Below are 144179 nucleotides of genomic sequence, written 5' to 3' on the forward strand. Positions count from 1 at the left end.
TGGTCAGAGTCACTCCTTTCACCCGTCGCTTTGATATAACAGTCATCACAAAGGGACTTGTCAGCAAGAACCTGCGTCTTGCACCCCCAGCATACACCATCAGCTCCGTGACTTGGGCGAGCTGTTGAAGGCCGGGAAGATTCCCGGCTACGGAGACTGGTTCTCGCAGGAGAATCATGTCGTCTGGACCTGGAAGAGGAATGCCGGCGGTGGGACTTAGACGAATCACTTCCTCGGTGAGAACTTCGTCGTTGAGTAGACCTAGAAGGGCTGTAGAACAAACCAGCAGTGTTAGTGGAACATTCCCTAATGTTCCACTGCTTCCCCCCCCCCGGCAGGTAACCCCAAAAGAAGTACCTTCTCCGAGGGGGCTGACCACTAGCAGGCGGTGAGGCATCCACAGGATCCATCAGGGCTGGAGAAAAAACAGCCTAATTTAAATACAGAAAACAGCAAGGAGGCAGAGAAAAAACTGATCCCATAAAGACACATACCTTAAAACAGAAGAATCAAAGCTCAGGAATGATGCTGCAGGCTTCACAAACATCCCAGGGATACTACCAGCTGTTTTCCGTTTTTAAATTCGCCGCCATAATGACGTCACGATTTTCGTCACTAAAACGCTAGTGTGCATGCGCGAAGCCCGCATCGCGCATGCGCGAACCAAGCCTCGTCCTCGCTCCGGTCTCGCGCATGCGCAGAACGACCGAGCGACGAACGAGGAAGTAACTGGGCGGCTGGAACGCACGGAAACCAGCCGCCCAATCAAGCCAGATACACCGCACGTCACTGTATGGGGTGATGAATAAACGGGGGGACACTGTACAAAAAAAAAAGCAGACAACAGACAAATACAGGCTGCCATGGAAAGAAAACGGCTCACCACTCCAGTAGACGGACACCAGCCGAGGTAGGTCCCCACACATGCCGGACTTCTGAGAGGGGGGGAGGTTGGGGGCGAACAGTCACCTGCTAGTAGCAAGGTTCACGACTTACAACGCGGTTTCACCTGTCAGTGACCAGGCATACACCTCTTCAGCGCCTCTTCCATATGCCCCTTTTCCATACTCCGCTAGTAGCTAGAGCTTATTGGAAATTTGCGACTTCCAAGTCGCACGGCCGGTCCGTAACGCAGAAAAAAGTAAGTCTTTAGGGTAAAAAGACACATGTTAAGTCCTATGGAGGAGGACAAAAAAAGAACACGGCCTGTGGCAGGGAGCAAAGATTTATGGGAGTGTCGTCCTATAGGGTAATGGAGGCGGGACTAAACCCACACGTAGGCTGCCATGGAGTCTGTCAGGAAATATATATATATATATATATATATATATATATATATATATATATACATACAGTGGTGTGAAAAAGTGTATGCCCCCTTCCTCATTTCCTGTTCCTTTGCATGTTTGTCACACTTAAGTGTTTCGGAACATCAAACCAATTTAAACAGTAGTCAAGGACAACACAAGTAAACACAAAATGCAATTTGTAAATTAAGGTGTTTATTATTAAAGGTGAAAAAAAATCCAAACCATCATGGCCCTGTGTGAAAAAGTGATTGCCCCCTAAACCTAATAACTGGTTGGGCCACCCTTAGCAGCAACAACTGCAACCAAGCGTTTGCGATAACGTGCAATGAGGCTTTTACAGCGTCCTGGAGGAATTTTGGCCCACTCATCTTTGCAGAATTGTCCTAATATAGTTACATTAGAGGGTTTTCGAGCATGAACGGCCTTTTTAAGGTCATACCACAACATCTCAATAGGATTCAGGTCAGGACTTTGGCTAGGCCACTTCAAAGTCTTCATTTTGTTTTTCTTCAGCCATTCGGTGGTGGACTTGCTGGTGTGTTTAGGATCATTGTCCTGCTGCAGAACCCAAGTTCGTTTCAGCTTGAGTACACGAACAGATGGACGGACATTCTCCTTCAGGATCTCTTGGTAGACAGCAGAATTCATAGTTCCTTTTATCACGGCAAGTCTTCCAGGTCCTGAAGCAGCAAAACAGCCCCAGACCATCACACTACCCCCACCATATTTTACTGTTGGTATAATGTTCTTTTTATGAAATGCAGTGTTCCTTCTACGCCAGATATACTTGGACACACACCTTCCAAAGAGTTCCACTTTTGTCTCATCGGTCCATAGAATGTTGTCCCAAAAGTCTTGGGGATCATCAAGATGTGTTGTGGAGAAATTGAGACGAGCTTTGATGTTCTTTTTGCTCAGCAGTGGTTTTCTCCTTGGAACTCTGCCATGCAGGTCATTTTTGCCCAGTCTTTTCCTGATGGTGGAGGCATGAACGCTGACCTTAACTAAGGCAAGTGAGGCCTGCAGTTCCTTGGACGTTGTTGTGGGGTCTTTTGTGACCTCTTGGATGAGTCGTCGCTGCGCTCTTGGGGTAATTTTGGGCGGCCGGCCACTCCTGGGAAGGTTCACCACTGTTCCATGTCTTCGCCATTTGTGGATAATGGCTCTCACTGTGGTTCGCTGGATTCCCAAAGCTTTGGAAATGGCTTTATAACCCTTTCCAGACTGATAGATCTCAATTACTTTCTTTCTCAATTGTTCCTGAATTTCTTTGGGTCTCGGCATGATGTGTAGCTTTTAAGGATCTTCTGGTGGACCTTACTGTGTCAAGCAGCTCCTATTTAAGTGATGCCTTGATTGTGAACAGGTGTGGCAATAATCAGGCCTGGGTGTGGCTAGAGAAATTGAACTCAGGTGTGGACAACCACAGTTATAGTATGTTTTAACAAGGGGGGCAATCACTTTTTCACACAGGGCCATGATGATTTGGATTTTTTTTTACCTTTAATAATAAACACCTTCATTTACAAATTGCATTTTGTGTTTACTTGTGTTGTCCTTGACTATTGTTTAAATTTGTTTGATGTTCCGAAACACTTAAGTGTGACAAACATGCAAAGGAACAGGAAATGAGGAAGGGGGCAAACACTTTTTCACACCACTGTATATATATATATATATATATATATATATATATATATATATATATTTGAAAATTGATCATTGCTGACATACTGACTTCCTAACTTATTTATTGAGGATCTAAAATGCCGGGACAGGAGAAAATGTCTCCCAAATGATCCCCTTTTGGAAAGTAGACAGTCCGAGGTATGGTGAGTATTTTGAAGTTGTAATTTTTGTCACAATTTTTTGGAAAATGCAGAAACTAAATATTTTTTTTTCACAAAGCTGCTATTTTAACGAGTTATTTCTCACACATGGCATAGGTATATTTAGAATTACACCCCAAAAAAATGCAAGTTATTGTTATCTGTAACTTGTGAAATTCAATAAACACATTGAACGAGAATTACACAGCAAAACACCTTCTGCTATTCCTCCTGAGTATAGGGATACTACAAGTGTGAGCCTTTTTCACAACCTAAATGCATATAGGGACCCAAAATCCAATGAGCATATTTGGGCTTTTAAGGGGCTTACATTATGCATTCAATTTACTAACTACCTATTACATTTTTGGAGTCCCTGAAACACCAGGACAGTGGAAACACCCACAAAATTATCCTATTTTAGAAAACAAACACTCCAAAGCAATTTCTGAAAGGCATAGTGAGGCTCTTGAAAATGTCATTTTTGCCACAAGTTTTTGGAAAATGCAGAAAGAAAATGAAGATAAATGTTTTGCACAAAGTTGCCAATTTAACCACTTGCCGACCGCCGCACGACGATGTACGTCCTATTTTTGAAGAGGGATATCTCGGTAACGGCAGCAGCTGCTGCCACAACCGAGATATCCATCTCTTCAGGCACCTTCCGCACCTTCCGCCGCTTACCGGAGCCGTCGGTAGCGGCGGAGGCGATCGGGTCCTTCCATCTGCTGGGCATAGAGACAAGTGAGGCTAAGATGGCCCCCACTCGTCTCTATACCATAGGAGGGCGGAAGCGACGTCAAAACGTCACTTCCGCCCATACCTCTTAAAGGTATATATTTTTTTTAAATGTCAGATTTTCTTTTTTTTTTTTTTTTTTTTTTTTTTTTTGCATTTTAGCCCAAATATGAGATCTGAGGACTTTTTGACCCCAGATCTCATATTTAAGAGGACCTGTCATACTTTTTTCTATTACAAGGGATGTTTACATTCCTTGTAATAGGAATAAAAGTGATCCATTTTATTTATTTTTTTAAAACAGTGTAAAAATAAATAAAATCAATTAAAATAAATAAGAAAACATTTTTTTTTTAAAAACACCCCGTTATGACGAGCTTGCGCACAGAAGCGAGCGCATACGTGAGTAGCGCCCGCATATGAAAACGGTGCTCAAACCACACATGTGAGGTATCGCTGCGATCGGTAGAGCGAGAGCAATAATTCTAGCCCTAGACCTCCTCTGTAACGCAAAAAATGCAACCTGTAGAATTTTTTAAATGTCGCTTATGGAGATTTTTTAGGCGAAAAGTTTGACGCCATTCCACGAGCGGGCGCAATTTTGAAGCGTGACATGTTGGGTATCAATTTACTTGGCATACCATTATCTTTCACAGTATAAAAAAAATTGGGCTAATTTTACTGTTGTCTTATTTTTTATTCAAAAAAGTGAATTTTTTCCAAAAAAAGTGCGCTTGTAAGACCGCTGCGCAAATACGGTGTGAAAAAAAGTATTTCAATGACCGCCATTTTATTCTCTAGGGTGTTAGAAAAAAAACAATATAAAATGTTTGGGGGTTCTAAGTAATTTTCTAGCAAAAAAAACTGTTTTAAACATGGAAACACCAAGTCTGAAAAAGAGGCCTGGTCCTTAAGTGGTTAATAAAATATTTCATATACACAGAATAGACATGCTTAGAATTACACCACAAAACACATTCTGCTACTTCTCCTAAGTATTGCAATACCACATGTGTGAGACTTTTTCATTGCCTGCACTGATTATGTACTGGACTATGTATCTTGTGTGTCTCACAAATCAACCAATTGTTTCAAAACTGTTACTCTAATGGTCACCTCAATGCACATGTATGCATGATCTGAGAATATAGCCTATTGTAGTCTCACCTATAGAAGACCCAGTTGCTATAAACCAGCCAAACCAAGCCTACTGGTACAAGGCTGCCCCAGTAACATGCACAAGCCTGGAATATCACTGCACTCCTTGGTATCTTTATTGAAGCATTAAAAATACATCACAGGCATGACAGTGACATTAAAAGGATGCGTTTGACCCACTGGAATACAACTTACTCTGACATACCAGATATGTCTTCTTTTTCCCAAACCACCTGATGTATCCCCCCAAATCAGAAGCTGACTCATACTTTATTTAGCGCAGTACAATGGACAACAATGCTACATTGGCACTCTCTGGCAGTCCCCTGGGATCAGTACTGAAGACACATGGAAGCCGTTTGACTCATGGAGCGAGTCCATCACACAATTATAGACACCATGCCTGATTTTGATAGAAAATGGGCCCCTTGGTTTTCATATGTTTTTTGAGTATTAAGATTGCTCATTCACACATATACAGATTGTTCTACAGCTCTAATGCCTCCACTCCTTTTCTTTTTGTTATTTTCCCACATTTCCTTTAGTTCAGGGTACCTAATGTGATGGCTATCAGCAGCTTATTACCATCCCCTGAATAGAACGTGGCCGATACATTTCTATATATCTGACTTACCTGTTCGTTCTGTTAGAAGTAAGCTGATAACAGATATGTTTCATTTAGATATATGTTATATCTTGTTATTTGTTTTCTTAATTTTGCAAAAAAAAAAAAAAAAAGTTTGTAAACAAAGGAAGGTGAGGCATTTCACACTAAATGCAGCACTTACTAAAACCTCATATTCGCATAAGTTGTGCTCAAAAGTTTGCATACCCTGGCAGAAATTGTGAAATTTTGCCATTAATATTGAAAATATGACTGATCATGCCAAAAAAAAAATTCTTTTATTTAAGGATAGCAATCACATGAAGCCATTTTTTATCACATAGTTTTTTTGGATCCTTTTTAAACCATAATAATAACATAAGTCACCCGAATGGCCCTGATAAAAAGTTTACATACCCTGGAATGTTTGGCCTTGGTACAGACACAGAAGGTGGCACTCACAGGTTAAAATGGTAATTCAAGTTTATTTTTCCACATTTGTGGCTTCTTAAATCATAATTAGTGTCTGTGTATAGATAGTCAATAAGTTTGTTAGCTCACATGGATTCATTAAGTAGGCTAGACACTGAGCCATGAGGAGGTAGAAAAGAACAGTCAAAAGACCTGTGTAACAAGGTAATGGAACTTTACAAAGATGGAAAAGCATATACAAAGATATCCAACGCCTTAATATGCCACTCAGTGCTGTTCAAACACTGGAAAATCATGGAACATTTGAGGATTTCTTGATACTAAGCCAAGGTCAGGTATCTCAAGAAAGATTTCAGACACAACTGCTACAGGAACTGTTCAGGATACAAAGAAAACCCACAGGTAAGCTCATGAGAAATACAGGCTGCTTTGGAAAAATATGGTGTGGTTCTTTTTAAGGCGCACAATACAATGATACTTGAACAAAAAAGAGCTGCATGGTCAAGCTGCCAGAAAGAAGCCTTTACTATACAAGTTCCACAAAAAAGCCTGGCTACAATATGACCAACAACACCTTGACATGCCTTATTGGCTTTTTTGTGGCATTGGCAGGCTTCCTTCTGGCAGCTTAACCATGCAGCTGTTTTTTGTTCAAGTATCATTGAATTGTGCTCCTCAAAAACAACCACACCGTCTTTTTGGAGAGCAGGCTGTATTTCTTCTGCGGTTACCTGTGGGTTTTTCTTTGTATGCTGCGCAATTCTTCCATCACTTTTGGCTGCAATCTTTCTTGGTCTACCTGACCTTGGCTTGGTATAAAAAAAACCCCCTAATTTTCCACTTCTTAATAAGTGATTAAACAGTAATTATACTCCCTGAATGCCTGCTTAAGTTGACCCACTAAAGTGAATAAGATTGCCTGTATAGGGTCCAATGGGTTAAAGCAGATGGTGAGGAGATGATACATTGCTTTCTCACTGCCTTCCAGATGCTTTCTGAAGAGCGATCTGCACATGAATGGCCCTTCAGAGAGCATTGCACATGGGAACAAGTATTTATAGTGGCACTATGACTTGTGTGGCAGTGACCAAGGACACTGTAAATGGTATGATGGTGATCAGGGGCAATAGGACTGATGTGGCGGTGAACAGGGATACTGTAACTGGTCTGATGGTGATCAGGGACACTTTAACTAGTGTGGCAGTGAACAGGGACACTTTAACTGATGTGATGGTGATCGGGGATACTGGGACTGGTGTGACAGTGATCAGGCGCACTGTACCTGGGGTGGTGATTACGGACAATATGACTAGTGCAGCAGTAATCAGAGACACTGTTACAAATGTAGCGGTGATCAGGGACAATATGACTGGAGTGGTGGTGATCAGGGACACTGTAACTGATGTGACAGTGATTAGGGACAATATGACCGATGCGGTGGTGGTTAGGGACATTGAGTGGCGACAGAATGCAACATGTTTATTTTTTAATATTGTCATCAGAGCAGTGCAATGTCAACATAGGCAATGGGTAATCGGTGCCACTGTCTAAAGGTTTAATTTATGAAACCTTGTTTACTACTGTGATGCTGTGATTGGTAACAGCTATCACGTGGTAAGGGATCACTGTGATTGACGCTAGTACCATGTAATTGCTGTGCTCACCCAGTAGTAAACCATGGCAGCATTGTTTACTGATGGGATTTCTGTGATTGGTCACAGTGATCCTATGGAACTAGGGCCGCTCACACAGTACTGCATTCGGTAATCCTTTGTGTCCACCATACACAGCAGGTCACACATAGCACTGTTGTGCACTTTAGAGAGTGCACACAAGCGGCCGATGTGGGAGGACATACATTTAAGTTGTTAAAGTTCAGCAGTATTAGCACTTAACAATTAAAGATCTTTATTAGATAAAAAAATAATGTTTTTACATAGCAGTATCATGATTTCCACAAAATCTGAAAATTATGTGAAAATTGAAGTAGAATGTTTACCAATATATTAAGCCTTATAACACAAAAGTGGTGTGATGCAGACATGAGTGGGAAAAGTTAAAAGGCTATTGCACAGTCATATCTTGGGTCCTTTAAGTCAATTATATGTTAATGAAAGTAGTCTGGAGGATATGAAACATGCATAAGCAGAAATTATCTTAAATAAAACGTGTATGTCAAAATGATCAACAGATCGAAAGATATGCGTTATATAAGTTATATGAAAGTCTTGACTTTTTTTAAAAGTATTAATTTGAAGCCTCCTTGTTAGTTATTTACTGTAAAGCGCTTACCAATAAGATAGCTTGGAAGGGAAAAGGAAAATTTTTACATAGATATTCTGATGTCTTCATGGATGTGTCTTGTAAGTAAAATTGGGTCAACAAGGTTTGAAATTAAAAAGGTTTCAGATTTTTTTTTTCTTTTTTTTGTGATTAGCTAGGAAATCATGCTAAGCAATAACTCTATGGCCATTAGAAATGTATCTGAAGCTAAATCCCATAAGATGCTACCCGGTGAGTTGTGAACACATCATATAAGCTAAAAGATGCATGTGAATCAGTTAAAAATAAGTTATTAGAAATTATTTCACACTGTACAGTCAAGAAGTAAAATAAACTGTGGACATTCTACATCAGTATTTAACAAAACCAATACAGAAATAATTCAAAGTGATTTTATGTAAGCATATTTTGCTTTTTGATGAATAATGCATAGACTGTTCAATGCCAAAAAAGCACAAGGGACTTCTACAATCAAGGACATTCAATTTATGTTTTCTTTTATAATTATTTTATTTTCAAACTTTACAACATCAAAATTGCAAATGCTTAAGCAGTCTTATGAGAATGTATGTCAGGTGTATCTTATGCAGAGAGACATTTCATTTAATTAGCCTTTAATTCTGAGTAATTGAAATGGCTGATGCAAAGCTACTTTATTCATTAATCTTACATTGAATGCAGTTGTGTTTTGGAAGAAGTGGGATGCATATAATAGAATAAAATGCATATATAATGCAGTAAATTATTTCTTAAATATGTACAAGGAAAGATTATGAAAATGAAAATAGTAGATTTCGGCCTACAAAACAACTCTAGCTTCATACAAAAGGAGCTCCAGTTCCTTCTTTGTTTCTTCAGTTAATCTTTGGAGATCCTAAGTATCCCAAAACCTGGGTGCTCTATTATACACAAATGTCTTAAGGCGACTACAAGAATTACATGAAAAAACACCAATTCTTTAAATGATATGCTTGGGAGACGCCTTTACCCTGGATGTGGTTTTACAGAACAGTGCGATTTCCATGTACAGCATCAGCTAACTGGTATTCTAACATAAAATATTTTGAAAGTTTGATCAATTTTTTTTAACTTTTCATTTTGCTTTGCTTTATTACAGCAGTATTACACCAATCTAAATAATTACAACTTAAAATAAAGGGCTTTTAAGGAACTGATAGGCACAGGTGTAATACCAGATTCTTTTTAAGTGGTAATAGACCTGAATGGATCTCTGGAAGAAGCAGACAAAACAGAATGGAACATTTTAGGAAAATGTATTCTTGAAAAAAAAAAAATCAAACACCTTAAGCATTGTACAGTTTAATGTTATTTTTTTTGAGCTTCTTTTTTTCCATTGTGTTAAAAGTTGGGAATGTCAAACAAACACTTCAAAGCAACAAACCAACATTCCCTGAACCCCCCTCCCACCCCTGACTCCTCAATTATTCCCAAAATATTACAAAATTAGAGTTCAAATGCAAAAGAGAAGGAGAAAGGAAGGGAAATTGTATCTCACAATAATAACTAGAGTGCATTATCTGAGAGAAGCCACAAATATTGTTCAGTGGCTCAAAAGTATGTAAGGTGCTTGGTTAGGCTATCACATAAAAAGGGGAGACAAGACCCGTTTTATCTAAAAATAAACATTACAGTGTATTATTTGAGAGCCAACAGCCATGAATATTATATAGTGTATGTATGGCTCTAGATAGCAGCAGGCATCAACTACCATCTGAAACTACAAATAACCACACCCAGGTCCAGCGTTCTGGGTGTCACTTTGTCCAAAACTAGTCCTGGTAGGTGTACAGGTTTTAAGCATGAAATTCAGAATTATCAACATCTGCATAAAAAAAAGATGAGGCAGGAGAGATACAAGATAAACACATAAACAAAGGTCAAGTTCTATTTCCCATTCCCGTACAAAGTAAAAGGTTGTCTGAGGATAGTTGGCACACATAGACTCAAATAATATTAAAAGGTATTATCAGACCGTGCAATTGCCTATGGCACAAGGCATCCATAGAAAATCCATTGTAGGTTTGTCTAAACCTGTCTTAGGGTATAAAGTGTCCAGTGGGTGCCAATTTGGAACATTTAGTGTCATTGTCCCTGCACCATGTTTTAAAAAACATGATGTCCTCACCTGGTGAAACAAGGGAAACCCTCTCAATGGCGCTAAGTGGGATATCAATTTGGATAACTCTCCCATTCTGTTTGCCTGGTCCCATATGTTTAAAGTGGTTAGGATCAATAGGGAAGTTCAACTGGATAAACCGCTGGCTACATTTGGTGTCCATGGGATGGGGCCCCTGCTAGATTATGACCTGCAATGGATTTTCTCAAGGGTGTCTGTCATGGTCGTCCCCGGAATCCAATGGCATATGGAAGGCCTGTTCACGGAATCCCCACGTTGAGAACTAATCAGTATCCATGGACGCGCGTTGGCGAGAACGGACACACGCGGGTGCGCGATGTTGCGAATGAGTGCACGCGGGTGCGCGATGGTACGAACGGGCGCACGCGGGTGTGCGATGGTACGAACGGGCGCACGCGGGTGCGCGGGGTCACGGACGGGCGCATGGTTACATGCGGGCACGCGCAGACACGCCGCGCGACCGTTCTTGGCGCCCAAAGGGCTACTTAAGGAACTTGTTACTGTGCCTCCTTGCTGTCCAGTCTACAGCGTGTCCGGTTATTCTGTCTTCTGCTACCTGATTGCCTCCGATTCCTGTTACCCGGCTTGTTCCTGGCGACGTTTGCTTGCTGCCAGCCTTTGACCTATGGCCTGTCTGACTACGCTTCTGCCTCTTCCTGTGTACCATTGCTGCCCGCCTGTTACCGACCCGGCTTGTACCTTGACCCTGCTTCTGCCACCTGCTGTTCCGGCCTGACCGCCTGTGCCTTCTGCTGTCTGCTTCTGCCACCTGCTGTTCCGACCTGACCGCCTGTGCCCGCTGCTGTCTGCTGCTCTGCCACCTGCTGTTCCAGCCTGACCGCCTGTGCCCGCTGCTGTCTGCCACCTGTTGTTCCAGCCTGACCGCCTGTGCCCGCTGCTGTCTGCTGCTCTGCCACCTGCTGTTCCAGCCTGACCATCTGTACCCGCTTCCATCTGCTGTCTGACCAGTCTGCCGGGTGTCTACATTCCAGCTCTCCTGTGGATCCTCCACTCCTCAAGGTCCGGACCAGTCCTTCACCAGTTCGGCACTTGTGCCCTCTGAACTCTTGAGTCCATGTTCCCACTTCCAGGGATTCTCGAGCTTACGAGAGGCCGCTCCCTGCATTCTGGGCTCCTATACCAGGTACGTGACAGTACTGGACAGCCGAGTACATGTCCGAGCCCACGCAGGGAACCTCTCCAATGGACGACCTCTGCCGCCATCTTGCTGGACTTACCCAAGCGGCGAAGAACCTACAGGAAGGCTACAGCCAGTTGGAGGAACGTGTCCAGGCCCTGTCTGCATCCTCACCAGCTGTTCCCGGGACTTCTGCTGCACCTTCGGTGGTGATGTTGCCGCCAGAACCCAGGGTACCCACACCTGAAAGATTCTCAGGCAACCGGGGAAGATTCAGGGCATTCTGCAATTCCTGCGAACTTTTCTTTGATTTACAACCAAGGACCTTTTCCCTCGACTCCACCAAAGTGGGATTTGTAATTTCCCTGCTGACAGGCGAACCCCAGACCTGGGCTCATCGTCTTCTGGAAAAGAAAGATTCTTCTCTCGATACCCTGAACGCCTTCTTTCAGGCCATGTCCCGGCTGTATGAGGATCCACAACTAACTGCTACCGCAGAGGCAGCTTTGCATATGCTGCAGCAAGGCCGCAGACCCGTGGAAGACTACGTATCGGAGTTTAGATGTTGGAGTGCTGACACAAACTGGAATAATGTGGCTCTTCGTTATCAATTCCGTATGGGTCTTTCGGAATCCTTGAAAGACAAACTGGCCCGAGTGGGCACTCCTGAGACTTTGGAAGCCCTCGTGGATCTGTCAATCCAAATAGACAGATGTTTAAGAGAGCGTCGTTTGGAATGTTCCACAGCAACCTCTCGTCCAGTGTGGATGTTATCTCGGGTACCTAATTTTCCCCCATCCGGCCTCTTCTAATTCCACCACGGCAACCCAAGACCCTCCTGAACCCATGCAGCTGGGTTTACTTCAACCTTCTCTGACACCTGAAGAACGCCAGCGCCGTCAGGCAAGAAACCTTTGTCTGTACTGTGGAGAACCGGGACAATTCGTGCGCACATGCCCTGCAAAACTTCGTAAGTGCGTTTCCATGTCTTCTGCCCTTACTCCTGACCTGCCGAACAGTATCACCCACCTGACTGTACCCATTATTTTGCCGCTCCCAGGAGGGAATATCCGGACCAGCGCAATCATTGATTTGAGGGCTTGTAGTGGCTTCATAGACTTGTCCTTTGCCTCGAAATATAACATTCCCCTTCGGTCTAGGGCAAAGGGGCTTTCTGTGCATCTGGCCGATGGTTCAACCCTCAAATCTGGTCCAGTAACTCAAGAGACTTTACCTTTGTTTGCCACCATTGCCGGGACTCACCTGGAGTTACTGTGTTTGGACGTCATCAAGTCCCCTTTATTTCCCATCATATTAGGCATGCCCTGGCTGAGAGCTCATAATCCCCAAATGGGATTTTTTAGGGAAGATGGAATTCCTCTCACCCTACTGTCTCCAATATTGTTTTAATTATTCTTTATTTTTCAAATTTTCCAAAATTTACACACAACAATAGTATATATAAACCATTCTTCATAATAATAAATACAGCATCATTTCTTTAAGAATGGTCTTCCTTTTCCCTCCCCCACACCCAGTCCCCCCCCCTCCCTACCCTTCTCTCACTCGATCCTTACCCAGGGGTTTCTTTTTAACTAACATTCCAGCATCTTCAAATAATTTTCAGTTTTTCCATATTGTATCCAAAGCCGCCACTTATTCTGGTACCTCCCCTCCAAATTATCCAATTTGTACATTGTCTCTTCAATAATTCGTGTCCTTTCTAATCTTTCTACCCACTCCTTCATCGAGGGAGGATCAGATCTTTTCCATCTTCGCGGTATCAGTGATTTAGCAGAGTTCAATAGACAAGGGATCAAAGAATACCCATACTCCCTCTCCCCTTTTTCCAGATCGTGAAATAAGCATACCCATGGATCCCTCCTAATCCTTTCACCTGTTATTTCAAAGATAGCTTCTATTATTTTCTCCCAAAATGTCTGTATCTTGGGGCACTCCCACCATATATGAGCAAATGACCCCACCCCCAAGCAACCTCTCCAACATGTCAAGGGGGTCTCACTGCATATTTTATTTCCTTGTTGTGGGGTTATATACCACCTTGTTAAAAGTTTATACGACATCTCTCTTGTTTGTGAGTCTATAGCAACCCAGTAAGTTCGTCTAATTATCCTATTTCTGTGATGGTCATTACTTAAGGGCCCAATTTCGCTTTCCCACTTTTCTAAGTAGGGGGGGTAGTTTTACTCTATTACTTCTATTAGGATTTTATATAGTTTTGAAATCCTTTTTTCAAGGCATTGACGGTTCGCTAATAGCTTCTCCAATGGTCTGAATTGTTCCTTACCCCGTAGTGGCTGTGATAAAGACTGAGTAAAATAATATAATTGATAATATCTCCATTTATCTAATGGCTTGTGACCCCATTTCCCTATGATTTCCTCATATGTGCATATCCTATTTTCTTCCATAACATCCTGTAATTTAATGTTATCTTTCTTAACCCATCTACTATAGTATAGATATTCCTCTTGACCTGGAATAAAAAAATTAGTGTCCAATAGGGGCATTAATGGTGAGTTGTGCTCCCAGTTATGTCTCTTATTTATTGTGTCCCAGATCCGAAGTGAGTTTTTTGTCAGTGTACATGTGGTATACCCTAATTCTCTATATTTTGCAGGTATCCATATTATTTCCCCTAATTCCCTTCTACTTAACTTAATTTCTAATTCCACCCAATCCTTTCCCTTTTTATTATGTATCCAATCTGGGATTCGTGAGATTGCTATAGCCTCATAATACTTTTTAAAATCAGGAATTGCCAACCCTCCTCTATCTTTACTTCTTATCAAAGTGTTCAGGGCCACCCTCGCCGCTTTTTTTTCCATATAAATCTTTTAATCATAGTTTTAAGTTTGCTTAAATAAACCTGTGGTAACGCTATTGGGACCATTTGGCATGTATAAGTAAAAATTGGTAAGATAAACATTTTAACTACATTTATTCTCCCTATCCATGATAGAGCTTTATATTGAAACCTTTCCAAATGTTGTTTGATTTTATTTAATAGGGGGATATAGTTGGCCTCAAACAGGTCACCCATCTCTGCCGTCAACCTTATTCCCAAGTAGGCCAATTCCTTCCCACACCATCTAAAGGGTAATTTAGATTGGAGGATACTCTGCTCTTCTATTGGCGTATTTAAGTTCAAAATTTCAGATTTAGTTATATTGACCTTGAAATTAGAGACTTTCCCAAATTTTGATAGTTCTTCCATAATCAGTATGGAGGACCCAGGGTTAGAAATATAGAGCAAAAGGTCGTCCGCAAAAGCCGCGACCTTGAACTCCCTCTCAGCAGCCCGTATCCCATGGATATTTTGATTCTTCCTAATAGCCATCAGGAGGGGTTCTAGCGACAATATAAATAATAATGGGGAGAGCGGGCAACCCTGTCTTGTCCCGTTGAACAACTCAAGGGGACAGGACAGGGCCCCATTTATTCTTATTTTAGCTTTAGGGTGGGTGTATAGGGCTTCTATCCAGCCCCTTATCCTCTCCCCTAATCCATACCGTTCCAACACTTCGAATAGGAACCCCCACCTAACTCTGTCAAATGCCTTTTCCGCATCTATAGACATGAGTACCGTGGGCGCACCTTGTCTTACAGATTCTTGGCATAACATAATGGTCTTTAATGCGTTGTCTCGCCCTTCTCTCCCTTGAATAAATCCAACCTGATCCTGCTGTATCCACTCTGACACATGGGGTCCTAATCGTTCAGCGATAATTTTTGCGAACAGTTTAATGTCTGAATTTAGTAAGGAAATTGGCCTATAGCTTTCTACTGCAGTTGGGTCCTTTCCCTCTTTCAAGATCAGGACCACATGTGTTAAGAGTGTCTCTTCTCTGAATTTTTCACCCTTTTCCACTGAATTAAAGTAATCGCATAGTTTTGGGACTAGCTGTTTTTGGAATTGCTTGTAATATGAAATCGGAAAACCATCAGGCCCCGGGCAACCTCCCTTAACTGTATTTTTAATCGCCCTCTCAACCTCCCCCATTGATATTGGGGCTTCTAGTGCTTCCATTTCTATTTGCTTGGCCCTGGGAATATCTATCCCCTTTAAGTAATCCTTTATTTCCTCCCGTCCTCTATTCTCTGCCTTATCCTGTTGTGGTCGATATTATAAAGGCCCCTATAGTATGTATAAAATGTATTCGCAATATCATCTGGCATATTTTGTATATCCCCCTCACCATTTCTCACTTTTGGAATAAAAGTTCTACTTTTCTTTTCCTTCACCCTCCTAGCCAACCATTTACCTGGTTTATTTCCCCACTGATACCTTTCTCTTCCCAGGATATGGTAGGCAGTTCTCCTATCCTGCTCTAAGCAGTCTTCTAGCTCTCTTTTTTTTATTATTAAATCTTGAGTGTCCCGGAGTCCCCTTGGTCTCCTCATCTGCTCCAATCTCTGGACTTCCTCATACAGTAGGGTTTTCCTCCTCTCTCTCTCCCCCTCTTTTTCCCTGCTCCAATCCCTATTAATACCCCTCTTATTACTGCTTTATGCGTTTCCCATAATATAGGGCTAGAGGTTTCCGGTGTGTCGTTCAGTCTAAAAAATTGTTCAATCTCATGCTCAATCCTTCCTACTGAGTCCTCGTCCTGTAGCAGAGATTCATTCAATCTCCAATTCATCCTCGGTCCATGATTCTTCCCTATCTCCAACTGGATCATCACAGGTGCATGATCTGAGACTGTTCTTATTTTTATTTCCGCCTTCTTAAGTGCCCTTAGAGATGAATGTTCCAAGAAAATATAATCTATTCGGGAGAAGGAACCATGGACCGAAGAGAAACATGTATAATCCCTATCTTTTGGATGCAGTATTCTCCAGGTATCCTGTAGTTGGTATGAGGCTAACGCCCTTAAAAACATTCTCTGTTTGTATTCAGATGTCCTGGGTCCCGCCCCTGTAGTATCTATTTTAGGGTTCATACTCCAATTGAAATCCCCTGCAAGGATTAATTTCCCCTCTTTAAAGTCTTCTATTTTATTCAGTACTTTCTTCAAGAATCTACCCGCATTCTTGTTTGGGGCATAAATATTAACAATTGTACATTTAAAGTTAAACAGCATACCTTTTAGGCACAGGTATCGACCCTCCGGGTCCACTAGTTGCTCCTCTAGGTTAAACCCCGTTGTTCTACTAAAGCCTACCACAACCCCTAAGGGGATGGGGAGTCCCCATAAAACCATACCGGAAAATTAGCCGAATTCAATCTGACCCCAGAAGTGCATGTTATATGCGTCTCTTGGAGGCATACTATATTTGCTTCCATATATTGCAATTCATCATTTATCCTATATCTTTTCCTTTTTGTATTTAAACCCCTTACATTATAAGTAATAACATTAAATACTACCATACCTCCCTACCCGGGGTAATTCCTTCTCCTTTTTTGGAGCGTCCAGTGGATCCAGTGGTACCTGTCCTTACTAACCCTATGGGAGGACCGAGTGAGAGCCCCAAAAAGGAACCAAAAACATCCCCCCCTCTCCCTCTCCCTCCCTCCCCCCATCTCCCCTCCCCCTCCCCCCTTGTCCTATAACGGAACGTCTTGTGAGACTGTTTAGGACTCCCCCCTTCCCGTTAGACCTATGGCACTGGTGGACCGATATTTGTGTTCGCCTCACCCCCCATAGTATCCCTGGGGCTCGCACCCTTATCCATCTGAGACTCCCCCAGCCTTCCCTCCCACCATCCCCCCGTCCCCCCCCCCCGCACTCCTCATCTCCCAGCACAGCCCATTGAATCAACTCAACTTCAAGTGATCGGGTTCTTTCGTCTCCAAGTACTCGATCCTTCCTGCCTCTTTCTCCCCTGGGTACTATTCCCCTCACCCCCTAATTCATCTTCGCTGTCCCATTCTATCTGTGGGATGGGTTGTATTCCTAACTGCTCACAAAATTCTGGGAGGTCTTCTGGAAAGCGTAGAACTGCAGATCGTCCCTCTTTCTTCCCTATGAGGCATGCTGGAAATCCCCATTGATATGGGATATCGGCCGCTCTCAGTAATTCCGTTAGTGGCTTTAAACGTCTCCTTCTTCCAAGTGTCTCCCCCGCTAAGTCAGAGTAAATCTGCAGTTCCGTGCCCTCATGAACCACCCCAGGCTGTATTCTAACTCTCCTCATTACCTGCATTTTTTCTGCTATGTGGTGAAATCTCACTATGACATCTCGTGGGGCTTCTGATCTAATTCCCAGGGGTCGTGTCATTCTGTGTATTCTATCTATTTTCAATGGGGCTGTAACTTCCTTATCCAATAGGGGATTAAAAATCTGTTGGGCAATCCCTCCAAGGGCGGATCCGCTATATGTCTCAGGGAGACCTTTTATTCGTAAGTTCTTCCTCCTGCTTCTATTTTCCTGGTCTTCTAACTTATATCTAATTGTTCTATTTGCCCTCCGAAGAGCTGTTACCTGCTCTAGGATTCCATCAATCTTTTGCTCATGAGTCTCTACTCTGTTTTCTATCTCTTCCACTCTCCCTAAGACCAAAGCTATATCATTCTCGAGAACATCTCAGAGAGCATCTCCCTAATTTGTGGGGGCTGGGAGGTTTCCCTATGACTATCCAAAGCCGTTTCTCCTGCCTCCCTATTTACCACCTCCACCTCTCCCCGGGGTTCATTCTGACCTACATCGTCATTCTGTGAGTTTACCCCACTTTTTTTTTTAACTCGCTTAACTTTATGACAGGGTTTTTTACCGCCTACTCTCTTCCCCCTTCTGTCTACTTGGGCCCAAGCGAAGTGATTTTTCTATCCTAGGACTACCGGCCTCTTGATCTTCTCTTATACTAGAATTTGCGGCCATGTATTTTTGAATTCCGACCGGGCTTGCAGCTGGGGTGATCGATTTATTTGCTTTACCTGTTTTTCCTCTCATTTTGACAGAGCCAAGACTCCCCTCCCACTGTCTAACTATCACCGGGTTATTCTCTTTCCTATTTTCCCCCTCCCTTTCTTCCTCTCTCCCCTTCCCCCTTCCTTCCCCCCTTTCCTTCTATCCCCTTTTTTTTTTCCCTTACCTTTTCTTTCCTTTAAGAACTTGACAGGGCAGGTTCCCAACTTATTCCCCACTACCTCCACCCTAATCTAATATACCCCCCCCTCCCTAACCACTAGAAATCTCCTGACTATCCAAAACCACCCACAATAAAATTCAATTAAATTGACAATATTAACAACATCCGGTAGCTTACTTATTGATATTCGCTAATATAGCGCAAAAAAAAAAAAGGGGGGGGGTAATTCAATTGCTTTAAAATTTACAAATAAATCCTCTGTCTTAGTCCAAACAGTATAACTCCACGGTTAATGTTACTTATAGCATAGTGTACTAGGTAAGAAAGAGTTATTAATATTGATATTGTTATGGCTATTATGATAAGTTCGTCTTTCTACGTTAATAAATTGTAGCTGCTTGACATCAGAAAGTAATATCGATTATATCCAGTCCTTTAACCGCCAGATGGAGGAGAGAAAAAAATATTCACACAGCAAAGGAAGGGCATAAGTCAATTTTCCAGCAGGAAAAACTCTTGCGTCAACATCAAAGTACCTCCAGCACTCACTATTCAAAGCAGCACAAACTTCACCCTTTGGATCCATGGATCAACCGCCGAACACAACTCCCTGAATCAGCAACTTCCCTCCAAGCACCAGGTTCTGGTGTCTTTAGGTAGGGGTCTTCCTCGCTGACAGGGGGACATCCGCAGGACCACCAACCAATTCACGGCAGCGACTAGAGGCAGACTATGGGCGTTGTTGTTAGTGCATGCTGGGGCTCAGGCTGCAGCGGCCAGCCGACTAGCGCGCGCCGGGACCACGAGAACGGAATTAGGAGCCTTGAAGACTTACCTGGATGACAACTTGAGGAAGGAATTTATCCTTCCCTCTACTTCCCTGGCGGGCGCGGGAATCTTCTTTGTAGAAAAGAAGGACCAATCCTTACGTCCCTGTGTTGATTATCGGGCACTCAACAAAGTCACCATGAAAAACCGTTATCCCCTGCCGCTAGTGCCCGTACTGTTTCAAAGACTAGGGTCAGCAGCAGTATTTTCCAAGTTGGATCTTCGGGGTGCCTATAATCTTGTTCGCATTCGGAGTGGAGACTAGTGGAAGACTGCCTTCCGCACTCGCTTATGGCATTTTGAATATTTGGTCCTGCCTTTTGGTCTGTGCAATGCCCCTGCCACATTTCAACATTTTGTGAATGACATTTTTAAAGACTATCTTGACCTATTTGTTATTATCTACTTAGATGACATCCTGATCTTCTCCTCCTCCCTGGCCGAACATCGGGAACACGTCAGGAACGTTCTATCACAACTCCGCCTTCATGGATTATACGCCAAGCCGGAAAAATGCATCTTTGAACAACGAAGCATTCAGTTCCTTGGCCTGATCATTTCGGCAGAAGGTATTGAAATGGACCCCCAGAAGGTTTCTGCCATCCGGGATTGGCCTGCTCCTACGGACAGAAAAGGGGTCCAACGGTTTGTGGGCTTCGCAAACTTCTACAGAAAGTTCATTAGGGGATTTTCCACCATCATTTTCCCCATCACAGGACTAACCAAACAGGGCCTGAAGTTCCAGTGGACTCCCGAAGCTCAAGTGGCCTTTTCCACTTTGAAGGACTTGTTCATTTCGGCTTCTATCTTAAAGCACCCAGATCCAACTTTGCCATACATTCTGGAGGTCGATGCCTCCGAGATAGCGGTTAGGGCAGTACTCTCTCAGAGACAAGGACCAAGATCTCTTTTGCATCCAGTCGCGTTCTTTTCTCGCAAACTATCTGAGGCAGAAAGTAATTATGATGTTGGAGATCAGGAACTATTGGCAATCAAGGCGGCTCTCGAAGAATGGCACTGGAAGGAGCAGCTCACCCGATCCTTATTTACACTGACCATAAGAGTCTGGAGTACCTGAAGTCTGCCAAGAGACTGAGACCATGTCAGGCCAGATGGGCACTCTTTTTCTCCAGATTCTCTTTTCATATAACCTACTGCCCCGGGTCAAAGAATACCAAGCCTGACGCTTTGTCTCGTATGTACAGCGAACCTGAAGCCTCCTCGCATCCGGACACCATTTTGCCCTCGGGAAATTTCCTTTTGCTTCAAGGGGATTTGCTGTCCCAGATCAAGCAAGAATCCGCTAGTACTGTTCTTCCACCTGATATCACTCTTCTGGCCAAGGATGAGCTCTTCTGGTACAAGGACAAGATTTACGTTCCTCAGGAAGTGCGAGTTCCGGTTCTCAGCTCCTGTCATGACCACTTGCTGGCTGGCCATTTTGGTGTTCATAAGACCACCGAGCTACTTCAATGAACATTCTGGTGGCCACAGTTGAAGAAGGATTGTAAGGAGTATGTGGAGGCATGTGTTACCTGCATCCAGAACAAGGGCAGTAAGTCCAGGGCTTGGGGTCTGTTGAAACCATTACCTGTCCCAGAGAGACCCTGGCGGATGATTTCCATGGACTTCATTGTCGAGCTACCCCCTTCGGAGGATTGTTCCACGATCTTTGTGGTAGTGGATGGATTGTCCAAAATGGCCCACTTTTTACCAATGAAGGGCACTCCCTCCTCTGCGGAAACGTCCAGGATGTTCATTAAAGAAATCGTGAGACTCTATGGCATTCCTGCGAATATCACGTCGGATCGGGGAGTACAGTTCACTTCTAAATTCTGGAGGGCACTTTGTGGGGCCCTGAAGATTGATCTCTGCTTCTCCTCTGCTTATCACCCTCAAACCAATGGGCAAACTGAAAGAACAAATCAGACGTTGGAACAGTATTTGCGCTGTTTCTCTTCGTTTTCCCAGGATGATTGGGCTCCTCTGTTACCTCTTTCCGAGTTTGCGTACAATAACTCTGTTCACTCTGCCACGAAACAATCTCCGTTTTTCGCAAACGACAGTTTCCACCCTCTGTTCTTGTCCAACGATCTTCCAGAATGTCCGGTACCAGTGGTTCAAGAAAACCTTGACTTTTTCAGGTCCAACAATAGGCTTCTGCAGGGGACCATGACGAAGACTCAGAATTATAATAAGGAGGTGTTCGATAAGAAGAGAAGGGGGAACTTAATCTCAAGGTCGGGGATCAGGTTTGGTTATCTACTCTAAACTTGAAAATGGCCTGCCCATCCAAGAAGTTGGGTCCAAGATTTGTGGGTCCCTTTCCAGTTGTAAGGAAGGTGAATGATGTGGCATATGAACTGAAGTTGCCAGAATCGTTTCGGATTAATCCTGTCTTTCACGTGGCCTTACTCAAGCCAGCTGTTGCAGATCCCTTTGTCAGCTGGAAGGTCGCTCCCCCTGAACCCTTGAGATCGTCAACGGTGAAGTAGAATACGAGGTAGAATCCATCCTGAACTGCAGGCGAAGATGCCATCAAATCCAATTTTTGGTAAAATGGAAGGGTATGGGCCTGAGGAGAATTCCTGGGAGCCTGAGTCCAATGTCCATGCCAGGAGATTGATATTTGCCTTTGAGAGGTCCCATCCGGGTAAGATGGCACAATTGGGCATCCGGAGGCTGCCCCTTGGGGGGGCAATGTCATGGTCATCCCTGGAATCCAGTGGCATATGGAAGGCCTGCTCATGGAATCCCCACGTTGAGAACTAATCAGTATCCGATGGCGCGCGTTGGTGTGAACGGACGCAAGCGGGTGCGCGTTGTTGCTAACGAGCGCACGCGGGTGCGCGATGGTATGAACGGGCGCATGCGGGTGCGCGGGGTCACGAACAGGCGCACGGTTACACGCGGGCGTGCGCAGACACGCCGTGCGACCGATCTTGCCACCCAAAGGGCTACTTAAGGAACCTGTTACTGTGCCTCCTTGCTGTCCAGTCTACAGCGTGTCCGGTTATTCTGTCTTCTGCTACCTGATTGCCTCTGATTCCTGTTACCTGGCTTGTTCCTGACGACGTTTGCTTGCTGCCAGCCTTTGACCCCCGGCCTGTCTGACTACGCTTCTGCCTCTTCCTGTGTACCGTTGCTGCCTGCCTTTTACCGACCCGGCTTGTACCTTGACCCTGCTTCTGCCACCTGCTGTTCCGGCCTGACCGCCTGTGCCTGTTGCTGTCTGCTTCTGCCACCTGCTGTTCCGGCCTGACCGCCTGTGCTCGCTGCTGTCTGCTGCTCTGCCACCTGCTGTTCCAGCCTGACCGCCTGTGCCCGCTGCTGTCTGCTGTCTGCCACTTGTTGTTCCAGCCTGACCGCATGTGCCCGCTGCTGTCTGCTGCTCTGCCACCTGCTGTTCCAGCCGGACCATCTGTACCCGCTTCCGTCTGCTGTCTGACCAGTCTGCCGGGTGTCTACATTCCAGCTCTCCTGTGGATCCTCCACTCCTCAAGGTCCGAACCAGTCCTTCACCAGTTTGGCACTTGTGCCCTCTGAACTCTTGAGTCCCTGTTCCCACTTCCAGGGATTCTCGAGCCAGAGGCTTACGAGAGACCGCTCCCTGTATTCTGGGCTCCTATACCAGGTACGTGATAGTGTCCCAGATCTTGTCCTTAGAATTATGATGCCAGTTAAGAATCCAGACCAACACCATAATATAGATTAATGTCAAGCAGGCCTAGGCCTCCATCATCTTTGCGTCTGCAAAGTATTGAATATACTAATCTAAGTTGTATGATGAATGTTGTGAATGATCTATGAATTTGTAAAAAAAAAAAAACAGGAGGGGGGGTAATTAATCAGAATTGTATAAAGCAGAGAATTCTTGGCTATAATGTAATTTTAGTAAAGGGGAAAGATTTATAGGATCTGAAGAGAAACCAGTGTATGGCGGTTATTTTGATTACATTGATATGCTCTAGCCACGTGAGGGTACTTTTCTGCTAAGTCTTCAAGTCCCTTTCAAGTCTCAAGTGTGCAGAATAATGCCGCATACACACGGTTGGATTTTCCATTTGAAAATGTTCAATGGAAGCTTTTTGTCGGAAATTCTGACCGTGTGTAGGCTCCATTGGACATTTTCCATCAGAATTTCCGACACACAAAATTTGATATCTGGATCTCAAATTGTCCGACAACAAAATCCGTTGCCGGAAATTACGATCTTATGCACACAATTCCGAAGCACAAAGTTCTATGCATGCTCGGAATCAAGCAGAAGATCCGCACTGGCTATTGAACTTCAATTTTCTCGGCTCGTCGTACGTCACCACGTTCTTGATGTTTGGAATTTCTGACAACATTGTGTGACCGTGTGTATGCAAGACAAGTTTGAGCCAACTTCTGTCAGAAAAAATCCCATGGATTTTGTTGGTGGAATGTCCGATCGTGTGTATGCGGCATATGTGTGCCATAATTGCAAGAATACAATCATTTAAGATACGGGGAAATATGTGTGCCTAAATAAGGCAGTGTGTGCATCCTCCAAGTAAATTAAAAGTTTGCTCTGAGTTGTGACATCAGGTCGGGTGGAATTGCAACTTTCAGATTTGCCATGTCTTTGTAGCTCAGACAGTAAACTTGATAGGGTAGTAAGTGGTTGGGAAACATAAGATAATATACTGTATCATCAGCATACACTGATAGCATATGCTCTCTAGAGCCAATAAGGACCACTTTAACCACTTGATTTCCAGAAGATTTACCCCCCCCCCCCTTTATAACCAGGGAATTTTTTATGATATGGCACTGCGTTACTTTAACTGACAATAGCACAGTTGTGCAACACTGCACCCAAATAAAATGTATGTCCATTTTTCCCACAAATAAAGCTTTCTTTTGGTGGCATGCGATCACAATTTTGAAAAGAACAAAAAAAACGGTTTACATTCTGCTATAAAACATATGCAATAAAAAATAAAAATAAAAAAAAGTTCTTCATAAATTTAGGTCAATAAGTATTCTGCTACATTTTTTAGTAAAAAAAATAAGTATATATTGACTGGTTTGTACAAAAGTTAAAGCGCTTACAATCTATGGTATATCTTTATAATTTTTATTTTTACTAGTAATGGCAGCAATCAGCAACTTATAGCAGGACTGCAATATGGCGGTAGACATTCTGACACTAACTGACATTTGTGACACTTTTTGGGGACCAGTAACACTAAGGCTCCATTCACACTTGTACGACTCCAAAATTGCGCCAACTTTGAAGTGCAACTTTGATGCAGCTTTGGATTGGTACAACTTGGATACGACTTTGGCTTTGACCAGTGATAATGGACAACAAGTTGCATTGTATAACATTTAAGTACAACATTCATGCAACTTCTGAGGGGCAACATTGAAGTATATGGCCCTCAAGTTGCAGGAAAGTCAAACCAAAGTAGTGCATGAACTACTTTATAGTTGCTGCAATTTTAAGTCATGCATATATAAATGGGTATTATTGGAAAACATAGCTAATGACTTGTCATGCAACTTTGATGTTCCAAGTTGCATGACAAGTCACACAAGTGTGAATGGAGCCTAATACAGTGGTCAGTCTCAAAATATGCACTGTCACTGTACTAATGACACTGGCTGCGAAAGGGTCAAACATCTGGGGTGATCAAAGGGTTAAATGTGTGCCTAGCCAGTGTTTATGTGTACAGTGTGAGTTGCTTTTACTAGGGGAAGCAATCAATTCCATTTCCTGCTTTGTGAGGAAAGTAAATCCATTACTTCCCCGCTGAAAGGACAGAGCTGTGCCTTGTTTACATAGGCAAAGCCTTGTCCTCTGTCTGTTCTGGACGATTAGCATTTGTTGTGTAAATCACAGCAGAGCAGGATTGCCGATGGTGAGCATGCCCCCTACCCCGGAAGTGGCAGATCATGTACTAGGTACACAATGAAAGCTGTTTGATCATGGTGTATGAGCACAAGGAGGACATCCTGCAATCTGGGGGCCAGGAGCTTGGACTAAATGTTGGTATCAGTGTTTAAAGAAGAGATGGGTCAATAAATCTGACAATGTGTCTCACCCCTTCCAAATTTACCCACAACCACAATATGGGCTAAAGTGCCTCCTTAGGGAGAGGATTGTCAGGGGAGGCTGCATGGGTTTGCTCTAGTTTTCTTATCTCATTATTCAGGTCAGTAATCTCTTTAAGTGTAAACTTTTGTATTCTAGATAAGGTTCTTTCCTAAATGTACAGAATATAACTGGGCACTAACATTTATAGGTAAAGTTGATCCAGGGAATATCCGATTGCCTCTCAGGGGGATCAAGAAGGAGATTTTTCCCCTGCTGTAGCCAATTGGATCATGCTTTGCTGGGGTCTTTTGCCTTCCTCTGGATCAACTATGGGTATAGGATTGTGTATAGGGATTGTATGATTTTTTTTTTCTTGGTTGAATTAGATGGGCTGGTATAACTATGTAGATCCATGTGCCATTAGTAAGCCATGCATAACTGCCTTATGACCCTCAGACTGCCTGCGTGAACACCTCATCATTGAAGTTCAATTCAAAATATATTTTGATGGCAGACTCCAGTTCAAGCAGTAGTACAGTGCTGTCATCTAAGGGGGATTTGTTTAGACACAAGACTAATCATGACAGTGTAAGATTGAGAGTGTCAACAGCAGAAACTCATGGTCAGAAATAATAATTTGGCCAATACTAGCAGAGTGGACCCTGTGGAGATTGGATTGGTCTACATAAAGGAGACCCAGTCTAAAATATAAGTTGTGACTAGTAGAATAATAACTGCAATTTTTAGTGGTGGCAATCTTAGATCTCCAACAGTCTATGAAGTTTTAAAAAATGTTTCAAGGCTTTAAAACAGAAGGCCTTCCCTGATATGTCCAGATGGGGGGGTGGGGGCAGATGGGAGATTAAACTCTCTGCCCAATACTAGAAAGATTTACTTAAATATAAGCAGCTTCTTCAGTGTTAGAGATAGAAAATTGATGGTATAAGTCAGTGATGGCGATCCTTGGCTTCCCAGATGTTTTCGAACTATATTCCCATGATGCTCATGCACTTTGCAGTGTAGTTGATCATCATGGGAAATGTAGTTCAAAGACCATACACATCATATGAGAATAATTTAAATTTCAATGCCATTTGTAGCACCAATGTTGTAGTAGCCAATGTCCCAAGTATTGCAGGAGACTCAGAGACTTCAGCAATGAGCGAGCACCTCAAGAGTATATAGATCCGTAAACAGTACTGATCATTTCCATTTGTCCCATTAACCAAACATACCATATAAGTAAACCTAAAACAGAATATGAACAATGGAAGAAACAATATATAACAACTAAATGTTGCAAAAAGCATGTAGTGTGGAGGGGACATCAGGTGCGTCCTATTCAGGGTTCGCAACTGAATCCCCTTGTAGCCTATTAAATACAATAAAGTCTCTGTGTAAGTGGGGGAATTAGCATGACTATTATAGAGGGAAACACACTACGTGGTATTGTAAATGAAGTAACTTTAATTGCCAGATAAGCAACAGTGGAAAATTATATTTACAAAAGTGGAGTAAACAGTTCTCTTCTTAGCATATATGGTACAGATTCACAGACCATTCACCAAAGATACACAATGCAGCTCAGTAAACTGGAACTATAGTTATTATTCCTCTCTTCAGGCACATCAGTGGTATACAAGGCACATTTTAATCACTTGCCGTAAGCTGCTGTCCATAAGCAGGTTCCACAGATGTAGCAGAGACGATTTAACAGGAAAATACACTGTCGGATGCCCTGTACACATGGGTTTTTTCCGACGGATTTTGTGCCAAACTTGTCTTGCATACACACGGTCGGACAAAGTTATTGGAAAATTAGATCGTTCTTAACAAGGTGACTTGCAACACGTATGTCGGGACTATAAACGGGCCAGTAGCCAATAGCTGTGGTCTCCTAATTTATTCTGAGCATGCGTGGCACTTTGTCTACACAGGATCGGAATTTAAACGATCGGATTTTGTTGTCGGGAAATTTTAGATCCTGCTCTCAAACTTGTGTGTCGGAAATGATGGAGCCCACATACAATCAGATTTTCCGACAACACGATCCAATCGCACATTTTCCATTGGAAATTCTGACCGTGTGTACAGGGCATTGGATGAGCTTCTATCACAAGCACAGCAGCAGCGCTAGGACAGGCATAGGACAGGACCCCTGAGGAATCCTGTTCTGTCCCTACAGGCTGGAACACTCTTTCCGAGTAAGGCCTAGCTTTCCCTCATAGGCAGTATACCTTTCCCTCACTCATTGCACACACAAGTCTCCTCAAAATGGTGGCTGAGCCCTCTTTTATATGGAAGCTAACAGAAAATGGTGGACAAAATCTCGAGATAACTTGATACCAATCAGAACATGAGGCTTCTCCAAGATGGCTGCTGGAGACAAATTCAGGGAAGTTACAGCCTCAACAGGATTTCACAAAACAGCAGGAAAACACAAACACATTCTGAATATAATATGACATTTCTGCATGAGGAAGTAAATATAACACAATTGTAGTCCCACTTCTCCTCTCAGCCAGGAAGACTGTCCTGTCACAGTTAACTGTATGTGAGGAGGCTACCTACATCTGTACCTTGGAAACATTCCTATGTGGGGGAGGTAGGTGGGTATAAGCAAGGTGAGACTAATGCCACCCCAGGTTAATAGAGCAAAAGAAAAAAAATGTAGTTCTTGAGAAAAACCTCACTAGATGGGAAGTTTACATTTACAACATGAACATAACATAAACAGTTACATGTGTAAGGGAAGAGTGACACAAAAATTCCATCAGCAACCTTGAGATAATAAAGCAAATAAAAACATAAAAGATAAAGTCAATTAAGGCACCAACTGGAGGATTCTTTGCAGCACCCCCTCTATATGGGTAGCCTCCAATTAGGGCAGTAATATTGCAGTTTGTGAAATTGAACACATTAGACTCACATGTCCGAAGAGAGATGGATGAGTAAGATAGGAAGAAGTTCCAATGGACATGGCAGAGTAGAAAAATAGGAATGAACAGTCATTGTTGTGGGGTCTCAGCCTTTGTCGTTGTCTCCGGCGAGTGCATTGTGGGGCAGGGTGTCTAAAGATCCCCAGGAGTGTAGGGATCAGGTCCAGGGGATAGTATAGCTTGCCTCCTCCTTTCTTGGAATCCAGAATATGTTTATCTGGTCCATTGACCATGAGCAGAGGCTGAGATGAAACAATGATATCCTTCTGAAGAGGTTCCCTAAGTCCATTAGGGTTCCTCATTGATGTAGGAAGTTGTAGTCCAAAGGATACCGTGTTAATCTGGTGAATAACGTTGTGAGAACTGATAAACCTAGGGGCTGGTTTCTGTGAGGGAACTCTGAGTGACAGATTTCATGTGGATAGTCAGACCTGATCCCTGACCTTAATCTGAGGAACCTGAGAGTGATGGTGATCCACAAAGCATTTCTGGGCAGCAGAGCTTGAGGACAATTTAGCCTCGGGAATGTCAGAGGAAATAGCTGAGGATGAACAAAATTTGGGATAGAAAACATAAACACAATAGAAGGGTGACATTTTGGTGGAAGAAATTAGGTCAGTTTTTGTAGGAAAAGTCAGCCCAGGGCAGTGCTGAAGACATTTCCACTTGCTTATCAGAGACAAAACAGCAACAATAGATCTCCAGGGATTGGTTTGTCCTCTCTGCCACTCAGATGGCCCTGTGCCCATTTGGGGGAAGGAGGCCTACACTAAAGTCCATGGCTATGTGTGTTTAAGAGCGTTTAGGGACAGGCAAGGGTAGGAGTAATCCAGAGGGCTTAACTCTTGAGGAATTTAGAGTAAGCATAGGTATCACAAGCTTTTACATAGGAATGTGAAGTCTGACAGGCCTAACCTGACCAGACTTTTTAACGCTAGGTCATTCCACCCTTAATCAGGTAAATATATGGCTATGATGAGCACTATGCAGGTCACTTGCTGATACGTGGCACAAAATATATGAAATAACTGGGTTAACAAGAGCTCATCCTTCCATGTCCAAGCCAGGCACATATATTTATTTATTTTATTATAGTCTTGATACTGCAGGCAAAGCTGCAGGTTTATGCTGTCAGCCTTTCCACAACACTGGTGAAAAGGCAGGAAGCAGCAAATGGAGGCAACATTCTACTACCATGGGGAAGGGCGGGCCACTATAAAAATAAAGTATAGAATTCTATGGCTACTGGCTGCCTATTCTTCACCAATTCAGGACTGTCTAAATAAAACAACAGACAGTTAGAGATGCTGACAAATTAAGGAACATCTTCTCCTCTCATTACTCAAGGTCTTCCTCCTTTTTCTCTTACTCCCTCCACCTCTACATCCGCCTCTCTCTACTTTTTCCCTTTTTCCTTCAAATCGTTCTTCTCCCCCACATCACCCTTTGATGTAACCAGGGCATGAGGGGTTACTCTGGGTAGTTGTTATTTCCTGCAAGTGGCTGTTCATCTAGAATGCCTAAATCATTTTGACCCCTTTTGAAGAGACAACGAAAACAGTGAGCTGTTGAGGCAGAGATAATTGACACAACTCCTCTTTTGTTCCTCACTGAGCACACTGTGTGACCTAATATATGGAATGAAAAAAACTCACTGCAATTCATTCCATATTAAGTTCGTGGTCTGGGTGGGTAGTCTCACATTAACATATGCAAACCTGCATATTATGTTTTTATTATGTTCATTATTTAATATTTATATGTATTTATTTATTTTTCCTTGTATGGCCATCCCTGAAACAAACATGTGCACTGTAAAATATTTCACCTTGTATGTATGTTGCAAATTGTCTATATTCCACCACCCTTTTCCACAGTGGTTCTTAGACAACTATTACATTTTCTCCTTGACAAGCCCTATGTGCCACCACTGCTCATGGTGGACTTCAATGGTTATATGTTCCTAATTTAGATAAACATCCACCTTTTCTGGTTGGTCCTCAAATTAAGGGTACCATGCTCAACAGGTTTGTGGGAGAAGTGGGGTGGATAGACCTCTGGCAATGTAAGAACCCTAGAGAGCATCGGTTCTCCTGCTTCTCAAAAACCTATATGTGCCTTTCAAGGATTTTTGCTTATAACCCCGAACTGTGTTGCACATGTTTCTAAATTGCAGTATGTTAATAGGACAGTGTCTGACCATTCTCTCATGGTTGTATGGCTCACTGCTCAACCTTGTACTAATTTACTTGAAACTTAATGGAAACTCAATCCCTTATGGTTTAACCTATTTCCCAATAAGCTATCCATAGCATCAAGTATAGCTGAATATTTTCAAATACATGCTGACTTTGATGACTTGCTTCTTTGCTGGGATGCTTTCAAATGCTACTTGAGAGGTGCATTTATTGATGAAATTAAAGCGGTGCAAAATGCCACCCTGGAATATGATCAGCACATATTCGGAAGGGCTCAACAAGTGGAGAGACAATATGTGTCAGAGCCCTCTCCTGTGAATCAGGGGGCCTGGTTAGAAGAGTGGAGGGTGCTCCAACAGTTACAGGTCTCTGCGGTGGAGCAAAAATGCTTTTTCAGAAAGCAAACTTATTCTGACAAGGGAGAAGAAACAGGCCATCTTTTGGCTAAAATTGCCAATGCACAGCAGGAGGCAGCTCCTGTCTCAGCTCTGTGCATGACTAATGGTGCACTGACCAACTTTCCTGAGATTATCATGGTGGAGCTGATACAGTTTTATGAGGAGCTATACCAACCAAAGTCACGGGTCTTACTGACTGCCACCTCACAATATTTAGAATATATTACTCTTCCACAGCTCTCAGAGGCCAACAGAAAGGCTCTAGACTCCCCCATCAGTGAGGAGAAAATCACAGCGGCCATCACCTCCTTCCCAAACTAAAAGGCCCCTAGTGAGGATGGCATCCCCACTGAGGTATACAAGCTTTATTGGGCTGAATTAATGGCTGAAGGAATAATGCATTAGTCTAAGGCTCCCAACTTCCCAAATAACTTGCAGGACAATTTCATGGGTCAAATGGTGAATGCACCAACAAGAAATAATGCGTTACTAGACCTACTGATTACTAACAATACAGACCTTATTGGGAATGTAGGAATACAGGGCAACTTAGAAAACAACAACCACAGGTCAATTAGTTTTAGTATAAATCACAGAAATAGGGAACACAGGGGTAATACAAGGACACTGAATTTCAAAAGAGCCAACTTCCCTAAACTGCACTCTTTTGCTAGACCATATTAAATGGGATAATATCCTAGGAACAAAGAACACGGAGGATAAATACATACATGTATTGGCCAGTGCATTCCAACTGAGAATATGTTAAAAAGAGCTAAAACAAATCCTGGGTGGCTAAACTCCAACATAAAAATGCATATAAAAGAAAAAGAAAAGGACTTCAAAAAATACAAGGCTGAAGGGTTATTGTCATTGCATTACAAAGAATGCAATAGGAAATGTAAGAGCACAATCAAGGTGGCTAAGATAGAACACAAAAGGCACATAGCAGAGGAGAGTAAAATAAAAAAACAAGACATTATTTAAGTATGTAAATAGTAAGAAAGTGAGGCCAGAACATATTGGTCGCATAAAGAATGATGAAGGGAATTTGGCTACAAAGGACAGAGAGAAGGCAAACGTTTTGAATGTATTCTAGTCTGCACAAAATAAATGAAGGGTATACAGTATCCAAGACTGTAATGTTAATGTTTATAACACATCACAGAAGTCCCCTTCATGAGGAACAGAAGACAAAATCAGAAATAGACTTGAAAAACTTAACATAAGTCACCAAGACCAGATGGCTTACAACCGAGGATCCTTAAGGAACTCAGCCAAGTGATAGCCAGATCATTGTTCCTAATTTTTCTGGACAGCTTACTGACTGGAATGGTACCAGCTGATTGGAGAAAAGCCAATGTGGCATCAATATTTAAAAAAGGGCCGAGATAGATCCCTGGGAACTACAGGCCGGTTAGCCTAATATCAATAGTCTGCAAGCTATTGGAGGGGATAATAAGCGACTATATACAAGATGTTAGTAATGAAAATGGTAGTAATAGTAGTAATCAGCATGGATTCATGAAGAATCATTCTTGCCAGACCAATCTATTAACATTTTATGATAACGTGAGCTGCTATCTAGATAAAGGAAGGCCTGTAGTTGTGGTATATCTGGATTTTGCAAAGGCATTTGATACAGTTCCCCACAAACGTTTACTGTACAAACTAAGGTACATAGGCATAGACCATAGTGTGAGTACCTGGATTGAAAACTGTCTTCTGGGTTGAGTCCAAAGTGTGCTGATAAATGGCAAGTACTCAGATTGCTCTGGTGTGGAAAGTGGGGTCCCCAAAGGATCTGTCCTGGGACCAATCCTCTTTAATTTATTCATAAACGATCTAGAGGATGGGATAAATGGCTCAATCTCAGTATTTGCGGATGATACTAAGCTAAGCAGGGCAATAATTTCTACGCAGGATGTGGAAACCTTACAAGAAGATCTGAACAAAATAATGGGGTGGGCAACTACATGGCAAATGAGGTTTATTGTTGGAAAATGTAAGGTAATGCATTTGGGTGCCAAAAGTATAAATGCAAGTTACTCACTAGGAGCAGAACCTCTGGGGGAATCTAGGTTAGAAAAGGACCTAGTAAATGACAGGCTCAGAAATGGCATGTAATGCCAGGCTGCTGCATGCAAAGTCAACAGAATACTGGCATGTATTAAAAAGGGGATTTACTCCAGAGATAAAACAATAATTCTCCCACTCTACAAGACTCTAGTATGGCCATCCAGTTCTGGGCACCAGTCCTCAGGAAGTATGTGCTGAATCTGGAGTGAGAAACAAAGCTAAATAAAGGGACTGGAGGACCTCAGCCATGAGGAAAGACTACGAGAATTTAACTTTTTTCTCTCTGGAGAAGAGACGCTTGAGAGAGGGATATGGTTTGAATGTTCAAATACTGTACTTGCGACCCTAGCATAGGGAGCAAACTTTTCAGTGAAAGGAAATTTCAAAAGATACACCACCATTAACTAAAATTAGAAGGGAAGCGGTTTAACATACTACGTAAAGGGTTCTTTACTGTCAGTGAGGTATAGATGTGAAATTCTCTTCCTCAAGTAGTGGTATCAGCAGAGAGCATTGATTTCTTCAAAAAACTGTAAGATAGGCACCTTAACAACCACAACATACAGGGATATACGCTGTACTATTGACAGAAACACACACACACACATCATAGTTTGAACTGGATGGACTGGTGTCTTTTTTCAACCTCACCAACTATGTAATATGTAACTATGAAACTACCAAAAGTCTATAAGATGGTGCTGGAGAGGGGATGTCTGCCTGAATCAATGTTGAAAGCACACATAGTATTGATTTTAAAGCAAGGAAAGCCACCCACTGTTCCTACAGGCCCCTATCCTTACTTCTAGTTGATGTTAAAATCCTGGTCAAAATTGTAGCCAGAAGACTGAATAAATGTACGGTAATACATCAATCATACACCATGACCAGTCTGGCTTCATGCCACTTAAATCCACAGCTATCAATATCAGAAGGGTCTATCTCAATATGCAAACTCAGGCAGATAATTCTGCACACCAACAAGGCCTTCAATATCAAATGGAATGGCTTGTGGCAGATGTTGAGACCCTTTGGCTTTGGAGATATCTTTATTTCTTGGGTCCGGTTGCTATACCTGGCGCCCATGGCTTCCATCAAGGAAGGAGGCAGGATCTCACAGACATTCAGCCTAGGAAGGGGGATGAGGCAGGGGTGTTCTCTATCCACAATACTCTTTGCTCTTTTCATCGAGCCATGGCAGCCATAGTACATGAGGATGATAAAATAGTGGGCTTTGAATATGGAGAGTTGCAAAAAAAAAATTGTGCTCTATACAGATGACATGTTATTCTTCTTGGGAGATACAGATGCTTCCCTTTAGAGAGCTCATAGAGGTGATAATCACCTTTGGTCCATTTTCAAGCTTAACAATTATTCGGGCCAAATCGGCTCTCCTGCCCCTTGACACGGAAGTCTCCCCATCTCTGCTCACAATTTGCCCTGTACCCATAGTCCATTTGTTCAAATATCTGGGTGTGTATATCTCTCCTACCATAACTGATTACTGTAAACTTAACATTATGCAGCTTCTGCACAGGTTCAAAGCTTAAATCAGCATTTGGAACAAACTATGGCTCTCACTGATTGGGAGAGCTAATCTTATAAAAAATTATCCTTATGCCTCGACTCCTTTACCTGCTGCCTAACTCCCCGGTAGTGATTCACCTATATATTTTTAGGCTAGTTATCACAATATTTCATGCCATGCTATGGAAGTATATGTCCCCAAGGGTCAAATTAGAACAATGACCTAAAATGGGGGGGGGGGTTGCATTGTCTACTGTGGCTATATTATTTGGTATCCCAGATGCAACATCTTATTGGGGCTTTTGGGAGCAGTCAAAATACCGTTAATTCCATATCCTCCTCTGCACATTCCATTATAAGATATCCAATGGGGACTCAGGACATATCCAGGGGATTAGAGTCCATATGTTTAACTATTCAAACAGGCTTTATCCAACGTATTCCTTGATACAGGAAATATGGTCGAAAGTATGTTCATTGCCAGGTGTTACAGGTTTCACAGAATATAGTCCACTCCGACTTAACTCTGGGTATGAGGAACTGTCAAAGCTGCTGTGTGAGGGACTGTGGAAGCGCTGGGGTATAATAACCTACAGCAGATCTTTTGGAATGGCAGGCTTTGTTCTTTCGAAGACATGAGGGCTAATTTCTGCCTCCCCTCTATGATGCAAATTTACTACCTTTAACACAGACACGCAGTTCATGCTCTGGGTTTGGCAACTGACTGGACTCTATCCACCACACCTGTATTCAGGTATGTTCACTCTGTAGTGGACATGAAAGGCTTAATCACTTAAGGACCACCTCATGCCGATGTACGTTGGCAGAATGGCATGGCTGGGCACAAGCACGTTCAGGTACGTTGCTCTTTAAGTGCACAGCCGTGGGTTGTGAGCGCGCTGCTGGTGGCGCACTCGCGACCTGGTCCTGAGCTCCATGACCGTGGCCGCGGGACCCGCGGACCCGATCGCCGCCGGTGTCCCGCGATCGGGTCACAGAGCTGAAGAACGAGGAGAGGTAAGTGTAAACAAACCTCTCCTCGTGCTTCCTACTGAGGCTGTCACTGATCGTCTGTTCCCTGTTATGGGGAAAGACGATCAGTGATGTCAGACACCAAGCCACACCCCCCTACAGTTAAAAAAACACACACACTTAACCCCTACACTGCCCCCTGGTGGTTAACCCCTTCACTGTCAGTGACATTTTTACAGTAATCAGTGCATTTTTAATTGCACTGATTGCTGTATTAATGCTAATGGTCCCAAAAATGGGTCAAAATTGTCCAACGTGTCCACCATAATGTCACAGTCCCAATAAGAATTGCTGATCGCCGCTATTACTAGTAAAAAAAAATTATTAATAAAAATGCCATAAAACTATCCCCTATTTTATAGACGCTATAACTTTTGCGCAAACCAATCAATATACGCTTATTGCGATTTTTTTTAACAAAAATATGTAGAAGAATATGTATCAGCCTAAACTGAGGAAAATACATTTTTTTTATATATTTTTTGGGGATAATTATTATAGCAAAATGTAAAAAATAATGCATTTTTTTCAAAATTGTCGCTCTTTTTTTGTTTATAGCGCAAAAAATAAAAACCGCAGGGGTGATCAAATCAAAACCACCAAAAGAAAGCTCTATTTGTGGGGAAAAAGGACATCAATTTTGTTTCGCACGACCTTGCAATTTTGAGTTAAAGAGACACAGTGCCGAATTGCAAAAAGGGGCTTGGTCCTTTAGCTGGAAAATGGTCCAGGGCTTAAGTGGCTAATTTACAATTGCTACAGTATGTTATTACTTCCTTACATTGAAGGCTACCCGTGTGATGCTAGAGATAAGTGGGAGCGTAATGGGGGCTGGTGGAAGACAAGCCTTGGTATAATTTCCTTGACTCTGTCCTACACAGCTCCCTCAAAACTGCCCAGAGGCTTTCACAACTTTTTCATGTGCTCCGGGTTAATTACACCTCTTGGAAATTGTGTTGCATGGGTATCTTACAGACCCCTCTCTGTGCTAGGTGTGCCTCTGTGGCGGGGGACCTTATACATCTATTGTGGAGATGTCCCAAGCTACACCGTTACTGGTCAGCAGTGATCAATACAATAAATTCTGTATTTCCCAATACAGTTCCCCCTGAACCCACCAGGTATATTTTGGGTATCCTGGATGACCTCCAGTTAACTGAATTCCAGTTGATTGCAGTCAACAGAGCCTTATTCCAGGCCCATAGACTCATTCTGCAAATGTAGAAATCAGACAGATAATATGGGATATACCCTCAAACTGGCAAAAAATAATTTTACAGCATAGAGGGACACCGACCAAGTTTGACAGGATATTGGGTAATTGGCTATCCTGGGCTTTGAATTAGTAATAGACAGAAAATTTTGGCTTGTTTGCATTTCATCGTATCTCAAAAGTATTCTATACCCTGTTCAATGATATTTATTTACTCTCTATGTCTAATACTGTATATAGACGAGACTACTGTATAGGATTGCGCTTTGAATATACTTGACATAATGTACCATTATTGCTTGACTTGGAATTCTACTGCTGACATGTTTTATTTGGTTGTATCTGTTATGTATGCTTGTTTAAATTTAATAAACACTAGTTCAGATTTATTAAAACATTTTTACAAAAACAATATTTTGTGTGGATTCAAACCAGCATCACTTTTTACACTTACACACATTGTATATTTGCACAAAATCGTCAGAGATGTTGTAGAATTAGAGTCAGGTATATAATTAATCAATTATATCAAACAGTTGTTAATAATCATCAATTTCATATGCAGTTTGAAACACAGTCATTAAATGAAACAGAAACAGCTGTGTAGGAGCTCAAACTGAGTGAGGAATAACCAGACTCTGCTAATAAGATGAGGTTGTGGAAGACCTTTACATGTCACAGGTCATATACCATGGCAAGACTGAGCACACAAGGTAGTTATACTGCATCAGCAAGGTCTCGCCTGGGAAAATATTTTAAAGTAGACTGGTTTATAGATGTACTGTTCAAGCTCTTTTGAAGAAGCATAAAGAAATGGGCAACATTGGGGACTGTAGATGCAGTGGTCGGCCAAGTAAACTTAATGCAGCAGATGAAAGACATATCCCTTCCAGATCAGAAGAAGAAATGTCAGAAACCGGGAGGTACCAATCAACTGATTGGAGATGTCTGGCCAAATGTGGCCCTCATGGAAGAATTGCACCCAGAAAGCCATACCTCTGATGAGTAAACAAGGTTAAGTGACTCAACTGTGCACAAAAAATAGAAGCTAGGGTGCAGAAAAATGGCAGCATGAGTCAAAATTTGAAAGATTTCACTGTAGCAGGAGGCAGTTTGTTTGCTTAGGCCTGGAGAGCAGTACAATGATGAGTGTCAGCAGGCAACAGTAAACCATGGTAAAAATTCCTCTTGGGGCTGCATTTTTGTAAATAGAGTAAGAGATTTGGTCAGGTCAGTGGTGTCCTTAATGCTGAGAAATACAGACAGATACTTATCCATCTTGCCATACCATCAGGAATGCATGTGATTGGCCCCAAATTGAATCTGCAGCAAGACTATCACCTATGACTATAAAAAAGAACCTTGGAAGTGATGGTTTGGCTTCCACAGAGCCCTGATTTCAACATCATCAAGTCTGTCTGGGATTAAATAAAGAGAGAGAAGGATTTGAGGCAGCCTACATCCACAGAAAACCAAGGGTTAGTTCTCCAAGATGTTTGGAACAACCTACCTGCCGCGTGTCTTCAAATACTGTGTGCAAGTATATCTAGAAGAATTGATTTGGATTTCACTTCTGTTCATTTACTTTTTTTTTTTTTTTACTCATTTTGTTAGTTCATAAAAATATACTATTAAACAATTTAAACTTTTAAATTAAACTTAATTACATTTAATTTTATTAATTAAAATTTTTAATGAAACTATTAAAACTATTAAACTATTTCTGAAGGCTTTCCTAAATTACAAAGGTTTTATATGTCCGCCTAAAACTTTTGCACAGTAATATACGTACTGTATACTGTATATATATATATATATATATATATATATATATATATATATATATATATATATATACATATATATATATATACATATATACATATATATATATATATATATCTCTATCTCTATCTATCTAGCTATCTATATATATATATACACATACACCTGTTGGCAGGTTGTTAATGCATCACAATGCAATGTGGCCAGGTGGCAGGTGTTTAATGCAATGCAAAGATGTGAGCATGGCCTTAAACAAAGACTAAAAAGTGAGCTTGACATGATAGGTGATACTAGTGTGAAAATCCACACCCTGTGGAGCTATGGATATACAGTGCCTTGCAAAAGTATTCACCCCCTTGGCTTTTTACCTATTTTGTTACATTACAGCTTTTAGTTAAATTTTTTTTTTTATCTGAATTATATGTGATGGATCAGAACACAATAGTCTAAGTTGGTGAAGTAAAATTAAAAAAATATATATACATAAAACAATTTTTCAGAAATAAAAAACTGATAATTGGCATGTGCAATGGTAACCCCCTTTGTTATTAAGCCCATAAAAAGCAACCAACTACCTTCAGAAATCACATAACTAGTGAAATGATGTCCACCTGTGTGAAATCTCATGCCGCGTACACACGACCAAACTTTCCAGCAGAAAAGGTCCGACCGGATCATTCCGTTGGATATAACGATCATGTGTGGGCTTCATCTGACCTAGAAATACAACATGTTTCAAATCTGTCAGACGGAATCAATTTCTATTGGGAAAACCAGTCGTCGGTATGCTGGTCCGACGGACCAGATACGATGATAGGGCAGCTATTGGCTACTGGCTATTGAACTTCCTTTTCTAGTTCTGTCTTACGTCATCACATTCAAAATGTTCATGTGTGGGCAAGTCCGTTGGGTCGTAAGTCCATTGTAACTCCGTTGGGAATACCATCGGGCCTTTTCTGCCAGAAAGTCTGGTCGTGTGTACGTGGCATAAGTGTTACATGATCTGTTATTACATATACACACCTTTTTGAAAGACCCTGGAGGCTGTAACACCTAAGCAAGAGGCACCACTAACCAAACACGGCCATGAAGAACAAGGAAATCTCCAAACAAGTAAGGGACAATGTTGTTGAGAAGTACAAGTCAGGGTTAGGTTATAAAAAAATATCCAAATCTTTGATGACCCCTAGGAGCACCATCAAATCTATCATAACCAAAGGGAAAGAACATGGCACAACAGTAAACCTGCCAATAGACGTCCACACACCAAAACTCACAGACTCATGGCAAGGAGGGCATTAATCAGAGAGACAGCACAGAGACCTAAGGTAACCCTGGAGGAGCTGGAGAGTTCCACAGCAGAGACTGGAGTATCTGTACATAAGATGACATTAAGCCATACGCTCCATAGAGTTGGGCCTTATGGCAGAGTGGCCAGAAGAAATCCATTACTTTCAGCAAAAAACAAAATGGCACATTTTGAGTTTGCGAAAAGGCATGTGGGAGACTCCCAAAATGTATGGAGGAAAGTGTTCTGGTCTAATGAGACTAAAATGTAACTATTTGACCATCAAAGGAAACACTATGTCTGGAGCAAACCCAACACATCACATCACCCAAAGAACACCATCCCCACAGTGAAACATAGGGTGGCAGCATCATGCTGTGGGGATGTATTTCAGCAGTCAGGACTGGGAAACTGGTCAGAGTTGAGGGAAAGATGAATGGTGCTAAATACAGGAATATTCTTGAGCAAAATCTGTACCACTCTGTGTGTGATTTGAGGCTAGGACGGAGGTTCACCTTCCAGCAGGACAATGACCCCAAATACACTGCTAAAGCAACACTTGAATGATTTAAGGGGAAACATGTAAATGTGTTGGAATGGCCTAGTCAAAGTCCAGACCTCAATCCAATAGAAAATCTGTGGTCAGACTTAAAGATTGCTGTTCACAAGCGCAAACCATCCAACTTGAAAGAGCTAGAGCAGTTTTGCAAGGAGGCATGGACAAAACTCCCGGTGGTAAGATGTGGCAAGTTCATAGCGACTTATCCAAAGCGACTTGGAGCTGTGATAGCCACAAAAGGTGGCTCTACAAAGTAATGACTTTAAGGTGGTGAATAATTATGCACATTGACTTTTTCTGTTATTGTATCCTATTTGTTGTTTGCTTCACAATAAAAAAAATGTTGTGGACATGTTCTGTAAATTAAATGATGCAACTCCTCAAACAATCCATGTTAATTCCAGGTTGTGAGACAACAAAACACAAAAAATGCCAAGGCACTGTATCTGGACCAAGAAGCCTAAATACCAGTGGCGGCCCATCCATAGGGGCCGCACGGGCGCTGCCCCCCACCCAGCAGTCTACATTTTTTTAAAGGGTCCCTTTAAAAATAAAAAATAAAAATTGAAAAAAATGTTCTTTAAGTGCACTGTGTTTGGGCACCGGACACAGTGCACTATTGGAGGAGATTGCAGACAAGACGCTTCATTTTCAGGCTTCTGACCTGCTTCGCAGTGCAATCCAAAGCTCCAAACAGCTTCTGCCCATAGTATTACTATGGGCAGGAGCTTTGTTGTTCAAGTTCAAAGGTTACTATTGGTCTCCCTGTTCCACAGGGAAGCTGGAAGTGATGTAGGCAGCTCCGTGGAATGCACGGCCCGAGCGGAGCTGCCTGTAAGGTAAGTAAGTGAGGCTCAGGGTTGCATTTGATGGGGCACAGTGAGGCTGCATTGGATGGGGCATGGTGAGGCTGCATCAGATGGGGCATGGGGAGGCTTCATAAGATGGGACACAGAGAGAATGCATTAGATGGGGCACAGTGAGGCTTCATTTGATGGGGCATAGCGAGGCTGCATTAGATGGGGCACAGCGAGGCTGCATTAGATGGGGCACAGCAAGGCTTCATTATATGGGGCACAGTTAGCCTGCATTCGATGGGGCACAGTGAGGCTGCATTTGATAGGGCACAGTGAGGCTGCATTAGATGGGGCACAGTGAGGGTTCATTAGATGGGCCAAACTGAGGCTGCATTTAATGGGGCACAGTGAGGCTGCATTTGATGGGGCACAGTGAGGCTGCTTTTGATGGGGCACAGTGAGGCTGCATATGATGGGCACAGTGAGGCTGCATTCAATGCTGCACAGTTGCTGCATTTGATGGTGCACAGTGGCTGCATACGATGGGCACAGTAGCTGTATTTGATGGGACACCGTGGCAGCACTTGATGGCACAGTGGGAGATTTTGATATGGCACATTGGATGTGTTTTATGGACACAGTGGCTGCATTTGATGGGCACAGTGGCTGTGTTTGATGGTACAGTGGTGGCAATTGATGGGCACAGTGGCTCCGTTTGATGACACAGTGGCTGCGTTTGATGGGCACAGTGGCTGTGCTTGATGGGCACAGTGGCTGCATTTAATGAGCACAGTGGCCACGTTTGATGACACAGTGAGGCTTCAATTGATGGGGTTTTTTTTCAGAATTTTTCAGTTTGTTTGCTCCCCCCCCCCCCAAAAAAAATGTGAGCACCAGCCACCACTGCTAAATACAGTTAAACTGTGGAAGAGCTGTCAAATAACCACAATGGCAAACATAAATAGCAGTTTGGCTGGCATAAAACGGTATTCTGCCTGCTTTCAAAATACTCTCCAGAAGGATTTTGCTGCATTACTAGCGTATTATTTTTCTACATAGGAAATGTTTCAAAGGAAAGTGACTAGTGAGTATGCAAGAATCAAATAAGGAGCCCATTGTGTGATTTCTATGTGTTTGATGGCACTATTTAAAAACCTGATTCAATGGTTTGAAATCCATAAAAAGTATTTTCACCAAATTTTGTATTCAGAAGACAAAATCAGAAGGTCTAAAGCTAGCTCAGCGCTGGTGATGGGTTGTATTGTTTGTCTTCTAAAAAAATAAAACAATATTAACAATTGTGTTTTGATTTGAACTATACTGTGCAATCAGATAACAAACCTTAGAAATATTTATAAGAAACAGTCTTGTATTTGCCTTGGCTGCTGCTACACCTCCTAAACTGTGACATTACAGTTAAGTTCAAACATGAGAGCATATTTCAGTTGCCTACACCCTAAGTAGGCTATCACTCAAGACAAAGGCACTACTTATGAAGTATTTGAAACTGAAGTGTAGCTAATTATATTTACTGTAGCTTTCCTATGTGAGATCTAAAAATATCTGATTCATGACTGTTGCACTGAAAAATGTCATACCAAACAGATTACCAAAGCATTAATTATTTCTGATCATTTTCTAAAGAATGGTCAATTATGAAAGCTCTGATCTGCAAAGCTAAACATTTGGCTCTTCTCAAATTCATGAGAACTGAATTGATACAAATAAATATAGCAAAGGCATATGGGAATTGGGAAATGTAAAAGAGAGTCCATTATATATTCAGCTGTTAAGAAATTAATTCTCAAACTGAGGTACTAAAATGTCAATTTTGCTTGTGGCCTCAAACACCTTTATTTCTATTGTAATGAGGAAATTGATATCAATTTCTCAAGCCTTAAAATTTCAGTTTGTATCTGACAATACATATCCATTTTCTCAACAGATTTTGAAGTATATACTGCAGCCTTCTATTAATAACATTGTAACATTGTAGGATGTTTTAAACCTGTCCCACTCTATATATTTTTTTTTTCTTATGTCCTTATGTTTCAATAGAGACATTTCTCATTCCTACCTGTCTTGACAGGATATACATACCAGTAGCAGATGCATGGATCCCAATTTTCTTTTTTAAGCACATGATTAGAGCCAGAGAGCACTGCGCTCTGAGCCTACCCAGTTGTGTGACAAATTAATATTTTCTATTGTCTTCCTGATTCTCCCCCCAGCCAATCAGGAAGCTGGAACTGAGACTCAATTGGCCAGGGTGTCTTAGGCCTTCCTGTTAAGCCCGGGATGAGAAGAAACGGCTCGGCTCTACCTTCCCCCTGTCTCATAAGTTAAGGTCAGTCTGTAACGCTGGCGGGGGGTGCTGGCAGTGATTGCCTTCAGAATTGCCTTCAGAAGTCACCTAATTAGTAAATAGATCTAAGTATAAATACAGCTGTTCTGTGAAGCCCTCAGAGGTTTGTGAAAAAATAGTCAAATATAACTGATACTCCCACGCAGTCAATTAATTAGAAAAATAAGAGTTCACTGCAGCAGACACCCGGTTAGCTGATTCTTGACAGAAAAAAAATAGATTTGAGGTTTTTTGAGAACCTTAGTGAACAGACAGCATCATGAAGGCCAAAGAACACACCAGATGGGTCAGGGATAAAGTTGTGGGGAATTTTAGAGAAGGGGAGCATTAATCAGAGAAGCAGCCAAGAGGCCCATGGTAACTCTGGAGGAGCTGCAGAGATCCATAGCTCAGATGTGAGAATCTGTCCACAGGACAACTATTAGTCATGCACTCCACAAATCTGTCCTTTATGAAAGAGTGGAAAGAAAAAAGCCATTGTTGAAAGAATACCATAAGAAGTCCTATTTGCAGTTTGCGAGAAGCCACGTGGGGGACACAGAAAACATGTGGAAGAAGGTGCTCTGGTCAGATGAGACCAAATTTGAATTGTTCAGCCTAAAATCAAATGCTATGTGTGGCGGAAAACTAAAAAAGAATCTGGTTTGAGTTGATGGGAAGATGAAGGGAGCTAAATACAGGGAAATCATAGAATAACACCTGTTAGAGTCTGCAAAGACTTGGCATTGGGGCAGAGGTTCACCTTCCAGCAGGACAATGACCCTAATCATACAGCCAGAGCTGGAATGGAATTGTTTAGATCAAATCATATTTATGTGTTAGAAATGGCACAAAGTCCAGACCTAAATTCAATTGAGAATCTGTGGCAGGACTTGGAAAAACTGCTGTTCACAGACACTCTCCATCCAATCTGACAGAGCTTGAGCTATTTTACAAAGAAGAATGGGCAAAAATGTCACCCTCTAGATATGCAGAGCTGGTAGAGACATACCTAAAAACACTTGAAGCTGTAATTGCAATGAAAGGTGATTCTGAAAAATGATTCTGAATACGAATGCACGCCACACTTTTCACATTTTATTTGTAAAAAGGTTTGAAAACCATTTATCATTTTCCTTTCACTTCACAATTATGTGTCACTTTGTGTTGATATATCACATAAAATACCAATAAAATACATTTATGGTTTTGGTTGCAACATGATAAAATGTGGAAAATGTCAAGGGGTATGAATACTTTTTCAAGGCACTGTCAGGAAAAATCTGCCCAATGGGGACACAGACAGAAGAAAAGCCTACCTAACTTTTCCCTTCACTATGCAAAATGAAATAAATAGATTTTGTCTAAAGTATGTCTTTAGAGTTCACTTAAATCAATATAAATATTATATTGATTTTTATTATTATCATAGTTATCTTTTATTTATAAAGCGCAAACAACATAGCACTATACAATAATTACAGTGTACAGAGTATGAATTACAAACTTCATGTAAAAAACAAATACAAACACGACAAGAAGATGGCCTGTATGTGTTTAAAATTTAAGAAGCTGGAAAACGAAGGATCACCTCCGTCATCAGGTGCTATACAAAATGCAATAGTCCAAAATTAAATCTTTTTGGAATTCACTGCACCATGATACTTCTCTTATTTTTTACATTTTAACTGGCAAACAAAACTGTGAACAGTGTGTGAAAATGAAGCCTTGTGTTTGCGATCCTTATGAAGGAGACAGCGTCCTGAGATGGCCAGCGTAATCTTTACTGTTGGTAAGCTCCTAAGCGTGAGCATGCCACGCCGTCACTGCTGATTCTTTGCACTGAGAACACTATACCATGGCTGTTGGAGTTGGGATTATTGATATTTGGATTCTTTCGATTTGCATATTAGGATGGAGCCACATTTATTATATTTGTACAAAAAAAAACACTTTTTTTAACTTTAATATTTACTTCTGATTTACTTCTGATATACTTTTTTTTTTTTTTTCTTTATTTAGACCCCCTTCACAATGGGGTGGTTTTCAGGTGGTTTAGCGCTGGAAATAGCCTCTGCTAAGAGAAAACCACCTCCCATTCATCTCAGTGTGACTTTTTACACTTGGGCGGTGAACTTGCAGAGATTTCTGAAAAGTTCTGCAAGCAGCACCTTTGGGGTGGGTTGGGAGCGCTGTATATAGCATTCCCAAAATGTCCTACCCACTGGAATGAATGGACATTCAAAGCACCACAAAACAGGAGTTTTTAACCCTTTTTTTAAAGCCACTTAAACATCGCTTAAGTGCCACTAAAACAAGTAGCTCTTTAGCACTAATGGCTGGTGCTTTCAGTGTGAAAGCACTCTTGTTTGGCATATGCTTTTTTTTATGTTATTTATTAATAAAAGTTTGCATCTATTAATTATTTTCTTTTTTTTAACCGGTTCCCGACCAGCGTACGCCAATGTACGTCGGCAGAATGGTACAGGCAGGCATATTGGCGTACAGGTACGTCCAATCTTTAATGCCGCCCTGCCATCGCAAGTGCGCCACTGGCGGCGTGCTCGCGTGCTGGTCGGGACCCCCATGAGTCCGGTCGTGGGTCCCGCGGACTCGATCGCTGCGGGCATACCCATGATCGTCTCACGGGGCGGCTGAATGAGGAAATGCCGTTGTAAACAGCATTTCCCCGTTCTGCCTAGCAACTAGTGATGCTGATCTCTGCTCCATGTGATTGGAGCAGAGATCAGTGTTCACTAAATTAAAGCCCAGCCCCCAACAGTTAGTAACACACCCCTAGGAACACTTAACCCCTACACTGCCACCCACTGGTTAACCCCTTCACTGCCAGTGTCATTTATACAGGAATCACTGCATTCATATAGCAGTGATTGCTGTATAAATGACAATGGTCCCAAAAATGTGTATGTGTCAAAAATGTCTGATGTGTCTGCCATAATGTCGCAGTCATAATAAAAATCGCTGATTGCCGCCATTACTAGTAAAAAAAAATATTAGTAAAAATGCCATAAAACTATCCCCTATTTTGTAAACGCTATAACTTTTGCGCAAACCAATCAATAATCGCTTATTGCATTTTTTTTACCAAAAATATGTAGAAGAATACGTATCCGGCTAAACTGAGGGAAAAAAATGTTTTTTTATATATTTTTGGGGGATCTTTATTATAACAAAAAGTTAAAAATAATGAGTTTTTTTCAAAATTGTCGCTCTATTTTTGTTTATAGCGCAAAAAATAAAAACCGCAGGGGTGATCAAATACCTCAAAAAGAAAGCTCTATTTGTGGGGAAAAAAAAGTATGTCAATTTTGTTTGGGAGCCACGTTGCACGACTGCGTAATTTTCAGTTAAAGCGACGCAGTGCCGAATCGCAAAAAGTGGTCTGGTCTTTGACCAGCAAAATGGTCCGGGGCTGAAGTGGTTAATGGCCATGCACCTGTTTCTTTATGCTTACAGTGGTGTGAAAAAGTGTTTGCCCCCTTCCTCATTTCCTGTTCCTTTGCATGTTTGTCACACTTAAGTGTTTCGGAACATCAAACCAATTTAAACAATAGTCAAGGACAACACAAGTAAACACAAAATGCAATTTGTAAATGAAGGTGTTTATTATTAAAGGTGAAAAAAAATCCAAACCATCATGGCCCTGTGTGAAAAAGTGATTGCCCCCCTTGTTAAAACATACTATAACTGTGGTTGTCCACACCTGAGTTCAATTTCCCTAGCCACACCCAGGCCTGATTATTGCCACACCTGTTCACAATCAAGGCATCACTTAAATAGGAGCTGCTTGACACAGTAAGGTCCACCAGAGAATCCCTAAAAGCTACACATCATGCCGAGACCCAAAGAAATTCAGGAACAATTGAGAAAGAAAGTAATTGAGATCTATCAGTCTGGAAAGGGTTATAAAGCCATTTCCAAAGCTTTGGGAATCCAGCGAACCACAGTGAGAGCCATTATCCACAAATGGCAAAGACATGGAACAGAGGTGAACCTTCCCAGGAGTGGCCGGCCGCCCAAAATTACCCCAAGAGCGCAGCGACGACTCATCCAAGAGGTCACAAAAGACCCCACAACAACGTCCAAGGAACTGCAGGCCTCACTTGCCTCAGTTAAGGTCAGCGTTCATGCCTCCACCATCAGGAAAAGACTGGGCAAAAATGGCCTGCATGGCAGAGTTCCAAGGAGAAAACCACTGCTGAGCAAAAAGAACATCAAAGCTCGTCTCAATTTCTCCACAACACATCTTGATGATCCCCAAGACTTTTGGGACAACATTCTGTGGACCGATGAGACAAAAGTGGAACTCTTTGGAAGGTGTGTGTCCAAGTATATCTGGCGTAGAAGGAACACTGCATTTCATAAAAAGAACATTATACCAACAGTAAAATATGGTGGTGGTAGTGTGATGGTCTGGTGCTGTTTTGCTGCTTCAGGACCTGGAAGACTTGCCGTGATAAAAGGAACTATGAATTCTGCTGTCTACCAAGAGATCCTGAAGGAGAATGTCCGACCATCTGTTCGTGTACTCAAGCTGAAACGAACTTGGGTTCTGCAGCAGGACAATGATCCTAAAGACACCAGCAAGTCCACCACCGAATGGCTGAAGAAAAACAAAATTAAGACTTTGGAGTGGCCTAGCCAAAGTCCTGACCTGAATCCTATTGAGATGTTGTGGTATGACCTTAAAAAGGCCGTTCATGCTCGAAAACCCTCTAATGTAACTGAATTAGGACAATTCTGCAAAGATGAGTGGGCCAAAATTCCTCCAGGACGCTGTAAAAGCCTCATTGCACGTTATCGCAAACGCTTGGTTGCAGTTGTTGCTGCTAAGGGTGGCCCAACCAGTTATTAGGTTTAGGGGGCAATCACTTTTTCACACAGGGCCATGATGGTTTGGATTTTTTTTCACCTTTAATAATAAACACCTTCATTTACAAATTGCATTTTGTGTTTACTTGTGTTGTCCTTGACTATTGTTTAAATTGGTTTGATGTTCCGAAACACTTAAGTGTGACAAACATGCAAAGGAACAGGAAATGAGGAAGGGGGCAAACACTTATTCACACCACTGTAGCTGTCAGATCTTGTGTTCAGACTTCATGCATGCAGCTGCCCTGGACAGTCTTTTTTTTTTTTTTATAATTCTTTATTTTTGAGATTTTCCAAAATTTACAAACAGCTATGATTCATATATAAACCATTTCACATAATAATAAATACAACATCATTTCTTATAAAGGTTATCTTCCTTTACCCTCCCTCCCCCACCCTTCCCACCCCTCTCTCACTCGATCCTACTCCATGGGGTTCCTTTTAGCTAGCATTCCACCATCTTCATGTAATTTTCAGTTTTACCAAATAGTACCCAGAGACGCCATTTATTCTGGTACCTTTCCTCCATATTATCCAGTTTGTACATTGACTCTTCAATAATTCGTGTCCTTTCTAATCTTTCTGCCCACTCCCTCATCGAGGGAGGGTCAGATCTTTTCCATCTTAGCGGTATCAATGATTTGGCAGCATTTAATAAGCAGGGGATCAAGGAATACCCATACTCTCTCTCTCCTTTTTCTATATCATGAAATAAGCATACCCATGGATCCCTCCTAATCCTTTCCCCTGTTATTTCAAAAATAGTTTCTATTACTTTATCCCAAAATGTCTGTATCTTAGGACACAGCAACCATATATGAGCAAATGACCCCTCCCCCAAGCAGCCTCTCCAGCATGACCGGGGGGTCGCGCTACATATTTTATTTCCTTGTTGTGGGGTTATGTACCATCTTGTTAAAAGTTTATATGACATCTCTCGTGTCTGTGAATCTACGGCAACCGAATAGGTTCGTCTTATTATCCTATTTCTATGATAATCATTACTTAAAGACCCGATTTCGCTTTCCCATTTTTCTAGATAGGGGGGGGGTAGTTTTGCTCTATTCTTTCTATTAGGATTTTATAAAGTTTTGAGATCCTTTTTTCTAGGCACTGACGGTTCACTAATAGCTTCTCCAATGGTCTAAATTGTTCCTTACCCCGTAATGGCTGTGGTAGAGACTGAATGAAATAATATAATTGATAATATCTCCATTTGTCTAGTGGTTTGTGACCCCATTTCCCTATAATTTCCTCATATGTGCACATCCTATTACCTTCCATCACCTCCTGTAGTTTAATGTTGTCTTTCTTAATCCATCTACTATAATATAAATATTCCTCTTGACCTGGGAAAAAAAAATTCGTATCCAATAGTGGCATTAATGGTGAGTTGTGTTCCCAGTTATGTCGCTTATTTATTGTGTCCCATATCTGAAATACATTTTTTGTCAGTGTGTTTGTGTTAAGACCTAATTCTCTGTGTTTTGCAGGAATCCATACTATTTCCCCTAATTCCCTTCTACTTAACTTAATTTCTAATTCAACCCAGTCCTTTCCCTTTTTATCGTGTATCCAATCCGGTATTCGTGAGATTGCTATGGCCTCATAATACTTTTGGAGGTCCGGCATTGCCAGCCCTCCCCTATCTTTACTTCTTATCAGGGTATTCCGTGCCACCCTCGCCGCTTTTTTTTTCCATATAAATCTATTAATCAAAATTTTTAGTTTATTTAAATAGACCTGTGGTAACACTATTGGGATCATTTGACATGTATAGGTGAAAATTGGTAAAATAAACATTTTAACTACGTTTATTCTACCTATCCATGATAGAGCTTTATGTTGACACCTTTCCAGATGTTGTTTAATTTTATTTAGTATGGGTATATAGTTGGCCTCAAACAGATCACTCATCTTTGATGTCAACCTTATTCCCAAATAGACCAATTCCTTCCCACACCATCTAAAGGGGAATTTAGATTGAAGGATGCTCTGCTCTGTTATTGGCAAATTTAAATTCAAAATTTCAGATTTAGATATATTAACCTTAAAGTTAGAGACCTTCCCATAAATTGATAATTCTTCCATTATTGCTGGTATGGAAGACCCGGGGTTGGAAATATAGAGCAAAAGGTCGTCCGCAAACGCTGCGACCTTGAACTCCCTCTCAGCAGCCCATATCCCATGAATGTTTTGATTCATCCTAATGGCCATCAGCAGGGGTTCAAGCGACAATATAAATAATAATGGGGATAACGGGCAACCCTGTCTTGTCCCGTTGAACAGCTCAAGGGGGCAGGACAGGGTCCCATTTATTCTTATTTTAGTTTTAGGGTGGGTATATAGGGCTTCTATCCAGCCCCTCATCCGCTCCCTCAATCCATACCTTTCCAAGACTTCAAACAGGAACCCCCACCCCACTCTGTCAAATGCCTTTTCCGCATCAATTGATATGAGTACCGTGGGGGCACTCCGTCTTACAGCTTCTTGGCATAACATAATGGTCTTAATGTGTTATCCCGACCTTCTCTCCCTTCAATAAATCCAACCTGATCCTGCAGTATCCACTCTGACACATGTGGTCCTAGTCTTTCAGCGATAATTTTTGCAAACAGTTTAATATCTGAGTTTAGTAAGGAAATTGGCCTATAGCTTTCTACTGCCGTTGGGTCCTTTCCCTCTTTCAAGATCAGGACCACATGTGTCAAGAGTGTTTCTTCGCGAAATTTTCCGCCCTTCCCCACTGCATTAAAATAGTCGCATAATTTTGGGACTAGCTGTTTTTGGAATTGCTTGTAATATGAGATCGGGAAACCATCGGGCCCCGGGCAACCTCCCTTAGCTGTATTTTTGATCGCCCTCTCAACCTCCCCCCTTGTTATTGGGGCTTCTAGTGCTTCCATTTCTAATTGCTTGGCCCTAGGGATATCTATCTGATTTAAATAATCCTTTATTTCCTCCCCTGCTCGATCCTCTACTCCTCTATCCTGTTGCCCGATATTATAAAGGCCCCGATAATATGTAAAAAATGTATTCACAATATCATCTGGCATATTTTGTAAGTCCCCCTCAGCATTTCTTACTTTTGGGATGAAAGTTCTATTTTTCTTTTCCTTCACCCTCCTAGCCAACCATTTGCCTGATTTATTCCCCCATTGGTACCTTTCTCTTCCCAAAATATGGTAGGCCATTCTCCTATCCTGCTCCAAGCAATCATCTAGCTCTCGTTTTTTTGTTATTAAATCTTGGGTGTCCCGAAGCCCCCCTGGTCTCCCCGTCTGTTCCAATCTCTGAATTTCTTCGTATAATAGGGTTTTCTTCCTCTCCCTCTCTCTCTTTTTCCCTGCGCCAACCCCTATTAATACCCCTCTTATAACTGCCTTGTGCGCTTCCCATAATACAGGGCTAGAGGTTTCCGGTATGTCGTTCAGACTAAAAAATTGTGCAATCTCATACTCAATCCTTTCTACTGTCTCTTTATCCTGTATTAAAGATTAATTCAGTCTCCAATTCATCCTCGGTCCATGGTCCCCCCCGATCTCCAGCTGGATCAACACAGGTGCATGATCTGACACTGTTCTTATCTTTATTTCAGCCTTCTTAAGCGCCCTTAGAAATGAGTGTTCCAAAAAAATATAATCTATTCGGGAGAAAGAACCGTGGACCGAGGAGAAACATGTATAATCCCTATCTTTTGGATGCAGTGTTCTCCAAGTATCATATAATTGATATGCAGTTAACGCCCTTAAAAACATTCTCTGTTTATGTTCAGATATCCTGGGCCCCGCCCCTGTAGTATCTATTTTAGGGTTCATACTCCAATTGAAATCCCCTGCCAGGATTAATTTCCCTTCTTTAAAGTCTTCTATTTTATTCAATACTTTCTTCAGGAATCTTCCCGTATTCTTGTTTGGGGCATAAATATTGACAATTGTACATTTAAGATTAAACAATCTACCTTTTAGGCACAAATATCGACCCTCCGGATCCACTAGTCGCTCATCTAGGTTAAATCTCGTTGTTCTACTAAACCCTATCGCAACCCCTCTCGAAAAGGGGGATGGGGAATCCCCATAAAACCACACCGGAAAATTAGCCGAATTCAATCTAACCCCAGAAGTGCATGTTATATGCGTCTCTTGCAGGCATACTACATTTGCATCCATGTATTGCAGTTTGTCATTTATCCTATATCTTTTCCTTTTTGAATTTAAACCCCTTACATTATAAGTGATAACATTAAGGACTACCATACCTCTCTACCCGGGGTAGTTCCCCCTCTTTTTTTTTTTTTTTTCCTTTTTAAGCGTCTAGTGGATCCAGTGGTGCCTATCCCCACTAGCCCCATGGGGGGACCGAGTGAGAGCCCCAAAAAGCAACCAAAAACCACCCCCCTCCCTCTTCCTCCCTCCCCCCCTCTCCCCTCCCTGCTCCCCCCTTGTCCTATAACGGAACGTCTCGTGAGACTGGGTAGGACACCCCCCTTCCCGTTAAGCCTATGGCATTGGTGGGCCGATATTTGTGTTCGCCTCACCCCCATAGTATCCCTGGGGCTCATACCCTTATCCGCCCGAGGCTCCCCTCGCCTTCCCTCCCCCCTCCCCCCATCTCCCCCCCCCCGCACTCCTCAGCTCACAGCGCGGCCTATTAATTCACCTCTATTCCAGTAATCTATTTTCGGCTCCAACTATTCGGTCGACCCTGCCATTTCCTCCCCTGGGTACTATTCCCCTCCCCCCCTAATACATCTTCAGATCCCCATTCTATCTGTGGGGCAGGGTGTATGCCTAACTGCTCGCAAAATTCTGGGAGGTCTTCAGGGAAGCGCAGAACTGCAGATCGTCCCTCTTTCTTCCCTATGAGGCATGCAGGAAATCCCCATTGATATGGGATGTCCGCCGCTCTCAATAATTCCGTGAGTGGTTTTAAGCATCTCCTTCTACCCAGTGTCTCACCCGCTAAGTCAGAGTAAATCTGCAGTTCCGCGCCCTCATGGACCACCCCAGACTGTGTTCTCCCTCTTCTCATTACCTGCATTTTATCTGCTACATTATGAAATCTCACTATAACGTCTCGAGGTGCTTCTGTTCTAATCCCCCGGGGTCGAGTCATTCTGTGTATTCTATCAATTTTCAATGGGGCTGTAACTTCCTTGTCCAATAGAGGGTTAAAAATCTGTTGAGCTATCTCTCCAAGGGCGGAACCGCTATATGTCTCAGGGAGACCTTTTATCCGTATGTTCTTCCTTCTGCTTCTATTTTCTTGGTCCTCCAACTTATATCTGATTATTCTATTTGAACTCCGGAGGGCTGTTATCTGCTCTAAGATTCCATCCATCTTACACTCTTGAGTCTCAACTCTGTTTTCTATCTCCTCCACTCTCCCCAAGACCAAACCTATGTCACTTCTTATTGTTGCGATATCCGCCCTTAGAGAGATCTCCATTCTCGAGAACATCTCAGAAAGCATCTCCCTAATTTGTGGGGATTGGGGGGTTTCTTTGTGACTGTCCGAAACCATTTCTTCTGCCTCTCTGTTAACCATCTCCACCTCTCCCCGGGGATTATTTTGATCTACTTCTTCATTTTGTGGGTTTACTCCGCTTTTTTTTTTAAGCTCACTTGACTTTATGGCAGGATTTTTTACCCCCCTACCCTCTTCCCCCTTCTGTCCACTTGGGCCCAAGCGGGTTAGTTTTTCTGTTCTGGGGCTACCGGTCCCTTCATCCTCTCTTATACTGGAATTTGCAGCCAGATATTTTTGGATTCCGACCGGGCTTGTAGCCGGGGTGACCGTCTTATTTACTTTACCTGCCTTTCCCCTCATTTTGGCAGGACCATAACCCTCCTGATCACCAGGTGTTTCTCTTTACTACCTCCCCCCTATCTCCACCCTAATCCAATATACCTCCCTCCCGGACCGTTGAAAATCTCCCAGGGGTCTGAAACCACCCACAATGAGGTACAATTAAATCAGAGATATCAACCGCAGTAACTAGCTTACTTTCGAACAGAAAAAAAAAAAAAAGGAGAAAAGGGTGGGACCTAGTTCAACTGCTTTCCACACCACAGGTAAATCATCTATCCAAGTCTATAACGTATATCTCAACAGTATACCTATAGTGTAGTAGAATAAACAGCGAAAGGTTATTGATTATTAATATTATTACAGCTGTGACACTGAGTTCATTTTACATTAAGGATAAATTATCCCACCCTAAGATCAAAAAGCAAAGAACGATATCAAATATATCCAGTCCTTTAGCTGTTGAATGGAGGCAGGCAAAACACTCACGCAGCCAGGGAAAGTTTTTTAGTGAGTTTTTCCTGCGAGAGAAACTCTTGCATCAGATATCAAACATCAAGATGCATCCAATACCTATTGTTCAAAGCAGCACAACCTTCGTCCTTTGGTTATATAGATACGTATTCAATTGATCTTTTGTATTCAAAAAAAGGGGGGTTTAGCAGATAAAGCAGGTTCCAGCGGCAAACAGATTATTACTTTTCCTATTCTTATCTCTTCCCCTTCTCCTCTCCACCTACACTTATAGCCTAGCTGCAGCAGGTTTGGGGTATGCAGGAGAAATACTGTCCTTCGGGGTCCACATTCAGAAACATTCAGAAACAGCCTTCTTATTCCCTAAAAGGGAAGGGGTGGGGGGTACACACAAGTAAGCCCAAGCTATAACCAGGGGGATATAAACCTTCTTATCTGGTATACTGTCCTTAGCCACCTCCAGCTTTGGGCTGCCCCCGTCCCCGTCTGACCGCTTGTCTTACCGCTGTACCACCATCATAGACCGACCGCCAAGCACCGCCAAGCACAGGCACAGCTCCTTGGGTCCGCAGCTCCTCTCCTGACGCCAGATTCCAGGTTCAGCTGTCTTCTGGTCAGGGGGGTCTTCCTCACTGAGGGGTAGGCATCCGCCAGACCTTCCGCCAATTCACAGCACCAAACAGAGGCTGGCTGTGAGCGTTCAACCAAGCCGCACCGGCCAGCTGACTAGCGAGGATCACGGGAACTGCCAGAGCTTAGTTCAAATCAGCGCGGCGTTGCTGGAGCTCTCCGTGGGCCAATAGCATTGTACGTAGCCCAGCATCGAGAGCGCGAGGAGGGGGAGACAGAGCGAGGCTCTCAGGAGATCCGGCGTGCGGCTGCTCCTACGTCATGGCGCTCCGCCCCTCTCCGCCCTGGACAGTCTAAGCGCAGGTTATATTCTGTTGTCTGTTTATGTTAAATAAGAAAGATTGGGCCATTTCCTAATGTCCTTGGCCTGCTAAGAACTACAACATTTATTCAACCGCCCTTTTTTAGTGTTTGAATGATTTAAAGGAATCATACCGATTGCTGATCCTTTGTCTTGATGTATTTCTCAGTGCAATCAGATATCTTCAATGATATCTGAAATAGCAGAAGAATAAATGGCATTAATATTGAGTGCAAAGACACAATAGCCTAATAAAACATTTGTGTAAGTTCATAATAATATGTTGTATATATAGAAATACTAAAAAGGGTAAAACTACCAGGAAATGCTATACCCAAATAAGCATCTTTTAGCATTTTCACTTCTCTATCAAGATGAAGATATTCACATTGGCATGTGTGAAGAAAAGCAGTAAATATGCTAAATTACTGTGGTTAAGTTAGATTCTCAGCAAGCCTTTCATTTTATTGCTTATTCACCCTAATTGGTATAGCTTTTACAGATATGAATCTGATGCCAGATAATATTCAACAAATGCCTCCCAAAGGCTTAATTTTCCACTACACTCATTGAGTGGGTGGCTAAGAGATTGATAGAAAGAGAGACAGAAGTAATTATATTACTCATTACCTGGCTGGATATTTTTCTTTTAGGTCCAAAAGGTCTGAGGCCATTCTCTTGTCAGCTCACAACTACATGGAACTTTACAGTTGGGATGATATTTTTAACATTTACCTTCTAAAATTACTAACACACAGTAATTACTATTTTCACCTTTTTTTTATTAACTTGTTTTATCTTGAGACGATTGTACATGAACTTATAATAAAGCTACAGTGAGAGAAATATGGGTGCTGCCATTTTTATGTGTTTCTGAAAATGCTATTTGTCTGGCTTTTATTCTGAATAACATAATAAGGATGCAGTAAAAGCTGGTTGTTAAGGAGCGGGGCCGAGAAGTCAGTCATGGTGTTGTTAACAACCGATGAGTCATCAACTGTCAACAGGCTTCCCTGCTGACAGCTGAATAAAAAAGAACAGTTGCCGGTAAAAAAAATAGTGAAAACAAAATGACGAGGGGTCCTCCCCCAGTTCAGCATACACTGGTCCGTGATGTCACAAAGGGGGGGGCGGTGCCACCAGGAAACATTACCAGGTGGCCCCGCCCTTCTCTATATAAGAACTGAAAATGGCGAAGCAGGCATTCAGATGTCGGCCACCAATGAGTGCAGACCGTTTTTTTCCTTTTCAGGTACTTTACATTCAGGGACATTGTTTTTTGATTTTTTAATAAATTAATTGTCAAAAGTTGTCTCTGTGCTTTTGGTATTTTTTGACACTTTTTTTGGTGAATGGGTAGGACATACTCTTCACATGGGGGGGGTTCAGGAGGCCCCCTTGTTAAAGGGCATAAAAAGTTCCTAGAAACTAGATGAAGGACTTTGACGATACCACTTAAATAAAATGTCAAAAATGTATTAGTACAACATTTAAAATCATGTAAACAAAGAAAATAAATGCACATTTTACACACACAAACATATACACTGAATTATGTTATAATTTGCTATGTAGATTTCCTCATCAACCCTACTATAGCCAGGTAATGGGTAGCTTGCTGTTACTTTGACGTAAATGCGTTTCACAGGTCGCTGCCCACTTCTTCAGGAACAAAACTGCAGCCAAGCTAAAATGGGAAATATATAATTATCAATTGTAGTACTGTGACTATTAAAGTATATGTCACCTTGATTAAGTACTTTACATACCTCAAAATATATAAGCAAAAATATAAACAAGATCACACTAGTATCCATATGTATCAATCTCCCAAGTATCACCCACGTAAGATTAAGTCACTTGACGTCTAAGTGTTGAATGGACAGTCAGTGCTGTCAATGATTTCCAGTTGGTAAATAGCCAGTGGAGAGTATAAAGAGGAGGACACTTTGTATGGCCCCCACTATGAATCCCTATAAATAATGCAGTGGACGCAAACATTGCATTCGTGTCGCCCTGGCCATGCACACATCCATGGTCTGTGTTTGCGCCAAAGCGTCTTCACAATGTTTGCCACAGGACCCCATGGGACTCCATGCCATTTTTTCTTTATTTATTTTTTTAAAAAGCCGAAGCCGGAATTTCTTTTCTTTAGAAATTACATTTTTGCTACAGCATGGTCTATATATGCTACAGATGTGGCACTTTACAGGGAGACTAAGGGGACCATTTTTATTGTTGGACGTTAAGCATAATTAAAATCACTGATCCTACATAAACAATCATTTTAAAAAAATGCATTGATAAATGTCCCCCAGGGCAGTACCCTCATACTCCTTTTATGGCCAATTGCTTGCATATAAGCCTTTTAAAATGGGCACTTTTGATTTTTCCCATTCAGCTCCCACAGACTTCAATGGGGTTCACCATTCAGGTCAGAACTCCCCTGTTCAGGAGTTCTGCTGTGAACCGAACAGGTAGGGGGGGGGGGGGGTGTCCAGCCTCTCTCTAGATAAAAGACCTAATCAAAGAACCCGTGCAGTGGCAGGGATTCAACACTGGTAAGAGAGAAGGTCAACATTCCAGGCAGGCAATAAACATACTTAGAAGGAGAAGCCAGCAATGGCAGCTTTCATCTTTTTTTAATTTACAGTAAAGTATATCTAAAACCGAGGAGGGAGAAGGCGGAGCCGAGCTGAGAGGTAATGCTGGCTTAGAGCTCCAATTTCAGCAGGACAACGGAGCCATATAACGGCGGAGGTAACTTGACCCTCCGCACATATATCATACCAAACGGTAGATAAATATCCCTACCTTACATAGGTGACATTCGGGGGGCGGGGGGGTCAGAGGAGACTCATGAGGCAGAAAATTAACAAGAAAGCGCCGCCTCACACATACAGCAGTATGGCACTGAAACCCTCCCCCTCTGAGGGGAGACACAGTGAGGAGAACAAACAGACAGCCCCTTCTGCTGCTTTACATAAAGATGTTCTCTCATTAAAGGCACATAGTCTCTCTAATCAAATACCTGAGAAAAATATGTCAGTTCTGGAGAATTTAGAACTTTCCACACAAAAAGACTTATCCCCTCCTGTAACGCTGAAACAAATAGAAAATCTGCTTCAAAAATCACTAAAATCCACTGCAGATACCATCACCACAAAACTTACTAAAGAAATTAGAGAGCTTGGTCAGCGTACATCAGCACTGGAAATTAGAGCAGACGATCTGGAAAATTATACATCTAACATTGCCTCAGAAATTGATTTTCTTAAAGAGGAAAATGACATATTACAATCCAAATTGGAGGATTTCGAAAATCATGCAAGATGATCCAATATACGTATTAGAGGAATACCCAAATCTGTGACTGATTTAAACGGTGCTATTACTGCACTTTTTCAAGAATTACAACCAGCTATCCCACTAGAGTGTCTTGAAATGGACCGGGTTGATAGAGCCCTAGCACCAAAGAAAACAGATGGTCCTCCCCGTGACATTGTCGCAAAATTGCATTTCTACAGCACTAAGGAACTACTGCTAAATACAGCTAGAAATAAAGATCCCCTAATTTTCCAGGGTCATAAATATCAATTATTCACAGACCTCGCACAAATTACAATCAACAAAAGAAGAACCCTGAAACCACTACTGCAAATATTACAGCAAAATGACATAATCTACCAATGGGGCTTTCCTTTCTCAGTGCGTTTTACTTTCCAAAGTCGCAAATATATGTGCCGAACAGCTAAGGACCTGCAAACTACTTTACAGAAACTAGGGATGATAAACACATCAAGAGATGCTGCGGACACTCGCCAAAAATCATCCTCATATGCTGATAATCCCTCCTCTGCTTCCAGAAGAGAAGAAGACTACAATCCACAGAAAAGAAGTTGCATACAATCTCCACCTCCGGATCCAGATCTGCCTGACACTATGGACTGATAAATACCTGTACTGAGGCTACTATCTTGCCTTTTCAACAGAATGGCTACTGCCGAGTTTTTTCTCTGACTTCCAATCAATATTTTTTTATCATAATCTTATTTAAGAAATGTTCCTAATAATTTAGGCACCTAATTATAACTGTTTTTTTTCTCTCTCTTCTCTTCTTTGTCTCTGAGGTTGCCTTAATCTTAAATTTTTATTTTTTGCTTGAAAAATGAAATTATATGATTGGCTCTTGGTGTTCTGCAGGGAAGTTCCTTGCACCCTCTCTTGCTACCCTCAGGAGCTCGGTGTACACCGGGCAGTTGACAGTGGCTCATGTACCCTTGGAGGGAGAGTTTTTCTCCTCCCAACGGACACATTAAGAACATAGATATGTTAAGATATATTTCAATATTGTATATTAATTGTATTTTCTTTTTCAGTCATTATCTCCTTTCCCCTCCCTCCCTCCACCCCTATACTCTGGAGCCAAATAATTTCTTATATGACACACGTTCTAACATAAACACCAACATATATTTACTTTTCCCAACTCCATGGTCCCATTAAAAATCATATCATTAAATACTCAGGGACTAAATGTTCCAAACAAACGCACTAAAGCCTTCCGCTCATTTTCATCCAAAAAAGCACATATAGTTTGCCTCCAAGAGACTCATTTTGCGTCACAATCCACTCCCAAATTTTCAGTAAAGACTACCCCCAAGTATACACAGCTTCGGCCTCCTCTAAAAAACGAGGCGTGCTTATAGCTTTCCATCGCAATACACCATTTTCACTAATGAAAGAAATCAAGGATCCAGAAGGTCGTTACTTGATTCTTAAAGCACACCTACTTGATACCGCTATCACCATTACATCATACTACGCTCCTAACAAAAATCCTATTTCTTTTCTTTCTCATTTATTTCAAACTATAGAACACCACAAAATAGGTATTACAATTCTATGTGGAGATTCTAATCAGACCATATTTCCATTTTTGGATAAATCACCAATCCCACAGTCAAATACAGCAGACAAACAACTCTTATCAAAACTAATTACAAAACATAACCTAGTAGATACTTGGCGAGAATTGAATCCAACCAAGAGACAATACACACATTACTCGTTCCCTCATCGCTCATTCTCTAGGATAGACCATATATTTATGTCCATAGGGCTAATTCCAGAAATAATATCTACAAAAATTATTCCCATCCCATGGTCCGATCATAGTGCTCTTTACATTACTGTTGCCTCTATAATTCCAAGAAAAAAAAGATCCAACATGGATATTTAATGATTTTCTACTCAAAAATCCAGCTCATAAAAATAATATTGAAATTGCGCTCCAAGATTATATAAAATATAACTCCACACCTGACGTCTCTCCGACTACATTACGGGAAACACACAAACCTGTTCTCCGTGGCATATGTCTACAGCAAGCAAACATATTCAACAGAGAGCGGAAAATCCTTTGTCAGACTTTAGAAACAAATTTCAATAAATGTCACACAGCATTCCAAAATAACCCTTCTTCTTTATCTAAAATAAATCTTGACAAAGCTAAATTGGAATTTGATCTATTCCTTACTGAAGCAGCGGATAAAACCATCAAGAGATCACAACACAATTTCTATATCAATGCGAATAAACCTCACACACTATTAGCAAGGGCATTAAAATCCTGCCAGAACCCAACAAAATCAATATGTCTGAAAATCTCTAGGGGAGTATACACAAATAATCCTTTAAAAATATTACAAAAATTCAAAACACAATTAAAAAATGTATACTCTTCTAATAATGAGTTGGACCCTTCTAGAGCGAATGATTTTTTCTCTCATATATCTCTACCGACACTATCTAAAACACAAATGGAAATGATGGAGGAACCAGTGTCAATTATAGAGGTATCTGAAGTTATCAAAAATCTGAAACTAAATAAAAGGCCAGGTCCTGATGGTTTTTCTGCGCTGTATTACAAAACGTTTGTAGACACCCTATCTCCAGTCTTGACAAACACTTTTAATTCACTTTTGGAAGGTCATTCTTTTAGAAGAGAAACCCTAACTGCAATTATCTGTATGCTCCCTAAACCTCACACAGACGATTCAATATGGTCTAATTATCGCCCTATTTCGTTACTAAATTTGGACATAAAAATGTTATCCAAAATTCTAGCTAACAGATTAAATACTATTATAGGCAATCTTATACATCGTGATCAAGTGGGCTTCATTCCATTACGTCAAGCAGGAGATAATATTAGACGTGCAACACTCCTGTCACATGCCGCAAAAAAAAGACGTATTCCCACTTGTTTTCTTTCTTTAGATATTATGAAAGCCTTTGACACAGTATCATGGTCATATATGAACTATACCCTTTCCAAATGGGGATTTGGCCCTCATTTTTTATGATGGATCTCTAATTTGTATCAAGATCCCAAAGCTTATATCAGATATGCAGGGTACAAATCAGACGAGTTTAATATACTGAGGGGGACTCGTCAAGGATGTCCACTTTCGCCATTATTATTTGCTTTACTCATTGAACCTTTAGCACAAAGAATTAGGATGGAACCCACTATAACAGGTATTGAAATGGGTGGCTTTCATCATAAGCTCTGTTTATTCGCAGACAATATTCTCCTTTTTCTATCTTCTCCACATGTTTTGGCCCCAAATCTTATGGCCGTACTACAAGAATTCTCATTTATTTCGGGCCTTAAGGTCAGTATTCAAAAATCTTCAGCATTAAACATTTCACTTGTTGAGAAAGATAAACAATCTTTACAAAATTCACTACCCTTTAAGTGGGTAGATCATAGCCTCCCATATCTGGGTGTGCAGTTTAATCCTAACCCCTCCGATTTATTTGCAGCTAATTACCCAGCTCTATTAAAAAATATTACAAGGTCGTTATCGAATTGGTCATCAATGCCGATATCATGGTTTGGGAAAATCAATATCATAAAAATGTCTGTTCTTCTGAAATTTTTATATTTATTCAGAACTCTCCCGATTCATATTCCTGCATATTTTATTAGGCTGATTCAACAAAAAGTAACGAAATTTACTTGGGGGGAAAATAAAACCCAGACTTCACAAAAAAACACTTGTTCTCCCCAAAGCTTTGGGTGGTTTGGGATTTCCAGACTTTAACATATATTATAAGGCAGCTCAATTATCTCAATTAACAAAATATCACTCTACAGAGATTCCTTTATGGGTCCTCATTGAAGCTGTAGACTGTGATCCTCTTCCTATAAACAATATATTATGGTTACAACCTGCGGATTGTAAGTCTATAAATAACCCCATTTCTAAGCACTCTCTATCTATATGGGATAGGTATAGAAATTCACATGGTCTGCAATCTCCACAAAATCCGCTATTATCTTTCCACAAGAATCCGACTTTTTACCCAGCCTGGAAATATCCCAAAACCTTTAAAGCTTGGTCTAAGGCTGGTATCACTTGTCTATATAATTTAACTTCAACTACATCAATAAAATCTTTTACAGATCTATGTGAATTATTTAAGCTTCCACAATCAGAAATATTCAGATATCTCCAAATCAAAATTTTTTATGCTCCTCTTCTCAATTTAAATGTAAACTTACATAATATTTCTAAATTTGAAAGATTTTGTCTCAAGGAACCACATGCTAAAGGTCGTATTACATCATTGTATACACAATTGATATCTAATTCTAATACTGTTATACCTAAATATGTGGCCAAATGGGAAAAAGATTTGGATTGTATGATCGATTCTAGGTCTTGGTCCAACATATGGTCCTTCACAAAATCTTCCTCTATAAATATATTGGCGTCTGAATCATCATATAAAGTTCTCACACGCTGGTATTTGGTTCCTGCGAGAATCGCCAAACTCTCAACAGACAACACTGGCCTCTGCTTTCGTGGCTGTCCAGAAAAAGGTACCTATATACATACCTGGTGGCATTGCTCAATTGTACAATCATTTTGGAAAAAGATCTTTCTGATAATTACAACATTTTTTGATCGTCCAATTTTTCCAGACCCAATTATAGCTCTCCTTAATTTAAAACCAGCCTTTCTGAATCAGAAACAATTCAAATTAGTTCTTACACTCCTGATAGCCGCAAAGCAGACTATAGCCAATGCGTGGAAAACAGATATGGTTAATATTGCAGAAACCGAACGTAGAATGAATCAATCTTTCATCCATGCTAAAATGGACGCTATAGATAAAAACCAGATGACAAAGTTTGATATAATATGGAAACCTTGGATTAAGTATTATACGTCAGATAATATTGACAACCGAGTTTTATTGTTATGGTGATTACGATTTTTTATAGAATTACAACATTAGCTGATACATAAAACCTCCTCCGGAGAATTATTCCCTCCCCTTCCCCTCCTATATACCTTTTATGTTCTTCCCTTACTATATAATACTTAATATAAACATACTTTAGAAGTTACGGTCAAAACTTTAAAATCATATGTTTTCTTTTAGACATATTTATATTTTCTTGGTATTAAAATGTTTAAAACTCAGCTATAAGAATGTTTTCAAATTCTAAAATATATAAGGCCATTTATTGTTATTCCCACGAGAATATCTTGAAATTCTTCTTTGCTTTGTATCATCCATACTTCAATATGTCTACTTTTTATTTCTGGTGTCACATAATTTGTCTTATATTCTATACTGTAATTTATTTTAACATAAAATAAAAACTTTTGAACGAGAAAGATCTGTCATCGCCTGTCATCGTCTTGTGTGTGGCAATCACATCACGTTATAAAGGAACTTTTGATTGGAGCAGTTTGGATCACAAGGACTTTTATATTATAGTTGTTGTAGTAACTGCTGTGATTTGTTGTATATTTTTTATATATAGTGAATTTATTATGGGTAGTTGCACATATGATATTTGTTGAAGAGTGGCAAAATATTGATTTTTAATGAGAGGGGAATTAATCACGTCGATAATAATTTTTGCTAACTAGCGCCCCCTATATGTTATCTAAATCTTTCCTTATAACTGAGCTCCTCCATGCCTTTTATCAGTTTTGTTCCCCTTGTTTGCACTTTCTCCAGTACTTAAATATCCTTTTTGTAGACTGGTGCCCAAAACTGGACTGTATATTCCAGATGAGGTATTATTAACGTTTTGCACAGGAGCAAAATGATGTCTCTCTCCCTGTCTGCAGTTTCATACCTCTTTTATTACAAGAAAGAATTTTACTCGCTTTGAAAACAGCAGATTAGTATTGCATGCTATTATTAAACTTATGATCTACAAGAACACCCATATCCTTCTCCACCATGGATTCCCCCAGTTGTACTCCCACTAGCATGTATGATGCATGCATATTTTTAACCCCCAAGTGCATAACTTTACATTTATCAACATTAAACCTTATTTTCCACATAGCCCAATTAAATGATGCATTGAGGTCGGCTTGTAAATTGGAAACACCGTGAAAGGATGTTATTCCACTGCATAGCTTGGTGTCATCTGCAAAAATTGAAATGGTACGGTTAATACCAGACCCTACATCATTTTTAAATATATTAAAAAGTCAAAGTCCCAACACTGAACCTTGAGGTACACCACTAATAACCTTAGACCATTCAGAGTAAGAATCATTAAGTATTACTCTGAATATGGTCTTTTAGCCAGTTTTCAATCCATTTTCAAACAGATTTTTCCAAGCCTGTGGACTTTACGCTTTTGCAGAATTCAAGTATTCTATATCCACGCCCACTCCTTTGTCTGAGATTTTTCTTACCACCTCATAAAAAGAATCAGATTTGTTTCACAATTTCCATCTTTCATGAATCCATGCTGGCTATTTCTTAACCGCTTGCCGACTGCCCACCATTGTTTGATGGTGGCAGAATGGCTCCCCTGTGTGAATCGCCATAGTTGTATGGCGGCCGCTTTAAGGGGTATAGGGGCGGCACAATGTCTGCTGGGCACATGCGATTGCTCCTGACAGAGCCAAAATGAGGATCTGTCTGTGTAAACACACAAATCCAGATTGTGTTTTCCTAGTATATAGAAACACTGATCAGTCTGCTCCTCTAGGCAGTCCCACCCTCCCACAGTTAGAACACACCGAGGTAACATATTAAACCCCTTGATTGCCTCCTAGTGTTAACCCCTTCCCTTCCAGTGATAATTATACAGTAATCAGTGGCTATTTATAGTTCTGATCACTGTATACATGCCAGTGGTGACAAAAAAGTGTCAAAAGTGTCTGATCTGTCTGCCACAATCTTGCAGTCTAAATAAAAATCTCAGATCTCCTCCATTACTACAAAAAAAATATATCATAAATCTATCCCCTATTTTGTAGATGCTATAACTTTTGCGCAAACTAATCGATATATGCTTATTGTGATTTTTTTTTACCAAAAATATGTAGAAGATTACATATTGGCCTAAACTGAGGATTATTTTATTTTTTTTAATCTGGGACTATTTATTATAGCAAAAAGTAAAACATATTGATTTTTTTTTCTATATTGACACAATTTTTTTGTTTATAGCACAAAAAATAAAAACTACAGAGGTGATCAAATACCACAAAAAAGCTCTATTTGTGGGAAAAAAATGCATTCATTTTGTTTGGGTACAGTGTCGCATGATTGCGCAATTGTCAGTTAAAATAATGCAGTGCCATATCGCAAAAAAATGGCCCGGTCAGGAAGGGGGTAAATCCTTCCGGGGCTGAAGTGTTTTTTTTCTAGGGAAAACTCATATATGTGGTCTTTTATTAAACTCTACAGTATCTTGCCAACTATAGAAGTTAAACAAACAGGTCAATAGTAACTTGGTAAAGACTTTGACCCCTTTTTAAATATAGGCACTGCAATGGCCTTATGCCAATCCAGTGGTACCTTGCCAGTCTTTAAAGAGTCCCTAAAAATTTGAAACAATGGATTTGAAATGACAGCGCTCAATTTTTTTAGGACCCATGGGTGTATGCCATCTGGTCCAGGTGTCTTATTCACTTTTAGTCTGTCTGAATATTTCTTCACTATATCAATTTGGAGCGATAGTGGTTCATTTGTCAATATCATCCCTATTATGGACATGGGCTCTTCATGTATACATAGAGCTGAAGAAGGTAATGAATACAGTTGCCTTTTTTTGTCTCGTCACCCACTCCAGATTATTTTGTAAAGGGCCTACATGCTCAGACATAACATTTTTCCTAATAATATATTTGAAGAACTGTTGAGGGTTTGTCCTATTCTCTTTTGCAATCTGTAGTTCCTTTTGAATTTTTGTAACTTTCATTTCCTTTTTACATATTCTGTTATTTTCCTTGTAACATTTAACCACTTGGGATCCGCGCTATTGCCAAATGACGGCATTAGCGTGGATCTACTTTTCCGGGACTACGTCTATTGACGTGGTCCCGGGTACGAGCGGCCTGCGCGCGCCCTGAGGGGTGCGCGCGGCGCGCTCTGTGATCGGCGAGTCCGTGAGACTCGCCTGATCACCGATCCGTGCAAGGGGTCGATCCCGACCCCTTATCACGTGATCAGCTGTCAGCCAATGACAGCTGATCATGTGATAGAACGGAGCCGGTAATCGGCTATTATTCCTCCTCGCGCTGACAGCGCGAGGAGAGAAAAAAAAAGCCGATCACCGGCGGCCGTGATCAGGACATCAGTCCCGATCACGGCCAGCAATACAGCTGACCACCTGCCCCCTGCCAGTGCCCACCTGCCCACCGCAGTGCCATCCTGAATAAAAGTAAGTGTCCCCCAGCAGTGACACCCAGCAGTGCCCATAGTGCCCACAGTGCCACCCACAGTGCCACCCACAGTGCCATCCAGCAGTGCCACCAACAGTGCCACCCACAGTGCCCACAATGTGCCCACAATGTGCCTCAAAGGTGCTGCACCCCAGTGCCGCCCATCAGTGCCCAGCAGTGCCGCCCATCAGTGCCCAGCAGTGCCGCCCATCAGTGTCCAGCAGTGCCACCTATCAGAGCCACCTATCAGTGCCACCTATCAGTGCCCATCAGTCCCATCTATCAGTGGTACCTATCAGTGCCCATCCGTGCCACCCATCCATGCCACTTATCCGTGCCACCCATCCATGCCATCTTATCTGTGCCCATCTTTGCCCATCAGTGCCGCCTTATCTGTGCCCATCGGTGCCGCCTTATCTGTGCCTATTAGTGCCGCCTTAACTATGCCTATCAGTGCCCACCAGTGCAGCCTATCAGTGCCCACCAATGCAGCCTATCAGTGCCCACCAATGCAGCCCATCAATGCCCACCAATGCAGCCATCAGTGCCGCCTAATCAGCGCACTTCAATGAAGGAGAAAAATGACCCGTTTGCAAAATTTTATAACAAACTATTAAAACATGATTTTTTTTTTTTTTTTTTGCATCTTTTTTTGTTTGTTTAGCAAAAAATAAAACTCCGAGCTGTAACTAAATACCACCAAAAGAAAGCTCTATTTGTGGGAAAAAAATGATAAAAATTTCATTTGGGTACAGTGTTGTATGCCCGCGCAATTGTCATTCAAAGTGCATCAGCGCTGAAAGCTGAAAATTGGTCTGGGACTGAGGGGGGTTTAAGTGTCCAGTAAGCAAGTGGTTAAATGATGATAGTGATCCTTCATTTTTATATTTTTTTAAAGTTATTTTCTTATTATTGATAGCTTTTTTAACTTCAACTTATAGCTTAAAGCAGAAGCCAACGTTTTCACTTGCAGGACAAGCTCCACAGTAATGCTGAGAATAATTTATTAATTTTAAAGGGTGACAATGTTGTGGAAAATTGAGCAGACTTCACTCAAAATTATCACTCTTTTACAGAATCAACAGGTTTTACAAACACAAAATTCCCCAGCACACCTACCAGCTAGCCTGTAAAAAAAATAAAAAATAGCCCTGTCTAACAGTTCATGTAAACGACAGGGGGTTTAGTTGAACACATTTTCAAATATATGTGAAAAACACAGTGACTTATAAAGGATCCTTTATATACTGTGGTCCTAATCCTATAGTTTTAATAGTTTCCAAGTTGGAGCAGTGGATACATTAAGGCCAGGTTTGCCTGGAGGGAGCCCACTCCTCCATAAAGGCACAAGCGACTCATTGGATGCTCAGCAAAAACACAATGATAACTGAAAGTGTCCTATGTGCCCTCATTCACAAAGCAGCCAATATGCTGTGCAGATAAGTGGAAGGGGCTATGCACATACAAACAAACAACCTAACATGTCCCAGCACACTTACTAGCTAGCCTGCAAAAAAAATAATAATCTAGCCCTGTCTAACAGGTCATGTCAAAGACAGAGGGTGTTGTTGCACACATTTTCAAATAGATGTAAAGCCCACAGTGCCTCATTAAGATTCCTTAATAGATATGTTTAAAAGTAAATCTGTGGCTAAAATAGAAAACACTATGCTGCTTAAAAATAACCATCTAAATGAACTGCTAGGATGTTGAATTTCTTTTGCAAAACTTTTACTGCCAAAAATCTTTTTTTGTTGCCTTCCAATGCCTTAGGGCACACTGATGGGCATGTGAGCCATAGTGTGCAAGTATAATGTAAGCGCCAATCAACCACAATAGTGGTAGAGTTCTGCTTTAAAGGTGCAGTACTTGTTATTTTACATTAAATTTTTTTATAAGGTCCTCATTTATTTATTTATTTATATATTTATTTTACTCTATTTTGTGTATTACTTATTTTTCTCCACTTTAACTGTCACACTGATTATCACACTGACAACACATTTCTTTTAACCGCATCAAAAAGCCGTGGGATGGTTTACATGATTGAGTTGTACTTTCAACAGCAAAAGAAAGCAATAAAGTCCTGATTACATTGATAAAACATAATGCAACTAATTTCTTCAACTCATAAGGTCCTCATTTAAATCTAGGTATATAGTTTCAGAGTGGACAGCAATATTATAAAGAACCAGAATACACAACAATCACACTAATCTTGGACAAATACAAGTTTTCACTGTTGTTCTGGATCACCCATAGCGATTCTGAACAGCAAGCCTTGTTAAAGTGAATAAAGAAATACATTTGAATTTTATCTTGAAAGAACAAGGAACTAAATTAGCATACTAAGAAGATAAAGGCTGAGATGAGATTTACAAGGTTTAACTGATCAATAATTACAATTACAAGTAATTACTGAATACTGAATTGAATTAGTAACTATCTAAGCATGGGCAATATTTTCCAAGATGAATCTATTGGTAGTTACAATATTGCTATTTCATAGCCAACCCACTTACTGCTTTAGGAGTACCCAGTAAATAATTGTCCATTGTGCTGAGAAGATGGTGTTTCCAAAGAGTGTAGCACAGTAATGCTTTATACTTCTCAATGATTTATTACATATTGTTTATTATGTTAAATCATATTTAAAATATTGATTATCAATCACTGTCTTTCTTCTGTGTTTTTACTGTGTTTACTGATGTACAGGTAATAACTAATTTTCATGGTTCCACAGTATTTGCCCTCCCATCCTAAATTGTTTAAAGGATTAGGTAATTCATAATTTTGAAACATTATAAATCTTTTATCCTGGCTGTTTTATTTCAATGGTTATGACACAAATTTAATTCAGGAGTTTAGTTTAGGAGTGTTATTGCCATCTGGATTTAAATTATGCTAATAAGGTTCTAGATGTGTGAATGTTTAGCATCTGTTATACACATACCAAGTGAGTCTCTTAGACAGTTAATTAAGTTTATAACTTTTGTGCATATTAATATTGTCATGTTCTCTTTTTTCGTCAACATATTTTATATGAACATTGTCTGTAACAAATCTGTTTTGGTTACACATGGAATTGTAGGAATGACAGTAATACCCTGTAACCAGAAACTTATATATTGAATAAATGTACTAAAGTAAATACAACATAAAATTGAAATACACTTGTATTTGACTTGAAAGCACAATATTGTCTTAAACCCATAACAGAAAGCAAAACAGTCTGCTCTTTCAATTCCCAATCAGGTTCAGGGAAGTAAAAAAATTCCAAAATGTTCTTCCAACCCTGATTTATTGAACACAAACTAGTGTGGGAATTAGCTTGGGGCCATTGCTTCAAATATAACAAAGGAATTTGTTAAAGCTGACCCCAACACTGTGTTAATTTAAAGATTTACCCAAATAGTCTTTGGGAAATCTCTCCCTTAATCTTTTGTGTTCTTTCTGTTTCTGTGGCAGTCACTCTTCTATCGGACCATATGATGACCTTCACAGTCCAAACCATTAGTTAACTGCCTGGTTGTCATAGACACACCCCCTGTAATTCTCAGCACTGCAGGGGATACCATCACCGTGCTGCCACCTGTGTGTGAGCATTGCCAATGACATAAATAATGTCTGTCATCATTAACCACTTAAGGACTGAAAAGATTTGCCCCCTTAATGACCAAGCCACTTTTTGCGATATGGCACTGCTTCACTTTAACTGACAATTGCGCATACATGCAACGCTGCACCCAAACAAAATTGACTTCCTTTTTTCCCTATAAATAAAGATTTATTTTGGTGGTATTTGATCACCTCTGTGGTTTTTATTTTTTTTCGCTATAAACAAAAAAAGAGTGACAATTTTGAAAAAAAATGCATTCTTTTTTAAATTTTGCTATAATAAATATTTCCCCCAAAAAAATAAAAAAATATTTCCTCAGTTTAAGCCAATATATATTCATATACATCATTTTGGTAAAAAAAATTGCAATAAGCGTATATTAATTGGTTTTCACAAAAGTTATAACGTCTACAAAATAGAGGATAGTTTTATGGCATTTTTATTTTACAGTTTTTTTTATTATTAATGGCGGCAATTTGTGACTTTTATCGGGACTGCAACATTATGGAAGGCACAACAGACATTTTTGACACTATTTTGGCACCATTGTCATTTATACAGCGATCAGTGCTATAAAAATGAAATGATTACTGTGTAAATGACACTGGCAGTGACGGGGTTAACCACTAGGGGCGTTAAGTGTGTCCTAGGGAGTGATTCTAACTGTGGGGGGGAGGGACTACAACACACATCACAGCGATCACTGCTCTCGATGACAGAGAGCAGTGATCTCTGTCCTCTCACTAAGTATAACGGGGAAATGCTTTGTTTATAAAAGCATCTCCCCTTTCTTTTCTCTGTGACACGATCGTGGGCACCCGGTGGACAGCGAGTCCACGGGACCCGTGGTCATGGTCATGGAGAACGCAGTGGGGGTGCGCACACGCCCGCAGTGCTGCTTCTTAAAGGGGATGTACCTGTACGCCCTTTTGCCCACCAGCGCCATTCTGCCAATGTATATTGGCGTGCGCTGGTCGGGAAGCGGTTAAGCAAACAAATCATAGCTGCCACCTTAAGGCATAACATATATAAATCACCACATTAATTCATCATCTAGATACAAGGTAGTGCTGTGTAACTTAAGTCATAAAGATAAATTCAGTGCTTAACATTAAACAAAAAGTGCCTATATTACTTATTAATAGGGATGAGCTTCGTGTTCGAGTCGAACGTACGTTCGACTCGAACATTGGCTGTTCGGCCGTTCAGCGAATTCCGAACGTTTGGGCCGTTCGCGTCAAAATTCGAGTGACGCGCGCGTGGACCACAATGCACTGCGGTGGCGCAGTGCATTGCTGCCCCATGATTGGCCAAGCATGCACTGTGACCCCGCATGCTTGGCCAATCGCAGCGCCGGCAGCGAGGAGAGCCATGATTGGCCACAGGGGATTTTTTAAGTAGCGACGTTTGGCGCCATTCCACGGGCATGTGCAATTTTGAAGAGTGACATGTTTGATATCTATTTACTCAGCATAACTTCATCTTTCACTTTATGCAAACATTGGGCTAACAAGTGGTTAATAATAGAGCTTGCAGTCAGTAGTGTTAGGAGATAGTGCGTGCTGTCTGCGTGCTCTGTACCCAGTACATACCGCTATAATATAGGGCAGGCCCCTACTTTCAAACATCCAACTTACAAACATCTCCTACTTGCAAACGCAAGGAGACAGCAGCAAGTGAGATGAAAAAAGATGGACGACAAAACAAATTATACAGGGGTGATAACCCTTCCCTATGTTTTCCAAAAAGCTTAAAGATAGTTTTTTTGACTGGAGCTACACTTTAAAAATGTACCGGTTGAAAATGACAAACAGATTCAACTTAACACAACAAACCTACACAGTCCCTGTCTTGTTTGCACCGCCTGTATACTGCTGTTCTGAGTATATAGGGCCTGTGGGGCCACACGCATTTCCTTTTTTTAATATGGGTACGGGGTTCCCCTTAATATGCGTACAAGACCCAAATAGGCTGGTAATGGGCAGGGAGGGCTACCCATGCCATGTTTCTCAATGATTTTCAACCATATTGCAGGAACCAGATATAACATTAAAACCGCAAGCAGTTTTAAATGGTGTTATTTCCGTTTAATGTCATTTTGTGCAGGGACTGTTCTAAACACGGGAAACACGTGGCACTTCACAGGCATACTACAGACACCCCCCAGGCACCATATTTAAAGGAATATTTCACTTTTTTTTTCACTTTAATCGTCATTAAAATCAGTGCTCCCGCCAAAACGGCAGTTTTTAAAACTTTTTTTTGCAGTGACCCATGTCCCCTGAGGCAGGAGGCAGGTCCCCAAACCCTTTTTAGGACACTATCTTGCATATTAGCCGTTAAAATTAGCACTTTCCAATTCGAACGTTCGAGTCCCATAGACTTCAATGGGGTTCTAACGTTCGTACCGAACGCGGGGGTCGTTCGCAAGTTCTGGTGCGAACCGAACCGGGGGGTGTTCAGGTCATCCCTACTTATTAAAATTATATCACAATATTTCCCTTAAACTGTCCATGTGATATTAAAACTATATAGGAGTAGTGTTGGATGAATGGTTCAGCCCGAGCATGAATTTGGGATGAACATTGTCAGGATGTTCTACTGTTTGTTCAGCCCCCTGAGCGCCCCACAATGAACTGAATGCCACACAGTGCATTGGAAGTCCTGATTGGCTGATGCAATGAAGGATTTGTCCAATCGGGGCACAGAACACTGTCAGAGCCATGATTGGAGAAAGTAATGATGACTGTGCCCAATCATGGCTCATTGTTCATAGACCCACCCCCTCCATGGGGCAGAAACCATGAATCAGACCGTGACAGAAGTACAATTAAATCTCACTTGTTTATTAAATAAAAATAAAAAGGTAAATAGAGAAAGCGTAGTCAAAGCATAGCCAGAGTCCAGTAACCAGATCGAGTAGTCAGCCAGACCAGAGTTCAATAATCCAATCAGGTACTCAGCCAGGCTAGAAGTCAGGAATCCAAGTGGAGCAACAGCAAGCAGGATAAGGAGCCAGAAGGCATGTCAGCAAGCCAGTCTTTCAACAAAACCGCAGGATGGTTTCTTGTGATGTGACCAAGGCAAAGGCAGAGACGAAGTGAGCTGGACAGCTTTAAAGTGGTTGTAAATTCTCCCCCACAACTTTGTCCCATGTAAATCAGCATAAAAAACCCTAATGAACACTGCTTGTAGATATCTCCGTACTTGCTTAGTATTGTTGTAATCCTTCTTGTTCTGTAGGATGAAGTCACTGAGCATGCCCAGATCTCTCCTGATTTAAGGCACACTCTATCTATCTGTTATCAGGACTTCCTACAGCACAACACTGAACTCTGCTAATCACTCAGAGCTTCCTCCTACACACCACGTGACCATGTGACCTCACATACAGTCTAAACTTGGCCATTACTGCAGTGTTATCAGCTGAAGCTGCTAAGTCTGACAAAGGGAAACATTAGACATCGCCATAAGTAAATACTACGAGATAAACAAGTAAGCTATGAACAGGGAAGCAGGGTTGCCATAGAAACATTGGATTGAGAAGGAGGCTTGGTTAACAGTACATGAAGTGCTCAATGTAAGGGTGGAAATACACTCCACTGTGGACTCAGAAAACAATACTTAAGATGGTGCTGCCTAACCCCTGGAAACAAGTTTTTTAAAGTTTCTTTAAACAGTAAGTAATATGTGATTTGGGCTGGATTACAGTGGCTATAGTCTGATAATGACTTATTATAATGGACTAAATGAAAAGAGGCATCAGAGTGGGAGAGTTTACTTCCTCTTTAAGTAGGCAGGTCAGATGAGCATGATCAGGAACAACTGGTAACTGTGGAGAGAGATGAGAGCTGGCAATTATCTGACAGCTGAGCAGCCAGCCCAGACACCATGAAAGGATCCTTTCCAAAGCAGCCATTTTCAGTGTGATACTGGAGTGAAGATAGATAGAACATGGCTCTGTTCATTGCTACTAGAGAGCTAGAGGGTTATTTACTAAAGTTAAATCCACTTTGCACTGCAAGTGCACTTGAAAGTGCACTGAAAGTGCACTTGGAAGTAAAGTCGCTGTAGATCCAAGGGGGACATGCAAGGAAAATTTAAAAAACAGCATTTTAGCTTGCACATGATTGGTTGACAAAATCAGCAGAGCTTCCACTCATTTCAGATCTACCCCTTAGATTTAGAGAGACTGCACTTCCAAGTGCACTTTCAGTGCACTTTCAAGTGCACTTGCAGTGCAAAGTGTATTTGCCTTAGTGTTCTATAGTGGGCTATTGTGATTCTATTGTGAATCTAGACTGTCAGTTTAGTGTGAATATAGTGATGACAGTACAGTGTGAGTGTAGTGCAACCATTCATTTTGACAGGAGTGTCGGTTTAGTGTTTCAAGGAAGGTTTACTGCAGTATATTGAGGTGCATTAGTGCACATTTACTGCAGTATATTGAGGTGTGTTAGTGCACATTTACTGCATTATATTGAACTGCATTAGTGTGCGTTTACTGCAGTATATTGCCAAGCGTCAGTGCACATTTACTGCAGTATATTAACGTGCGTAAGTGCACGTTTACTGCAGTATATTAACGTGCATTAGTGCACGTTTACTGAAGTATATTTAACCTGCGCTAGAGCACTTTTACTGCAGTATATTGAAGTGCCTTAATGCACTTTTATAGCAGTTATACTGCAGCATATTGAAGTGCGTTAGTGTACTTTTATGACAGCAAATTGAAGTGGGTTAGTGCAGTTGCAGTGCAGGATATTAAATTGTGTTAGTGCACTTTTTACTGCAGCATATTGATTTGCGTTAGTGCCCTTTTACTGCAGTATATTGAAGTGCGTCAGTGCAGCTTTACTGCAGTATATTGAAGTGTGTCAGTGCAGTTTTACTGCAGTATATTGTAGTGTGTCAGTGGAGTGTGTCTGTATAGTAGGTTCTCAAGTGCACTAAACACTACTTTCCATTGATTAAAGTGCATCTAAGTACATCCAAGTACACATTTCCCCTTCTGTAATACATTTTGGTAATAAGCCCCCCATCATGTCTAGGAGGCCAGCATGGAGAGGCCAACGTTCCAATGGCACTGTGAGGGGGCCAGCAGCATCTGTGTCCACTGGCAAAGGTGAACGTGGTCTGTCCTCAGAAAGGGTACCATTTCCTCTGTTAAGTGATGTTGCTCGTGCTATCCAGCCACAGCATGCAGAGGAGGTGGTGGATTGGCTTACTAAAGCATCCTCATCCTCCTCATTCTCTGTCACCCAAGCAGAGACTAGAATGCACCATAGCCGCCAGAGCGGCTTATTCCGCCTGCTCGTCCACAGCTACTCCTGCCATAGCCCCAGCATCATGCATAGAGGAGTCAGCTGATTTATTTGAACACAGCATCAGCCACTTGCACCTTAACTATGCACAGGCATTACTTAATTCTGATGTTGATTTTGAGGTTGAAGTAGGTAAGAACATGAGCCTACAGAGAGGGGAAAACACAGGTAAACAACAAATTTACAGCCATGTTCCCCCAGCCGACCCACACTTCTAGGGTGGGGCTATACAAGGACTAACAGTAACGTGAGCATGCCATTTGGGGATATCTCTGACATTTTACGAGCTGTAGCTGGTAGCAGACACTGCTACTATGTCATATGCCTTTTTTACTTGCAATTTTGTAAGTGTATGTCCTATAAGGGGGGAATTTTATTTAATAAATTATTTTGAAACTGGATTATGCTATGGAGTTTTCTCTCTTTCTTTCAAACACTCTCCTTCTTTTGGACTCTAGTAAACCTTTAATGTGAAGTGATCACATAGTTGCAACAATTATTTTATGGACTTTATTCTTATATGCATGTTTATGTTAACACCTGTGATAGCGGGAACATGTTTGTTTATGTAGTGATACATTAGTATCACTTCAAGTGTTTTTGGGTTGTGGAATCTCTGCAAGATTGTCTAGGTTGACTAGCTTTGTGAGTGTTGATTTTATCATGTAGAAACACCCAAGGACCAATTTTTCTGCACCTGTTTGACAGGATACTCTAAGCCCCTGTACACACGGTCGGAGATTTCGACAACCAAATCCGTCGGATTTTGCCGTCGGATTTTGTCCGAAACTGTTGCATACACACGGTCGGACAAAGTTGGCGAAAAATCCGATCTTTCAGAACGTGATGACGTAATTTCGTTACGATGGGACTACATTTAGGCTAGTAGCCAATAGCTTTGATGTAGGAATTTGATCTGAGCATGCGTGGCACTTGGTCCGATCAAAATTCTCTACACATGATCGGAGTATGTCCGATCGGCCCAGTTGGTCGGGAAACATTTCCAACATGTTGGAAAATTGGGTCCGACGGATATTCAGACGGAATCAGTCCGATGCATACCACACACAGTCGGATTATCCAACGACACGGTCCGATAGGACACATTCCGATGGATTCTCCAACCGTGTGTACAAGGGCTAACAGATATAAAAAGATAGATAAAGGTTATAGTTGAGAAAGGAAAAAAAGGTTTATCTTAGCACCTCAAGTTATAAAAGTTGCATTGTATTTTATCATTCATTTCTTTGGTTGTTTACCTCATAACATGGATGCCCATTTCGCAGTCTATCATTTTGCCCTCAGTGTCTGCACTGCTTGATGCTGGGGGGAGCTTTTTTCTCTTAGGGGCGGGCCTAGGTGCACATAAGGTCCTCATTTTGTGCTAGCCTGTCTCTGGGCAGCACGTCTATCATTGGGTTCGACATGTTTGGTTACTTACCAACTATCCATAGGTAAGGGGGTTACCATATGTATGTACATCTCTGCGATTTGGGCTCTGGCATAGCCTGGGTTTATACTTTATATCTGGAAACGTAAAATAGGTACTCCTGCACTAAAACAGAATGTGAATGAAGTGTATAGGTGCTACATAAACCGTAATTACCAGAAGACAGGTGTAGCAATGGGCACAAAATTTGCGCCCAGTGTAGCTGTTTTATTTATGGCAAAATGGGAAGAAGAATCCGTCTTTAAAAACACACCTACTGAACTGGTAGTGTTTAAATGATATATTGATGATATTTTTATCCTATGGAAAGGAGAAGAAGGAAGCCTTGTAAACTTTTTGGAAAATTTAAACAAAAATGATCGAAACATAACCCTGACGTGGGACATAAGCCAGAAACAATTGACTTTCCTGGATTTGGATAACGCACTTTAACCACTTGCTTACTGGGCACTTAAACCCCCCTCAGTCCCAGACCAATTTTCAGCTTTCAGCGCTGATGCACTTTGAATGACAATTGCGCGGGCATACAACACTGTACCCAAATTACATTTTTATCATTTTTTCCCACAAATAGAGCTTTCTTTTGGTGGTATTTAATCACAGCTGGGAGTTTTATTTTTTGCTAAACAAACAAAAAAAGATGCAAAAAAAATAAAAAAATAAAATCATGTTTAATAGTTTGTTATAAAATTTTGCAAACAGGTCATTTTTCTCCTTCATTGAAGTGCGCTGATGAGGCGGCACTGATAGGCTGCACTGGTGGGCACTGATAGGCTGCATTGGTGGGCACTGATAGGCTGCATTGGTGGGCACTTATAGGCTGCACTGGTGGGCACTGATAGGCATAGTTAAGGCGGCACTAATAGGCACAGATAAGGCGGCACCGATGGGCACAGATAAGGCGGCACTGATGGGCAAAGACGGGCACAGATAAGATGGCACGGATGGGTGGCACAGATGGGTGGCACGTATGGGTGGCACTAATAGGTACCACTGATAGATGGGACTGATGGGCACTGATAGGTGGCACTGATAGGTGGCTCTGATAGGTGGCTCTGATAGGTGGCACTGCTGGGCACTGATGGGCGGCACTGCTGGGAGGCACTGCTGGGCACGGATATGTGGCACTGGGGTGCAGCACCTTTGTTGAGGCAGATTGTGGGCACTGCTGGGTGGCACTGTGGGCACTGCTGGGTGGCACTGCTGGGTGGCACTGTGGGCACTGCTGTGTGGCACTGTGGGCACTGCTGGGTGGCACTATGGGCACTGCTGGGTGGCACTGACAGGGGGGACACATTTTTTATTCATGTGGCAAAGCAGGGGGCAGGTGGGCACTGGCAGGGGGCAGGTGGGCACTGGCAGGGCTGGCCGTGATCGGGACTGATGTCCCGATCACGGCCGCCGGTGATCGGCTTTTTTTTTCTCCTCGCACTGTCAGCGCGAGGAGGAATAATAGCCGATTACCGGCTCCGTTATATATCACATGATCAGCTGTCATTGGCTGACAGCTGATCACGTGATAAGGGGTCGGGATCGACCCCTTGCATGGATCGGTGATCAGGCGAGTCTCGTAGACTTGACGATCAGGGGGCGCGCAGGCCGCCCGTGCACGGGACTACGTCAATAGACGTAGTCCCGGCAAAGGAGATCCGCGCTGTAGCCATCATTCGGATATAGCACGGGTCTCAAGTGGTTAAAAACCTTGACAAAAACAGCTACCTACCCATGACGAGTTGCCACCATCTTAACTGGTTATTTAATATACCAAAGGGTCAATTTATGAGATTACAGAGAAACTGTAGCAAAAAAAAAGATGACTTTCTGGACCAAGCTGACAAAATGGGCCACAGATTTATAGAGAAAGGCTACAAGAGTAACCTCATTAAAGACAAAATCCAAGAAGTAAGTGAAATGGATCGTCAAGAACTAATTAAAGATAGAAAGAAGACAGACCCGAGGCCTAACAATGTATCCATCATTCTAGATTACAATGGCCTGTATAAAAAATTTGAAAACATCATCACAAAACACTGGCATATCCTGCTAAATGATGTCCACCTAAAATGTATTCTTCCATCGGTACCAAAATGTATCTATCTATAAACGTGCCCCTACACTCAGAGACAAAATAGTCAAGAACATTCCAGATCCACCTACCAATGGATTTATGTTTTTCACAGGAAAGGGTTTCTACTAATGCAAGCGGTGCTTTGCCTGCACCAAGACAAAAAACGCAGTACAAAAGGTGTTTGAATTTACATCCACTAGTACTGGGAATACATATGAAATTAGCAACTTTGTTTGCTGCATCAAAATGGTGTAATGGGGGGGGGGGGGGGGGGTTGTATTGCATTTTGACCTAAATGTATGACTAATATTTAGTTTATTGTATTTTTTTATAACAAAAAGTAGAAAATATTTTTTATTTTCAAAATTTTCGATATTGTTTTGTTTATATTGCAAAAAATAAAAACCGCAGAGATGATCAAATACCACCAAGAGAAAGCTCTATTTATGGGGAAAAAAAAGACACAAATGTGGTTTTGGTGCAACAATTGCATGACCAGTTAAATCAGCACAGTGCCAAATTGTAAAAAAATGCTCTGGTCATTAAGGGGGCAAATCCATCCAGTGATGAAGTGGTTAAGATACTTCCAAACATTCTGCAATCATCCATGTAAACATAAGATTCTGACATACACAGAAAGACTGGAACTAATGCATTGGGCTAGGCTTGGGTCTTTGGGCTGGCACCTCAGATCTCTTTCTTGTGGTGTTCACTGGTATTCTTCCCTGGGTTTGCGTCATGGCTCCCCTTCAAGGTGTCATTCCAAGGAACATTTTTCCAGCAGGAGTCACCCATTACTCATCTCAGGACCTCCTCTGACATTAGAACAACAAAGATGAACAACAAAGATTTCAATGTAATTGATGTAGTCATTTCTTCAAGTAGCATACATCCAGATAGAGGCATGAATGGGGGGGGGGGGGGGGGTCATTTCTTCACATGAATGGGGCTGGCTGGGTGGATACTGGCTTGGGGGGGATTCTCCCCATCCAAAATGAATAACCACAGAATCACCTACCTAGCTATTAATTAAGGCCTTCCTTACCCATTGAAGGTGTTAAAAACAATATTCCTCATTAATTCAGACATACATTTTTTTAGGGAATGCACTAACAGATATAAAAAGATAGATAAAGGTTATATATGAGAAAGGAAGAAAAAGTTTATATTAGCATCACAAGTTATACAAGTTGCATTGTATTTTATCATTCATTTCTTTGGTTGTTTACCTCATAACACGGATGCCCATTTCGCAGTCCACCTGCTAAACGGTCTTTAAAAGAGCTATATCTCATGCTCCGATTGGGTTATTACCCACTCTTTAGAAAACACTAGCCTCCTTTTGTGTGGGGGGCATCCCTGACCTAAGAAATGTACTCCGTTGCTATACTCATCTGATTTTAGAAAGTGTTCTATACTTCTTTTGGTAGTTAAAACACTAGTACAGAAGAAATGCTACATATTTTTTTTTTTTTATATCCAACACATACAGGTGTGTTACAATATTGAGCTCAACTCCTATTAAATAATTTTTCAAAGACTACATCATCACCTTCACTATCACGCAATCTCCAATAACAGACTGACCATGATGACTCCTAAACGGATGACTCATTCTTCCACTAAATGCATATCGACACCTCAGGGTGACGCCTTCTACAACATTTAGTCACTATGCACTCTACTCTCATGCCCCATAAAATAACATTAGTACTCATCTCTCCCTATATTAGCACAACCAGAATTACTCTCCATAGGACCTACTATCATTGATAAAATATATTTTGATTTTCTTTTCTCACACGCTACTTGGTGAACGCTTCTCTTGCCCTACCACCCCCTAACCAAAAACAGTTAGATTACCTGTTCTGACCCTCTCCGTAAATCAATTTCCATTCAAGGCAGGTTAGCCGGCCTACCCTTGCTGTTGGACTACTCCTACCCTTCTTACTTTAACCCGTCTTTGCCAAATTCTTTCACCTCAAAATAGTTTGTCTTTTCCCTCAACTACGAGCCTCCCTTTTTACTTGACTCCTAAAAAACATCTTCACATCTCCCCTCCGAAAAAAAATGTAAATCTAAATTCCAAAATGACAAGCATCAAAAAAGTCTCCCTCAACACAAAAAAACTAAACTTGCCAGAAAAAAAAGAGCTCAACTCTACATGCGAAAAACTAATATAGATGTAATTCTCTTACAAGAAACCCACTTCAGAGCTAATGATATACCCAAAGTAACAAAGACTTACCCAAAGTTTACTATTACTATACAACTAACCAGCTAGCCAAAACAAAACGGTAACCATATTACTCTCCAAACACTCCCCTATGGAAATATCAGACTCTCTAATAGGTGAGGAAGGATGCTATGGGAGTTATTTACTAAAGGCAGATCCACTTTGCACTTGAAAGTACCCTGAAAGTGCACTTGGAGGTGCAGTCACTGTAGATCTGAGGGGGACATGCAAGAAAAATAAAAAACAGCATTTTAGCTTGCACATGGTTGAATGATAAAATCAGCAGCGCTTCCCCCATTTCAGATCTATCCCTCAGATTTACAGTGACTAAACTTCCATGTGCATTTCAGTGCACTTTCAAGTGCACTTGTAGTGCAAAGTGGATTTGCCTTCCATAAATAACCCCCTATGTTTTCATCAAAGGTTCGGTCTGGGGAAGACTAATCACAGTAGAAATTTGATTTTTACAGCCCCAATACTGCCCAAGTTAGCTTCTTTCGTAACATAACAATGACTCTAGCATCTTTCTAATCTGGTATTCTTTTAGATTTCAGTGTAGCCCCGAATCCATTTGAGGTTACCTCCTCAGGAACATCCTCCTTACCATAGAGAGCTCTCTGTCAAATTAAGATTCAATTGCAAGAGCTTCCCGTACATGATTCATGGTGCACCCTACAATCAGGAGTAAAAAAACAATACTGTCCTCACACTACCTCACAACTGCTACAACAGAATAGACTACACATTTGTCACTCAAAGAGACCTCCCATTTCTCTCTAAAGCAATTATCGAACCTATGTTCATCTCAGTTCACCACCTGATATCTGCAACTTTAATATTCCCTGAGCAACTACAATTCACTAAGCCCCTGTACATACGGTCGGAGATTCTGCCAACCAAATCCGTCGGATTTTGTCCGTCGGATTTAGTCCGATGGATTGTGTCCGAAACTGTTGCATACACACGGTCGGACTAAGTTGTCGAAAAATCCGATCTTTCAGAATGTGATGATGTAATTTCGTTACGGTGGGACTACATTCAGGCTAGTAGCCAATAGCTTTGATGTAGGAATTTGATCTGAGCATGCGTGGCACTTGGTCCGATCAAAATTTGCTACACATGATCGGAGTATGTCCGATCGAACCAGTTGGTCGGGAAATATTTCCAACATGTTGGAAAATTGGGTCCGATGGATATTCGGACGGAATCAGCCCGATGCATACCACACACAGTCGGATTATCCGATGACACGGTCCGATAGGACACATTCCGACGGATTCTCCGACCGTGTGTACAAAGGCTAAAACTTGGAGACTTGATGTATCACTGCTCACTGACCCTACCTGCACCTCTACCATTAATGAAAACATCTCCAAATTATTTGATAATAATAACACCCCTGATACCAACCCTCTAGTACAGTAGGAAGCACACAAATGCATAATTAGGGGAGTTTTGTTAATGACAACACCCTAAAAGCCCTAAACATCCATCATTGGCTTTCCAAATCTCAACAACCCTGGCTTTTTCCTATCCTTAGTTGTTGAAAAGGCATTTGACAGGCTGGCATGGGATTACCTTGAAGCTGTATTGTACTCACTCGTTTTGGGTAATTGACTAATTTACTTTATAATATCCTTATACACTAATCCTGTTTTAAGAGAGGTATGGACACTCCAGAGAGAGAGATATAATTTTGCCCCTGTACAAATTATTAAGACCTCATCTGGAATATGCAGTTCAGTTTTGGGCACCTGTTCTCAAAAGGATATTGGGGAACTAGAGAGAGTGCAGAGAAGGGCAACCAAACTGATAAGAGGCATGGAGAACCTCAGCTATGAGGAAAGATTAGAAAATTTGAACTGAATCTATTCCCTCTTCAGAATAGGAGATTAAGAGCTTCAGCCCTGGAAGATGTTACCCTCTTCATGACCAGATCACTTTTTACACTTTTACACTGCGTCGCTATAACTGACAATTGCGCAGCTGTTCGATGCTGTACCCGAGCAAAATTTACATCCTTTTTTCCCACAAATAGAGCTTTCTTTTGGTGGCATTTGATCACCTCTTTTGTATTATTTGCGCTATAAACAAAAAAAGAGCGCCAATCTGGAAAAAAACACAATATTTTTTACTTTTTTCTTTTTAAAAAACACGTCTTCATCAATTTAGGCCAATATATATTCTACATATTTTTGGTAAAAAAATCGCAATAAGCGTATATTTATTGGTTTGTGCCAAAGTTATAGCGTCTGCAAACTATGGGAAGGAGTTATGGCATTTTTATTATTATTATTTTTATTTTTTTTTAAATAGATTTTTATTAGGATTTTTGTTTTTACAGAAGGACAAAAGTTACATATAACAATAAACAGTTGTTGCATTGGTAGCCAGTAAGATCAGAAAAACAAGGAAGAAAATACCAATGTTATCACATAGCACACACAGAATTGCATGGATGCAAGTTACAGACAAGATATCCTAAAGTCCATTAAGGGTAAAAGCCTATGTAGATATACGAGAGAGGGAGAGAACTAACTTCTGCTACATCTAGAAGTATCATGAAATAGGGATATGAACGTTTGAGCTAAAGAAGTTATTCTCTACACTTCTATTTCCAGTCACCCGTAGAGGGATCTGACTGTGACCGGAGGATGGGCATTGAGAAGCACTCTGGGTTGGATATAAGTTGGTACTACAGTAATAGACAAAGGGGCGTCATATTTGGGTCAATGGCTGAAAGGATATTAGCTCTTGATGTATATATAAAAATAACTGTAAAGATGTCCCGTCGAAGACCGCCAAGGTGGGAGGAATAACGTGCGGTACTGACATTGAGAAAAGTGCGAAAGAGTGATCGTCCAACCGGGGTGGGGAACAAATGCATTTATGAAGCTAGGTTAGTGATCTCACCTGCCCGGCACCATTAGGATTACTTGACAATGTGGAGTTTCGGAAATGTTTCCAGCACGCCCAGGTTTTCCCATATGCGGTCAGGGTATCATGAGCCTGATGTATAAGTTCTTTTTTTCGGCTATGGTGTCTACCCGTTTCATCCATTCAGCTAGCGTGGGAGGTGTGGTACTTCTCCAGTGTACCGGGATGCATTGATTGGCCGCATTAATGAGATGTATGGTCAATGATTTGGTGTAGGCACGTTTAGTAGTGGGGGTGTGGTATAGTAGGAATTGGGCAGGAGTGAAGTCTGGGGTATATGTTGTGATTTTAGAAATCAGGTTGTGGATTTCTTTCCAAAATGTTGATATGTTAGGGCATTCCCACCAGATGTGAAGTAGTGTCCCAATGGGACCGTGGCATCTCCAACAGGTAGGGGAAATTGTGGGGTGGGATTTATGAATTTTATCCGGGGTCCTGTACCAGCGCGAGAATATTTTTTATCTGCTTTCTTGTGTGGTGGCGTTGACAGAAGCTTTGTGAATGTTATAATAATTTTTTTCCCATTCATCAGTGGTAAGGTCTAGATTGAGGTCAGATTCCCAACGTTTAACTAAACTATCTTGTTTGATGTCATGTGTTGAAAAAAGGAGTGAGTAAGCTGCCGATATAACATGTCTTTGGGGTTCGTGACTGTTACATAAGGTTTCAAAAGGTGTGAGGTCTCTATACCAGTTTGTGCTGTGGTTGGAATCTTGATAGGATGTGTCGAATTTGTAAGTATTTGAAGAAGGGGATGTGGAAATTTTGAGGACATATTTGGGCGTGAGAGTAGTTTCCCATTTTGGAAAAAGCTGTGCGCAATTGGTTTAGAACCTTGTGGCGCTGTCTGTGGTGTACGCAGGGATAGACCCGGTGGAAATTCTGGATTTCGGTCCAGTGGGGTTAGTGGACCCGGGGTAGGGATCAACTTTAAAAATTTGCAGGCCTCTCGAAATCGATGCAATGTAGCATGTATGAACAGATTAAGTAATGAGTCTCGTGGGGTGAGGGACTTAGGTATCCAAGGCAAGTGTGCAAGGGGGACCTGGGTGAAAGCCTGTTCAAGTAGGATCCAATCCTTGTGAAGTTCCTGGGAGTGCCAATCAACTATCCTGTTCAGATGACAAGCTAGGTGATATTTGTAAATGTCTGGTACCCCAAGACCTCCAATGTTTTTAAGAAGCGTCAGTATTTCCCAACTAATTCTGGGCGCTTTAGACATCCAAATAAAGTGTCTGCGTAGGCGCTTGTAGGTACCGAAAATGGATTGTGGGACATTTTTGGGGATCGCTTGAAGTAAATAAAGGATCCTAGGTAGCACGTTCATTTTCAAGATGGCCATTCTGCCAAGCCACGAAAAGGATCCCACCTGCCATTTGCGTAAATCTGTTTGAATAGTAGTAAGGATCGGTAGAAAGTTTTTTGTGTATAAATTGGATAATTTGATGGGAATTAATATACCCAGGTATTTGATGGCCTCCGGTTCCCAGCTAAAGGGAAAGTTTTGTTTGCAGTGAGTTACTAGGGAGGGCGCGAGGGAAATGTTAAGGGCTTTTGATTTGGAGAAATTTATTTTCAAATTAGACAGATCTTGGAAGAGTGCAAAGTCTTTAAGGAGATTAGGGATACAGGTAATGGGTTCTGAAAGAAAGAGTAAGATATCATCAGCGTATGCTGCTATTTTGTATCATTTGTGGTTTATTGAGAGACCTTTTATGTCCGGGTTATCTCTAAGCTTGCGGAGAAAGGGTTCCATGGTAAGTATAAAGAGCAGGGGTGAAAGGAGACAGCCCTGGCGAGTACCGTTAGTGACGGAGAAGGCGTCCGACAGGCGACCGTTAACCCTGAGTTTGGTTGTGGGGGACGAATATAGGACCATTATCATTTGTAGCAAGTGTTGTGGTAGTCCTATCGCCCGTAGTGCTGCTTCCATGTAGTCCCATGCCACTCGGTCGAACGCCTTCTCCGCGTCAAGGGATAAAAAGAAGCCAGGAGTAGATGTGTTGGTCAACCAGTGGTGGATGTTAAGTGCCTTGATGGTGTTGTCCCTGGCTTCCCTGCCAGGGACAAAACCAACCTGGTCTAGATCAATTAATCTTGGAAGGAGGGGTAAGATTCGGTTCGCTAATACTTTAGCATAAAGTTTCACATCTACATTAAGTAGTGATATAGGACGGTAATTAGTAACTAGCGTGGTATCTTTATCGGGCTTTGGAATAAGGGTAATATGGGCTTCTAGGATGTCCCTGGGGGTTACAGGAGAGGATGTGATATTATTGAAGGCGTTGACTAAGTGGGGGAGGAAGATGTCCGGAAAGGACTTGTAGTAGCTTACTGTGAGGCCGTCCGGGCCTGGGCTTTTCCCAGGCTTCATCTGTTTCAGGGCATTAATAGTTTCTTCCACGGTTAAAGGCGTGTTTAGGCCAGCGGATTCCTCATTAGTGAGAGGGTTGGACGAGTATTCCCGAAGACAGGACTGGATAGCAGCCGCGCGATCAGTCGGAATGGGCTGTTGGCAGGGAGAGGGAAGGTTATATAAATCGGAGAAGTATTGAACAAATTTGTTCATAATGTCATCCGTCTTAGATAAAATATCGCCCGTGGCGCTTTTAAGGGTATGAATGGTGTGGGTCGATTTTTTAACTTGAAGGGCTCTGGCTAGCATCTTTCCAGATTTGTTACTGTATTCGTAGAAAAATTTCCAGTAAAGAGTGTAGTTACGTTTTACTCTTTTATTCAGATCGCCCAAAAGTTCTTCTCGCGCACTCGTCAGTTCTGCTAGAACATCCGCAGCTAAAGAGGCTTTATGTTTTTTTTCCAAGGTGCGTATCCTACTCGTTAAATCGTTGATATGTTTCCGTCTAAGTTTCAGGCGAGCAGTGGCTAGGGAGATAAAATGTCCCCGGATAACGCATTTGTGTGCAGCCCAAAGCATAATTGGTGAAGAGTCCGACGAGGAGTTGTCTGAGAATTAGTTAGAAAGACAGTGGGATATGTTTTGAACATTATCAATGTCAGTGAGGAGAGAGTTGTCGAGACGCCAGATATGGGAATGGGCCACTGAGTCCGGGAGTGATATGGTCATGGAGATCGGGTTATGGTCTGATAACACCTGTGGTTCGATTGTCACTTTGATTAGAAAGGATAGTTCGTTTTGGTACAGGAAGAGATAGTCAAGTCGTGAATATTTGTTATGGGGCGAGGAGTAAAAGGTGAAGTCTTTTTCGTTGGGATGAAGTGTGGGCCACGAGTCATGTAGTAACAGGTCTTGGAATTGAGTTTTTAATGCGCGGAGGGCCCTGTACGTTAGTGTGGAAGCCACATTGGAGGTGTCAAGGGAGGGATTGAGGGCAACATTAAAATCGCCGCCGACAATGAGGATGCCACATTGGAACATGGTGAGGTGTTGTAGGGTGTTTCGAAAGAAAGTGACTTGGTGCGTGTTGGGTGCATATATGTTAGCAATTGTGATTGGCTTGTTGTAAAGCATACCTTTGAGAAATAGGAATCTTCCCAGTGTGTCCGATTGGGTATCAGTAATTTGGATTGGACAGTGTCGTGATATTAGAATAGAAACACCTTTGGATTTGGCGTCTGCATTGGGTGCATGATAAACCTTGGGAAAGTGTTTGTTATATAATTTCGGGACAGAGTAAGCTCTGAAGTGAGTCTCCTGAATGAGGGCAATATGAGCTTTGGAATGTTGCAAGGAGGAGAGTAGTTTCGTTCGCTTTTCCGGTGTATTAAGACCTTGTATATTGATAGAGCATAGCTTAAGTGTCCTTTGAGGGGGAGCCGTAGGTGTTGACTTTGGAAGTGCGTTCATGGTGGTCATTTGGGAGAGGGATTAGTAGTCGGGGATGGAGGAGCGTGACTTTATCTTTATGCAATAAACTATACCGGGTAGACTCACTATACGCCGCCGCTGTGTGGGGGTTGGTGCCAACCTGGTATGGAGGAATGAGTTAGAGATGATGCTAACAAGCCGATTCACGACATAAGTAGTCAGTAAAAAGGGAGAAGTGTAGCCTAGTATGATGTAAGTAGGGGTGCTAGTACCAGAATAGCGAGCTGGGTACAGATGTATGCATGAGGGAGGAGTGCTGTTGCATATATTATGTGTGAACGACCATGTATAGTAACCAGATATTAGTATGTAACTGAGGGAGGAAAACTGATTCCGGACGAATCCCCCGGTCCCCCAAAATGGGGGGTGCAGGCAACCAGCCCGAGGTACGGAACCTAAAACCCTAGTGAGAAGATTGTAGAACCAGAAACCGACAATCAACATAACAGTTCAACCATTTAGTGTAAGGCTCACCGCAGAGTAAGCCTGTATTTGTAGGAGGAGTCAGGCTGCATAAAGCCTGCCCTCCTCCACCTCCTCCTCGTTGGACGTCGGATCTCGTGTGGCTGACGTCACTTCCGGCGGGTCGGAGGAGGATGTCATTCTGTTGCTCTGGTGCACATGGACGGGGGTGCTTGTGGCCCCGCCGTCTCCGTTTATGGGCATCTATGGGTGGGGGGGGTTCTCCCGCCGGCAGCTGCTGTCTGCACGGGGGAGCCTTCCTCCTGCCTACAACCATGCGAACGATGCTGCGGTGGTGCGTTTGCTACTACAGCACCGATTCTCCTGGCAGGGGGAGGGGGAGGTTTTCGGCCGCGCCGGCTCCCCCTCCCCCCCACCCCTCACACATGCAGTGCACCCGCCCGCCCCTCCTCCCGTGGTTCACGCCGGGGGGAGGGGGGTGTTTGGCCGCCGTCCGCTCCTCTCCTCGGGCTGTTTCCGGCTCCAGAGGGTGCTGCCCGCCCCTCCTCCCGGTGTCCATGCCGGGGGGAGGGGGGGGTGTTTGGCCGCCGTCCGCTCCTCTCCTCGGGCTGTTTCCGGCTCCAGAGGGTGCTGCCCGCCCCTCCTCCCGGTGTCCATGCCGGGGGGAGGGGGGGTGTTTGGCGCCGGGGGGGGGGGGGGGTGTTCGGCCGCCCGTCTGTTTCTCTCCTCGGGCTGATCCGGCGCCATGAGGGGACTGCCCGCTCCTCCCGGTGTTCAAAAAAAAAAAAATATATATATATATATTTTTTTCTGCAAGTGCTTGTCCACTGGGGGGTTTGCACCCGCCGATTCTCCTGGCGGGGGGAGGGGGAGGTATTCGGCTGTGCCGGCTCCCCCTCCCCCCCCTCACATACGCAGTGCACCCGCTGTCTCTCCTGGGGGGGAGGGGGAGGTGATCGGCCACCTCTCCCGGGGCAGATCTGGCTGCAGGGGTGGGGGGGGGGTATCTGCTTGCTCATCCAACTCCATGAGGGAGCCGCCGGCTGGTGCATTCAGTTCTGGTATGAGGGGGACACGCTGGCCGCCCGCTTCTCCCGCTGGGAGAGGGGGGGGGGGTTTTGGCTGCCATCAACTTCCCTGTCCTGGCTCCACGTGGGGGAGCCCACTTCTCCCGCTGTTCCGCTGGGAGAAGGGGGGTGGTTTTGGCTGCTATCCGCTCCCTCTGTTCTGGGGGGGGGTTGGCTCCACGAGGGGGCCACCCACTTCTCCTGGTTTCCGCCGGGATGGGGGTGGGGGTTCTTTCGGCTGCCGTCAGCTCCCCTGTCCAGGGTAGATCAGGCTCCACTTGGGGGCCACCCGCCTGTTTCTCCCGGTGTTCCGCCGGAAAAGGGGGGGGGTTTCGGCTGGCACCGGCTCCCACTCTCCCCTCGCATCTTCTTGTCCACTCTAGTGCAGGGAGACTGTGTTTTTTTGCACACACTTTGCCCACGGGGGGTGGCGAGTGAGTGCATTTTCGTTGGGACAGAGCAAGCAGAGCTAAAATAAAATCTCACACACTGGAAGCTTTTCAGTGGGGGGGGGGGTTCATGCCCTTTGACATTCCCCACATTTTGTCATATCAGACAGCAATAAGAAAGAAAAAAAAAACCCTCACTATGGTCCCAATCCCCGCCTGAGCTCCACGTGGCGTGCCCAACCCCCGCCTGAGCTCCACATGGCGTGCCCAACCCCCGCCTGAGCTCCACGTGGCGTGCCCAACCCCCGCCTGAGCTCCACGTGGCGTGCCCAACCCCCGCCTGAGCTCCACGTGGCGTGCCCAACCCCCGCCTGAGCTCCACGTGGCGTGCCCAACCCCCGCCTGAGCTCCACGTGGCGTGCCCAACCCCCGCCTGAGCTCCACGTGGCGTGCCCAACCCCCGCCTGAGCTCCACGTGGCGTGCCCAACCCCCGCCTGAGCTCCTCGTGGCGTGCCCAACCCCCGCCTGAGCTCCTCGTGGCGTGCCCAACCCCCGCCTGAGCTCCTCGTGGCCTGCCCAACCCCCGCCTGAGCTCCTCGTGGCCTGCCCAACCCCCGCCTGAGCTCCTCGTGGCCTGCCCCCGCCTGAGCTCCACGTGGCCTGTCCCCGCCTGAGCTCCACGTTCTCGTGCTATTCACGGTTTTCTCATGCAGTTTCACGTTCTGGTGCATTTCATGGTTTTCCCATGCGATTCGGTCCCATGCGTTTCCGGTTTCAGGCCATTCACGTTCTCTTAGCGGTCACGTTCTCAAAGCATTTGCGTTTTCATGCATTTGCATTTTCTTGCAGTTGCGTTTGTCATGCATTTGCATCTTCTTGCAGTTGCGTGTCTTGCAGTTGCGTGTCTTGCAGTTGCGTGTCTTGCAGTTGCGTTTCTTGCTGTTGCGTTTCTTGCTGTTGCGTTTCTTGCTGTTGCGTTTCTTGCTGTTGCGTTTTCTCGGGCAGTTGCGTTTTCTCAGGCAGTTGCGTTTTCTCAGGCGGTTGCGTTTCTCAGGCGGTTGCGTTTCTCAGGCAGTTGCAGCTTCTTGCAGTTGTGTTTTTCATGCATTTGCATCTTCTTGCAGTTGCGTTTCTCAAGCAGTTGCGTTTCTCAAGCAGTTGCGTTGCTCAGGCAGTTGCATCTTCTTGCAGTTGCGTTTCTCAGGCAGTTGCGTTTCTCAGGCATTTGCGTTTATTGCATTTGCGTTTTGTTTCGATTACGTTTTCATGCAGTTATGTTCTCGTTCATTTACATTCTCATGCAGTTATGTTCTCGTTTCGGTTTCCGTTCTCATTCGAGTTGACGTTCTCATGCTTGTTGGTTTCAAGCACGTTGCTTACTGTTCTTACGCAATTTTGTTTTTCATGCGTTTTGGATCTCTCATGTGATTTACTTTTCTTATGAAGTTGTTGTTTCTCATACAATTGATGGTTTTCCATGCAATTTTACGGTTTCTCATGCATTTGCGTTTCTCGTGCGTTTTGCAGGCAGTTGGCGGTTTTTAAACGACGTACAGTTCTTACGCATTTATGGTTCTCATGAATTTATGGTTCTCAGGCATGTTAAATTTCTCAGGCAATTTACGTATTAGATGTTAGTTACGTGTCTCACGCAACTTCTTGCGTTTCCCATGTTTCTGACGTTTTCCCCATGTTTTTATAGCATTTTCTGACGTTTCCCGTGGTTCTGACGTATTCCCGTGGTACAGTTGACGGTTCATGCAACTACGGTTTCTCATGCTTTTTATGGTTTTCTCTCGCTTTCCAGGTTTTCTCTCACTTTCCAGGTTTTCTCTCACTTTCCAGGTTTTCTCTCACTTTCCAGGTTTTCTCTATCGTTTTCCAGGTTTCTCTATCGCGTTCCAGCGTTATGCGTTTTGCGTTTCATGCTTTTTGGCATTTCATGTTTTGCGTTCTCATGCAGTTATGTCCTCGTTTCATTTTACGTTCTCATGCACTCATGTCCTCGTTTCATTTTACGTTCTCATGCATTCATGTCCTCGTTTCGTTTTACGTTCTCATGCACTCATGTCCTCGTTTCGTTTTACGTTCTCATGCACCCATGTTCTTGTTTCATTTTAACATTCTCATACACTCATGTTCTCGTTTAGTTTACGTTCTCATGCATTTTATGTTCTCATTTCATTTTACGTTCTCATGCGATTATGTTCTCATTCGATTTGACGTTCTCATGCTTTGTTTTCACGCACGGTTCTCACTCGTTTTACGGTTTTACATGCAATTGCCGTTTTCTCATGCAATTCAGTTTATGCAATTCTCGGTTTCCATGCAGTTGGTGTTTCTTGAAGTTACGGTTCTTACGCAATTTCGTTTTTCAAGTGATTTAGGTCTCTCATGTGATTTACATATGAAGTTGGTGTTTCTCATATATTTGATGGTTTTCCATGCAATTTTACAGGTTCTCATACAATTGCGTTCTCGTGTGTTTTGCTGGCAGTTGACGGTTTTTAAACGACTTACAGTTCTTGCGCTTTTATGGTTATCAGGGTTTTTACGTTTCTCATGCAATTCACGTATCGGATGTATTGTTCATGGCTGTTATTTACGTGATGCAACTTCTTGTGTTTCCCTTGTTTCTGAAGTTTCCCCATGTGTTTCTAGCATTTTCTGACGTATTTCCATGGTTTTGACGTATTCACATGTTTCCTTACGTGTTGTCCGGTGTTTCCTTCCGTATTTCCCATGTGCCGCACGTTTCATGTCTCATGCCTTTCATGTCATTACCCTTGTGTAGTTTCATGATTCTCAGGCTTTTTACGTTCCTCATGCTTGTTAGTGTCGGATGTATTGTACGTGTCTGATGCTATTTACGTGTCTCATGCATTTTCTCGCGTTTCCCATGTTTCTTTTGTTTCTCGTGTTTTCTTGCCTTTTCTCGTGTTCTTACTTATTACGATATGCAGCACGTTTTGTGTCTTAGGCTTTTCTTTTCTCTTGTGTACCCCCCAGGGTTTTCTTTTATGTTTTTCATCAATTTGTGAAGCCTGCATTTCCTAGGCAGGTCGTGTTTTCTAGCAGCCGCGGTTCTTAAAGCCGCTCACGGTGATCGGTTCACGCTTCTCATGTTTTCGTTCAGTCACGTTTCCTTATCGCAGGTTTCGTTTTGTCGCAGGTGTTTTTGTTTGATCACGATTCTTTCGCTAGTTGTGTTCCTGATCAGTTGGGTGCCATTCCTCACTATTTACTTTAATTTCCTAGCTGCGTCTCCGGCCAGGAGTTGTCCTGGGGTATGGAAGTTTGGTTAGTCAGGTTTTCACTGATCCACGGTTTTCTACTGGCTCAGGGGCTTTCGTGGATCACGGGGCCCGGGCTAGTATCTGTAGGCTCGGGTCTCAGAAGCAGGTTTCCAGTGACGCACTTTCTTGTCAGTTCCAGTTGTGGTAGATTGGTTTTCCATTTGGTTGGCACTGCAGCCTCGATCATTGGGTTTTGTTTTAAATTCCAGGAAAGCCCATGACACTGCTTGGCATGTTTCCAGGTTAGGTTTCCAGTCCTGATGGTGAAACGTCCAGTTCCCTTTGCTTTTCTGTTTTGTTTTAGTTTCCTTTTTTGGCTCCTCCAGCTGGTATCAGCCTTCAGCACTTTCTGGGCGTATCCAGTTAAGTCCCAGCATTTCATGTTGAATGATCTATCAGGTTGTTTTATTTTCGGCTTTTCCGTTTGAAGCCATCCGGGTCTCCAGCGGTGGGGACTCCCTGCTGTGCTTAGCTGGTTTTCCATGGTGGGTTTCATTTTATGACGTTCACGTACTCTCAGGTTTATCTTGTGTTGGTCGCTGGGTTGGGCTCAAGGGGGTGCTATAGCTGGCCTTGTGATTCCTGAAGCCAGGGGAGGGGCTACTGCCTTTCTTAGCGTTTCCTTCTCTGCGGCAAAGGCATAACTCATTTGCCACCACTCCAGGTTAGACGTTATTCACTGGGTCATCTGGTTGTTGAGCTTTCTTCCTACTGTGTTATTTTTTGGCCCCTTTAGGCATACTGACCACGTGACCTTTGGCACACTTCAGGTCTTTGTTTCCTTGTTGCTCTTTGTTCCTTTCCTCATCATCCACAGAGTGACTCTGAGTACAAGTGTAAGGCTCACCGCAGGGTAAGCCTGTATTTGTAGGAGGAGTCAGGCTGCATAAAGCCTGCCCTCCTCCACCTCCTCCTCGTTGGACGTCGGATCTCGTGTCCCACCCACCCATTCCCTTTTTTCTTTTAATTTCTTTCTTTACATTTCATACTTGGGTATGCCCCCTTTAGGCATACTGACCACGTGACCTTTGGCACACTTCAGGTCTTTGTTTCCTTGTTGCTCTTTGTTCCTTTCCTCATCATCCACAGAGTGACTCTGAGTACAAGTAATAAGACCTGTTAGTCTAACGCAGAAAAAATAACTATATCCTCGAGTGGAGGAGTCAGGAGTACTGTAAAAGCCTGTGGAAGGAAACCAGTTAGGTGAACTGAAAGATGTAAGGCATAAGAATCAAAGGCTTTTAGAGGAACGGCAATAAGCCCTAGAGTCCAGAGAAACAGTAAACCATCCGGGGGAAAGTCCTCAGTTGTTTAGCGTTATAGTAGCATAAAGTTTAATCAAACCTGTGCTAAGTAGGAAGGCGTCTCAGATCGCAAGTCCCTAGATAGGATTTCGGAGGGGACATCTTGGGGGAATATGGGGAGGGTAGGAGAAGCATCCAGAGTGAGGCCCACAATGGTCCACGAGCCCTTCATTAACTAGAACAGTTGAAACTGCTGCTGCTTTCTGGATCATCTGAGATGGAATGATACAAATCCTTCAACGATCGGTTGCTCCGCAAAACGGGCATCAGGGTATATGGCGGCGTAGTATGAATGTGGCCGTGTCCATTTTGGTGCTCAGAGAGGAGGGTCTAGGAATTGTTATGTTTCCGGGAGCAGCGCATGTACTCACTGAGCGGAACCTGCCGATAACCTCCTGCGTGGTGCGTAAATGCAGCCGCACGGGATTGTGGGGATTGTAGTAAGGGGCGTCTAAAACCAGAGGCTTAAGGAGAACGATTAAAAGAGTTGTAGAAATTTGTATGCAGCAGTGAATACACTCGCAGAGTACAGGATAAAGCTGAGCTGTTAACAATGCCATTGCAGAAGGTATAAATGGCTGCTTATGTGTCCTGCGGAGCTTTTCTATAAGTAAAGGCGTATCAATACCCCAAAAAAAAAAAAACTGAGAACTGTAACTCGTGAAGTTCAGTCAAATGCAAAAAATAAGGGTAAAAAAATAAAATAAAACGGAAAAGCTGGGAAACAAGGGAAATACATCCAGCTGAAATGATGTTTCCGAAAGACCGGGATAGATTACCTGTGGATGTAATCAGTGGTCCCTTCTAGCTCTCCGGGAGCTGGGAGTGTAGCTTGGGATATGGTTGCAGCGTGGGCCCCTGGGTGAGTTATAGTTGTCTGTGGCAGAAGGCGATCTGCGCTGGCGTAAGCTTCCTTCTTGGGCTTCCATGGGGTCTGCCCTAGGTAGGTCCTTCTTCACTGCTGTGTGACGAAAGTCAGCAACCAATTGGGCACTTCAACGAGTGGAATATTGAGAGTGCGGCAAAACTGAGGTAGGTCTTCGGGCACTTTCAGGAGTGCCGTACGACCCAGAGCTGATGCTGAGAGACAGAATGGAAATTTCCATTTGTAAGCAATGCTGTTAGCACGGAGCACATCTAGTAAAGGTCTCAAGTCTCTCCGGTGTTGTAAGGTGATGCTGGAGAGGTCCTGATAGATTTGGATCGTTGAACCCGCATGAGTAATTTGTGGTACCCCTCTGGCTTGTTTAAGGATTTCCTCTTTTAATTTAAAATCTGAGAGACAGCATACAATATCTCGCGGGGGGGTCCGATTCCCTGCCTCTTGGTTTCAGGGCACGGTGGATCCTATCCATAGTTATGGTGGTCTGTGGAGGCCTATTCAAGAGGGTGTTAAAAATGCCAGTCACTGAGGGTAAGATCTGGCCCCCTTCAATCATTTCTGGAAGGCCTCTAATTCGTAAGTTGTGACGTCTTCCTCTGTTATCGAGGTCTTCCATATGGATGTGCATTGCTCTCAATTGCAGGGTGTGTGTGTCTACATGATGAGTTGTCTTCCGAAGCTGTGAGTCTTGTTTGGACACTACATCCTCTATTACTCCCACCCTGTCAGTGAGGGAGCAAATATCCAAGCGTAGTTCTGAAATGGCCACCGAGAGCGTGTCCTTAATGTCTGCCGCAATGGTCCTCAGATCGTGAATGCTGAGTTGCGGTTGTGAGGGCGGAGAGACATGGTGTAAACTCTCAGTCTCCTCAGTTAGTGTTGAGGTGGATGTTAGTGGCGTACCGTTCAAGGCAGGCTCCAGATCCTGTGAGTGCGGAACAGGTCGGGGATAGTATTGCTGAAGTTCCCTGAATTCCCTCGGGGAGAGCAGGAACGTGATGCAGACAAGTTCCATGAAGCAGTCCCCATCAGGAAGCAAGCTTAAGGTGGCGGTTATCTCCGATTGTCAGCTAGTTTGTCGTGAGTCGGCCGGAGCTGTGGAATTAAGCGTCCATTTTCCAGTCAGGCCAGGCCATGCCCCCATTATTTTATTTTTTTACTAGTAATGGGGGTGATATCCAATTTTTAGCAGTACTGCGACATTGTGACAAACATATCAGAGACTTTTGACACTTTTTTGGGAGCATTGTCATTTATAAAGCGACCAGTGCTATAAAAATGCACTGATTACTGTGTAAATGTCACTGGCAGGGAAGGGGTTAACACTAGGGGGTGATCAAGGGGTTAAATGTGAGTGACTAGAAGAGGAGCCATATAATTTTTATAGTTCATAGAAAGAAACGATATGGCTCCTCTCCTCTGACAGCACAGGGATTTGTGTGTTTACACACACAAATCCCTGTGCCGGCATTCGTGCACGTGATCACGCGTGGCTGGTGGCGGTCATGCCATCAGCCACACACATCAGGTTTCCCGCCATGCAGCAGGCATGTGTACGTGCCCTCCGGTGGCCGAAAATGGGTAGGATGTACCCATATGGCCGCAGTATAGCTGCATGACAATGCTGGCAAGTGGTTAAGGGGGGATATGATCAACATGTACAAATACATAAGTGGTCCATATTGTGAATTTGGTGTTGAGTTATTCACTTTAAGGCCATGACAGAGGACTATGGGGCACTCTTTATGTCTAGAGGAAAAAAGATTTCATCCCCAAATACAGAAACGTTTCTTTATAGTAAAAGCTTTGAAAACGTGGAATAGACTCCCTCAAGAGGTGGTTCTGGCAAATATATATATATATATATATATATATATATATATATATATATATATATATATATATATATATTATTTTTATTTTTTTTTGGTTAAACCTGATGGACTTTTTCCACCTGACTGACTATGTAACTATGTAATCCCACAGCAAAAGTTTGTGTAAACATCTACCTGTCAAACTGCTTCACCATCAAAAAGTATGCCCCTATCTCCCCTTATATTTATTCTAACTGAAACCCTTTCTTTGTAATTTTTGTGAAAATAATAATATCCGAGGAGTTACCCTGGACAATAAACAGTACAACTTGGCGGCCTTTGCCAATGATATCCCATTATTTCTCACGGAACTCGATGTAACTCTACCCAACCTTCTAAAAGATTTTAGTTTGTTCCAATTTAAATTGCCCTTTAAAATTAATTTTACCAAATCACATGCTCTGAACATAACATTATCAACATCCCAAGTTCCAAATTGCAGACAAAATGTTGCATTCACATGGCAACCAAATGCTATAACCTATCTTGGCAATTACCAACACGTCTTTCCGATCTATACCCTAAAAACTATTTGCCAATCCTTAGGTCCATAACAGGTCTCAAAAAGTTGAATAAATCACACTTTTTATGGTTTGACTAAGCAGTGATTATTAAAATGAACATCTTGCCATGGATACTTTATACCCAGCAATACCTAATCAACTGCCAACTACCTCTTTTTGTTCCTTCAAAATAGCTTGTAGAGGTTTCCTATGGACACATAAATGCCCAAGAATTAGTCATGCCCAACTTGCAAAACCCAAAGCCAAAGGAGGAATAGGTTTACCCGACATCCAACAGTATTACTGGGCATTTCATCTACAATGCATAGATGATTGACATGTACATTACCAGGTGAACGACTGGATATAATTAGAAAACTATTTTTCCCAACATTGTGTAAGCTGCACCCCATGGATTTGCCAAAACCTAATTGCAAAAGACCTAAGAGATCACCCCATTATAGGACCTACCCTACAGTGTTCCTATAAGGTCTGCCACAAACTCAAAATCTCTAAGACCCCAGGTCTATCACCCATATGAATCAGTATTTCCCTCCTGAGATGTCCAATCACCCTTTTTCAAATAGGCAACCTGATAATGGAATCAGGTCACCTCCTCCAAAGTTGCAGATTTCTATCACATGAAAACATGAGCACAGTCAGGGCTGATTCACAAATAAACACATGGGAATACTTGCAACTTTAACACTATGTTCATTCTATCCAACGCTCAACTGACTTATCTACGCCCTTGACCCCCTTCAAAAAGCTGTGTGTGAAACCATCTCCCCAATGACATGTTATTTCAACTGAGAATAACATGTTTTGGGATAGCATACAGTCTGTCAATGGGAAAGCTTGTAAAGTATGGGCCCAGGACCTACAAATAGAATTAACTGATACTCATTGGGAGAGAATGTACCACAATGTCAACAAGGGCTCTGTCATTGTCTTCATCCAAGACTATAATTACAAAATAATGTCCCATTGGTACTGCACCTTCTCTCTTCTACACAAATCTCCTACATATTTGGTGGGATTGCCCACCTATCCAATCCTTTTGGAGCACGGTACACAAACAAATAAGAGACTTCACACCTGCACAATATATTCTACACCACCATGTGTCAAGACACACCCCATGCTTCAAGTCCCTTGCCATGATGTTAATCAATGCAGTCAATATGTGTATACCTAAACTGCGAGGTTTAGAGTCCCCTCTCTCTCGGAATGGTACAAACGTATAGACAACATTTCCCGGATGGAAGAACCCATTTCCATTTCACATGATTCCCCCTCTAAATTTTCATCTACATCAGCTTGCTCGACTCACTTCCAGTCTTCCATTGAATATCTGCATATGATGGGCTTCGTTCTCCCAGATCAGATGTAAAAACCAGACCATCCCTACTCCCATCAGTAAACTCAAACCATTCTAACACAGACCTCTTACTTAGTAAGGCATACAGCACTGAACATATGTATACCTCATCTCAGAACCCTGGATATATATATAACTATTTATAGTATTGTATTTAACTATCCGCATCCACGTATGTATGATAGAAGAAAATACTTTTTTTCCCCTATTTATCTCCTTTCCCTTCTTTCCTATTACCCCAAACAGTAAAGTACTCATTCTACACCACATTACTCAAAGCTCGAGGCTAACCCTCTCTATAAACCCTTACACACTCTCACCCACATTTTCTGACCAAGCTTTAGTGCTTGTGCGGAACACAAAGACTCACATTATAGCTCACCCCCTATATAACAAGACCAACCGTATTTACGAATCCCACTGCATCTCAATACAACTCTCTGGCATATTATCCACCAGGTAATAGGCTATAAATAAAGTATCGCTACTTAAGATTACATATTAAAGGTTGCTTATTACAGTCTTGTTACTTTCCTCAAATTGTTATATACTGTTCTTTCTTTTTTTTTCTTTCAATGAGAAAACAGCATTATACTGTTCTTCTCTAATTGTGTTTTACAGACCTAACGTCTACAACAACATATCTCATTGTATAATGAATACATGTTTTTGTTCAACTGACATTTTACAACATCTCATTACTGTCATTGTATTACATTTGATTCCTGTACCATCATATTATCAGCAATAAAATTTGTTTGGAATAATAAAAAAAAAATAATAATAATGGAAGGTACAGAGATAACACCAAATGACTAGAAAAGAGTGAGTAACAATAACAATGATAATAAGGATAATACTACTACTACTAATAATAACCTCCCAGATGATTAACCCCACCAGTATAAGTATTTCCAGACAAAACCTTTTTTAGTTATTGGTAAAAAGTCAAGGGGTCAAAGTTGTTAACCAGATTTATTGCTATCCGTGTCTTCAATCAAGAAGTTTTCTTTTTTTCCCCATCCTGGTAAGTCTTTGGGGGTCATTTACGAAAGGTAAATTCACTTTGCACTGCAAGTGCACTTGAAAGTGCAGTCGCTCTAAATCTAAGGGGTAGATCTGAAATTAATGGAAGCTCTGCTGATTTTATTATCCAATCATGTGCAAGCTAAAATGCTATTCTTTTTTTCCTTGCATATCCCCCTCAGATTCTAGAGTGACTTTACTTCCAAGTGCACCTTCAGTGCAAAGTGGATTTGCCTTTAGTAAATAACCCCTTTGAGGGGTTTTACTTATGAATAGTTTTATCCAACATTCACCCAAGATGCAAAATTTTTAAAAACATGATCCAATTAGAAAAATGTTTGAATCTCAGGAAAAAGTTGGATGAATCCTAGGTGAAAACCTTAATAATTGGAACCCTGAATGCCATTTGGATATTAAGGGAGGGGAATTCTGCAAGGGGATTTTTTTCTGCCATTTGTGTCACTGTTGGAGAAATTTCTTCTCACCCCTATCCCAAAAACTAGTGGAAAAAATGAGGGAAACCCTCTCAAGCTAAGATAACAATTCCCTAGACTATCCAGGAAAAAAATGACTTTGGAATGCAGTTGAATTTTAATGCCATTGCATTTATTTTTTCTTTTCGTTGGATACAAATGGGACATTTATCAGCTCTTATGTATGACTGTTGAAAAGAACTTACATTTATAATATTCCATGGTGTAACACAGTGCAAGTAACAGAAAAAAAATGACATTACCATTGCATTTAAGCGGTAATTTCACTTTCATGGGAAAAAAATAGTGTGTACAATTGCTACATACGCCATATAGTAATATTGTTATTAAATTACCTTTCCTTTTCAATCTGCAGAGCTGTAATTTTCTGTAAAATTCAATGCAATATGACAACCCGGAGGTGTTCTGTTTACCAGTGGCCAGATTTTTGTAAACATTTTAGATTTACAATTGAGTAATGCTGTAGGCCTGTGACTGTCCAGGAGTGAAGTACGCTTTCATGGGTTTTGGTATAGCTTTTGGCATAATGGCAATATAAGAGTGCAGGAAGTTTGCATGTGGTTTCTTCCCTTTTAGGTAAATAATTAAAAAAAGGAAGCAGATGGAGCGCTAAGAATGGTAAACATTGTTTATAGTATGAGTAAGGAAGGCCCTCCAGGCCAACAGGTTAATAGTTAAAGAAGATAAATCGCTAGGGGGAAATTTAGGTGCATTAAAAGAGGACATGAACTCATAATATTGGGAGGAGCTATGGTAGTCCAGTTAGAGCCAATTAAATAATTTTTTTGTAATAAGCCCTAAAAACATCAGTAATAGACTGCAGATATTATGTGGGTACACCATCTTCACGAATATGAAGATTTGGGTAGATAGTATAAGCCTAGCTCATAGTGTATTCACCAACATTCTATGGGGCTTATTAGCGTTTAGTCATATCCAGCATTTTCAACTGACTGCATAATATTGACACTGTGCAAAGGTGGGCTATGGTGGAAGAGTGGAATAACTGAGCTTTAAATTTAGACAATTTTAAAAGTTGAGATCTGTGACAATTATTGTTGCATTTAAGACATTACCCTTAAAAAAGGCCTTGTGCTCCTCCCAAAATGTAGAGGCTTTATCTACAGTATTCAGAGAATTCAGTTTGGAGGATAGAGTAGCTTGAAAGTTAGGATGCTTGAGAAAAGATTCATTCAGCCATTAGGGACAAGAGACATTTTAGAGATAGTGACCTTGGGAGTAGGGGGGGGGGACCTTTTTAAAAGTGGTGACAGCAGGTCGGTCAGTCAATAGATTTTGTGAGAGATGTTCCCCACCAGTGGAAAAGCTAATTTTACAAAGGCGCGTCTTATGGATCATGTGTTTTAGATGAAATTACCTCTCTCTGGGGATGGCAAGCCTGGGAAATTTATTTAGCAATTTTCTTTCTTCATGTGGTCTCTAGCTGAGACCCCATGCATATTTTTGACCCCAAAGCCTTTTTAATTTAGCAGGTAATTTATAGAGTTACAGATCTTGCAAGAATCAGCATAGACATGTAAAAGACATCAAGGGATTCACATCTTGTAATGCCACTGGATTATTCTTCTTGAAAGTGTTTTATGTCGGTCATGTGATAGATATGGAAGATCATGTAGTGCCCTCATGATAGAGGGGGAATTATACCAACTCTCAAACCTCTCTGGGTTTTCCCCTGTGTCTGACTATTGCTGTGGCAGGGTTCGTGACTGGTTTAGTCCTGTCTAACATTCTGGGTGGGGTAGGGGGGAGATGGAGGGACCTGCAGCAGACCCTACTTAATAGTTTGAGGGTATTCTTTCTACATCTATCTTTTTGTCATGCCTCATTAAGGTAACTACCATGAGACTGCTAAGATTACATGCCATTGCATATTCTTTATTGCCTCTCTAAAAGTTATATTGCTTTATTGCAATATAATGATTATAAGTAGAATACTGTGCTATAAAGGGACTAATTCCTGGAGAAACTGCCTGGTTTTTCCCTTCCCCTCCTTTTCCTCTTCCTTCCCCCTCATTCTTCTCCTTTTTCCTCTGTAATCCTACCCGATCCCATGTTCCTTCTCCTCTATTACTTTCCCTTACTTTTTGATCCACTCTGGCAGTTTTCGCTGGATAATGACTGGCTACCAATTGTCATGCTTACCCCTAATGCAGGTGGTCAGACACTATAGCTGGCTACTGTGTTCTTCACCTATAGCAGCCCCCTTTCCCATAAGGCAAGCAGGCCTACTGGTACTCGCTTACCCCGGGTCTTATACACAATGCTATAGTGGCAGACAGGCAGAGGTGTTCAATGATAGTCCAGGTAAAAGGCAGGAAGAGTTCAGTGAATAGTCTGATACCTGGTCAGAGGGAAAGGGAAATCCAATTTAGCAGGGCAGACAGACAGGGGGCTTGATCAGATATTATACACGTAATAACTCTTTATCACAAGCATGAAACTGAACATTTGGCTGGCTTAAATCAGGTCTGTTCTCCACCCAGAGTCTGACCACATTAATCACTGCAGAAGGTGGACAGAGGCACAGGGAGAATGCCATAATCAGGAAGCTGGAATGAGGAGCAGGAGAGCTAGATGCTCCTGACACCAATATTGTAGTACTTTTTAGCAGTAGTATATTTACAAGATAAGTAGGCACATGGGCAGATGGTACCAGGTTTGGAGTCTATGAGAGGACTGCACCTACACCAACCTTGGAGGCATCGGAGGCATCTATGCTGAAAGGCTGGAGGAACTTTGGATGATGAAGAACAGGTGCTATTGTGAAGGTTTTTAGTTAAAAAAAAATTGCCAGTGCTTTCAGGAAATACTGCTTTGAGTAATTATCCTTTCTGGTGAGGGCAGTGACAGGGTTTGTAAAGAATACCCCAGGCTTCATTATAGTGATCTTCCTCATGCATAACTGAGTGCCATCTCATAGTGGAGAGGAAACACCCCTGATGCCATCTCTCAGTGAAGAGGGAAAACCCTCTATCCAAGCCTGCTTCAAGAGAAAGAGGAGTGCAAAATCATGCCCTTCTCTTTTTATTTCCTTCCAATCTCCTGTGTGCAATGGCTGTAGCATGACATCATAGACATGAGCTGAAAGTGACAGGTTTCTCTCCATATTGGAGTGCATGGAAATCTTCCATCCAGAAAAAATGGAAAATCATAGTCCTGTCACATGGTTCCTTTGAACAGCCAATAGGCCAGATATTGTCTAGAAAATCAAGTGAAAATTCATATCAAGACCAGGAAAAAGTGGAACAATCAATGATAATGTCTAAAAATAATCTGAGAAAAAACAGATCACCAAATACATGCCTGCATATGCGCCACATGCTTAATTGCTGAATTGAAGTGTTCCCTATGGCACATCACTTCTCATGATAAATATTATGTAAATACAAACATAAAATACATTTAGGAAGTCAAAAACAAAAATAAACAAAAATGAAAAACAAAATATGGGTAGCACTTACTTCACAAAAAAGGAACATAACTGCTTTTATCGTTTACACATGGATGTGTTTGAGCTTGAATTTTAGAAATTTCCTATATTCTCAAGTTCAAATCTGGCCTTTGGGAGATCATACCCATAATATGTAAAGAAAATATGCTCATTAGGGAACCATATATATTACCATGTGTGATAACTCTTACATGGTCCCTCGTCTTAACTCATGTTTTGTTTTCCTTCCTAAAATAAATTGAGTTTGCAGTTTGTCAAATATACTTCTCGTAGTATACAGAGAAATATTATGGACAAATAGTTCCCCTCTTGATAATGTGAATTCTTTGATTGCCGATATGCAACTACATTGATTGCAAGATTTGCAAGTGAAAGTCCTTAATACGAAGGAGTATAAGTTGATTTTAAATTTTACAGATTCAGCTTACAATGATTTCAAACTGGTTTGAGTTTGGCATCCAAACTTCTTTGAAGCTCATCGAACCCTTCTCGAACTGAATCCAGGGAAATCTGGCTCATCACTAAATGTGTTCATAATGATTGTGCTTGGTGTCTAAAAAAAATCTAGTATCCCATGCTTTGAGAACATATGAACTTGTTCATGTGAAACAGTCTATGGTCAATACTTTGAAACTTTGCAGAAAGGACACAGTAAAGAGAATTGGAAAAGTGCCCTGGATATTTATATGTGGAAAATATGTATGCCATGCATACAAAGAATTACCGCTCTAAGGTAATGACTTCTCCCAAAACAGCTGTCTCCACAATCCCACAGGGTGCTGGCTCTGTTTGCAACACGAACTGAAGTAGAAAAGATGTAGCTGGATAACCGCACTCTGAATTATTCAACTTTATTTAAAAAATGTAATTAAAATCATAGCATCTAGGCTGGTAAACAGACTAACTGCACAGCCGCTGACATGTTTCACACCGAACACGGTACTTAGTCATAGCTCATGTATGCCATGCAGATGAGGCAAATAGCAGTATCTCTTTTGGCTCCTCTCTATTGAATGTGACTGGCGGGCTTTTATTACTGCTGTCTGAGGTAGAAGTCTCAAAATGTTGTCACTTTCTTTTGGGAACATAAAGGGGATAATTTATTAAATAATTTACTAGCTGGAGAGTGCTCACTTCTGCATTGAAACCAATCAATTTCCAGGTTTTATTGCTAATGCTTAATTAAACAAGCTAAGGTTAGAAGTTGATTTCTATGCAAAAGTGAGTCTGACTTTGCACTCTCCAGCTTTAGTAAATAAACCCCAAAGTGCCCTGTCTGTTTTTTTAAACATGGTGTGATGGTGATATCTTGGATTGGACTTTGGAGGGTACCATCAACCATTTAAGTATATTACCCTCCAGAGACGGTCATACTGCTGTATGGCGTGCACTGGACTCTTTGTTTAGGGAGGTATTTGCCCATCCCTTTGAGGTACTAGCTATGTATGCCATACACTTTTTTTGCTGCCACATCTCTTATATTTGCTTTGTTTGCCATGTCGCAGCCTCCATTACATTGCAGCCTTCGTTGCAGCATCTGACAGTTCTGGGTGTGTTAGATGTCTGTGCCACCTGCTGCATAATAAGGTTCTATGCTCCACCTCAACACTGGAGTGACAGGGGAGTTGGATGTTAAAACCACAGTATACGGTGGGTGATACAGGCATTGAAGTGTTGAATGCTGAATAATATGATGGTGTTGCAGCTCCAAAACAGAAGGAGAACTAAAAGACAGGGGCTGTGGAGAAGTGCCTACAATATCACTTGAATTTCAAGGAACTGGCATTTCATTTTTTTTTAGGTGACAGACAGGGTTTCTTTTCTAAATACATCCTCCTCCCTACCAACCCCCCAAAAAAAAGAGAGATAATAGTATTTCAGTTTGCCACCCATGCCAAAGGTGTTTAGCGACAAGAGGTTAAGAAATGTGGATAAAAGGTAGCACCCATGTCAGTATTATTGTCTTTTTATAGACAGTTCAGGCTGTAAGAAAATGTAAAGAAAAGAAATAGGTCACCACAAATGAGATTAAGAGGAAATAAACAGAACAAAACATTTTTGTGATAGTAGTTCGTTGACACATATTAAGCGGATACCTTGATGCAAATAAAAGCTGTAAAGTAACTACAGTGTGCCATAGTTATGTTATATATTTAAAAAGGGTACATTTAAAATGTTTATGGGCCTCTTGTGTATTGTGATGAACTTACCAGTAAGAACACATTTAGGATTGCAATCATAATGGTGTAATTACACAGTAGGGTAGATGAAGAAAACAGAGGGAACTACTGCAATTTTAAATGTGAGCAACGTATTAGCAAAATGAATTCTAAACAATAAACACCAGTTTTTTTTTAACATTTGGGCTGTGCTAAAAACCCATTGTGGATCGTTTACTATGGTCAGTTAAGAACCTCGCTTCAGATAAACAGTGTGCGTTTTGCTTACTGGAACCTGACAAAAATGAAATGACTGGTAGCCAAAGTGATAATAGCAACCAATAAATGTAGTGCTACAGAAGCTATAAATGTCTTTCTGGTAATAGGACAAAGTAAGGAAAAAAGCTGAACACACTGTTTTGCAGTTTGTCATACAACGTTGAGATGATCTAATATATCGATTTCATTTACTATAATTATATACAGCAGTATACTGAAATAAATACTGTGCACTGAAGAGAACACTTCATCATTTAAACAGTGTGTCATCATGTTTTTGGCTACTGTCCTTATAAAATAAATAACATTATCCTGTAGTGTATGCCAATGTAACATTAAAGAAATATGCCATCTTTCAGATCATGTTTTATGTTACAAGAATATTTAGGGTATAGCATGAAACACGGTTGCATCCTCAACTTGCCCCCCTTTCCTGAATCGAAGCATGCTTTTCCCTACGGCAGTCTATTTTTTTTTAAATGTTTGCATGATTGTGCATGACTCCTCCCACACAGCTGCATAATCCATTAACAGGCATCTAATTGAGATGACAAGTCTTATTGGTAACAATGTCACTGATTGCACTGGAACAAGTTAGGTGACTGTTTATCTTCACCAGCCTAATAACAGAATGCAGGAGCCTGGCAATCACACTTGTCATGCACTGATCAGTTAAAATGCACTGCAGGCTTTAATGTAAACATTTAGAAAACATTTTTTTTTATTATTTTATTGTTGTTGCATGTATTCGTGTTTTCAAAAGTGAAATATGTCCTTAACTACTTAACCAAATGACGGCTACAGTGTGGGGATCTATTGACATCCTCTTGGGAACTCGCTCACTGTGCCCCCGCGGGCACGTATCAGGGAAAAGCTGTTATGGTCCTGCCCCTTGGACACAGTCAATCATGGATAGTGGTGAATGGCCAATCACAGTGACTATTTACCATGCAATCAGTGCCATAGTGCCATCATTGTCACTGTGCCATCAGCACCTCAGTGTCATCAGTGCCGTAGTGCCCCCGTGCCATCATGTCATCAGTGCCCTAGTGTCACCGTACCATCGGTGTAATTAGTGCCATAGTGTCACCATGCTATCAGTGTCATCAGTGCCATAGTGTTATCAGTGTCACCATGCCATCAATGCCACTGTGTCATCAGTTTCATCAGTGCCATAGTGTCATCAGTGTCACAATGCCATAGTTTCATCAGTGTCACAGTGCCATGATGTCATCAGCGCCATCAGTGTCACAGTGCCACATATCAGCGCTGCCAGTGTCATCAGTGCTATCAGTGTCACAATACCATCAGTGTAACATTGCCATCAGGTGCCACATATCAGTGCTGCCTCATTATTGGAACCTCACCAGCACCCATCAGTGTAGGTGATTAGTGCTACTTATCAGTGCACATTTGAATAGGCTCATCAATGCCCATCAGTGCAGGCTTATCAGCACCCATGTGTGCAGGTACATCAGTGCCCACCAGTGCAGGCTTATCAGAATCCATATGTGCAGCCTTATCACCACTATCATGTCAAAAAAAATTCAACTGAGGAGGCATACAAAATTCTTAGTGCGGCTGACAAGACCAATGGGGATCTCTCTGTATCAGATTCTACTTTGGATTTGGATTCTTGGTCTGATGTCAGTTAAAAGCTAGTGATAAACAGTGGGACACTGACAGAATCAGAGGAGGAGGATAGTATCCCCACCAAACTAAGGCATTTAGGTGAGGAGGAAGGAGAGGCATCCACCAGCAGTGCAGGCCCATCCACCAGTACTGCAGTGCCATTAACCAGCAGTGCAGTATCTCTGCAAAAAAGGCCAAATACTAGTGGGGTGTCACCTCAGCCTCAAAGGGTTAGGATCCATGCCAGCCTACCCTATGCCCTTCAGAAACCTCTGTGGCTTTCTGAAGCTAACATTCCCCCTTTCACTGCCCAGCCAGGAGTCCAGGTGAACATGGAAAATGTTGCCCCTATAGATTTCTTTGAATACATATTTACAGAGGACTTGTTATTATCAATTGTGGCCCAGTGCAACCTGTATGCACAACAATTTATAGTGAGTAACCCAACGTCCTATTATTCTTATCCCTATGAGTGGAGAGACCTAACAGTGAAGGAGTTCAGGATATTTTTGGTCCTTACATTCAATATGGGACTCAACAAACAAAAAAGACCTACGTTCATACTGGTCCTCCAACCTCATCCACCACATGCCAATCTACTCAGCAGTAATGCCCAGAACCAGATATTTAATGATAATGAGGTTCCTTCAATATAACGACAACACCCAGTGCCCTCCGCTAAATGACCCACCACATGACAAGTTACAGTTGTGCTCATAAGTTTAGATACCCTGGCAGAATTTTGTTATATCTTGGCCATTTTTCTGAGAATTTGAGTGATAACACAAAAACATATCTTTCACTCATGGTTAGTGTTTGGCTGAAGCCATGTATTATCAATCAACTTTGTTTACTCTTTTTAAATCATGACAACAGAAAATACCCAAATGACCCTGATCAAAAGTTTTACATACCCTGGTGATTTTGGCCTGATAGCCACTCAAACCACTTTGTGCATGTTATTAAAGGTAACCATCCTCACCTGTGATCTGTTTGCTTGTAAATAGTATGTGTGCATAAAAGGTCAATGAGTTTCTGGACTCTGACAGACCCTTGCATCTTTCATCCAATGCTGCACTGAGGTTTCTGGATTCTGAGTCATTTAGAAAGCAAAAATAATTGTCAAAGGATCTGTGGGAAAAGGTAGCTGGTAGAAAAGGTAGTTGAACTGTATAAAACAGGAAAGGGATATAAAAAGATATCCAAGGACTTTAGAATGCTAATCAACAGTGTCTCATACTCTAATCAAGAAGTAGAAAATGAAAGGTTCTGTTGAAACCAAATTATGGTCAGGTAGACTAAACTAAAATTTCAGCCACAGCTGCCAGGAAAATTGTTTTGGATGCAAAGAAAAACCCACAAATAATTTCAGGTGAAATACAGGACTCTCTGAAAACATGTGGTGTGGCTGTTTTAAGATGCACAATAATGAGGCACTTGAAGAAAGATGTATGGTTGAGTTGCCAGAAGAAAGACATTACTATGCAAATGCCACAAAGTATCCCACTTAAAATACGCTAAAAAGCACAGAGACAAGCCTCAAACCTTCTGGCACAAAGTAATTTAGAGTGATGAGACCAAAATTGAGATTTGAGAATTGAGATTTTATGCCACAACCATAAATGCTACATTTGGAGAGGTGTCAATAAGGCCTATGATGAAAGGTACAGCATTCCTACTGTGAAACACGGAGGAGGATCACTGATGTTTTGGGGATGTGTGAGCTACAAAGGTAAAGGAAATTTGGTCAAAATTGATGGCAAGATGAATGCAGTATGTTATCAAAAAATACTGGAGGAACATTTGCATTCATCAGCCAGGAAGCTGCACATGGGATGTACTTGGACATTCCAACATGACAATTATACACAACACCTGTCATTGGCTACTGCAGAATAAAGTGAAGGTTCTTGAGTGGCCATTTCAGTCTCCTGACCTCAATATCATTGAACCACTCTGGGGAGATCTCAAATGTGAAGTTCATGCAAGACAGTCCAAGAATTCACAGGAACTATAGGCTTTTTGACAAGAGGAATGGGTGGCTTTTTTTTTTAAACTTAGATTTTTATTGATAATATTCGCGGTACAGAGGCATAGACATGTTTCACAGAAAGGAAGGTGTGAATACATTTTATCACGTAAAAAGAACAAAAGAGAAAGGCCAGGTTACAGAATCATGTTTGTCGACATCGATCGGTATTAAGACTGATAACAACATTGCTGAAATAATAGAAAACATATAGCAACAATTCAGACATAGCTGCAATTGAAAGGCCTATTGGTCAACATATTTGGATATAACACAGAATACAGCCATTGTTTAAAACAATTATAAGAGTTACGTATACCTAGCTGGAACTGTAAGGAGAACAATGTAGGCATAGTTCGTAACAGACTGTTATGGTGAACGAATCTGGTGCTAGAGATCAAGTCAGTCGCATGCTCCTTGGGTCATTGATCCAAGGTTCCCAGTCCCTGAGGAATTTATTTTTGGAGAGGTGTGTTTTAGAGAAGATGTGTTCCATTTCGAAATTGGAGTTTAGAATGGATATCACCTCTCGGAGGTCTGGGGGTTGAGAAGATTTCCACCTATGAGCGATAGCCAATCTTGCAGCAATTAGAACGTGGGTGGATATTGTTTGTAGCTTTTTGGGCCAGGATGGAATCGCTAGCCCAAGAAGGATATCCAGGGGGGTTAGATTTGAGGCAGCACAGTTTATTGTGTGAAGGATGTTGCGTACTTTAGACCAAAAAACTGTTAGTGATGGGCATTCCCACCAAACATGAAAAGGTGATCCTACAGAACCGCACCCCCTCCAGCATAGAGGAGATACATCCGGGAAAATTCTTGCTAGTCTGTCGGGCGTGTAATACCAGTGGTGGAATACTTTTTGTATTGTTTCCCAATGGGATGTGCAGCGTGAAAGCTTGGCAGGAAGAGAAAGAGCCTGGAGCCACACATTGTTAGGTGGGCTAGTCGGTAAATGCTTAGACCATTTTAAGATGTGGGTTTGAATCTGGTCATCTGAGGATCGGGATAAGTCTTTGTAGATATACGATATACCTTTGCTTGTGAGATTGATCGTGGTGAAGTATGTGAATGTGGCGCGCAGAATCCCACGTTGGTGTGTCCATTCGACCTTGTTAAGTAGGGATCTGATCCTTAAATATATGTAGAAAGATTTTTGAGAGATTCCATGAGTGGATTGAAGCTCTGCAAAGGATTTCAGACGTGAGGCGGAAAATAATTTTCCTAGATCCGAGATGCCTGCTTCAATCCATTGTTGTACGGGCAAGTCAGGTAAAATTAGAGTTAGCGACTGAATAGGCATAAAGGGCAGTATAGAGTGAGGTATGCCTTTCGACAATTGTGGTAGAGATGTCCATACTCTAATAGAGGCAGACACTGTGTCCAATGGGAAATGCTGTGTTCCAGGTGCTATAAGGTAGGCGGACAAAAATAACCTGGGTTTGTCGGGTAGCGTTTCCGATTCTATCTGTGCCCAGTTAGAGGAGGTAGGTGAGATCCACCAAACTCTAAGTTGTTCCAGGAGGACTGCTTTGTAGTAGAGAGTGACATTGGGAACACCCATTCCTCCTCTGCAGGTTGGGGTGGTTAGAGTTTTCTTGTTTATCCTGGGTTTTTTACCTTGCCAGATAAAGGTGTGGAGAATGTTCTGAAGAGATTTTAGGTGCATCGGTAGAAATGGTATTGGAAGAGTGCGGAAAACATATAGAATGTGAGGGAGCAGAAACATCTTAACTAGTGCAATCCTACCCGCCCATGAGACAAATGGGTGGTTCATCTCATGGGACAACTGATGGAGCCTCGCCACGAGGGATGAGTAATTAGACCGCAGAAGTTGTGTACTGGAGGAGGTTAATTGAATTCCTAAATAAGTTAGAGACGCAGAGGTAGACCAGGAAAAGGGTGATTCTGTGGATATATGTTGGATCGTCAGTTTGTCAAAACCTAGTGCTAACATCAGGGATTTGCTGTGATTTACTTTATAAAGAGAGATTGCACTAAATTGATCCAGAATTTTTTGAACTTCCCGCAATGATTGTAGTGGGTCGGAGAGTGATATTATTACGTCGTCTGCGTATAATCCTATCTTATGTTCCACGGGGCCTATCGTGATACCTTTAACGTTGGGGTTGGAACGAATTTGTTGGGCTAATGGTTCCATGACCATAGCAAATATTAAAGGGGAGAGAGGGCACCCTTGGCGTGTGCCATTAGTGATACAAAAAGGGTCTGAGGTGACTCCTGATGTCCATACACGTGCACTGGGGGAGGAATAGAGACAGAGGATGGCTTGGAGCAATTGGTCGGAGATACCGAACTTACGTAGTACCGCTTCTAAGTATATCCAATGCACTCTGTCAAACGCCTTCTCTGCGTCCAATGAGAGGAGCAGAGAAGGCGTTTTGTTGTGTTCCGTCCATTGAATGATGTCAATAAAACGGCGGGTGCCATCCGAGGTTTGCCTACCAGGGATGAAACCCACCTGGTCCATATGGATCAGTTGTGTCATCACCGTGGAGAGTCTAAGGGCCAGCAGCTTAGCATACAGTTTGGTGTCTGTATTTAGGAGTGAAATAGGTCTAAAATTGCCTGGGGTGTCTGAAGATTTACCCGGTTTGGGTAATGTCACTATAAGGGCATTCAGGCACTCCTTCGGCATTGTGCCAGAGGAGGCATATTGATTGAAGGCGTTGCAGAGATGGGGGGAAAGAATGTCATTGTAGTGTTTATAATATTCATTGACAAATCCGTCGGGGCCCGGTGCTTTGTGAAGTGGGAGCGATTTGATAGCTGATTGGACTTCGGCAGGCGAGAAGGGAGTGGATAAGTCTTTAAGTTGAGTCGGAGTTAGTGATGGTAACTGGACTGAAGAGAGGAAGGAGTCTATAGCGTCGATAGTGATCGGGGCATCCGACCCCGTGGTTTGGAGATTATAAAGGTTCGAGTAGAAATCTGCGAATGTATTGGCTATGTCTAGGGGACTGGTCATACGTGTGCCTCGGGAATTTAGAAGATACGGTATTTTCGACTTGCGTTGTTGTTTTTTGACTTGTTTGGCCAAAAAGGCTCCTGACTTGTTGCTGAGGGTATATGAATTCATTTTCAGTCTTTTGATATAGTAGTCAAATTTATTGTGTAATAGCTCAGTAAGTTGTCTTCTATGGTCCCGAAGGGAGTCTAGCAGCATATCAGTGGGATTGGCTTTGTGGGCTAGTTCCAGGGATTTAATACGTTGTAATAAATGGTCTACCTCTGCGTCTCGTTTCCTACGTTCTTGGGCTCCCAATTTCATAAAGAGCCCTCGTAGCGAGGCTTTGTGTGCTAACCACACAGTAGCTTGGTTGTCTACCGACGCACAATTGTGCTCAAAGAAACTCTTAATCTCGGATTCTATTTCCTTGTCATAAATGGGATTGATAAATAAGGATGCGTTCATGCGCCACACAGAATGGTTAGTGGGGCATTGAGAGGGGAATAGAGTCAGGGAGATTGGTGCATGGTCTGACCACGTAATCGTACCAATGTGGGATTCAGAGGAGGATAACAAAGCTTTTTGGTTTGTGAGAAAGAGGTCGATCCGAGAGTAGGAGTTACCAGGATAGGAATAAAAGGTGTAATCGCGCTCAACATCGTGTGTGCATCTCCAGGGATCATATAGGTTCTCATCGGCCATAAATTTAAAGAGAGCGGTGGATGCCTTCCTACCGGGGTTGGTTGTATCTAGCATAGGATCAGGGATATCATTAAAGTCCCCACAAATGATTATGGGGTGTTGTTTAAACAGTTGTAGTTTGTTCTTCAGACATTTGAAGAACTTCTTTTGAGAAGAGTTGGGTGCGTACACGTTCACCAAAGTTAAGAGATGAGTGTCGAAGGACGCGGTTAATATAATGAACCTGCCTTCTTCATCTGTGTCAACTTGTTGCGGGATAAAGGACAAATCGGAACTCACAGCGATCATCACCCCACATTTCTTTTGGGCGTGATTAGAGAAAAAATAGTGGGAGTATCTTTTGTGTGTACATTTTGGTGGATTTTGTTGTGTAAAATGTGTTTCTTGTACACATATTATGTCAGCTTTTTGCTTATATGCCTCCTTCCAGAGGAGATTCCTTTTGAAAGGGGAGTTAAGCCCTTTGACGTTAAGGGAAACAATTTTAATTGGCATGGTGGTTATGTATGGTGGGTGATGCACAGGTGTTGAGCGCGACCACAGGTATTACAAGGAAGCTTAGTACAGTTTGTATATAGTACAACAAGAAATGTAAGCATATGCAAATCACATTTTATAATGCCCGTAAATTTAATGCTAATAACAGGATAGAAATCGCATGTGCGATCCTAGATTATGGTATGTGAAGAAAGCGCTTGACCTCAGGGACTGGTAGTTCTATCAAGGCTGGTTGGGCACCAGTGGCTAACAGAACGATGGAGCAAAGGACGTTAGGAGAGTAAAATATAATAAAGAAAAATATGAAAAAAAAAACAGAGTGATAAGGGAATATGAGCCAAAAACTGTAGTATCAACAATGGTTAAGCGTAACAAATGAACAAATTACCTTTGTAGTAAAGAAAAGGTACAGGGAGAAAACTGTGACGGTGTGCGTGGCACACTATAATTCAATGGGGTGTGAAACTGGAGAATACGCCCAGGCAGGCTTCACATGCCAGGGACATTGCTGTTCATGGAGGTCCATCAGGTTTTGTTGGATTTATTCGAGGCACGACGAGGAGAAGGCGGGGAGCTTGTAGGATGTTTTGCTGAGTTGTGCGACTTCGGTCGGAGAGGAAGCAGGCCCCAATTGGTTAGCTTCTTGTAGCCGTACTTAGGTGATAGGATCGGAACCACTTTCTGTTGGTAAGTGACTAGAAGCTTGGTGGGGAAACCCCAACGGTAAGCAATATTGTGCTCTTGGAGCAAGGAAGTGACCGGTGAGAATGCTCTGCGGTTTTCCATGGTGGCGGGGGACAAGTCCGCAAAAAGTGATACTGTATTGTAGGGAGATGGCAGGGGCCTCAGGTTCCTGGCTGCGCGAAGGAGTTGTTCCTTAACTTGATAGAAATGGACCCTGGCCAAGACATCTCGAGGTGTGTCAGCTGGTAGATGGTCCGGTTTCGCAATTCTATGTGCACGGTCGATGGTCATATCTTGGGGTGTGAGGTCAGGGAGAAGGGTAAGGAAGAGTTGATGCAGGTACCTGGGCAGGTCGTTGGGTTGCACGGTTTCAGGGACACCTCTAAATTTTATATTATTACGTCTGGACCTGTCCTCGAGGTCTGCGAGTTTCAGCTTTATTTTCTGAATCTCTTCGGTATGATGGTCGTGCGCAGTGAGGATTTCATTATGAGCCCTGTTCATGTCTGAGAGGTGTTCCTCCGTCATGTCTGCTCTATCTTCCAGGCAGTCTAGCCTGTCATGTGCTTGGGATAGAGAGAGTTGCAGCTCCCTGTGGAGATCCTTCTGCAGAGTGAGCAGCATAGATTTTAGCATGCTCTCAGAGACGGGATTGTCAGTCACTGGCATGGTAGCCAGAGTAGATAAGGGGGCTGAAACAACAGATGCAGGGCCAGGGTCAGAGCCATGATGCTTTTTAGCTATGGGTGCTTTCTGAGGAGAGTTACAGGGGGAAGAGGCCATTCTCTTACCTCTCTCCTGCGGAGTGTCCCCTGTGTAGGGCTGAGGGGGGGGGTGAGCTGTCCATCTCCTCATGTTCTCCTCTGCTGCGTCTGTCTGTGTCAGGCCGCTCGTAAGGCAGATCGAGCAGCGTTGGGCTGTGTCTTGCTGAGCTCGTGTGGAGAGCGGCCTGGTCGGCACCATCTTGGAGTCCTCCGTGCTCCATGCGGCCGAAATATTCCGTCATTCGGCGCGGTTGCGAGGGCGGATGGCGGCGTCCGGGCATACCGCCGTGTGTCCCGTGACTTCCCTTCTCCGGTGGACTGGAGAACGTCGGTCCGTTGCGCTGTTGTAGCGTATTAAGCCTGCTGTGGAGCGGAGCTCGTCAATCAAGCGGCCATCTCGCTCCGCGGCTAGCCACGCCCCCCAGGAATGGGTGGCTTTATCATCTGAAAAGATAAAGAGGCTCATCCCCAAATACCACAAAAGACTTCAAGCTGTAATTGATGTTAAAGGGGGCAATACACAGTATTAAGAACTGGGGTATGAACTTTTGATCAGGGTCATTTGGGTAGTTTCTGTTGTCATTATGATTTACAAAGGGTAAACACAGTTGTTTGATAATAAATGGCTTCAGCCAAACACTAACTGTTATCGTTCATATTCTCTGAAAAATGGCCAAGGAATCATAAATTCTGCCAGGGTATGTAAACTAATGAACACAACTGTATATAAAATTCTGGCACTTATAAATCATTTTTCAGAAAAATTTCCCCAGTTATTTACCCCAGACCAAAATATCTCAGTGAATGAGTCCATTGTCCACTTAACAGCAGGCTGTGCTTCAAGCAGTTCATCCCCAGCAAAAGGGCCTGGTCTGGAGTCAAAATGTACAAATCATGTGACCAAGCAACAGGGTACACCCATGACTTCATGGCGTACGAAGAGAAGGACACTCAGTTGCATCCCGCTGCATGCCCAGAGTACAAGCCCAGGATCAAGCAGGAAAGTCGTTCTAGACCTCATATAGCTACTCCTGGAAAAAGGCTATCACCTGTATGTAGACAAATTCAACACCAGCTTGCCCCTTTTCTGCAACCTTCACTGGAGAACGACTCCAGCATGTGGCACCGTGAGATAGAAAAGGAAAGACTTCCCTCAAAAGTTTGTTAATATGTGTTTCTTAGGTAGGGTCGTGTGGTGTAGAAGTAATTGGGCTGGCTGTAGTCTAAGGTATATGTGGTGATCCGTGCCGTTAAAGCATGTACTTCTTTCCAGAATTGTTGGAGAGGGGTGCACTCCCACCAAATGTGGAGCATTGAGCCTTCCGCTTCCTTGCATCTCCAGCAGATGTTTGGTATCGCGGGGGGGATTTGTGCAGTAGGGAAGGGGTTCTGTACCATTTGGTCGCAATTTTATAACAATTTTCTTGAATTGCAAAACAAGAAATGTAGACTTGGTGCTATACCTTTAAATAGGGAAATGTGTAATAGTATTAAATTACCGTATATGAATTTATAAAAGTGTGACAAAAAAAAATGTATAAGTGAATTTTTTATATATATTTCTTGCTACTCGTGACTAAAATTAATATACTATCAATAGGTAATTGGTGTACATATACTTCTACACAATTGATTATATAAGTGTACAAGGTTCAAAATGAATTGGTAAACCAGTGCAAACATATAATTGTATAAACATGTAAATATATAAATAATTAAATAAATAAAAAAAAAGTGTGTAAAAGTGACAATTGATAAACGTCCTGCACACATAAAAAGAGAAAGGAAGTGACTTGTGCAAAGATCCTTATTTTTCCACAATGGGACAAACTTCTCCCGGTACGCTTTTCAGTGCTCAATAAAGTGATTGCCCTCACCAGAAATCCTACCCCTGTTGGGGTGAATAAGCCTCCACAGTATAAGCCCTGTGCTGCTCTCTGGCGTTATCTGGCTTTATCCTGGAAGGAGCTCGTTCATCCGGTAATGTTAATTCCTCCTTTATATGTATAGTGGAGAAAATGACAAATCCATGGTGTAGTATGTAAACATAACACTTTTTATTGAATACGAAAACTACTCACATTTATTTAGATTTAAAATCGCAGTGTTAGAGAATTGCCACCGTCCGCTATCGTCTATCGTACGATACTATGCACGTCGTATGGCCACGCCCTATGCGTTTCATTCAGACGTCATCTGAAGCGGCCATATTAGTGCACCTCTCCACTTAAATAGGGTGCAGTGTTCTGCGTCTGCGCAGGATCTTCAGTTGCCATTTTGATTAAGGGAAATGTAATGCCTGCTGATTAGAAATTAACATATCCTCGGCCGAGCATGCATATCACGGGAGCCTGGTCATAACCTTGAGAGATAACAAAAATTATGTGGCGCCGTTTCTGGTGGAAGCAACAAGAAACAATATATTCTCTTAGTATTAGCCTGGAACACTGCATCCTACTTTGTAATGCACATATCACATTGCATCCTAACTTTTACATCCCATATTGTATTTAAAACCTCCTGTATTATATATTACATCGATCAAATGGTTTTCTTTGATTAAACGAATCGCTTACCGAAGGTCAATTCCATAAATAAAATACGGATGTGCATAATATATATTACAATGATAATAATCAAATAAAAAATAATAAAAATACAAATGTAAACTTAAAATTACAATAAAATTGCATAAAAAGGAAAATTAAATAAAAATAAATATAAATATCAATATAAAAATAATAAAAACTTTTTAAAATCTGTAAAAAATATATATGAATTGAGTAAATGTATCAGAATTTGACTAATATTTAATTAGAGTGGGGATCCCAAAAGGTCTTATTCGGGGGAGTGTGTATTATTTTCAGCATAACGATATTTTTTATTTGAAACGAAGAGGAGGTCAAAAGTAATTATACTTTTAGGGATCATATGTGTCTATCTGTATCTACAGTGGGGATCTTAAGTTTGGGCACCCCAGGTAAAAATATGTATTAATGTGCATAACGAAGCCAAGGAAAGATGGAAAAATCTCCAAATGGCATCAAATTACAGATTAGACATTCTTATAATATGTCAAAAAAGTTAGATTTTATTTCCATAATTTAGACTTTCAAAATTACAGAAACAAAAAAATGGCGTCTGCAAAAGTTTGGGCACCCTGCAGAGTTAATATCTTGTACTGCCCCCTTTGGCAAGTATCACAGCTTGTAAACACTTTTTGTAGCCAGCCAAGAGTCTTTCAATTCTTGTTTGAGGTATCTTTGCCCATTCTTCCTTACAAAAGTGTTCCAGTTCTTTGAGATTTCTGGGCTGTCTGTCACACACTGCTCTTTTAAGGTCTATCCATAGATTTTCAATAATGTTGAGGTCAGGAGATTGTGAAGGCCATGGCAAAACCTTCAGTTTACGCCTCTTGATGTAATCCCCCGTGGATTTTGAGGTGTGTTTAGGATCATTATCCATTTGTAGAAGCCATCCTCTCTTTAACTTCAGCTTTTTCACAGATGGCAGCAAGTTACCATCCAAAATTTGCTGAAATTTTATTGAATCCATTTTTCCTTCTACTCGTGAAATGTTCCCTGTGCCACTGGCTGCAATACAACCCCAAAGCATGATTGATCCACCCCCATGCTTAACAAAATTCTGTGCCCTTTCTTCTCCAAACGTACCTTTGCTCATTCCGGGCAAAAAGTTATATTTTAACCTCATCGGTCCACAGTTTCCAAAATGCCTCAGGCTTGTCTATATGTTCATTTGCAAAGTTCAAAGGCTAATTTTTGTGGTGAGGACTTAGAAGAGGTTTTCTTCTGATGACTCTTCCATGAAGACCATATTTGTACAAGTATCTCTTTATAGTGGAATAGTGTACCACAACTCCAGTGTCTGCCAGATCTTCCTGGAGGGATCGTGCAGTGAAATGTGGGTTTTGAATTGCTTTTCTCACAATCCTACGAGCTGTTCTGTCTGATATTTTTCTTGGTCTTCCAGATCTTGCTTTAACTTCCACTGTTCCTGATGACTGCCATTTCTTAATTACATTCCGAACAGAGGATATTGACATCTGAAAATGCTTTGCTATCTTCTTATAGCCTTCTCCAGCTTTGTGACCGTCAACTATTTCAGTTTCAGTTTTCTAGACAACGGCTTAGAAGAACCCATGGTGTTGATTGTTGGGGCAAGGTCAGATGAGTCTGGCCATTTAAAACCTTTGAGATTGACATCACCTGGTCTTCCCAGACGATGATTGAGAACAATCCATGACACTGGCAGGTCTCAGCTTTGCAAAGGGGGTAGTACATGCTATAAATTCTGCAGGGTGCCCAAACTTTTGCAGACACCATTTTTTTGTTTCTGTAATTTTGAAAGTCTAAATGATGGAAATAAAATCGAACTTTTTTTTTACATATTATAAGAATGTCTAATCTGTAATTTGATTTGATTGAAACTTTCGATCCCCACTGTATAGAGGATATAAGAAATATTTAATACCATTAAAATTGAGGAATACAGCAAATCCCAGTGTGTGCGAGTCCATACACCTGTCATATGGCTACATAGCATGTATAACTACATAACATTCGACCCTTATGAAATATATATTATATTAATCGGAAAAAGGGGGGGTGGGTCTTTTGTAAATGGTTTTTAATTTTTAGATCTGATGAAGTAAAAAATGAGAAAAAATGAGAAGGCAGGAATCTGAAGGCCCTGGTACTGAAAGAAATATTTCAGACAGGGAATATATTCCAAAACCATAATTACCAAAGGGAGGTTACCTTATTTCTTCATTATGAGACAATATATGATGTATTGTAAGGGAAGTGATGTGTTTGGTATCTGTTCATATACCTGTTATACGGCTACATAACATGTATAGCTACATAACAATCGAGCCTTATGAAATATATGTTAATCGGAAAAAAGGGGGGTCTTTTGTAAATGGTTTTTAATTTTTTTAGATCTGGTGGAGAAAAAAAATGAAAAATTAGAAGGCAGGAATCTGAAGGCCCTAGTACTGAAAAGAATATGTCAGACAGGACATATATTTCAAAACTATGATTACCAAAGGGAGGTTACCTTATTTCCTCATTATGAGACAATATATGATGTGTTACAAGGGAAGCAATGTGTTGGGTATCTGACTTGTATGCTTTCCTCTAGGGACATGTTAGACAACACCTCTATCATCTACTTGATCTATTATTATTGGAGGTAGGACAGTCTGGTTAAAGTGATATCCATAAATGTCAATACAAATATCTAAGACATTAATTGTCTGAGACCTCATTTTTATGGCAAAGGAGTGGTGTTCCCTTAACTTATTATTTACCCAATGTGGTCTGTGTAAGGCACATTAGGTGCACACAGGTGACCCATAGCCAAAGGGACACTTTAGAAGTTGGTTAAAAAACTATTTAGATCAACTTCTATGTTCAATCCTGCCGGCTGGAGGGTGTCCAAATTGAAAATCCATTTTGTTTCGTTTTGTGACACTTTGATCTTTTTTTCTTTACCCCTCCAATGTCCCTTGATTTTATCTATTGCATAAAAGGTCATTTGTTTTGGATCTCTATTATGGAAGTCCCTGAAATGTCTGGAAACACTATGCTTATTGAATCCATTCCTGATGTTTGTAATATGTTCTCTAATTCGAACATGTAGTTCTCGTGTAGTTCGACCTACGTATTGTTTATAGCATGGGCATTCAATAATGTAGGTAACATAGGTATTATTACACGTAATTAGTTCATTTATTTTAAACTCCTTCCCATTTGTGGTGGAGGTAAACTTAAGCCCCGTACACACGAGAGGACTTATGTCCGACAGACTTCCGAAGGAGTTCCGTCTGAGTTCTGCCGGAGTTCCGACAGAGTTCTGACGGACTTTTCGGCTGAGCGGACTTGGCCACACACAATCACACTAAACTCCGACGGATTCGAACGTGATGACGTATGACTGGATTCGAATAAGGAAGTTCATAGCCAGTAGCCAATAGCTGCCCTAGCGTCGGTTTTAGTCCGTCGGAATAGTCCGTCGGAATAGCATACACACAAGCAAATTTTTCGAAGGGACCGGGTCCAGCGGAGTTCCTTCGGAAAAATTTGTTCCATATTCTAAAGTCCTTCGGACTTTGGCGAGTCAAAAGTCTGTTGCAGCCCACACACGATCGAATAGTCTGACGGAATCAGTCCGTCGGACTTTGGATGTTGAAAAGTCCGCTCGTGTGTACGGGGCTTTAGTCCTCTTTCTGTTCGTTTTCTGACTAGTTTTACATGGAAGGCAATTGCCACACCTGAAAAATCCTTGAAGACTTTATATATAATATTTTGATCTGTCTTGGTGGGTCCAATGTGTTCTTCATCAATTTGTTTCTCAAAGTGGGTGCCCTTCTATATATAAATGAGGGTTTATTTGGTGATACTGTATTTAGCACATTGTCTGACTGTAAAATGGGTCAGTGTTTCTTTATAATCCTTTCCAGATCCTTGTGTTGTCTATTAAATCCAGTGAGAAAGGCTGTGTCAAACTTCTTATGTGTTTTCTTCTTCTTCACTCTTGTTCCTTCTATCATATCTTTTCTTTCCATTTGTCTTATTTTCTCTTTTAGATTACGGAGTTCTTTTTATTTATATCCCTTTCATTTTAAACCTTTCTATGATCATATCTGCTTGTTGGTCAAAATCTTTCCTATTACTGCAATTCCTGTGTAGTCTCATCAATTGGCCTTTAGGTACATTTCTAATCCATTGTGGGTGATGACAACTGGAGGTTGGAATGTACCCATTGTGGTCTTTATCTTTAAAAAAGGTACGTGTACCCAGAACCCCTTCCTGTTTGAAAATGTGTAAGTCCAGATACTCAATACTGTGATAGTTCCAATTACCAGTGAAGGTGATGCCACAGATGTTGTGATTAATTTCGTCAAAGAAACTCTGTAATTCATCCGGTTTGCCCCCCCAGACCATGATGATATCATCTATATATCTGCGGTATAGCTTTACATTTTCTCTAGGTACACTATATATCTGTTCTTCCTCCCATCTATTTAGGAACAAATGCGCTACACTGGGTGCGTTTTTGTCCCCCACGGCTAACCCTTTTGTCTGGACATAATATGTACCCTGGTACCAAAAATAATTGTGGCTCATTGCCAACCTTAGACCTTCCGTGATATATTTAATTTGATCTTGTTTGAGATCTGATTGTGCTTGTAATGCCCATTCCACACTACTCAACCCGTCTTCTTGTTTGATATTGGTATAGAATGAGTTGACATCAATAGTGGCCAATATGTCATTCTCTCCTACATCAAACTCCCCAAGTTCATTGATAAGTTGTCTACTATCTTTTAGGTAAGATTTCCCCTTGATAACCAGAGGTTGTAGAAAAACGTTGATGTAGGCTCCCAATCTTGAGTATAGTGAGTCTATGCCACTAACTATCGGTCTCCCTCGTGGGTGGACTTGATCTTTATGTATCTTGGGCACGTAGTATATCACTGGAGTTTTGGTTGCCTTGGGGGTCAAATATTTAGCTTTCTTCTTATTTAGAACACCTTTGATTTCTCCTCTCTTCACATATGTTTTATCTAAAATTTTCTTGAATTGCCACATTCAGTGAGCCTTTATGCGAGTATTTGTATATATCAACTCAGTTATCATCAGTGAGGATGAGTTTCAGGTCTCTTTCCCATGACTGACGGGATGCATCTAGATTGGGGGTGGGGGACCCTCCTGAAGTAAAGCGTAGAGAAACGATATTAGATGTCTTTGTGGTGTTGTGCGAGTGTATAAGGTCTCAAAGGCTATGAGAAATGTTTGTTAATATGAAGCTAAGAAGAAGAGATCCACAATAACACCTACGTGGAAATTTCTAGAAGGAATGGCCCAATCTAAAAGCCAACATGTGTCCACGAATATCATTTGCTCATGGGGGGAGTGGACTTCAATGACCAAATGCTCCAACCCTACCTTGCCACAAGAAGAACCTACCACTGGTATAAAGAAGTCTCAATTTATTTTTTTAATTTTGTCCTATACAATACTTTTGTAATTTACCACACAAGAGATCCTTATCCTTCCTTGGCTATCAGTAAGAAATCATCACTGCCCTTATATACCCAAATGGCCCACAAGAAAACATTTGATCAGATGTGATAAGCAAACTCCGTAAACATCACTTTCCTGAGAAAATCCCTCCCAGACAAACAGGCCAGAGGAGGAGTTAGAAGAGCCCCCTCTTATTATTGTCCCCAGTGTTCCTCCTAAGCAGGCCTCTGCATAGGTGACTTTTCCCATCGTTACCATATTTCTCTACATTATTAATGAAGTATGGTAAACGTAATAATCAATTCCTCCCATTTACTGTCACCCCCCCTTATGCCACTGCTTGCTCTTGAACTGACCCTGGCCTGTGATTCGACGATGCCTTTGCCTGACACTTTTGTACATACATCTGTCTGCTCGGGAACTGACCCTGGCTTGTTATTCGACCACACTGCTGCCTACTGCTACTGTACATACCTCTGCCTGATCTGAAGCTGACCCTGGACTGTTTGAGCACATTTTTTTGCCTGCCTCTTTAACTGATCTTTTACCCTGCTACTGGAGTAGTGGGATTTATAACACAGGGGTCTCACATATATGAGAGGATCGAGAATTGTTTTTCTGGATGAAGAACATTTTTATGGGGGTTTTCTCATTACCAGATTAGAGTCTAGGGAACAGAGGCTTCAAAGAGATTTGGGTGGGAGAAGCCTCTACCCCATTCCCATTCTGTAATGATCAATGCCCTACTTCTGCCTGCTGCCTCTTCAGCAGAATGTATTTTGGGGTGTGATTCTTGGTATGTGAATGCTATGTGTCCCTAGAACTCCTGATGGTGTTCCTTGCATGTTGGGCCTCTGTATGTGGCCAGGCTGTGTAAAAGTCTCACACATGTGGTATCGCCATACTCAGTAGCTGAATGGATTTTGTGGTGTCATATTTGCTATGTACATGTTGTGTGGGAAATATCTTATAAATGGACTACTTTGTAGATTACACGTTGGGATGTTGCTTTCCAAAATGGGATAATTTTGTGGGCACACAAAAGTGTCACACAGGTGGTATTGCCATACTCAGGAGTAGCATAATGTATTTTGGGCTGTAATTTTTGCTGTGTACTTTCTACGTGCTAATATCTTATAAATGGACAACTTTGTGTAAAAAAAATGCGTTAAAGATCCATCCACTTACTTCACAAAATCTTGGGAACAAACCCTTATCAAATGTAGTGTAGAATTAATGACACAACCTCCCAATACTATGCTGATATGGAGGTATTGGATTGTGAAATTGAGCTTCTGAATGCACAACACATTATGGATTCCACCACTTTTGCTGCTAAGTGGAAAGAGCTGATGGAACTTTTAGAAGGTGGGGGGGGGTGCACACAGGTATTTGCACCCACTTCCGGGCATAGACTCCTAAGGGAGTCTATGCCTCTTCCTGTCCCGCAGCGCTGTCTGCTGGGACACACACGGGTCCCAGAGACAGCGTGGACCATTCCCATTGCGCTGTGCAACTCACGCATGCGCAGTAGGGAACCGGGAAGTGAAGCCACAACGCTTCACTTCCTGATTCCCTCACCGAAAGTGGCGGCGGTAGCAGTCAAGAGCCAAGCAATCGATCGATCGGCCTTGGCTGCCGACATCACTGGACCCTGGGACAGGTGAGTTTCCATTTATTAAAAGTTTATTTTTCGGGTGGACTCCCTCTTTAACAAAGAGATTATAGTAAAAAACAAGGCAAATTTAATAAAGATAAACTATCATTTTCAGAAGGCTATGCATAAAGATGGATGGGGAAGTTCCCCATTAGAAGAGGCAACATGTGGACACGAACACCACAGGATACCTCTAACTTGATGGATTTAAGTGAATATGACACTTCTGCATCTTCTCTTTCTTCACAGGCTCTATCACGCTCTACTAAAGTGAAAGCAAATTTGCAGATACCTTTCTAATGTCACATTTATTATGCTTACCTTCTTACATCTACGATACAACGGACCTGCCTTGACATATTGAGGGGGCCCAGGTCCCTCCAGACACCCCTCTCATGGCCATTGATATCGAAGATTAGTACTCCAATATCCCCCACAAGCAGGGCATCCAGACAGCTGGTACCTTCCTGATGGTGCAGGATCTTAATACATGGCCCTTGAACCAGTTTGTTTTGAAGTTACTACATTTCATCCTGAACAAAAATGAGTTTACATATATGGACCAGATATACCTATAAACCCAGGGAGTTGCCATGGGCACATTGTGTGCACCCTCCTATGCTAATCTATATTTAGGAGGATGGGAGAGAACAATTTTTGATGACGAGTCTTTACAACCTTTCTTGAATAACATTTTGTGTTGGTATAGGTTCATTGACAATCTTTTTGTTATCGGGATCGGAACAGAATCATTACTAATCAAATTCATTGACTATTTAAATACCAATCAGTTTAATTTACGATTTACCTTTAGTTATGACTATAATAACATCCCTTTTCTTGATCTAAAGATTATTAAGGACTAGGGATGAGCTTCGTGTTCGAGTCGAACGCATGTTCGACTCGAACATCGGTCGTTCGTGCGTTCGCCGAATTCCGAACGTTTGGGCCGTTCGCGGCAAAATTCGTGTGGCCCACAATGCACTGCGATGGCGCAATGCATTGCTGTCTCACGATTGGCCAAGCATGCACTGTGACCCCGCATGCTTGGCCAATCGCAGCGCCAGTAGCGAGGAGAGCAATGGTTGGCCACAGGCATCCTGCCTGTGGCCAATCATAGCTCAGACTGTGTAGTGCACGCCCCACACTATATAAAGCCGCCTTTCAGGCGGCCTCGTGTAGTGTTTGTTAGCATCTGAAGCAGTGGGTGTTCTGTGTACCTTCAACACAGTTACACACCAATCGTTTTTGGCTGATTTACTATTTTTCTCTTGTGTAGTGGTTACTGTCTGTGCCCTGACCGCAGTATACACCACTATATTCACCTCACCTATATAGCTAGTGATCTAGCTTTAATAATAGAGCTTGCAGTCAGTAGTGTTAGTGCGTGCTGTCTGCGTGCTCTGTACCCAGTACATACCACTATATACACCTACATAGCTGTTCTCTATTTGAGCCCGATTGTCATTTGCTGGAGTTATTGGAAGTTGTGTGTGCCTCCAGCACAGCACAGTATACATCTGTATATACCCCTTTAACTCTGCTGTTTTCTGGTTATTGTCTGCGTGCCCTGACCGCAGTATACACCGTGATATTCACCTCACCTATATAGCTAGTGGTCCATCTTTAACAATAGAGCTTGCAGTCAGTAGTGTCACTCAGGAGATAGTGCGTGCTGTGTGCCTGCTCTTTACCCAGTACATACTGCTATTATCCACCTACATAGCTGTTCTCTATTTGGGCCCGATTGACATCTGCTGGAGTTATTGGAAGTTGTGTGTGCTTCCAGCACAGCACAGTATACATCTGTATATACCCCTTTAACTCTGCTGTTTTCTTGTTATTGTCTGCGTGCCCTGACCACAGTATACACCGTGATATTCACCTCACCTATATAGCTAGTGGTCCATCTTTAACAATAGAGCTTGCAGTCAGTAGTGTCACTCAGGAGATAGTGCGTGGTGTGTGCCTGCTCTGTACCCAGTACATACCGCTATTATCCACCTACATAGCTGTTCTCTATTTGGGCCCGATTGACATCTGCTGGAGTTATTGGAAGTTGTGTGTGCTTCCAGCACAGCACAGTATACATCTGTATATACCCCTTTAACTCTGCTGTTTTCTTGTTATTGTCTGCGTGCCCTGACCGCAGTATACACCGTGATATTCACCTCACCTATATAGCTAGTGGTCCATCTTTAACAATAGAGCTTGCAGTCAGTAGTGTCACTCAGGAGATAGTGCGTGCTGTGTGCCTGCTCTGTACCCAGTACATACCGCTATTATCCACCTACATAGCTGTTCTCTATTTGGGCCCGATTGACATCTGCTGGAGTTATTGGAAGTTGTGTGTGCTTCCAGCACAGCACAGTATACATCTGTATATACCCCTTTAACTCTGCTGTTCTATAAAAAAGGCATCTGCAGGAGTTAGTGGGTGTTGTGTGCCTCCAGCACAATATAAACTACCCAACTACTGTTTTACCCAACTCCCTTCAGGCCATTACCATGTCTGGAAGGCCAGCAAGGAGAGGCAGACAGGCGCGAGCCGATAAAAGAGGGCAAGCAGGCTCTGTGTCTAGAGACAACAGTGCTGGTCGTGGACGCGGTGCATTGTCATCAGCACGTGGCCATGGGACATGCTTGTCCTTCTTTTCTGCAGCTGGACATGTTGAACCGCAACATGCCAACGACTTGGTAGAGTGGATGACCAAGCCCTCTTCATCCTCCTCATCCTCTCTCACCCAGTCTCAGGGTAGTAGAAAAGCAGCTGCCAACACATCGTCGTCCCTCCTCTCAATGTCATCATCAGTGACTCCTTCCCTAGACCCACCACGTCCTCCTGAGGAGTCTCCTGAACTCTTTGAGCACAGTGTTGGGTACATGCTCCAGGAGGATGCCCAGTGTTTGGTGGGCTCTGATGATGACACTCAGCTAGAGGAAGGCAGTAGGGTGAGCACAGAGAGAGGGGATGCTCAAGAAGGACAGCAATCTGGCAGTCATGTTCCACAAGCTGCAGCATACTGCCAGGTTTGCTACAGCGATGAAGAGGGAGGGGATGATGAGGGCACTGACTCCACGTGGGTGCCTGGAAGGAGGGAGGAGGAGGAGGAGGAGGAGGAGGAGGCACATGTCCAACGAGGCAGGATGCCCTCCGGGGGCCAGCTTAGGGGCAGCACACCGACTGAATCACACCGCAGAGCTCCACCTGCGCAGAGCGCTTCCTCTGCGCAGAGCGCTTCCTCTGCGCGTTATTCTAAAAGTTCTTTGGTGTGGGCCTTTTTTGAGACGAGTGCATCAGATCGCACCGCTGCTATTTGCAACATATGTCTCAAGCGTATCTCACGTGGCCAAAACATCAGCCGCTTGGGCACCACATGCTTGACCAGACATATGTTGACCTGCCATGCAGCTCGTTGGCAAGCATACCTCAAAGACCCACACCAAAGAACAAAGCGGACCTCTCCTTGCTCCTCATCAGCTGGCATCTCCAACCCCACTAGACCTTCAGTCCTCTCTGAAACCTGCTCTGAGAGAAATGAAGGTGTAGAATTAGGTGTGTCACAGCCAAGTGCTTCCGGGAACTCTGCTAGTGGTACATCCACGTCCGATTATAGCAGACAAATGTCCCTGCCCCAGCTGCTGGACCGGCGGAAGAAATTTACTCCCAGCCATCCACATGCCCAGCGGTTGAATGCTAGCTTGGCTAAATTGCTAGCACTTCAACTGCTGCCTTTTCAGTTGGTAGACTCGGCCCCCTTCCGTGAGTTTGTACAATGTGCGGTTCCTCAGTGGCAGGTCCCCAAACGCCACTTTTTCTCACGGAAGGCAATTCCGGCTCTCTACCGGCATGTGGAAGGCAATGTCCTTGCCTCGCTGGACAGGGCGGTCAGTGGTAAGGTGCATATTACCGCTGACTCATGGTCCAGCAGGCATGGACAGGGACGTTACCTGTCTTTCACGGCCCATTGGGTCACTCTTCTGGCTGCTGGGAAGGATGCAGGACAAGGTGCAGTAGTATTGGAGGTTGTTCCGCCACCACGCCTCCAAAATGCTACTATTGGTTGTGACACACCTCTCTCCTCCACCCCCTCCTCTTCTTCTTCCTCCATGGCCTCTTCCAGTGCTCTGTCCTCAGAACCAGCGGTGCTCCGTAGGCGTTGCAGGGGCTACGCAAGTACGCAGGCAAAACGATGCCATGCCGTGCTTGCGCTGGTTTGTTTGGGGGACAGGAGCCACACTGGGGCGGATGTTTTGTCAGCTCTGCAGGGGCAGGCCGAGAGGTGGTTGACGCCACGCCAGCTTAAGCCAGGAATGGTGGTTTGCGACAATGGCACCAACCTCCTCTCCGCCCTCCGACAGGGACAACTGACCCATGTGCCCTGTGTAGCTCACGTCCTTAACCTGGTGGTGCAGCGGTTCTTGGGCAGGTACCCCGGCTTACAGGATGTCCTGAAACAGGCCAGGAGAGTCTGTGTGCATTTCCGCCGATCATTTAATGCCTGTGCTCGGCTGGCTGAGCTCCAAAAGGAGTTGAACCTGCCCAAGAACCGCCTTATATGTGACATGCCCACCAGATGGAACTCAACATTGGCCATGCTGCAGCGGCTGCACACGCAGCAGAGGGCCATCAATGAGTACCTGTGCGACTACGGCACCAGGACAGGGTCAGGAGAGCTTGGTTTTTTCTCACCACGCCAGTGGGGCATGATCAGGGATGCATGCACTGTCCTGTCACCGTTTGAGGAGGCCACAAGGATGGTGAGCAGTGACAGTGCATGCATCAGTGACACTATACCTCTTGTCCACCTCTTGGAGCATACGCTGCATGGAATAATGGACAGGGCACTTGAGGCAGAACAGAGGCAGGAAGAGGAGGACTTCCTTGCCTCTCAAGGCCCCCTTTATCCAGACAGTGTTCCTGCTGTGCCACCCATCACACAGGAAGAGGGTGAGGAGGAGGAAGAGGAGGAGGAGGATGATTGTGTCAGCATGGAGGTGGAGGCTGGCACTCAGCATCAGCAGCAGCAGTCTTATAGGGATGATTTACAGTCCCAAGAAACACGTGGACTTGTACGTGGCTGGGAGGAGGTAGCTGCGGATCATGTTGTCCTTAGTGACCCAGAGGACTCCGGACCGAATGCCTCAGCTAACCTACGCTGCATGGCCTCCCTGATCCTGCAAAGCCTGCGGAAGGATCCTCGTATTCTTCGGATCAAGGAGAGGGACCATTACTGGCTGGCCACTCTCCTTGATCCACGGTACAAGGGTAAGGTTGCCGACCTTATCTTGCCATCGCAGAGGGAGCAGAGGATGAGACATCTCCGGGAGGCCTTGCAGAAAGCTCTGTGCAACGCGTTCCCAGAGACTGGGAGGTCACAAACTCCTGGTCCTGGACAACGTGTTGCTGAGGCATCAGTCAGAAGGAGCGGTGGAGAAGGTGGCCGTCTGACTGATGCTTTCAGACAATTTTTTAGTCCGCAGCCCCAAGGTATGATTGGTTCCAGCACCCATCGCCAGCGTCTAATTTACATGGTGCAGGAATACCTAGGGGCAAGGTCAGACTTGGACACCTTTCCCACTGAAAATCCTCTGGCTTACTGGGTCTTGAGGATGGATCACTGGCCAGAGCTTGCACAGTATGCAATTGAGCTACTGGCCTGTCCTGCATCCAGCGTTCTTTCGGAACGCACCTTCAGTGCTGCTGGTGGCTTCGTTACCGATCACAGGGTGCGCCTGTCCACCGAATCAGTTGATCGACTGACCTTCATCAAGATGAATCAGTCTTGGATCACCCACAGCTACCAAGCACCTGAAGCTGATGTAACCGAATAATTTTTTTTGAAATACCACATCCCTTCAAGACTGCCTATGCTGATGCTGAGTGACTGTCCTGTTATGTTGATTGTCTATCCTCTTCCTCCTCCGCTGATATGTTGGAAGAACATTTTTGGTTCTGGGTGATGCCAGCAGCCCAATTTTTCTGCCCCTGTTTAACAGGGGCGTTTAAGTACAATTTTTGATGCAATGCTTTGGAGCAGGGCTAATTCCTGCAAAAAAACTAGAGTGTATGGCAGAGGTTGCAGTGTGATGGCACCAGTGCCTAAGGCCCAATTTTTCTGCCCCTGTTTAACAGGGGCGTTTAAGTACAATTTTTGATGCAATGCTTTGCAGCAGGGCTAATTCCTGCAAAAAAACTAGAGTGTATGGCAGAGGTTGCAGTGTGATGGCACCAGTGCCTAAGGCCCAATTTTTCTGCCCCTGTTTAACAGGGGCGTTTAAGTACAATTTTTGATGCAATGCTTTGCAGCAGGGCTAATTCCTGCAAAAAAACTAGAGTGTATGGCAGAGGTTGCAGTGTGATGGCACCAGTGCCTAAGGCCCAATTTTTCTGCCCCTGTTTAACAGGGGCGTTTAAGTACAATTTTTGATGCAATGCTTTGCAGCAGGGCTAATTCCTGCAAAAAAACTAGAGTGTATGGCAGAGGTTGCAGTGTGATGGCACCAGTGCCTAAGGCCCAATTTTTCTGCCCCTGTTTAACAGGGGCGTTTAAGTACAATTTTTGATGCAATGCTTTGCAGCAGGGCTAATTCCTGCAAAAAAACTAGAGTGTATGGCAGAGGTTGCAGTGTGATGGCACCAGTGCCTAAGGCCCAATTTTTCTGCCCCTGTTTAACAGGGGCGTTTAAGTACAATTTTTGATGCAATGCTTTGCAGCAGGGCTAATTCCTGCAAAAAAACTAGAGTGTATGGCAGAGGTTGCAGTGTGATGGCACCAGTGCCTAAGGCCCAATTTTTCTGCCCCTGTTTAACAGGGGCGTTTAAGTACAATTTTTGATGCAATGCTTTGCAGCAGGGCTAATTCCTGCAATAAAACTAGAGTGTATGGCAGAGGTTGCAGTGTGATGGCACCAGTGCCTAAGGCCCAATTTTTCTGCCCCTGTTTAACAGGGACATGTAATTACAATTCTTGATATAATATTTCACAGGAGGGCCCCTTCCTGTGCCCACCCAGAGTAACTGTGAGGACTTATAGTGTTGTGGCACCAGCACCACAACCACCAAAGGTCAATTTTTCTACCACTGTTCAACAATGGCATGTAATTACAATTCTTGATATAATCGTTCACAGCAGGGCGCTCCAGCGCCCACCAAGAGTCACTTTGAGGGCTTACAATGTTGTTGCAAAACCAACACCTTGTTCCGCCATTTCAGCAGAGCATATAGGGCAGGCCCCTACTTTCAAACATCCAATTTACAAACATCTCCTACTTGCAAACGGAAGGAGACAACAGCAAGTGAGATGAAAAAAGATGGACGACAAAACAAATTATACAGGGGTGATAACCCTTCCCTATGTTTTCCAAAAAGCTTAAAAATATTTTTTTTGACTGGAGCTACACTTTAAAAATGTACCAGTTGAAAATTACAAACAGATTCAACTTAACACAACAAACCTACACAGTCCCAGTCTTGTTTGCACCGCCTGTATACTGCTGTTCTGAGTATATAGGGCCTGGGGGCCACACGCATTTCCTTTTTTTAATATGGGTACGGGGTTCCCCTTAATATGCGTACAAGACCCAAATAGGCTGGTAATGGGCAGGGAGGGCTACCCATGCCATTTTTCTGAATGATTTTCAACCATATTGCAGGAACCAGATATAACATTAAAACCGCAAGCAGTTTTAAATGGTGTTATTTCCGCTTAATGTCATTTTGTGCAGGGACTGTTCTAAACACGGGAAACACGTGGCACTTCACAGGCATACTACAGACACCCACCAGGCACCATATTTAAAGGAATATTTCACTTTTTTTTTTTCACTTTAATCGTCATTAAAATCAGTGCTCCCACCAAAACGGTAGTTTTTAAAACTTTTTTTTGCAGTGACCCATGTCCCCTGAGGCAGGAGGCAGGTCGCCAAACCCTTTTTAGGACACTATCTTGCATATTAGCCGTTAAAATTAGCACTTTCCAATTCGAACGTTCGAGTCCCATAGACTTCAATGGGGTTCTAACGTTCGTACCGAACGCGGGGGTCGTTCGCAAGTTCTGGTGCGAACCGAACCGGGGGGTGTTCGGCTCATCCCTATTAAGGACCCTACCAGTCAAATTGGAACAGATTTATATTGCAAGCCCACAGCGGGCAACACTTTGATCCATGTCTCCAGTGCACATCCCCATCCTCTGATACGCAGTATCCCATATGCCCAATATCTGTGGCTGTGCTGTAACTACACAGAGGATGAGGATTTCTATATTTAAGCTGCCTCAGTACGTGAGCGTTTACTAGAACGGGGATACACCCGGACTATTCTCAGAAACATAACAAGGCCTTTGCACAGACTATCGTCACTGCTATACAGCCCTCCTCGTATAAAACAATCTGAAACAGTGAAAATAGTTACCTAATTCTTTGCCCATCACAACCAATTATGGAATATGTTGTCAGGACACTGCCATCTCCTGCCTTAGGAAAATATGTAATGTCTAATTCGGAACTGGTGTTCAGAAGAGCAACCTAACTTAGAGAGAGACTTACCAGCAGCCACCATCACCAGGGGCCCCTGAAGCACTTTCCGTTGTGGCCACTGTCCACGTTGCCTGTGGATTCAGGAGGGCACAACCTTTGCTCTTCCAAATTGAGAACTCTTCTCCCAGACATGCCATATGTAGCACGAGGGGAGTTGTATATCTAATGGTCTGTGCTTGCAATGCATTTTATGTAGGCAAGACCATTAGAGAATTAAGGAAGAGAATGGGAGATCATATGTATCACTTGTGAAATGGAAAGCTCACTATGGTAGGCCATCACATAGGCCTACACCATAGATTCCAGCCTGAAGTGGTTAAGTTCATGGTTCTGGAGGTGGTTCCAGAGGACCCATGCGGGTGGCGATTGGGATCGTTCAGTCCTTAGACCTTTCCCCCTGTCTGTATTTCCCTCCCGTGTCTGTCTTCCATTCCTTCCCTACCCTGTTCTTCCCCATTCTTTATAATCCATCTATACCTTATTCATTGTCAATGCTCTCTGGATTGCTTTGGGTCTATTTTCATAGTTTTAATAGCATTTTTTTCCTTTTATTTTAGGATCTGTATGATAATCGTATGTGATCCTATGCGGTGAGATTGTGATTGGAGGAAAACTCCACATACTCATATTTACCTGTTTGGTATGTATGTGCGTTGTGACGCTGACTGCGATGTGCTTGTTCACTCTGCAAACATCGCCCTGACACACCTACCATTGGCTATATCATTTCTTTCTACTTTCTTCTTTTCTGCATTGCTTCATGTAGTTTGTGCTGACCCCAGCAGCCTGAGGTGTTTTTTTCCCCAGCGGCACGTACACGTCTCTCCAGGATGGAGGAGGGTCTTCAGTTGATCTGGGGAATGCTCTCCCCTCCTACAGTGGTGTGAAAAAGTGTTTGCCCCCTTCCTCATTTCCTGTTCCTTTGCATGTTTGTCACACTTAAGTGTTTCGGAACATCAAACCAATTTAAACAATAGTCAAGGACAACACAAGTAAACACAAAATGCAATTTGTAAATGAAGGTGTTTATTATTAAAGGTGAAAAAAAATCCAAACCATCATGGCCCTGTGTGAAAAAGTGATTGCCCCTAAACCTAATAACTGGTTGGGCCACCCTTAGCAGCAACAACTGCAACCAAGCGTTTGCAATAACGTGCAATGAGGCTTTTACAGCGTCCTGGAGGAATTTTGGCCCACTCATCTTTGCAGAATTGTCCTAATTCAGTTACATTAGAGGGTTTTCGAGCATGAACTGCCTTTTTAAGGTCATACCACAACATCTCAATAGGATTCAGGTCAGGACTTTGGCTAGGCCACTCCAAAGTCTTCATTTTGTTTTTCTTCAGCCATTCGGTGGTGGACTTGCTGGTGTGTTTAGGATCATTGTCCTGCTGCAGAACCCAAGTTCGTTTCAGCTTGAGTACACGAACAGATGGTCGGACATTCTCCTTCAGGATCTCTTGGTAGACAGCAGAATTCATAGTTCCTTTTATCACGACAAGTCTTCCAGGTCCTGAAGCAGCAAAACAGCCCCAGACCATCACACTACCACCACCATATTTTACTGTTGGTATAATGTTCTTTTTATGAAATGCAGTGTTCCTTCTACGCCAGATATACTTGGACACACACCTTCCAAAGAGTTCCACTTTTGTCTCATCGGTCCACAGAATGTTGTCCCAAAAGTCTTGGGGATCATCAAGATGTGTTGTGGAGAAATTGAGATGAGCTTTGATGTTCTTTTTGCTCAGCAGTGGTTTTCTCCTTGGAACTCTGCCATGCAGGCCATTTTTGCCCAGTCTTTTCCTGATGGTGGAGGCATGAACGCTGACCTTAACTGAGGCAAGTGAGGCCTGCAGTTCCTTGGACGTTGTTGTGGGGTCTTTTGTGACCTCTTGGATGAGTCGTCGCTGCGCTCTTGGGGTAATTTTGGGCGGCCGGCCACTCCTGGGAAGGTTCACCACTGTTCCATGTCTTCGCCATTTGTGGATAATGGCTCTCACTGTGGTTCGCTGGATTCCCAAAGCTTTGGAAATGGCTTTATAACCCTTTCCAGACTGATAGATCTCAATTACTTTCTTTCTCAATTGTTCCTGAATTTCTTTGGGTCTCGGCATGATGTGTAGCTTTTAAGGATCTTCTGGTGGACCTTACTGTGTCAAGCAGCTCCTATTTAAGTGATGCCTTGATTGTGAACAGGTGTGGCAATAATCAGGCCTGGGTGTGGCTAGAGAAAGTGAACTCAGGTGTGGACAACCACAGTTATAGTATGTTTTAACAAGGGGGGCAATCACTTTTTCACACAGGGCCATGATAGTTTGGATTTTTTTTCACCTTTAATAATAAACACCTTCATTTACAAATTGCATTTTGTGTTTACTTGTGTTGTCCTTGACTATTGTTTAAATTGGTTTGATGTTCCGAAACACTTAAGTGTGACAAACATGCAAAGGAACAGGAAATGAGGAAGGGGGCAAACACTTTTTCACACCACTGTACCTGGGCGATGGGCGATCTGGCCGCCACTCTTTTATGGTCGCGCGCACGGGTCCCCACGTGTGAAGAGAGGGACCCGATGACGTGAGATGCCAATGCCAGCCAAGGTGGACCGGGTTGGATGCGCTAAAAGGGTGCACACAGCAGCAAGCAAGACTGGGGGTGTTTTATGGTAAGGTCAACTCAACCCTAAATAGTGTTACACTATTCTTCTTATGGGAGCTTTTTTGTGCCCGCCAACAGCACCCTTTGTTGCACAAGAGGCTGGCTGCTGCGGACTCTGCACCTATTGTATTTTTGCCTGTGTCCTGGACTTATTGCCCCTGTGTGTGTACGGCTCTACAGTTTATATTTCCTTTTCTCTGTTATAGGGGACATGTTGCTGGCTGTGATCGATACTTGAACACTGCCTCAATTTATAATCATAAACTGTCTTTTGCATTTGGGATACTACTGTCCTCAGTCCTCTGCCTCTGACCCCCGGGTTTTCTGTACCCACTAATATGATCAATTAGGTGGGTTTGTGATTTTGAGATTACCACCATATATACCCACTACTAGAGTATTGTATTTCACAATTATAGCTATTGCACCATCAAGCATCTCCCGTGTCCACCATGGGGGTCTACCCTTTTGTGTGCCTCTCTTTGTGCTGTCTGGTGTTCCATCAGGCTTTCCAAGGTAGGCAATGCATGACTTTACATAAATCTCCAATATCAATATTATGTTTAATGTATTAAATCTGTTTTTCTAATTCTTTGTTCCACACTTTTGTGATTATGTAACTATGACACTGTATTTATTTTGTAGATGTTTATGGTTGACTCCTCCTGAGAAAGTGGTTGTAGCCATGAAACATGTAGAGGATCACGTCAGGATATACATCTCAGCTCCCCACATTACCTGTGTGGTTTACTTGTCCTTTGTGAACCACCTTTACCAATTATGCACCGTGTCAGGGGTTAACTCCAACTGTGGAGCTTTAAGGACACCGTCACTCACTTTTTCTTAGTTTAAGGGCTGGTTTTGCCAATTTTTATTCAAAATAAATGTAAACAAATACAGTAGATTCCCTCACAGGGGTATTCAGCATTCCAGTTCTACTACAGAAATAAACATTCAGCCTGCTTGGCTAATAACCACAGTTCTCCTGCTCAGGCCTTATGCTTTAGGCCTTGGTCTGTCTCCCACAGACCGGAAATTCAGCAACTCCGTGCTTATTGCTAGCAGCCATGTGCTGCACTGGCTCCCACCTCTCATCTAGGTGGAGCTTTCTTGACTCCTAGGCCAGACTTGTCTGCAGGTGGAGTCCAGAACCCTGGTCTGGTTATAACTTAAAGCCCGGAACACAGCTGACCAACTAGTGTACTGGCTGTTCACTAGACTTGGACCCTGGCAGGGTATTGCTCTGCTACAACGGGTGTAAATAACTATTTATGCACATATGTACAAAGTGTTTTTAATCGTGTCTTTTACTTAATAAATCATTGTTTTATTCTTACTTTGGCCTAATCCTTGGGTACCAAGATAGTCCTGAACTCTTATAGTGCCAGGGGGCATGTTTGCAGCAGCCCCATGCACCCCTTTTCCAATATACTACTACAAAGGATGATGATACCCACCCTTACTTTCAGATTAAACTGGACTGAGGCAATACTCCACATTTCATCTTATAAATGGACAACTTTTGTAAAAAAAATGTGTTTTCATTTTTTTTACACATTTTCCAAATTTTTGGGGGAAAAATAATAACATGTTCAAAAGATTAATTTGAGATGTGTAATGTACGCTCTTAGAACGCCTGAAGGTGCTACTTCAATGTTCGGACTCTGTTTGTGGCCAGGCTGAGTAAAAGTCTCACACATGTGGTATCGCCATACTCAGGAGGAGTAGCAAAGTGTATTTTGGGGTGTCAAGTACATGCTATGTATTGGAAACTTTGTGTAAAAAAAATGCATTTTCATATTTTTTTACATTTTTCAAAAACTTCAGTAAAAAAATTACATTTTCAAAAGATTCATTATGCCTCATAGATTATATGTTTTGGAGGGTGGTGTCACCCCCTATATGGAACTATGGAGTCAATGAACCCACATCCCTAGTACAAATAGAAAAAGTCATTAGAGTGAGAGAGTGTGTATCCTCTAATGGGACTTTAAATTGGGCCACTGACAGGTAGGTACTAATATATAAAGTGAAAAAGTAGTTATTTAAAGAGTATATTTATTGTAGAAAAAATATAAAAAATTATAACTAAGACATAACAAAATGAACGTCTAAAATAGATGCACATTTATGGATATAAAGAATGGATAAAAAACATTAACCAACTCTATTGTGTAATGGTAAACAACGGTTCAAGGTATTTGTGGGTCAACCTCTTCTTCAGGGCTAAAAGGTTTAGTCAAGATAAGATTTACATCTAAGGTATTTTCAACATCAGCACCTTAGTGATCATGTGTGTAGTAATCAGATTATAAAAAATATAAATGAAGAAGTTGTATACTTACTGACCATATGTGTTGCATAAAGGTTTTGATGAACATCCACAGCATCCAGTGGAGGATCGGTCAGCTGCAGCTCCACAGAGGCCAGGAAGGGTGCAGAAGGAAAGCTGGGATGGGAAGAGAAGGGAAAACGGAGGAAGAAAAGAGGACCAAGATGGCACAAAGGAGCCCCAAAAAGTGGACAGGAGTCCCCAGCCATCACAGCAGTTCCACAAAGGGCACCTCCAATGGCGCATGTCCCCACTCCTGTCTCCTACCCCACTAGAGGGGTAGGACAGGACCAATTCAAAAGAAATGGTCCACCACCAATCCCAATCACTAGGGAAAATACAAAGGTAAATTGAAATTTAAAGAAGCCTGTGATAATTGTGATTAATTAGTGATCTCTATAGATGCATCAAAGACACGCACAAATCTAAAAGGCAATGTTTACAGATGAGAGCATACCTACCCAGAATAATAGCTCTCCGTTATATATCCACAGATCAACGAAGGGGGCAATTTAAATCAGTCAGTCAGAGATACAGTGAAGGTTAACTTAAAACCTCCTTCTAATGTACTGTATCAAATAAGACTTTGGATCTGAGAAAATCAAACACAAAGAATATACAAAGTCTTGGTTCTCAGATCCCATAGTGTGCCCATGAAAGTACACATAATAGTAACAACAACTGATCAGAAAGTAGCTTACCAGACTGCATCTAATGCCCCAGGATATCTGTGGTATGCTGCAAGTAGGAAGAGGTAATGGACGACACCTGTTTAAATATATGGTGCATGCCTAGATCAGCCCAGTGATAGGCCAATTGATCTGAAAAGGAGGTGCCGAACAGAGTGTATTACCAATAGATGAGCGCCCCCTGAATAAGCGGTGTGCAGTACCACCCCCAACATGCCACATGATAGAAAGAGGAAGGAGTGGCATGGAGAGAAAGACATGCCGTGGCCCCCCCTGCACCGAGTGGAAGCTGCGGTGACGGAGTGGATTGGAGATATAGTGCAAAAAACTCCCACCCACCTGTGAAGTTCCTGGTCTGTCCTTAGTCGAAGCAAACTGATTCCCAGGATGCCTGGATAGATTAACACAAGAAGAACATAATAATCATATACAATTATATGCCAACAGTACAATACATTACACAATCTGAAATACATACAGAGTATTAAATACACAGCATATGATCAAAACCAAAATAGCTAGGAAAACACTAAAAGGAAAAAATATATACTGCACAGGTTAGCGAAAAGACAAGGGGCCCCACTGTGACTAAAGATTATATGTTGGGGTATTTGCTTTCCAAAATGGGGTTATTTTGCGGGAATTTCCATTGTCTTGGTGCTCCAGGCCTTGAAAAGTGTAATATGTGGTTGTGAAATGAGATGTGTAATTTATGCTCCTAGAATGCCTGAAGGTGCTACTGCAATGTTGGGCCTCTCTACGTGGCTAGGCCACACACTTGCCCGATGGGCCAGGGAAGCCAGTCCTTGCAGGGCTAAGGCAGCCGGGCTGTTCTTTGAGCCCACGCTGCTCCCCCGACATCTATGTAGCCGCCTGGCTGGCAGTTCAGTTCAGCCGTCTTGGCCAGGGATGCAGAAAAATGAAGTGGGAAGAGCTAGAGGAGACACATTTGGCCTCTCCATAACCCCTGTTGAACACCGCCAGTATAGTTCAACCGTCAGCACCAGGGATGTGATCAAGAAGGTGGGAGGAGCTAGAGGAGACACCTGCTGCAGACACCATGGGGCCTGATCAGAGAGAACGTGAGTGTGGCCCCCTGTAACCTGGATAGGAGGAGCGGTGGGGGTGGCTGCATATAGAAGAATCATTCTCTCCATTCCTTCTGCAGCTTCTGAATGCCTGTGGGAGGGATAGGAGGAGAAGCGGGCATTCAGAGGCTGCAGAAGGAAATGGAGAGAATTAATCTTCTATATGGATCCACCCTCACCACTCTTTCTATCCTGCTTTTTTTTGTTGCTCCCCCTGTGCTTCCCCGTGCTCTCTGCCTCCCCCTCAGTGCTCTCCAACCCCCCCCCCCCCCCATGCTCTCCAGTCCCCACAGTGTTCTCTGGCCTCTGCAGTGCTCTATACTTTTTGTTTGTTCAAAACAATGCAAAACCCACTGTCTATCTAGCAAAATCATAATGGGCCAATTATTAAAAAACACACACAACCATGGCAGCTGCAGGGAAGTTCTATGAACAACTTCCTCTTCCAATAAAAGAAAGGGAGGAAAAAAAAAAAGAGAAAAACAAAGGCACATGTTCATAAATGTATGTGCCCTAATGGTGGGTACAGTCTATATCAACTAGTTCAAAAAATGTATAACATTTATTCTTCCATATTGTAAAGTGGTAACGTATAGCTCACATCTGAATATTACTGAAGATCCCTTAAAGGGATCCTTTGATATGGAATGTTCCAGGACTGGCTTGAAATGAGATGTTTATTTAAAACCTGTTCCAATCTGCTCTACAGTGGTGTGAAAAAGTGTTTGCCCCATTCCTCATTTCCTGTTCCTTTGCATGTTTGTCACACTTAAGTGTTTCGGAACATCAAACCAATTTAAACAATAGTCAAGGACAACACAAGTAAACACAAAATGCAATTTGTAAATGAAGGTGTTTATTATTAAAGGTGAAAAAAAATCCAAACCATCATGGCCCTGTGTGAAAAAGTGATTGCCCCCTAAACCTAATAACTGGTTGGGCCACCCTTAGCAGCAACAACTGCAACCAAGCGTTTGCGATAACGTGCAATGAGGCTTTTACAGTGTCCTGGAGGAATTTTGGCCCACTCATCTTTGCAGAATTGTCCTAATTCAGTTACATTAGAGGGTTTTCGAGCATGAACGGCCTTTTTAAGGTCATACCACAACATCTCAATAGGATTCAGGTCAGGGCTTTGGCTAGGCCACTCCAAAGTCTTCATTTTGTTTTTCTTCAGCCATTCGGTGGTGGACTTGCTGGTGTGTTTAAGATCATTGTCCTGCTGCAGAACCCAAGTTCGTTTCAGCTTGAGTACACGAACAGATGGTCGGACATTCTCCTTCAGGATCTCTTGGTAGACAGCAGAATTCATAGTTCCTTTTATCACGGCAAGTCTTCCAGGTCCTGAAGCAGAAAAACAGCCCCAGACCATCACACTACCACCACCATATTTTACTGTTGGTATAATGTTCTTTTTATGAAATGCAGTGTACTTGGACACACACCTTCCAAAGAGTTCCACTTTTGTCTCATCGGTCCACAGAATGTTGTCCCAAAAGTCTTGGGGATCATCAAGATGTGTTGTGGAGAAATTGAGACAAGCTTTGATGTTCTTTTTGCTCAGCAGTGGTTTTCTCCTTGGAACTCTGCCATGCAGGCCATTTTTGCCCAGTCTTTTCCTGATGGTGGAGGCATGAACGCTGACCTTAACTGAGGCAAGTGAGGCCTGCAGTTCCTTGGACGTTGTTGTGGGTCTTTTGTGACCTCTTGGATGAGTCGTCGCTGCGCTCTTGGGGTAATTTTGGGCGGCCGGCCACTCCTGGGAAGGTTCACCACTGTTCCATGTCTTCGCCATTTGTGGATAATGGCTCTCACTGTGGTTCGCTGGATTCCCAAAGCTTTGGAAATGGCTTTATAACCCTTTCCAGACTGATAGATCTCAATTACTTTCTTTCTCAATTGTTCCTGAATTTCTTTGGGTCTCGGCATGATGTGTAGCTTTTAAGGATCTTCTGGTGGACCTTACTGTGTCAAGCAGCTCCTATTTAAGTGATGCCTTGATTGTGAACAGGTGTGGCAATAATCAGGCCTGGGTGTGGCTAGAGAAATTGAACTCAGGTGTGGACAACCACAGTTATAGTATGTTTTAACAAGGGGGGCAATCACTTTTTCACACAGGGCCATGATGGTTTGGATTTTTTTTCACCTTTAATAATAAACACCTTCATTTACAAATTGCATTTTGTGTTTACTTGTGTTGTCCTTGACTATTGTTTAAATTGGTTTGATGTTCCGAAACACTTAAGTGTGCCAAACAT

Source organism: Lithobates pipiens, unplaced genomic scaffold, assembly GCF_037356315.1.
Source record: "Lithobates pipiens isolate NorthernLeopardFrog02 unplaced genomic scaffold, aLitPip1_a1.2 Scaffold_16, whole genome shotgun sequence".
In the NCBI taxonomy this organism is placed as follows: domain Eukaryota; kingdom Metazoa; phylum Chordata; class Amphibia; order Anura; family Ranidae; genus Lithobates; species Lithobates pipiens.